Source organism: Eucalyptus grandis, chromosome 2, assembly GCF_016545825.1.
Source record: "Eucalyptus grandis isolate ANBG69807.140 chromosome 2, ASM1654582v1, whole genome shotgun sequence".
NCBI lineage: Eukaryota > Viridiplantae > Streptophyta > Magnoliopsida > Myrtales > Myrtaceae > Eucalyptus > Eucalyptus grandis.
The window spans coordinates 29,723,090-29,867,268 of NC_052613.1; the positions used below are offsets into that span (position 1 = coordinate 29,723,090).

Consider the following 144,179-nt stretch of genomic DNA (forward strand, 5'->3'; position numbering starts at 1 on the left):
GTCCCCTTCCTCACCCTCAAGCAAACGACATGGTAAGGTTGACGATTTAGGCAAATGCAAAACAATTGCACTTATATTACTATCTACTCATGTTAGTTTTGAAGCGTCATTATTTTCATCAAAACAAGTCAAATAATCAAGTCACAGGTTTGGTTGTAGATGTTTTCTCATCCCATTCATTTAATAACAAATTTAAAATCTGAAGCCTAATAACAAAGCTACAAAACTCACAGCACAAAATCAAAGATCCATAGCTTATAAAATAGAGAATACAAAGTCATATTGGGATACAAGAGCTTTTCTTTTTTTAATCATAGCTGAGAAAATCTCAATATTCCTCTCCGACTTTTTATTTATATCACATATGCTTCTCAGTTTTTGACATTTGCCGCATAATCATCTTCAAACTTTAATCCATAATTAGAACATCAAACTACCATTCTCTTATGGAAATATATTTTATGTGCTACTTATTGAGTTTGATGTAGTATAAGTAATCAATCCATGTTGCTCATACAATATTTGCTACTTAAATGTTGCCAATACTCAATTTTCATTGGCTTGTTACATCATGTGTCAGTATCGTATGATACAACTATCACACTCCTCTACGAAATCATTTCTCTTTCTTTCTCAATCTCTCAACGATACTTGCCAATCAACATCACCATCCAAGTCCTCAATGGGCACTACCACTACTTGAACCAACACCACCGACACCCATGACAATGGAGGCGTCAAGCTCGAAGCCGCAACTACGCTTAGAGGTGTTAAACGGTTGGGTCGGGTCAGGTTGGGTTTGGGTCGGGTCATTAATGGTCCGACCCAAATTGACCCATTAACCCATTTATGACCCATTTATGCCTAATGTAAATTTTCCAACCCATACCCGACCCATTTAACTAAACTTAAAAAAGCTTATTTCTTATATATATGTTTTAAAAAAATGGTATTGCTAAAATAGTTTTATACAACTCTATCTTCGCTTACGTCATCCCCAAAGTCAAGGTAATTTTGTTTGGGAAAACCGAACCTAAATCAAATGAACTATCACTATGTTTGGATATATTTTTTGGGAGGTGAAGAAAATGAAGAGGTTGAAAATATAGGCGAAGGAAAATGAGGTGGAAAAAATAGTCATTTGGAAAGTCCGAAAAACGAAGGTGAAGAAATTAAGGGATCGACTATTTGTTGTTTGAAAGGAGTGGGAAAGTGAAGGTGAAAAAACTGTAGATGTCAAAAAAAAAAAAAAAAGACCTTATTGTTCATTAAAAAATTGAAAAAATGGAAATATCACATTAAAAAAAAAAAGATTGTGTGGCAAATATGACCAAGTTATCAACAATTCCCCTTTGACCCAAAATAAAAATAAATAAATAAAGTGGCAGTAGGAGTGTATTTTTCAGCCTAGTCCGAACTTTCAAGCCTGGAATTTCCAAGCTGGAAAAAAAAAAGATGCTAGAAATTTGTTCACTTGTATAGTATCTTTTATTTTTGAAATTTGTTAATAATTTTCACTATTTTCAATAGTGCTATAAATTAATTTTTTTCACCAGTAAAATTTCATTTTTCTCATTTATGATTAAAGAAATTAGCGAATTACTACAAATATAAATCAATAAATTATGAAAATAGAAAAATCATGTGTGCAAGGCCATTTTGGGCTACATAGCACGAAGCCGGAAAACCTGACCTACCTGAAATATATATAATAAAGGTCAATAATCCGTTCTGGTCTAATCGGGTTAACAATATTCGAGCTGATTCGGGCTAGGACAATTTTTAAGACTTTCGTAATTTTATTTTCGTCTCAATCAAAAATGGACCTTCATTTTCCTGCTTCTCTCAAACTGGTGAAAATCTACCAATTCTTTCCGCATACCCTTCTTTCCTCATCTTATCCACGTCCCCAAGCACAAGCCACGGGTTGAAGCGAATGGATTCCTTTATTTTCAGTAAATTGAACCGATTTTAGATTTTGATAGTGTTTAATCACTTTTTATCTTTTTTAAATTCAAGGGACTAGTGACATGTTAACTTAAAAATTTCTTGATTAACTCTTATCTCCTAACAGATATAAGCAAGTATTGATGGTAGAGATGAAATTGGAACAAGTTTGGGATCGGTTTGCGACAATGACAGTCATCCCAAACTCATCCCAAACATATTACAGATTTCCAGACCCAAGTCACTAAAATAACCCTGTACCCATTGGGTACTTCCAGGCTCCAGCTTGCCATAATATTTATATGTAAATAAAATTCTCACACTGGATATATAACAAGCCATTTCAAATTTGCAAATGCAACCATTTATTCAAAATTTGTGCATTGTGGATCTTCAACTGGACAATCTTCAGAATTGCAACACTAGATCAAAAAATTTCTAAGATCAATCAAGATAAAAATCTAAAATCTACTGATCCTAAAATAAGAAATCATGCTTGAAATAGTGTTCATTGCTGAAAATGTTCAATTATAAGTAATTTTGAACATATAATATACTAGACAATGTACAAGTATATATCCAGTTTTGGCTCGAAAGTTCTGTAGGTGAGAATATCTACTTCCTACTCATACCATGGCTGAGCAATGAATAGTAAGGTATCACGAGATATAAATTGATTTAACACAAATAGTGATAGTCATTGTGTATCAACGTGACTAATTAAGATTATAAAGTAAATGAGGGAAGAACAAATTGATGTCAAAATGAGAAGTTCCCCACTCGGGCATAAGGAAAGCAAGATCGGGCACACTCAAATAAGTCCAAATGCATTTACGGCAAAACTGGACCCATTAAAACGCGAATCAAAATCATACAATGTAAGTTCGAAACACACAAAACGTGCCTATCTTATAATGCAAACAGATGTGATAAGGTCGGTGAATTGAGTAGGAGAATGCTCTCAGGCAAGCGAAATAACATGAACCAATCAAAAGCAAATCCAAACTATCATAGGGAACGCTCAGCCTAGCATCAACATATCGGTACGTGTGCATATAATGAGCATACCAGTAATGCTGATGCAATGCATTAAACACAATTCGGTTCAGTCACATATGCCATTTACACAGAGAACTATGACACTTCCCTATAAACACATTGACAAGAATCAAAAGACGCCGAAATGAAATCAAGCAAATTCAGAAACTCCAAGTTTCGCAATAGAATGGACATGATCAGTATGGGGCTTCGGCAAATTTTACAGAACAAGGGAGTCAATACAAGCACAACTCAACTAGATAAGTTCAGAAATAAGCATACAAGTATCGGAATCACTTTGGTTTCATATGAATTCAGCGAAAAACACATTGGGATCGATTCAATTTTGTACATGAGGTTCTCGGCCAGCATTACATAATCGAACACACATGGATCTAGCTCACTTTCTTCAAAATAGGCCTATATGACCAAATTCGATCAACAATTTAGTAGTTAGGAAATTCTCCGTTCAGGCATTTTCATCAAAGATGTGATATTCAGCGGAGGAGCTTAGATGCAAAAGTAAAGCAACGATTCACATCCTGATTACCACAAAGGCAGCGCAGCAAGTTCAGGTAATTAATAGAGCCTCAATGGCAGCCGATTTTCACACAGGCTGAAGCTAGAGCCCTGGGTCTCTTCTTCATATCCAAATTTAGAAGAAAACAGAGCTGAGACTGGTTACCAGGAAATGCAGATGCTACGCGAGAAAATGCTGGACGGAAACTCCATGGTTATAACAAAGTCGTATCCACACAATGACGAGAATATGGTTATGACACGTAAAATTCATATCTACTTACGATAACAAAAAAAGAGAATGGGGGTGAAAGTCACTGAATTCTGGTCGTTCTTGGTCAAGGTCATCGGGCCAATCTTCTCAACGTACTTCTCTCTGCATCATCTCATCTTCAAATTGGCTTTCAATCTTAATGGGTCGTACTTGTTGCCAATATTGTCATGGGAAAACCTTCTTCAGACCATCTGACTTCAACTTCAGAGAGGAAAAAAAAAAAAAAACAAAAGGAACACAATAAGCCCAACAATAAAGACTTGATCTGACTTCCTTACAGACACAATATACGGGTGTTCACATCATACTCACCGGACTTTCATCAGGTCGGGCTCAGTGTAACTGGCTCAAAAATACTTGGCGTGGTCAGGTTCAGTAGACACTGAATCTCTGTTGTCATGACATCTACAATAACTGTTACGGTTGGGCAACCGCTCGCAATGTTCAATTGTGGAACATTCTAAAAGCAAATTTGAGGTGTCAGCCAAACTCTTCAACGAGCAGCAATCACGAATCCACAACTTCTGTAAAGATTCCAAGTGATTTAGACCTTCCACGCTTCTTAGCTTTGGACATTCTCCTACTCTGAGCTTCCTTAGCTTTCTCAAGTTCGATAGGTTTGACATCCTTTCCATGGAACTGCAATCCACAATCGATAGGAAGCAAAGGGATCCCAATTCTTCAAGGCCCCAGATCTCGACTAACAAGGAGCATCCGAACAAATTTACCTCTTCCAGAATCTTCATGTGCAATAGACGAAGTGCTCTTGGGGAGAACTTGCACGTACGCATCACTAAATGTCTCAATCTTTCCATTTTCAATAGAAACGATCCCGATTTCTCTAAATCTCTCAATCTTTCCATTTCCAACTGTAAACCTCTCAATCTTTCCATTTCCAACCGTAAAAATCTTCCCATTTCCAACTGTAAACCTCTCAATCTTTCCATTTCCAACTCTAAACCTCTTGATCTTTCCATTTCCAACTCTAAACCTCTTGATCTTTCCATTTCCAACTCTAAATCTCTCGATCTTTCGATTTCCAACTCTAAATCTCTCAATCTTTCCCTTTCCAACTCTAAATTTCTCAATCTTTCCATTTCCAACTCTAAAGCTCTAAATCTTTCAAATAGCTTTTTTTCTAATTGCATTATGGAGCGCTTGACCTCTTCAGGGATCACATCAAGGAATTCTGACATCGAACAACTTTGTAATCGCAAGGTTAACAAGTTGCTGAAAAGGGAATAATTCGTCCATGGTGTAATCGACAGATTTCCAACTTCGAACTCTCTTAAACTAGAAGACCAGAGCTCGGGCCAGAATTGCCGGGTTTTGCCAGATGCTAGTTCTTCCACCTCATATAGGGGTACAATGCTAGAGTGATAAGCAGAGTCCCACTCCAGCACATGTGTCCTGTTTCCGCAGAACTTGAGAGTATCAAAGGCCCACCTTAGACAACTCAAACTTGGGGGAAGTTGCGGCAACTCATTAAGCTTAGAACATGATTCTAGATTAAGTGTTTGGAGATTAGAGAGGTAACGCATAGTGATGGGTAATCTGGATATACGTGTGAACGACAAGTCTAAGATCCTTAAACGAGACAACCTCCCAATTTCTCGAGGGATTTCGCCGGTCAAGTGGTGACATCCACTAGCTTCTAACTCTTCAAGCTTCTCCACCAGCCCAATCGCTCTTGGTAATTTTGTTATCCCAATTATGTGGCTCATCCTAAGTACTTGTCAATTGCTTTAGATTGCCGATTGAATCGTAGGTGTTCCAAACTTGTTGATGACAAATCCAACTCGACTAATGATTGTAATTGCCCAACCGAGTCTGGAAGTTTCTTTATCTTTAAACACTTAAATAAATTCAACCGTCTAAGTTTCACCAGCCCTCCAATCGAGTCTGGCAGCATGCGAATCCAGCTATGTGATACATCAAGGGTCAATAATGACTTCAAATTACCAATCACCTCCGGAAGTTTGAATGCATACGACGAACGAGGCATGAGAATCTCTGTCAAAGCATCTAGACATCCTATTTCGTAAGGCAACCCTTCAAGAGCGTGACATCCATTCAAGTTTAAAACAGTGAGGAGCTTTAATTTTCCAATGGAAGGGTCAATTTCAATTAAATTGTGACAACCTTCAAGAATCAATCTCTCCAAGGACACCAACATAGATAAATCAGGCGTTCTCATTAAGTCGTTGCAATTGCTAAGATCTAGTACTTTTAGTTTACTTGCAACCTGCAAAAAAATATATATTAAGAAACGATTTATGGGAAAAAAAACGAGAAAGACAAGAAAAGACACTTGTATACAAGGAGTGAGACTCGTATCATACTCTGATTTGGTTCCAACCAATCCATTTCTCTGATACATAGCTGTGTGAAAGGTCAAGAACGATTAAATTGACTAGATGAAAGTTTGTTGCCAAAAACTCGAAAGGGCACCATCGCCAAGAAAGCCATCTTAAATTGGAGAGAAGATTATTGAAGTCTCCAACAAGGAACATCTCATTCCCACCCAAGAACCTCAGGTGTCGTAAATTAGCAACGTCACTAGGCATTATGATGACTCCACGAGATCCTAGTGACAATGCTTCTATCTTTTTGCTTCCCTATCAATGGAAACACCAAAAAGTCATGTGTGAAGGTTAAAAGAAAACAATTCCAAGAGCTATTAGGGATGGATTTTTCCTTTTTCAAGAATAGGCTACAACAATTCATAGGAAAATAAGTTGTAATTCCCTTTCGATACCTTTTTCTGCTCCAAAATGCTCAAGGCTTCTTGATGATTCCACACTCGGCTACGCTTGTGAGGTTCTTTGAAATTATCTTCACGAACGATTGCCCTTCCAAGGTCCCGCACTTGATCATGGATCTAAAAGGTATTGTCATCTTTGATTTTTATCAAGGACATGTGATAGAGGATTTCAATGGCATTGTACGGGTGGTATTCACAGTCCTCCCACATGTAGCAAGGGTAGGTTTTATCCTCATTAACAAAAAAACAAGTTATATCTAGAAATACTTGCCTTTGTGCATCATCTAACCTTTCATAAGTTATCATTAATGTTTTTTGGACTTCCATGGAAGGAGCTTTTTCTAGCTTCTTCAAAGTGTCTACCCAAAATTCTTTGGATCTACCAGAAAGGGATGAACCAGTGACTTCAAGAGCTAAAGGAAGCTTTCCCAAAGTGGAGACAACTTTTTCAGAAAGGTCGACATAATCATCAGGTGGAGAGTCTCTCCTGAAGGCATGCCTACTGAAAAGCTCAAGAGCATGGCAAAATTCCATTTCCTGTACTTCATAAGTACAAACATTTGCACAATTTATAGGACCTTCACTTGTCGCTTCTCTGTCAATCATTAGGACACTTTTGTATCTGGTAGTAATGATAATTCGACTACCAGAACCGAACCAATTTCCTTTTTTTGCCAAATATTTCAGCTGCTTGTTTTTATCCACGTCATCAAGAACAATGAGAACTTTTTTATTATGAAGCACCCTCTTAATCATGTGAATTCCATGATCCACTTCACTAATTTGGTCAACATAATAACGATCAAGGAACTTGGATAGTAATTGCTTTTGCAAATGTACCAAGCCCTGTCGTTCTGATGACTCTCGAACATCCGAAAGAAAATTGCAGCCTTGGAACCGAGAAGACAATCGGTTGAAGACGACTTTGGTTAGTGTTGTTTTGCCAACACCTCCCATTCCATGGATCACGAGAAATTTCACATCATCAAATTCCACATCCAACATCTTGATTATAGCTTCTACACGATCATCAACTCCAACTAGGTACTCAGTCACATTTTTATATCTGACATTCAGCTTAACCAAAACAGCTTCAATTATCGATTGGATCAAATCTACTTGGCTGCCATGACGTAACAACCCAGTTAAGGACAAATTTTATGTTGTAAAACGCTACTCCTCAAGTGACACAATTGCCCTCACATGTTGAGAAAATTAGCGAGAAAAAAATAAATCTAGATGCTAAAAATTTCTGTTTTTTTCAATCTCTCTCCATTCCCCAACTTCAGTCACCATCACCGTCGGCCTCTGCCACCATCATGCCACTGTTGACATCACTTGCCTCCCTGCACCGTCACCATTGCGTTCCAAAGTCCTTGACCATCGCACCCGATCGACCCGCCATCTTAGCCTTATCTCAATCCTCCACGTCACATGGGTCGTGGCCTTGCGATTGCTAGGATGGCATCACTGGCTTTAGGAGACACCAGATTTGGGATCCCCCAAGGCTAGCAATGCCGAATATAGCCAAGGTGACGTTAGACCCAACCTGGATCTGACTTACCAGTGAATGAAGGATAGAAAGGGTGGGAGTTTGGATGGTCGCGGCAGGTTTTGGCTGCCTGGTGTCAGGCCGGTGACAAAGAAATGGCGATGATTGATGGATGAGTTGCAGCGGTGGCTGGCCGACGGCTTGGTGAAGTTGCTCAAGATGTTATTGTTCGTGGCCATTGTGTCAGAGATAGAAAGTGAGAGGAGAAAGAGAATTAGAATGAGTAGGGCGTGCCACCACCGCATCGGTGCCAGCCGCTATTGGCTACTACCCATGAGAATTCCATGCTCAACGAGATGAAAAAACTATATTTTTCACCAACAATACCACAATCAAACTGATTAGGGAGGAAGAGAAAATCTACGTAACAACTGAAAATGTTACTGAAAAGTTTAAGACATTTACCTTTCATCTTTCTTCAAGTTCCATCCTTTTATCTTGCCCACTGCAATGAGAGCCTTTTGCCATGACTCTGCTTCACTGCAAAACGCCTCTTGGTGCTTTGAAAGAGTTTGTTTATACAAGTTTGTTTTCAGCTTGACATCAACAGATTCCACGTCCAAGAAAATAGGCAGAATCTCCTTGTTCCCATTTGATTTCAAGGTGCACTCGACCATGTACACAAGCTCTCGGAGACACCAGCAACTTGAAGCATAATTTGCGGAGAATATGGGAATGTAAATCTTGGAGTTCTCAATTGCTTGTAGAAGTTCAGCACCAATTTCTTTACCGACATGGAGGGATTCACTATCCCTAAAGACAAGGATTCCAGCACCAACCATCCCATGGTAAAGAAAATCAGTAAATCCATGACGAGTGTCTACTCCTTGAAAATTTAGAAAAACCTCGTACGAAGATCCAGATGATGCCCTTGAACTCGTCCCTTTCTCCATTGTATGATCTCTAAACACCAGATATCTCAGGAAAGTTTGCTTAGGGTATGCTTGGATCCGAGCGAGGGCTGTCAATATGATGAGCTCTCAGTCTCTGGCATCATGGAGGGGGAAAAATCTCCTAACATCCCTTGAGTAAATATAGTCAACGCCTTAGGTCATGCGAGAAGTTTCCAAGAAGTTTCCTAAAAGTTTCCATGAATCATTCATGAATTAATCAATGGGTTGAAGTTTCTGGGTCCCATTCATCTAAAAACAAATTTAAAATAAACCTAGCAACAAACGAAAGTGACAGCACAAATTGATAGATTCATGGCTTCAGAAACCCACTTGTCTAGCTCTTGTAGAGTTCCTTTTATGAATGAATGAAAGCACTACTTCATCCAAAAAAAAAAAAAAGTTAGAGGATATAAAGTGAAACCAAAAGATAGAGCAGAAAGATGGTTTTTGAGTTTTCCTTTACTTTAATCATATTAGAGAAAATTTCAAAAATACTCTCATCTCTATCATATACCCTTCTCTGCTTTTGATAATTGTAGGATGTTCATCTTTAGAGAAAAATCCTCAACTAAAGGTCCGTTCGTTTCGCGGAAAATGGGCCATTTCCGAAAAACATTTTCCCATAAGTCATTTTCTAGAAAAATGACAATATTTTCTGGTGTTCGGCTAAAACCTGGAAATGTTTGGAAAATATTTCCTGATGTTCGGCTAAAACATGAAAATGTTTTGGAAAATATTTTCCAGTATTCGGTAAGGAAAATTATTTTCTAAAACTTCACCACTTAGGCATGCATTACTTACTGACTTATAAATCAATATATAACGCACATATTTCTCATGAAGAGACCAAATGAATCTTCACTAGGCTTGTCTACTATGAAGGAGTTAGCTCTTAATCCAGAAAACTTAGGATTGTATTGTAAGAATGTATTATCTTACTTTGTCTGTGTAAATGTCGATGTCTAGCTTAATCAATTTCCCTTTGTAGGTCACACAACAGGACTTGCAAGACACATTTCAGCCTCCATTTCAGAGTTGCATTCAACAAGGGAAAGCAAGCTGCTTAATGTACGCCTACAACAAAGTATCAACTTGATATGAACAAAGATTGATGAGAATTTAGATATGCAACCAATTGGACACTACAAGTTACCGTAACATCTGTTTGTTCTTTCCTCTTCCTTTTCCCACCTGTTTCTTCATCTCTTCATCCTTGCCTTTTTCCACTGCAGCAAGATTCTTAGTTATCTGTAATGTTATCAAGTTTAAAGTGGGAAATATATCATCTTCAAAGAAATATGATTTAACTATAAGGAAATTGTCGACTTAGACTTTGTCAACTTAAAAGATAAAAGTGCAGTGAAATAGGATCTGTAAAATTGTCATTTGAGCAGTACTTAAAGTAGCTAATATAGATTACGGACAATGTCTTTCTGTTGAATTATTAGTTTTGAAGGAAGAAGTTCAAGTACGGGATGAACATTCAATTGTTTGATGCAACTAGAATGTTGCAATGGAACTCCCATCTTTATGCTTGAACCTTTTGGCATTGGCACAAGTCCAAACTGTGATATAGTGGAAGCCTCCCTAGATGGGCTGCTACCGACATACCAAGACATTGAATTGATAGAACTTATGTATTAATCATGCAAACGAGTATAGTTGCTGAAATATCCACCAATTCTTGAAATGTTAAATTGAAAAGACATAGATCATTGGCCCAACATCTGAATCCCAACTGTCAAACTGAATGACTGCCAGAAAGGTCATAATATGTCGAGCAGACACTCTTGAAACAGCAAAAAATTGCAGCAAGGAACTAAGATAAAAAAAAAATGCCAGAAGTATGAAATCCAGCACAGTTCCATCCATGAGAGACTAATTTTCTACAGCACATTCTATTAAAAACTATGACAGAAGATTGTCTACATGCGCAAGCCATTCAGAAAACCAAGTAGAAACTTCATGAACCTGATTCGCCAAGACTATCCCTCGTCCATATCACAAGCAGTGAAAGGTCTTGGATCATCTCACAAGCCTGCAACAGCAAACAGGATTCAATCCACGATTGATTGCTCCAACAGAATACGTCATTCCCAACATTTAATCAAAAAACAAAAAGGAAAAGCCCGCAAGGCCGACACGAACAAATGGGTCCATTCACCCAAGTGAGGACTGCGTCTTGAACCACAAAATTAAAACTCTGCAGTAAAATCTTGAAGTCTCTCGAGCTTACCTTCCCAGAACTCAAGTACAAAATATTCACCAACGAGTGAGCTTTCAACAAGTCGTGCTAAGATCACAGGAACAAGTCACTCATCCTGTCTAAAGGATCGCTGCCTTTTCTCTTGACCAGTAAAGACAGGATGCTGCCTTTTCTCTTGACCAGTAAAAGAAACTTTGTTGCACCTCTTAAAAGGTTATAATCCAGGAACAACATTTTCGGCAAGTCCCACTATGCAAAGTCGAATGAACAATACTATTGAAAAGAAGATCAGATGGACAAACAGAGATACTAGTTCTAAACACAGAGGATATGAGAATCATCACATCCTGGAAGAGGCAAAAGGAGCAGAGCTAGCGAAGCAGAGTGCACGGGAAACTGGTTCTAATCTTGCTTCCTGTCTCGATCTTCCATCTCCAAAAGAAAAGGAAAAAAAGGAAAAAAGGAACGAAAACGAAAACGATGGCTTTGGAACTATAAAATGACCATTCACACCAGCCCATCTTCCGATTCGAATCCCCGAAAGCACCTCGAAGAACGAGATGCGGATGAAGTTCAAAACCCTTGAAAATAAGCTCCTTTGCACACAAATTCTGAAACCACAAAATCCCCAAAAGCACCTCGAAGAACGAGATGCGGATGAAGTTCAATCTGTGCATGTGTCGCTTGAAGACAGATACGCGTGGAAGAGTATGAACTGACCAGCAGTGAAGAGGAAGCTGGGAACGTCATGGAGATTGAGCACCGCTGGACAAGGGGACGCTCCGCTGCTGCTGATTGTCAACATCGAAGGAGGAGGAGGACGAGATTAGAGACCCAGGGCTTCGTGAGGGCGGAGATCTTCGCCGCTGCTGATCGTCGGTGTCGAAGGAGGAAGAGATGAGATCAGAAACTCTAGGTTTCGTGAGAAAGAGGGCAGAAATGAGTAAGGAAAAAACCAGCGCAACAGAAGATTGCGCGAGAGTGCGTGCGTAAGGACGGGAAAATGATTTCCTCTTCTCAAAAAAGAGATTTTCTTTGATTATTTATTTTTGCCATCTAAACATCAGAAATTTTGAAAATATTTTCTCGAAAGTTGTTTTTCGCGAAACTAAGGAGGTTCATGACAACCGCCTATTTCTGTTCCAGAAACAATTTTCCTATTCCAGGCCTATTTCTGGGATAGAAATCCGTTTGATAAACTTATTTTGTTTTTTTATTTCTGGAATAGATTTCTATTCCAAAAATAGGTTTGGAATAGAAATTAGAAGTAGAAATTTTCCACTTCTCTATTTCGGAATAGAAGTGAGAAATAAAAATTTTCTCATTGTTCATCAACCGGTCCTTCATCTATTACCGTTGACCACCGTTTGTTGGTCGCCGGTCACTCGCCGGTCCCCGCCACCGGTCGTTGTCGCCCCCGGTTGCCGGCCGCCGCCGCCGCCGCCGCTGGTCAGTTGTCGCCGGTTGCCGGTCTCAGGCCACCGCTGCCATTGGTCACCGGCCGCCCGGCCACCACCGCCGCCGCCCGTCGCCACCGCCGGTCGCCGGCCGCCGCCCGCTGCCGACCACTGCCGTCGCCGTAGCCGCTACCGTCCGTCATGCTATCCGCCGGTCCGCCGCCGTCCGAAAGGAAGAAATTTTATGTCGTTATCAAACGAATTTCTATTTTTATAGTAGAAATTTTGTATCGTTATTAAACGGTTATTTTTGCTTAGTAATTTTTCTAAAAATAGAAAAAAAAAATCTATTTCTATTCCATAAACTACTTACGAACAGAATGGTTGTCATGCGCGCCCTAACGAACTTGTTTCTCTCTTTTGTTGACCAAAACCCTCTCTCTCTCTCTCTCTCTCTCTCTCTTCCTTGGTCGTGATGAAAAAGCTCCATCCTTTTCCTTTTTCTTTTTCTTTTTCTTTTTGAGCTCTCTTTCGCAATGATTAAATGTGGAAAAATCGCTGCCCCACTTGGCCTAGAAGGCTAGAATCCTCTGCTTTTATATCTCCAAATTTTCTTGTAATGTTTTGGCGTAAATTTCGGTCACTGAATGCGGAGATTGCTCCCTTCGTCAAGATGAAATCTGCATGCCCCTTTCCTTCTTTTGAAACACCTTGCCTTTTCTTCCATTTGGAAGCGTGCAGGTAGCAGCTGAACAAAACCTTTAGGCTACGTTTGGTTGTTCGGATTTCTAATCGGGATTGGATTGGATATGATTGGACTGGATAGGATATGATATGAAATCCTATGATTTTTTTATATTCCATCAATTGTTTGGCGAATCACAGTATTAAAGTCAGATATGTTTACATCATATCATGTACATTTTTTTATATAAATAGCATATCATTATAAATGAACCTTCATAAACGGAGATGATGAAAATCTCTCATAACACTATTCCTTATTTTATTTTTATTTTATTTTTCCTCTTCTTTATATTATTTTCATTATCATTTCTTGTTTCCCCTTTCATCATTTTTTAATAAAATTTTATCAAATAGTAAATTATACTAACATACCTAAAATACAAAAATACCTAAAATATATAATGATATAAATATTAATTTATAGATTGAATGTTTATTATAAGATCGAATTAAAGTTGAATATATAAATTGAAATAAGATTAATTAAAAATAATTTTTTATTTTTTATTTCTTAAATTATAATTCAAATATTATTTATATTGAAATATAATTTCAATTTTGTTAATTTAATAATTTTTTTATTCAAGAAAAATAATTTTCCTATTATGGACATTAGAAATCCTATCCACATTTATCCCACATCTCCCATGGGATAATTTTATCCTATCTATATCCCCCTTATATCCAATTTTACCATATCATGAGCAAGTACCAAATGTAGGATATGATAAATCATATTCTATCCCGAATTTTATCCCAATTGTCAAACGCAGCCCTATATCTTATATGTTCAAACTGGAATTGGCCTCGAAAATGGGTATTGGCCGATTGGAATTTCCCTTGTTCCCCCTGAATGGTGGCGCTTCCTTTCCCTTCATTCGGCCGAGTGTGACTATAGCTTAGGGTTGGAGTCGCTGGACTCGTGCGGACTCGGTTTTGGCATTTCGAGTGAGTTCAGGACTTATTTTTGCATATGGAGCCATCTATTGGGTCACTCCCAAAGAAACTCACAATTGAATTCATGCTTTGCTCGACACAAGTGCTTTATGCTTAAAATTGTCATATAAATGCGAAGAAACGTAGTGAGAGTTACGAATGCAAGGCCGTGCAAGATCAACATTTTTGCTTTGTCGAATTCGATCTCCAATTTTCTTATTAAAATGAGTGGGAAGTCTTCTAACAGAAATTTAGGTGTTAACTAAACTAGTTTTAACCGTGACATAGCATATTTAATACTCACACCAAAATGTAATTTGTCCACGACATAAAATCTTACATACTCTTGTCAATAAGATAACGATCATAAGTTGATGTGTATTTTTAAGTCTAGAAAAATTACTATGAACATTGAGATTTACTAACAGGAGACAGGCAATAAATTACTTTATTTTATTCCATAATTATTTATCGCATAGAAAAAATACTAACTACCAGTAGGAGGATACATTTTGGATATAACAGGAGTTACTAATCATACTAATATTGTATAATTACTTTATTGGTTTTTTATACCAAAAAATAAGTCGGATGAAAGGATAGAAGTGTATGGACCAATATATGCTCCTCTAGGAAGCTGTCCAAAGCAAAAGTCGAGACGATGACATTACAAGGATTCCATATTTGTAATAATTAAAATGGAGATGACATTCGACATTTTAAAATAATTTAGAAACGGAATCAATTAAGAGATAAGGAATTATAGCACACATTAGACAAATATTTAAGGATCTAATTGAATTGATTGTTTGATTAGATATGACATGGACCCATTTAAATAAATGTTCAAGGACCAATGATTTCATTAAAATATAAATCTCAAGAAAAACTTTACTTGTTTCGATTGAAAAGGTGGAACGTAAATTCCCTTGTATTTGCTTGAATCTTTTATTTTTGATTGAAATAAAAATTATATTCATGGCTCAAAAAGATACATGAGAAATATATAAACTTTCATGGTAAAGCAAATTGAGATAGAGCAAAGGTAGAATACTACAAACAAAGCTAAATCCAAAAAATAAGGAGGATCAACAAAACACCTACAGAGTTAAGCACACACTCATTCCAAAAGAACGGATCTGTCAAGTAAAATAATGGGTGGCTAATCACCTGGATCTCGTATCCTCGTCAATGATGAGCACACACCAGAAATTTCTTCTCTAATAATTACGATGTTACTGATTGGTGATGTGCGTCTAGGTTCGGCTTCCTCTACTCCATCGACATTCCGTGGAAGAGCAAATCTTCATAACTTAGCAAGATGTCAGAGCTCCTACGATCATCATGAAACTAGAGGCAAAGGATTTGTACATGGATATAGTACGGGAATATCCAATCCTCCAAAATATTATTAAAATCCTAGATCTAAGTCAAGAGATAATAACTCCTAAGTCTAAAATTAGATTCAAAGAGTTCAAACTCTCAAATCTAGAACTAGATGGGGATATATAAAAAAAACTCAAAGAAAATCAAAATAGATGGAGGGGAGGGTGAGACTTGCTCAAACCCTCCCCATGATTGAAGGTTGAAGAAAACAATAAAAAGAGGAGAGAGGAAAAGACTTTTCGACTTCTTAATCCTTCGCTTGAATCTATATATACGAAAAATGATTGGATGGGGAATAAATTGATGATCTAAGTATTATTAATATTTTTATCACGAATATAGTAAAAAAAAATTAGTATTTCTAATGAATTTGAATGTAAGTATTAATATAAATTTAATGAGCAATAAGTAAGAGTTAATACTAAGTGAGGGTTAAATTTTAGAGCAAGTTTATCAGCATCAGCTCGATCGCCGCTTGCATCTCTAAAATTTACCACAATCTTACGAAAAGTTACTGACATGTAGATAAAGCGAAAGTTACTTTGATGTATATAAAACAAACTAATAATGTATAGATAGTACATATAAGATTAATGAGATACTAATCATATGAAATTGAGTTACCTTTTTTTTATGTTAAAAGTTAGTAGGTATATAAATTACTAGTTACTTAAATAGCTAAACTTACTTTGTTGAATGAACATTTACTATCAACATTGAGATTTGCTAACAATAGATAGGCTAAAAATTACCATTTCCAATTCAAAGTTACCTTTCTTTGGGTCAAATAGAAATTTCCATTCATTACCAAAATGATACATGATAGGAAATCTCAAAAGTCACAACAATAATCTAAGCTAGAGCTCCAAAGCAAGCCAAAAACTAGAAATCATTTACCTTTTAATTAAAAAAATTAAATAAATCATTAATGTGTAATTGCCTTTTTTGTTATTTCGGCAAGATTGCCCTTACTTTCTTTTAAGTGTTAATTAAACAAATTAAGTCTACTAACCAAACTTCCTTACACATCATCACTCAAGGTGCATCTAAACATATGAGAGGAATTTTAACTTTCCTTCTTCTTCTTCTTCTTTTTTTTTTTTTATCTATTCCTTTCCATTCTCACATTTTGTGCCATCCAATTGTGACACACCTCATATAGAGAGACTTCCTAAGCACAAGCATCTTGATGAAGCTAAGTCAACGAACTCACTAGTCTCAATCTTCAAGACCCAAGTGGTCTGAAACAATTATGGTTCAATCTGTGTAATCTATAAGGGTGTGGGACACTTTCATGTTAAGATACATAGAAGTTCTCCATCACTCCTACCTGCCCTTCACTCAAAATAGGGGAAAATTGTTTTTTCTCTTTTATCAGGGAAAAATTCCCTTAACATAAGTTTTACTTTAGGTGATGGCAAATGCAGAAATTGATTTTTCACACTTTGTCCCTAAGTTGAACAAAAGTCGGTCAACTTCAAACAGTGCTAAATATGGTGCTTTTGACTTTTTTTTTGGTGCAAAGTGCACCGTCCTTAGAAATGAAATGATGGAGAAATTTAATTAAGGAAGAGTAAAATTCTTGAAAATTTAAGTGCAATGATCGCATCATTTGCTCTCTGTCACTCCCTCACGCGTCTCTTTTCATTTTTTCTTCACACCTCCTCCACAAGAATCTGCCTCCCCAATTTTTCTTTTTCTCTCTTTTCTTTTGCCGACAACTTCATTGTTTTTCTCTTCTTTTTATTAAAGTTTTTCCTCTTTCGCGAACCATATCTCTCTCTCTCTCTCTCTCTCTCTCTCTGTGAGTTTCTCTTGTAAGAGTTTTTCTAATGTGGACTACATTAATTGATATTGTAATTTACTATTTTTACGGCTACCATAAAACAGGATTGGTCTAAGGTGAGATAGAAGGTTTCTTAATTAGTCTAATATGGGGGCTGGCTAGTGTGGGCCGAGTTGAGCCTAGCCCGTAATGAGGAGGCCTGGCTGGAAACTCTATAAATAGTGCTCGAGTCTCTCCTTTAACCCTAATTCTCACATGTATCCTCACCTAAGGGGCGTTTACCTAACGCTACACGTGAGGGGACCGCCTCATTGAGCCAGTGATACGGAGGGCAATAGATCAGAAGAACTTGCGCTGTTTCCGCTTCCGTTTTAAGAACAATGGATCCCAAAACAGGTGCGTTAATCTTTCTACTCAATTATGCATGTTCTTGTTCTAGTTATGAAGATCTTGGGGTTACGCAATTTGCATCCAACATGTGGTATCAGAGCCTCCATAACCCTAGAACACGAACGCAAAGGATTTTGCCCTAATTTGAGATTTTTTGTTCAATAAAAATTAAATTAAATTATATATTCAGAATGGGCTTGACGAGACGAAGAGAACCATAGGCGGCGCGTCGCCGGAGGAGGCAGCACGTGCCCCCATGCGTGGCCACGCACCTCCTGGGCGTCGAACACGCGCCGCGCGTGAGCTCCACGCGCCGCGCACTCAAGTGCCGCGTGCAGGCGCGTGGAGTGTCCGTTCGGCACGTGATTGGTGGCGTTAGATTCGTATTGCCATGTTCTATCTTGTGGTGTATATATTTTACATGTTTGATGATTTTATGGATGTGAAAATACATACAAAGCCCTAAATATGTGTATTTTTAGTGTATTTTTCTTGTATTTTCTATATTTTTGGAAATACTTGTATTGGGTTACTATATGTTATCACATAAGCATTATAAAAGTGTGATTCATTAATAAAAATTAAACTTTATTGTATTTTATTAATGAATAAGGCAGTGTAATTAGCATAGCATGTGATTTGAGTGATATGATGCCCCTATCACTAAAGTTAAAATCACATGTATATGGTGTATGTGAGATGTAAAGATTATATCCTTGGTATGAGAGAGTTTCAAGGATTCAATTGAGTTGTGACCGCCAAAGTGGCACACTTGATTGGGTTTGAGAAGTTTCGATCTCGTATATTAATTGGGATGTCTCCTGGTCTAATGCATAGTCATACTCCCAAAGGAGGTGATTGTGTATTAGTTCATAGAGGGATACATGATAGTGTGGTGGAGGAGTGACTAATCCTAATGGCTCATATGCCTAAAGGTGATGAATTCACAAAGATTGGAATATATTCTCATAACCTCTATCATGTGGGGAGTGTACAATTGCATGTCATGTATTCTGCTCAAAGGTAATTATGTGATTTTGCATGTAACTCTCTGGATGTGTACTTGTACGTCAAGTTACACAATGATCACATGATACTAATTATATATACTGCTTGTCTTTCAGTCACCTTTTCTGTAAACGGTAACTCCATCATTATTGAGGTTCTTGCTGGTTCAAACTTTAAGAAATGGAGAGAAGATCTTCTGTTTGCTATGGAGATGGTAGATGTTCATATGGCTCTTACTGTCAATCGGCCGGCAGATCTTACTGCTGAGAGTACAGAAGCTCAGAATGCTCATTTTACTGTTTGGGAAAAGAGCAATAGAATTTATTTACTGTCGATGAAGCATTCTATTCAGGAACACTTGAAAAGTGGTTTGCTTGTAAACTGCACTACTAGGCAGATGATGGAAGCCTTGATGGCTAGAAACCGTGTCTCACCTAATGCTGAGATAGGAACACACATGCAAACACTATTTACTATGAAGTGTGAAGGTTCTGGTGGAGTTAGAGATTATATTATGAGAATGGTAGATTTGCAGACAAAGCTTGAGGCTCTCAATGTTGTTATTCCCACTGCTTGCATTGTGCATCAAGCTCTAAATAATCTTCATCATGATTTTGGGATTATCAAGACCAATTATAGTTTCCAAGATGAAACCTGGTCAGTTAATGACCTAATTGCAAGGCTTGTGGCAGAGGAAGAAAAATTGAAGAAAGATAAAGGGCACGTTGCCCTTTATGCTTCTAACTCTGGCAGTGATAAGGGAAAGAAGGTGAAAACTTATACTCATAAGGGCAATTCTGAAGTTACTGGACCTTCTAACAATAAAGGAAATTCTGAAAATGCTGGACCTTCTAACAGTTTTGGTCCCAAGAAAACATTCACCAAGAAGGATGGTGTTTATTGCTACTTTTGTAGGGAGAGAGGACATGTAAAGAAACGCTGCAGCAAGTTTAAGGCTTGGTTGTCTAAGAGAACTAAGAGTGAGCCTAAAAGTAATGATTCTTTGGCATTTGTTTATGAATCCAATCTATCTGAAATTCCGACCAATTCCCGGTGGCTAGATAGTGGTGCAATTAATCATGTTGCATTTACCATACAGGGGTTCATAAACCGAATAACACAAAATCAGGATGAATCAAAGTTCACTGTTGGAAATAGCGTTAGAGTTGGCGTCGAGTTCGTGGGAGATGTTATTTTGATTTTAGATTCTGGTTTTCGGATGGTGTTCAGAAATGTTTTTACATACATTCTTTTAGGCGGAATTTAGTTTCTGTGTCTTGTTTGGACATGTGTGGATACTCTTTTGAAATAAATAGTAATATTATTTCCATGTTTTATGATTCAAATAAGATTGGGTGTTGCAATTTATCCAATGGATTATATCGATTGAGTTTATCTTCCAACGACATGTACGTTGCTTATTCAGCTGAAAAAGTTGTTTCCAAAAGGCCTCTACCTAAGGAACAATTTTATGCATTGTGGCATAAACGTCTTGATCACAACTCTAAAGAAAGAGTAAAAAGGCTTATAAATGCTGATATCTTGCCTACTCTTAAAGGTGATCAAGAGACTTGCGTAGACTATTGCAGAGGTAAGATGACTAAAGATAAAGAAGAAATTCCATGTACGAAGTTCAGACTTGTTGGAGGTTATTCACACTGATATTAGTGGACCATACACAGCTACTTTGTGCAGAAATTTTTATTTCATCACATTTATTGCGACTATTCCCGATATGGATACTTATACTTGATTAAAGAAAAGTCTGAGTCTCTTGATAAATTCAAGATTTTTTGGACTGAAGTGGATAAATAGTTGGGAAAAGTTATAAAGATTGTCAGATCTGATCGTGGTGGTGAGTATTTTGGTAGGCATGGTGTGTTGGAGAAATCCTCGTGAAGTGTTTTGAAGTTGACAAAACGTTTCCATCAGTCTAGTCTGAAGGCTTGCAGACTCTGTTATTTAAAGTCTAAAGACCTCCGGACAATCAGATTCAAGACTCAAAGTCTATCCTCATTGACAGTTTCTAATCCGTTGAAGAAAGGCTTTCCAGAATTGGATGTTTCATTAAGGATGTGGCCTTATCGACTGGAGAAGATCTCTTGGCTGGATATGACATAACGAAATCCTTTGTTTGATCATAATTGATATGAAGATTAAGGATCTGTTGATTGGTAAAGTATACTTGGAAGGTTCTACTTATGGAAACCGAGATCCTGATTGTATGGGCGAACGGGATTGATGAGCTATCGACATGTTCCTTTAATAGCTCGAATGATCTTCCTAATTGATTCCGTCCAACGGGTAAATTGGAGGAATTCCTTTGGTAAGTGCCAACGGGTATGATGGCATGAAGGAGTATATAAGGAAGACGTTCCAGTTGTTCGATAGTGTGGACGATAGAAGAATTCCAAAGTCTGAAGCTTCTTGTTCTTAGTCAATTCATTTGTTGAGCAAAATCGTGTAAACAAAAGAGAGTCTATATTCGTGAGAAACCTTGAGGAAGTGTAGAAGAACATCTACAATGTGGAATTAAGGAAAAGCTGTGCTGTAACTTCTCTTTTGTTCATAGTGAAATCCATCCGGTGGGCTGTCAGTGCGGAAGAGTGGACGTAGGCTTGGAATAAGCCAAACCACTATAAATCTTATGTTCATTTCTCTCTTCCCTAACCTTTACTTTACTTTGATCGTATTCTAGAATCGCTTCCGTATCTCGAAAATTTGTTTGTGCACCTATTCACCCCCCTCTAAGTGCTTCTACTAGCTATCTCATGGTGATGCTGGACAACTTAAAGGGCGGTATGCTAAATACTTAGAGGATTCTGGGATAATAGGTCAGTTTACTATGCCTGGAAGTCCTGAACAAAATGGTGTAGCTGAAAGGCGCAATCATACTCTTATAGACATGATGAGAAGTATGATTAGTAGAACCAATTTACCTAATTTTCTATGGGGTGAAGCTTTGAAAATAGCTCTTTATATTCTAAATCGCGTTCCTACTAAAGCGGTTCCATTGACTCCTTTTGAGTTGTGGACTGGACGTAAGCCTAGCTTGAATCATCTTAAAGTTTGGGGATGTCCAGCATAAGTGAAGGTATATAATCCAACATTGAGTAAGCTGGATTCCAAAACTACTCGGTGTTACTTCGTGTCTTACCCAAATCATTCAAAGGGGTATCGATTTTATAACCCTAATGGAGGTATAAGAATTGTGAAATCTCAGACTGTAAATTTTTTGGAATTTGATGTAGCTGAAAAGGGTAACTGCTCACAAGCTATCGAAGATAATAGTATGGTGGGGATTACTAAATCCCTGTCTCATCCTATGCAAACAATTATGGAGCCTCTTGCGCCACAAACTGAGCCTGTTGTGGCCTAGGATCCTATTATTGAGACAGTTCCTGATGAGATTCCTCAAGCTCCTCAAATTCAGAATGAGGTTGAAGTAGCTCCACTCAAAAGATCAACTAGGGAAAGACGTTCAGCTATACCACCAGACTATGTTGTCTACCTAGGAGAACATGAATATGATATTGGTTGTGTTGTTGATTTGGTAACTTATACGGATGCCATCTCATGTCCTCAATCGGATTTGTGGCTAGATGCGATGAAAGATGAGATGCAATATATGAAACACAATGGTGTTTTGGAGCTTGTTAAATTACCTGAAGGTTATAAACCTATTGGTTGCAAATGGGTATTCAAGACTAAAATGGATATCAAAGGAAAGATTGAAAAGTTTAAAGTCAGACTGGTAGTTAAGGGTTTCACTCAAAGAGAAGGAATAGATTATAAAGCAACATTTTCTCCAGTTTCTTCTAAAGATTCTTTTAGAGTGATCTTGGCATTGGTAGCTCATTTCGATTTGGAGTTACACCAGATGGATGTTAAGACTGCTTTTCTAAATGGAGACCTTGCTGAGGAGGTTTATATGGTGCAGCCTGAAGGTTTTGCAGCAGATGACTCAGGTAAGCTTGTTTGTAGAATGAAAAAGTCTATTTATGGCCTTAAGCAAGCTTCTAGATAGTGGTATTTCAAGTTTCATAGTGTTGTTACTTCATTCGGATTTATTGAGAACAAAGTAGATCAGTGTATATATACCAAGGTCAGTGGAAGGAAATATATTTTTCTCATACTTTATGTAGATGATATCTTGCTTGCTAGTAGTGACATTGGTTTACTACATGAGACGAAGAGGATGTTATCGAAAAATTTTGACATGAAAGACCTTAGTGAGGCGTCTTTTGTTCTTGGCATTGAGATCCATAGGGATCGCTCACGCCGTTCATTAGGTTTGTCTCAGAGGGCGTATATTGATCGCATTTTAGAAAGATTCAATAAGCAGGATTGCAAACCAGGAATTGCTCATGTTGTTAAGGGTGATAAATTGAGTTTTTCACAATACCCTAATTCAGATTTTGAGAAAGCTCAAATGAAGGATGTACCTTATGCCAGTGTGCTTGGAAGTATCATGTATGCTCAAGTTTGCACTAGGCCAGATATTGCTTTTGCAACAGGGCTTCTAGGCAGATATTAGTCTAATCCAGGATGCGATCACTAGGTTGCTGCCAAGAAGGTTTTAAGGTACTTAAAGAGAACAAAATATTATATGCTGATTTATAGACATGTTCCATACTTGCAATTAGTAGGGTATTCAAATACAGATTTTGCTAGTTGTCAAGATGATAAGAAGTTAACGACAGGATATATATTTATGTTGGCAGGAGGTGCAGTATCATGGAAGAGCAAAAAACAGAAATCCATATCTTCTTCTACCATGTAAGCGGAGTTTGTAGCATGTTTTTCAGCTACTACTCAAGCTATTTGGCTCCGGAACCTCATTGGAGAGTTATCTATTTTTGATTTTGTAGATAGACCCATATAGTTATACTGTGACAATAACTCTGCAGTGTTGTTTATTAATAACAACAGAAGTCTCAAGGGATCTAAACACATGGAGGACAAGTTTTTGACTATAAAAGAATCGGTGCAGAATGGTGATGTCGCAGTAGATTATATTCCTACAGATGATATGGTTTCAGATCCACTAACTAAAGGCCTATGTCCGTGTGTTTTTTATCGACATGTCATTAGCATGGGCTTAAGAGCGTCTTAGGATGCTGTTATTTAGTGGGAGCTGCGTTTTATTTTTCTTTGAATAAAGTTTACATCTGTTTTGTTACAATTTAGTAACACTTTGATATATATATATATGTCAACTTTTGCATTCAATAAATATTTTTGAATGGATTGTTATTATATTGAATATATATATATTGTTGAAAGTCTCAAGGTATTGCTTAAACCTTGAGTGAAGGCTAGGGGCATCCGGGCATCCGGTTATTAGCCTTGTGCATATGTCTTATGATACATAAAAAAAGGTTAACTGTAAGGACAAGACATATGTGGGTTCATTGGAACCATAAAACATTCTCTAGTGGCACAAATTTTTGTGTCGCCTAAGGTAAGGGAATTGTGACTGACAAATGGAATCTCTCTATGAGAAATATTATCCATTTGTCACACTACCATATTGAATCCATATCAATAAAATTGAGAGCACTCGTGACCGTGGAAGGCTCTGTATGTATACATGCAGTTACCGCCATGATTCGGTATTTAAGACTTTATGGGATATGATTGACTATTAAGAATTATCTCTAGACCAATGTGCGCACATAAGGTACGATTTCAATTAATATAGTCTAAATGAGATAATGTAAGAGTTTTCTAATGTGGACTACATTAATTGATATTATAATTTACTGTTTTTACGGCTACTGTAAAACAGGGCTGGTCTAAAGTGAGATAGAAGGTTTCTTAATTAGTCTAATATGGGGCTGTCTAGTATGGGCCGAGTTGAGCTTGGCCCGTAATGAGGGGGCTTGGCTAGAAACTCTATAAATAGTGTTAAAGTCTCTCCTCTAACCCTAATTTTCACTTGTATTCTTACCTAAGGGGCGTTTACCTAACACTACACGTGAGGGCCGCCTCATTGAGCCGGTGATACGGAGAGCAATAAAGAAGGACTTGCGCGTGGAACATTATGTTTCCATTTCCGTTTCAAGAACAATAGATCCCAAAAACATGTGCGTTAATCTTTCTACTCGATTATGCGTATTTCATTCTAGTTATGGAGATCTTGGGTTACGCAATTTGCGTCCAACATCTCTTTCTTGGCCATGAAGAAAAGCTCCACCCTTTTCTTTTTGAGCTCTCTTTGGCAATGATTATATGCTGAAAATTATCTCACCCCACTTGGCCGAGAGTTGTCTATGATGCCCAGATTTTCTTGTTTCCTTTTGGCCATGAATTCCGGTCCCTAATGCCGAGATTGCTCCCTTCATCAAGATGGAAACTGCACGCCCCTTTCCTCCTTCGATTCTCCTTTGCCTTTTCTTCCAATTTCGATGTGCAACTGAAGAAGACCTTCCATCTTATGTGTACAAACTGGAATTGGCTTCGAAAATGGGTGTTGGCCGATTTGGAATTCCCTTATTGTCCTTGAATGGCCGTGCTTCCTTTCCCACCATTCACCCGAGTTTGATTAGCTTAGGGTCAGGCTCATGCGGGCTCGGTTTTGGAACCTCAAGTGCGAGGACTCATTTTGCTCACTGGGGCATCCATGGGGCCAATCCCAAAGAAACTCATAGTTGGATCCATGTTTTGTTCGACGCGAATGCCTTACATCCAGAATTTAATACAAGACTATTGTGTGATCGATATTTTTATTTAGCGGTCAACCTCTATTGAATACAATCTCCAGTTGTCTTATTGAACGATTGTGAAGCCTTACAGCAAAAACTTAGGTGTCAATCAACACAAATTGATTTAAAACAACCTGGAAGAAGCCATCCACATCCTTTTGCAAGAAGATCCGATCCCTGTGTAAGACAATCAGCTCTCCTGCGTAAATTGGAAACAGAGTCACGAGAAGATTCCTCCTCAACTGTGCCCTCCCAAGACCGGACAGAGGAGACAACTTCCCGACGTTTGCATTAACTGCTTCCAGCTCCTTGAAGACTGTCACTCTTTATGACTGGAAAGTCGATTTTGTAATAGCTAACAATGCATCCTAGAGGGGTAAATTGGCTAAGGGATTGCGCGAATGCGTGAGAATTCAAGAATGAGGGCTCCGCGCTGAGAGAGAGAGAGAGAGAGAGAGAGAGAAGGCGCAGCGCAAAAGAGTCTCATTTAGCAATACTATTACGAAAGTGCCGCTGTGATAGATGAGTGGTAATAAATTGCAAAAAGTGAGAGTGATGGGTTTCAGAATGCACTGCACACCAACAAAAAGAAAAAAAAAAAACCATTGTTCCCGAAGTGGGCCCGCTTAAACTTACACGTGTTTGCATCTAAGCATGCCTCAATCCGGGCCTCAATCGCCCAATGGCCCCTCTAATCCCTCCTGCTCCAGATGGAATCCTCATCAGCCGTCCGATCCGAATACTTGCTTCCAAGTCAAACCTCGTCATACAATCGGCGGGGCCCAGAAAAGGAGAACGAGAAGAAAAGGCACATGAAATGAGGGTGTCACCATCGCTGAGGACCACTCACCGACGAGAGGGAAGCAAATCAAAATGTCCTCCCCCATCTTGCTTTAGCGGCAAAAAAGCAAAAGCCGACAAAACCCTCTTTTAAAAACAAAAATGAAAAAGAAAGACTCCGGCGAGGCAAAGCAAGTCAAAAGTCTTTCACCCTTGCACGGTTTGTAAGTGATGACACGGAGAAAATTGATAATAATTTAATGATTATACTGAAATTTGTGTGTAACTATGGGATTTAGTATGGGCCTGCACGGCTATTCTTAGGTATTTTAAGAAAATCTAGATGTTCAATAATGTAATGTGAATTCGGCATACATCAAACTCTTTAAACACTCTAAATGACTCATATTTATCAAAAAGTATACATGGTAATGTTACTATTTTATAATTATACTTTTTTTTTCTTTTAATTCAAAAAAGTGAGCCGATACAGATTATATAAACCCGTGAATATGCATTATATGTAATTTTAACACTAGTCTCTCATCAAGGGTTTGAAGAGAGCTGAAGTTGATATGTGAACGCTACCTATTGCTTTGAATATACATCGGCATAACCAAGATTGGCCACATAATAAAGTTTATCAAATTTTCATCTTTATTTTAATTCATAAAATTTATCTTCTCCCCTATTTGCTCTACTTAGTTTTTCGAGATTTGCATTAGAAACACAACCATTAAGTATAGTCAAGGAGTGGTTACTACGCTTTTACTATGAGTACCACTAGCTATCTAACAAGAAGACTCATCATACAAATCAAACAAAATGTTATCTTTCAATTATCTTTACTTTTCTTGCATTGTATTTTAAATTTCATTAGCTATATAACTCTCAAATTTGCGTCGTCAATTAGATTCCATTCCATATCTTTATATTGATACCTCGTCGTCAATTGAATTCTAACGTTGTATCTCAGTATCTCAATTTATGCCGTTGATTGAATTTCGACATAGTTTGAGACTGATCTCGTAACTTTAGGGCCTTGTCATTGATTAAATTTCAATTTAATTTGGAATTGTATAGTGTTGTTTAGACCAAAGAGTTTGATTCCTCTTTGCATGAGACATCATCTGTGCGGAGTCGGCACAAAATCCTAATCCGTTCTAATAAAATCAAAGAACGACTTTTGGTAGAAGACACTTCGTTTTGGGATCGATTCCAGCAAAACAGGTTTCTAGCGTTCAACTTGGAGTGGGGTTACTTGTCAGATGGGTGGTTCATTGAGAAATAAGCACCAAAGGGCGGCAGGCTGTGAAAGCAAATATTCGGCCAGGTTGTGTTGTCCTGACATGTGAGGGTTTCGTCCATATTGGAGTTGAATCGTAGTTGACGTTGATTCAACAACGTGAATTTAGATTTAAAATCTTTCAAAGCGGGTCGTGGCGGAAACCGTCTGAGTTGGTGTGGCGAGTTTCAATTGAAGGGTTATGTTGGTGAGAGACAAATAAACCAAAGGTCTTTTGTACATCACTGGAATGCATTACACAAGTAATTGTGATCATTTATTAAAAACCTAAACTAATATAGAGTAGAGTAGATACACAATATCACGATTCTAGACAAAATTGGACCATATACAACATACATGTGATCCATTGCATGTGTGAAAAATTAGGTTTTGCCGATGATGTCCATTACAACTATATCTAAAAGTTGTAACATTGTTTCATAAATTAATGTTTTTAATTCAATATTGCCATTAGATGGTCATGATCCGAAGGACATAAAATAGTTATTAGGCATTAATTTGAAGGGAGGTTTTCAGCTTGTAATTTTGTCATATAAATGGATGTTTCTTTACATTAACTTTAGGCTTTTTCTCTTTTTCAACTTTTAAGAGTTTGAAATCATGTTTGATTTAATGTCAAACATCTCTTGTTTTTAGAATTAGAAGGGGAATTTCTAAGCTGGCACTTAATTGCGGTTCATAGCAAGAAAAATTGATTGTAAATATCTTTGGTTGTTGTAGGTGTTAAAATGAGAAAACGCGGTCTTCCTCTTTCACAGAATTGCTAGGTACTTGGATTTGAAGGTTGAATGTTATTAAGAAGTCATGGTAAACAATATCACGCAATTACGAAATTGTTCAAGAAATTCTTGTCAAGTATTTTGGAAACGACGGTTAGATGCCAATTGATCCTTGTCCATCAAATGTGCGAGTATTCTTCATAAAATGAGTTTCCTTTGAAGAGGGTGGCTCTCGACAACGGTGACTCTTACAAAGTTCCCAAACTGATCGCCTTTACACGCCCCTTCTATAGATAAAATGGGTTTTCACACTTCAAATTCTAACTTGAACAAGAATCGGTCAACTTCAAAACAGTGCTAAAATGATTTCATTTTTGGCTTTTTCCAGGTGCAAGGTGCGTCAGGCTTCAAATGAAATGATGGGGAAATTTGACTGCAAGGAGTGAAATTCTCGGAAATTAAAGAGTAGAGGAAAAGTGAACTTCAAGGAAATTAAATGGGAAATTGCATCTTTCGCTCTCTGTTGCTTCCTCACGCGTGCTCCGACAGCATTATCTCTGTATCCTTCTCTTTTTCTTTTTACCTCCTCCAGGAGAATCTGCCTCGTCTGTTCTCTTTTTCTCTTCTTTTGCCGACCACTTCTCTGCTCTTTTTTCCTTCGAGTCTTCTCTCTTTTGTTGACCCAAACCCTCTCTCTGTGTCTCTTTCTTGGCCGTGAAGAAAAAGGTCCATCCTTTTCCTTTCCCATTTTCTTTTTCGAGCTCTTTTTGACAATGATTAAATGCTGAAAAATCCCCAGCCCCACTTGGCAGAGAATCCCCTGCTTTCTTATGCTCAGATTTTCTTGTTTTCTTTTGGCGGTGAATTGCGGTCCCTGAATGCCGAGATTGCTCCCTTTGTCTAGGTGGAAACTGCACGCCCCTTTCCTCCGTTGATTCTCCTTTGCCTTCTCTTCCAACTTCGACGTTTTCAGCTGAACAAGACCTTCCAACTATGCGTGGGCTTCGAAAATGGGTGTAGGCCGATTTGAATTTCCCTTATTGTCCTTAAATGGCCGCACTTCCTTTCCATTCATTAGGCCTAGATTGATTCACTTAGGGCCGGCCTTGCGCGGGATCGATTTTGGAACCTCAAGGGAGTTCAGGACTCACTTTTTTGCATATTAGACTATCCATCGAGCCAATCCCAAAAAAAACACTCTGATCCATGCTTTGTTCTACTTGAATGCTTTATACCCAAAATTTAAATGTCCTTAATATTTAAATGCGAAGAAATGCAATTGAGGATTGCAAAAGCAATACCATGCAAGATCAATATTTTTGTTTTAAGGGTCAAACTCTGTCAAATTTGATCTCAAATTTTCTTAATTGAATGAAAACCTCGAGCGAAAACTTGTGTGTCGACTAGCACAAACTAATGCAATAGTACCATAGCTTATCTAACACTTACAATAGATGTAATAGTCCATGACACAAAATCTTACATATTCTTGCCATGAAGTTAATGAACGTAGGTTGACATGTATAGCAAAGTCTAGAGAAATTACTATGAACATTGAGAGTTACTAACAATAGATATGACCAACTAAAGATACGTAGGAAATTGGTCATGAGCTTCGGGCTCTTTTATGGCTCCATGAAATCTATTGGCACACAAAATTAGCACCTTCAAATTAGAAAATGAGCCCATCCATGAAGGAGATGTGTCAACATGGATTATTACTCTCCGGGGTGAGCATCTCGCTTGCCATCCACTCTCTTATGAGAACTATTTATCTCCCTCTAGATTTACTTGGAGACCACCTTGTATAACAACACAAATTTGTAGTTCAACTGAGTTGTGTCACCTTTTCATGTAAAAGTTCGATTTTTTTTTATCAAATTTAAACAAATGATGAGTTGTTTGACTTTCGGAATCATTTCATTTTTTGGATTTTCAAATTTAAGCAATTGCCTATTAAATGCTAAACAGATATAATCTCAAAACAGAAAACACAGGCAGGAGAAACTTTAATCTTTTCTTTTGCACAGATTAGCAGTAGCAAGCATAACATTCGAGCAAAGTTGCTAGTGGAAGTGTCTTATCGTGGGAGGAGAGTCAACACCCCGTACTAATTTCCAAACTATACCATCAATAATATGAGAGCTTGAGGGTCTAGGCTATGTTTCCTTCTTTTTTGCATGGTTAAGTGGTAGAGACTTTACTGGATAACCACCACTTCTGTTCCAGGGCCAAATCATTGGTCATCGGAACTTCTCCACCTCATTTGATTTCTCAACACCAATCATTGCTCCTCCTGCCGTTTGCTGTTTTTAATGGGGGTCAAGTTCCAAGTCCTAGCATTTGCACCAGTTAGAGACTCCATTCTTAATTCCTTTTAGGATGCGATTTTTGCTAGCATAATAGTCCTGAGTTATTGTAAGAATTATAATTTATTGTGAGTCATAATTTTTTGAAGGAATGTGTTCTACAATAATTTATAATTATTTTTATTGATATTTTATGATTTATTCTCACAGTTTATTAAAAAACTGTCACCCATCTTTCTTAGTTAGACCTCTCCTTCCCAGACTCCACTCCACCCCCAAGACATTCTGCCGCCTCTTCTAACTTCCACGAGGCTACAAAGGGGAAAGTAGAGCGCTTGAAGTATCTACACCCAGAATTCCGAGGGGGTGGCTTTGGATTCTCCAAGCAAGCTTAGCAAGGACGGTTATGTTAAACTGTGATAAATTTCTAAAACCCAAGCCTCATTCTGACTTTGCTTCAGTTAAGCTTTCCCTATACTTCCAATGCACTTTCCCTTCATTATTCTGCTGACCCCACCAAAAATTGGCAATAGCTGCATCCACCTCCTCAAGCCACTTCTTTGGAAACTTGAGCACGGAATAAGTTGGTACTGCATAAGCCAATATTTTTACCATAATCTCCCTACAAGCTTGTGACACAAATTTAGTTTTCAAGCTAGGCATTCTTTTCAAGACTCTACCCTTAAGAAAGCCAAGAGACTCATGTTTAGATCTACCCCTATAGAATAGGTAGACTCGGGCAGTTACCAGGATTCTGAACAACATTGATTCCCTGGACTCTGCTTGCCTTTGTTCTCAACTCTTGTCGCGACCAATTTTTCAAGTGAACCGCCTAAAATTTGGCTAATGGATTATTAAACCTAGACTTAACTCGGGCTCTCACAAACTCATACCAATTCGCGACTTAAGTTCAAATTCTTAACATACAGATAGATTTTATCTAGGAGTCGCCACTAATATATTTTTGGTGGGTCGATTAGAAACCCAAGTAAAATAACGGGAATTTTACTTTACTCCTACGAACTAGAGACTATGGATATGGGGACTTGATTACACTAAATTTTTCTAATGCATTTTCGGTACCATTATTTTATTTTGAAAAATGTTTTTTGCAGGCAGCTTAAATTGATTTTAAATCTATTTCCCTAATATGTGAGGTAATTCATGCGGGTGCGCAATCCACCAATTTAACACCCAGATAAACAATAAATAAATTGCAAAAACTTACCTCAAAGCAACGAAGGCATCTGTAATGTTAAATTAAAATCCACATTAGCAACCCTAGATATGGTTTCTAATTAACACGTAATTTCTTTTTTGTTTTCACTTAATTAATAAAAATCATGCAATATGCAGTGCAATATTAACTAAATGACCTCATTCTAATGGCAGTCAATTTCTAATTAAATGGACCTAGCAACAATTACTAAATGACATGCATTTCATGAATCTAATTCCATATGACATGCAATGACATTTCTTTTGTGTTTTTATAAAAAAATTCATAATTAAAAATCTAACTAAATCGAGATATTATCTATCTTAAATTAGGAAATAGACTAATCTGAATCCTATCTTAACTCAGAAATTTATCTCGACATGCAATTTAATTCAAGGATATTATCTAACCTAGATACCATCTAAACATGTGTTCTAATATAATTAGAAAAGAATCTAACTATTCTATCATGCAATTCTATATAGGAAATTTATTGTAATCTACATGATATACAAATGCAATTTTTTTTTTTTGTATTTTCGGGATAAATAAAGCAATTAGAAGATAAACACCAAATCATTCAAAATTATCAAAGATATCATACATCGTTCGAATCAGGGAACAATATCCAAATCAGTTTGATTATTTCACTAATAAAATCGATAAGTTGATCTTAAGCCTTAAAGATCAAAATATCAATTTTATTCCCGCGTGATTCATTATTCCATCTAAAGCCTTATAAATGGAATAAAAAATCGGTGTGCGGTTGCAAATTAGAAAATATATCCTAATGAATATTATACCTCTTACTCAAAATGTTTAAATTAGATATCAATCTCATCAATCTAGGCAATATGATGTTTAAATCAAATTAAGATGAGATTTTTTACCTAATTGCCGAATATACTTCCAAATCCGAATTTGTCGATGGATGGCTTGCGAAGGGTGATTGCTTCGACTGAGGAACAGTTTTGGACAGTAGCTGGGGTGTCGCCGACTGCAAGATACGAATGGCGGCCGTTATTTGCACGCTTGCTAGACTCGCGTCACAAAAACGAGAGATATGGGCTTCGTGGGAATTGGTTTGCTTGTACTTCACTGGTCAACGTGAATGGTCTGCAGAGAAAAAGAAAGTGATCTTTTTATTTTTTTATTTGCTCTTTATGTGCCCCCCACTTTCTCTTCGTCGGTGGACTTCATGCTTGCAAACGATGGCCGCAAAAACATGACGTGGTATTCATGCTGAACAGGAGATGGTAGCCTTGTTGGACCTCGGCGAAACCTGCGAAGAATAAGTACAAACGAAGCGGCCAAAGTCTGAATTAGGTAGCAATGGTTCAAGCGTCCCTAGGATGTGCTGGTTCTTGGTATCGAGCACAACAACAAGCGAGGACTGCTGTGACGGTTTGCTTGGGTTGCTGTGTTCATCGGAAAAACCTGCGAAAATTCAACCAAGAATACAAAATCGGCGTTGGCTGCTCACGGCCAAGGAGGACTCGTAACGCGGGTGAGGCGATTGGTGGACGAGCTGGTCGTCTAGTCGTTGACTTCAATGCGATTTGCTACGTGGTTTTTGCTAAGGAGCTTGCGGGCTTCTTCGCTCGATCTGCGGAATTGGCGTCGAGAAGGGCTCCGGAGTTCTCTGGGATGTAGAGGTGTCACGGGGATTGAGCGGACCGTGGGTCACAGCTTGCAGAGGGTGCAACAACGGATGAGGTGTCGAGGAAGAATTGGTGTGAACCTTCTCTCTATTGCTCTCTCTCCCCGTGAGAGCTGCGGCAGCACTCTCCTTTGCTCTGAATTGTGGCCGTGTATTCTCAATTATGTGGTAGCCCCCGGTTACGAAAAAATAAAGCTCTCTTTTATACTGATTCCGAACATCTGCTTTGTATGGCATATTTCAAACTTCCATCTTCTGTTGCATTAAATCAATGATGCAAATCGGAGCATGATTTCGCAATCAGCTCGATTTTGCATTGATTCCTTCCATTTTATCAAAATCCTTGCCCTTTATTCACCTGATTTTTAATTGTTTCTACATTTATCAAAATCTAAATATCCATCAGGATTTCAAATTTCCATGCATAATCAATCAAATCGATTTTCTCCATTTTTTTTTTCATTTTTCCTTTTATTTGTTCAAAATGCAATTTTATTTTTCCAAAATTAGGTGTCAACAACTCTGCATCCGTGTTAGGACTGAAGCATATACAGGATTTTTGCAAGATAATCCTATGGACCGAGCAGTGCAATACAGTCAAGAAAGTATAGGGAGTCATATGCAAAGAGAAGGTGGCTTAGGGCTTTCCTTTTTTAGCTTAATTCCCTGTCGCTAACCGTCCTACAGAGCATTATTGAGTATATGCGGCAAAACGTTAGCCACAATTGTGAATAACGAGGGTGAGTATATGTGCTTGATCGTCTGTGACTCGTCGACCACAGCCTTGTTGACCCTGAATTGATTGCCGCCAGAGCTCCCGAGGGTGATCTTCCTCGTCGACTGCATTGTGTCCTTGCCTCTCCTATTGGTGTGCATTTGCGGTGGTGATGGTGTTCATAAACCCTGATTGCGATCGTACCTCAACGTCGATTGAGTGCTGCGAGAAGCACATTGAGTCTGCCAAGTCCGACGATACAACCATCGAGGATGACCTCAAGGCTTGAGTCGCGGAGTTCGTTGAAGTCGACCAGGCTACTCTCTTTGAACTCATCCTGATTAGTCGATTCTTTAGCTCCTCAGACGGCTCTTTAGTCTTTTGCGGCGTATGCGTTTCAGGTTTGACTTTCGAGCGTTGACTTGAGTTTACTTCTCTAATTATCCATTAAGCTCTGCGCGTTGGTTCTTCTTTGTTTGGCTCGCTGGGGACAGTGTAAGGCCTTGATATAGTTCAGGTGTTTTGCACTTCATCACCTCCCTCTCTGCCTTAATACACGGATACTAGTGGGAATTAAAGCAAAATTTATGGCACTGTGTTAATACACTGTCTCTCTCTATCTTACTCTCTGCTGCCCTTTCAAATGAACCGCCGGCGAACTGCCCTCCTCCGCGTGGGGAATGGGACAGTGACGGCGCAGGTTTCCAGTATGCTGGCTGGAGATTGAACTCGCCCCCGTGCACATCCCTAATGGTGACTCTCATATTTGTGGGAACATTGGCATCTGGCTCCTTTTTCCGGTTTTAATGTCGATTTTATCTTTGCGAAATCTTCGCCATGCAATTTCTTATGCATTTTGTGGACTACTTTTCAGTGGTGTACGATGTAGATCGTGATGGGAATGGAGAAGAAGGGCGGACGACGTTTTCAAGAAAATGTGGTTTCCACCTTTTGATGTGGAAAACTCTCCTCTAGATTGCGCTGATGATCTATAGGATGTTGATCCTCTATGAAGGATTTCGTCAAAAAGGAGCGTGGAACGTGAGACATATGTGGTCATCGTCCAACGGCCGTTTCACTGGTGAGCTTTGAGCAATTGAGACGAAGTGATCGACTGCATTTTAGGTTTGCTCAGCGAAAATTGCCTCGCTTGCGTTTTTCTAAATTTTGCCTAAGCTTCCACTGACATGTATTGGGGACGATGACCTTTCAACTTCTTTGTCTTTCAACTTACCAATGGAACCCATTCAGATTCGACTGCATTATGATTTGTTCTGATTAAATTCAAGTTTAGTGAGGGCGCAAATGATAAACATTATGTTAACAGGACCAATTTATGATCAAAAATAATTTTTTTATTTCCATTCATTGGTTGATTTTTTGAGTGAAAACGCGTATTTGATAACAATATAGAATTTCTCTTCCCGAAATAGTATGATAGGCCTTAAAATTTTTGGCAACTAGCAAAGGGTGGCAACTGGTGGCTAGTGAAGGGCGACGACCAGCAACTGGTGAAGGGCAAGCGATCGGTGGAGGGTGGCAATCAGCGGCGGCATTTGGCGAGTGGTGGGTAGTGGCGGGCGAAAGTCCGAGAGTGAGTGTTAGGGTAGGAATAGAGTAGGACCGACAAAAAAAAAAAAAAAAAAAAAAAAAAAAAGCTATGCTTTGCAATGCAAATTACAATTAATTACCGTGTTTCTCTGTCGAATTTTCAAAAATTAATTTTAAATGAAACTATATATTATATACTAATTTACATTGCTTCAAGTAAACTTTCTCTAAGCATAGCTGCTCTCGCCACTTGGATTTGCTGCCCAAGTAGACTGCCCTTTAATCAAGAAACAGCTAAGCCAGGCCACCCAAATGGATCCAGCCTGCAACAAAATCTCCGTAAGTTCTTCAATATACAAGCAAGATTTCAACGTCTTGATTAGATTGTTAAATCTTAGTATGGGATTTGGCTTAGTGTCATTTAGTTGATATTCATATGGTTTCGGGAATTTCATGGTCTTCTAGTTTGGATTAATTTCGGTAGATTAGTCTCTTTTAAAAGATTGGACTCGATTTGATTTTAGCTTATAGGGTTGTTGTCCTGAGCCTAATTAATAAGACCATGTAATATTTTTTTTTCCGACTTGTATTGAGTAGCCCTTCCGCATTCTATCTTTTACTCGGTCTTTTACTACTTTTAAAGACAAATTAGTTGTGATTTCTTTGTATCACTTCTATGTCATGATTTGATTGTTTTAGTTAAATGTTTCGGTTACATTTTAGGATAATGATAAACACTAAAAGAACATTGCATTGACACTTAGCGAGTGAGAACCTTAGCAGTCATAATTTGGTAAACTGATTATGTGGACACTTTAGTTGACAAATGATCAAATTTAAGTATCACAAGGTCATTAGTTGAATCTAGATCTTTGATTGTTAGGAAGTGAAATATACTCTCGTATCTTACTTGGCTCTTAGTTGATTGATCCCAATAGGTTAGTGTCGAACTTCTTGTTGTATAGAATTTTCGTAGGATTAATCAAATGAAATGAATTTCCCAACATCGCACAAGGTAAGGATTTGAGTGAATTGGCATCTATTAAGTACCATTTGTACTTAATTTGACGTTACCTCTAAACCTATCTTCCCTTATCATGTCGGGAGGGTTGTCACAATACTTATGAAACATAAATTGATTCAATTTACCTCCTTGAGATATGACATGTTACCTATCTTATATAATGGTGTCTTGCAGTTCTCGATTAACTAAATTGAATCAATTAATTGAGCAAATTTCAATTCTAAATAGTGTAAAATTGATTACCCTTTTGTTATTTTCGTAATCATATGAGATTCTTGAGCCCTAAGATTGAGATCTGTGATTTAATTGAGGCGGCTATCCTTCAATTTGTGCTCTTTATCAACAAATTCTTGAAAATATATAATCAGATGATTTCTTGGGAGAAAAATGCTGGGTACGCTTTATATCAGTCCGTCCCCTTCCTCACCCTCAAGTAAACGACATGCGAAGGTTGATGATTTAGGCAAATGCAAAACGATTGCACTTATATTACATACCTACTCATGTTAGTTTTGAAGCGTCATTATTTTCATTAAAACAAGTCAAATAATCAAGTCACGGGTTTGGTTGTAGATGTTTTCTCATCCCATTCATTTAATAACAAATTTACAATCTGAAGCCTAACAACAAAGCTACAAAACTCACAGCACAAAATCAAAGATCCATAGCTTTAAAAACAGAGAATATAAAGTCATATTGGGATACAAGAGCTTTTCTTTTCTTAATCATAGTAGAGAAAATTTCAAAAAATCCTCTCCAACTTTTTATTTATATCACATATGCTTCTCAGTTTTTGACATTTGCCGCATGATCATCTTCAGACTATAATCCATAATTAAAAGATCAAACTACCCCTCTGTTATGGAAATATATTTTATGTGCTACTTATTGAGATTGATGCAGTATAAGCGGTCAATCCATGTTGCTCGTGCAATATTTGCTGCTTAAATGTTGCCAATACTTAATTTTCATTGGCTTGTTACATCATGTGTCATTATCGTATGATACAACTACCACACTCCTCTACAAAATCATTTCTCTTTCTTTCTCTATCTCTCAACTATGCTTGCCAATCAACATCACCATCCATGTCCTCGATGGGCGCTGCCACTACCTCAACCAACACCACCGACACCCATGACAATGGAGGCGTCAAGCTCGAAGCCGCAACTATGCTTGACCATATCTAGTGGGTGACCGGCCGGAGCTCGTTGTGCAAGTTCAAGTTCAAGTGGAGAGGGAGAGAGATATTTTTATGGGTGTTTGATAAGCACGTACACAAAACTAACGATTCATTTGGGTAGAAAAGAGTACATGGTCACCAAGTGTAGATTGGACTACTCTATCTTCGCTTACGTCATCCCCAAAGTCAAGGTAATTCCGTTTGGGAAAACCGAGCCTAAATCAAATGAACTATCGCTATGTTTGGATATATTTTTTGGGAGGTGAAGAAAATGAAGAGGTTGAAAATATAGGCGAAGGAAAATGAGGTGGCCAACTAAAAAACAAAAAAAAAGTTGCTAGAAATTTGTTCACCTGTGTAGTATCTTTTATTTTTGAAATTTGTTAATAATTTTCACTATTTTAATTTTTTCACCCGTAAAATTTCATTTTCTCATTTATGATTAAAGAAATTAGTGAATTACTACAAATATAAATCAATAAAATATGAAAAAAAGAAAAATGGTGCGTGCAAGGCCATTTTGGCTACATAGCACGAAGCCAGAAAACCTGGCTACCTGAAATATGTATAAAAAGGTCGACAATCCGTTCTGGTCTAATCAGGTTAAAAAAATTTGCGCTGATTCGGGCTAGGACAATTTTCAAGACTTTCATAATTTTATTTTCGTCCCAATAAAAAATGGACCTTCATTTTCCCTGCTTCTCTCAAACTGGTGAAACTCTGCCAATTCTTTCCGCATACCCTTCTTTCCTCATCTTATCCTTGTCCCCAAGCACAGGCCACAGGTGGAAGCGACTGGATTCCTTCATTTTCAGTAAATTGAACCGACTTTAGATTTCGATAGTGTTTAATCACTTTTTATCTTTTTAAATTCAAGGGGCTAGTGACACGTTAAATTAAAAATTTCTTGATTAACTCTTATCTCCTAACATATATAAGCAAGTGGGATAGGTTTGCGACAAGGACAGTCATCCCAAACTCGTCCTAAACATATTACAGATTTCCCAGACCCAAGTCACTAAAATAACCCTGTACGTCTAGCTTGCCATAATATTTATATTTAAATAAAATTCTCACACTGGATATATAACAAGCCATTTCAAATTTGCAAATGCAACCATTTATTCAAAATTTGTGCACTGCGGATCTTCAACTGGACAATCTTCAGAAACGCAACACTAGATCAAAAGATATCTAAGATTAATCAAGATAAAAATCTAAAATCTACTGATCCTAGAAAAAGAAATCATGCTTGCTTGAAATAGTGTTCATTGCTGAAAATGTTCAATTATAAGTAATTTTGAACATATAATATACCAGACAATGTACACGTATATACCCAGTTTTGGCTCGAAAGTTCTGTAGGTCAGAATATCTACTTCACACTCATACCATGGCCGAGCAATGAATAGTAAGGTATCACGAGATATAAATTGAGTTAACACAAATAGTGATAGTCATTGTGTATCAACGTGACTAATTAAGATTATAAAGTAAATGAGGGAAGAACAAATTGATGTCAAAATGAGAAGTTCCCCACTCGGGCATAAGGAAAGCAAGATCGGGCACACTCAAATAAGTCCAAATGCATTTACGGCAAAACTGGAGCCATTAAAACGTGAATCAAAATCATACAACGTAAGTTCGAAATACACAAAATGTGCCTATCTTATAATGCAAACAGATGTGATAAGTTCAGTGAATTGAGGAGGAGAATGCTCTCAGGCAAGCGATATAACATAGAACCAATCAAAAGCAAATCCAAACTATCATAGGGAACCCTCAGCCTAGCATCGACATATCGGTACGTGTGTATATAATGAGCATATCAGTAATGCTGATGCAATGCATTAAACAATTCGGTTCAGTCACATATATGCCATTTACACAGAGAACTATGACACTTCCCTATAAACACATTGACAAGAATCAAAAGACGCAAAATGAAATTAAGCAAATTCAGAAACTCCAAGTTTCGCAATAGAATGGACATGATCAGTATGGGGCTTCGGCAAATTTTACAGAACATGGGAGTCAATTCAAGCACAACTCAACTGGTCAAGTTCAGATATAAGCATACAAGTATAGGAATCACTTTGGTTTCATATGAATTCAGCGAAAAACACATTGGGATCGATTCAATTTTATACATGAGGTTCTCGGCCAGCATTACATAATCGAACACATATGGATCTAGCTCACTTTCTTCAAAATAGGCCTATATGACCTAATTCGATTAACAGTTTAGTAGTGAAGGAAATTCTCCATTCAGGCATTCAGCAGAGGAACTTAGATGCAAAAGTAAAGTAACGATTCACATCCTGATTACCACAAAGGCAGCGCAGCAAGTTCAGATAATTAATAGAGCCTCAATGGCAGCCGATTTTCACACAGGCTGGAGCTAGAGCCCTGGGCCTCTGCTTCATATCCAAATTAAGAAGAAAACAGAACCGAGACTGATTACCAGGAAATGGAAAGTTTTAGGAAATGCAGATGCTACGCGAGAACATGCTGGACGGAAACTCCATGGTTATAACAAGGTCGTATTCACCCAATGACGAGAATATGGTTATGACACGTAAAATTCAAATCTACTTACGATAGCAAAAAGAGAATGGGGTGAAAGTCACTGAATTCTGGTCATTCTTGGTCGAGGTCATTGGGCCAATCTTCTCAACGTACTTCTCTCTACATCATCTCATCTTCAAATTGGCTTTCAATCTTAATGGGTCGTACTTGTTCCCAATATTGTCATGGGAAAACCTTCTTCAGACCATCCGACTTCAACTTCAGAGAGAAAAAAAAACAAAAACAAAAGGAACACAATAAGCCCAACAATAAAGACTTGATCTGACTTCCTTACAGACACAATATACGGGCGTTCACATCATACTCACCGGACTTTCGTCAGGTCGGGCTTAGTGTAACCGGCTCAAAAATACTTGGCATGGTTAGGTTCAGTATCTGAATCTCTGTTGTCATGACATCTGCAGTAATTGTTACGGTTGGGCAACTGCTCACAATGTTCAATTGTGGAACATTCTAAACGCAAATTTGAGGTGTCAGCCAAACTCTCCAACGAGCAGCAATCATGAATCCACAACTTCTGTAAAGATTCCAAGTGATTTAGACCTTCCAAGCTTCTTAACTTTGGACATTCTCCTACTCTTAGCTTCCTTAGCTTTCTCAATTTCGATAGGTTTGACATCTTTTCCATGGAACTGCAATCCACAATCGATAGAAAGCAAAGGGATCCTAGTTCTTCAAGGCCCCAGATCTCAACTAACAGGGAGCATCCGAACAGATTTACCTCTTCCAAAATCTTCATGTGCGATAGACAAAGTGCTCTTGAGGAGAACTTGCACGTACGCACCTCTAAATGTCTCAATCTTTTCATTTGGAATAGAAACAATCCCAACATGTTTAAACTGCTCCATCTTTCCATTTCCGACAGAACCAATTCCCTTTGCTCTTTTTCTAATTGCATTATCTTTACTTGCTCCGACAAAATGGAGCGCACGACCTCATCAGGTAAAACATCAAGGATATTTGTTATCGAACAACTTTGTAATCGCAAGGTTGACAAGTTGCTCAAATGGGAATAATACGTTTGTAATGTAATTGACAAATTTCCAACTTCGAACTCTCTTAAACTAGAAGGCAGATGCCAGGGCAAGAATCGCCGCCGGGTTTTGCCAGATGCTAGTTCTTTCACCTCATATAGGGGTATGATGCTAGAGTGACAAGCAGAGTCCCGCTCCAGCATATATGTCCTGTTTCCGCAGAACTTGAGAGTATCAAAGGCCCACCTTAGACAACTCAAACTTTGGGGAAGCTTTGGCAACTCATTAAGCTTAGAACATGATTCTAGATTAAGTGTTTGGAGATTAGAGAGGCAACACACAGTGGAGGGTAATCTGGAAATACGTGTGAACGACAAGTCTAAGATCCTTAAACAAGACAACCTCCCAATTTCTTCAGGGATTTTGCCGGTCAAGCGGTGACATCCACTAGCTTCTAATTCTTCAAGCTTCTCCATTAGCCCAATCGCTCTTGGTAATTTTGTGATCATTATGTGGCTCATCCTAAGTAGTGTCAATTGCTTTAGATTGCCGATTGAATCAGGTAGGTGTCCCAAACTTGTTGATGACAAATCCAACTCGACTAATGATCGTAATTTCCCAACCGAGTCTGGAAGTTCCTTTATCTTTAAACACTTAAATAAATTCAACCGCCTAAGTTTCACCAGCCCTCCAATCGAGTCTGGCAACATGCAGATCCAGCTATGTGATACATCAAGGGTCAACAATGACTTCAAATTACCAATTGTCTCTAGAAGTTTGAATGCATAGGACAAACGAGGCATGAGAATCTCCATCAAAGCATCTAGACATCCTATTTCGTAAGGCAACCCTTCAAGGGCGTGACATCCATTCAAGTTTAAAGCAGTGAGGAGCTTTAATTTTCCAATGGAAGGGTCAATTTCAATTAAATTGCGACAACCTTCAAGAATCAATCTCTCCAAGGACACCAACATAGATAAATCAGGCGTTCTCATTAAGTCGTTGCAATTGCTGAGATCTAGTACTTTTAGTTTACTTGCCACCTGCAAAATATATATATATTAAGAAACGATTTATAGGAAAAAAAAAACGAGAAAGATAAGGAAAGATACTTGTATATAAGGAGTGAGACGCGTATCATACTCTAATTTGGTTCCAGCCAATCCATTTCTCTGATACATAGCTGTGTGAAAGGTCAAGAACGATTAAATTGACTAGATGAAAGTTTGTTGCCACAAACTCAAAAGGGCACCATCGCCAAGAAAGCCATCTTAAATTGGAGAGAAGTTTATTGAAGTCTCCAACAAGAAACATCTCATTCCCATCCAAGAACCTCAGGTGTCGTAAATTAGCAACTTCACTAGGCATTATGATGACTCCACGAGATCCTAGTGACAGTGCTTCTATCTTCTTGCTTCCCTATCGATGGAAACACCAAGAAGTCACGTGTGAAGGTTAAAAGCAAACAATTTCAAGCACTTATAGGGATGGATTTTTCCTTTTTCAAGAATAGGCTACAACAATTCACAGGAAAATAAGTCGTAAATCCCTTTCGATACCTTTTTCTGCTCCAAAATGCTCAAGGCTTCATGATGATTCCACACTCGGCTACGCTTGTGAGGCTCTTTGAAATTATCTTCACGAACGATTGCCCTTCCAAGGTCCCGCACTTGATCATGCATCCAAAAGGTATTGTCATCTTTGATTTTTATCAAGGACACGAGACAGAGGATTTCAATGGCATTGTATGGGTGGTATTCACAATCTTCCCACATGTAGCAAGGGTAGGTTTTATCCTCATTAACAAAAAAACAACTTATATCCAGAAATACTTGTCTTTGCGCATCATCTAACCTTTCATAAGTTATCATCAATGTTTTTTGGACTTCTATGGAAGGAGCTTTTTCTAGCTTCTTCAAAGTGTCTACCCAAAATTCTTTGGATCTACCAAAAAGGGATGAACCAATGACTTCAAGAGCTAAAGGAAGCTTTCCCAAAGTGGAGACAACTTTTTTTGAAAGGTAGACATAATCATCGGGTGGAGAGTCTCTCTGAAGGCATGCCTCTTGAAAAGCTCAAGAGCATGGCAAAATTCCATTTCCTGTACTTCATAAGTCAAAACATTTGCACACTTTATAGGACCTTCACTTGTTGCTTCTCTGTCAATCATTAGGACACTTTTGTATCTAGTAGTAATGATAATCCGACTACCAGAACCGAACCAAATTCCTTTTTCTGCCAAATTTTTCAGCTGCTTGTTTTCATCCACGTCGTCAAGAACAATGAGAACTTTTTTATTATGAAGTACCCTCTTAATCATGTCAATCCCATGATCCACTTCACTAATTTGGTCAACATAACAACGATCAAGGAACTTGGATAACAATCGTTTTTGCAAATGTACCAAGCCATGTCGTTCGAATGACTCTCGAACATCCGAAAGGAAATTGCAGCCTTGGAACCGAGAAGACAATCGGTTGAAGACGACTTTGGTTAGTGTTGTTTTGCCAACACCTCCCATTCCATGGATCGCGAGAAATTTCACATCATCAGATTCCACATCCAACATCTTAATTGTAGCTTCTACACGATCATCACTCCAACTAAGTGCTCAGTCACATTTTTATATCTGACATTCAACTTAACCAAAACAGCTTCAATTACCGATTGGATCAAATCTACTTGGCTGCCATGACGTAACAACCATGTTAAGGACAACTTTTATGTTGTGAAAAGCTACTCTTCAAGTGACTCAATTGCTCTCACATGTTGAGGAAATTAGAGAGAAAAAAAATCTAGATGCTAAAAATTTCTGTTTTATTCAATCTCTCTCCACTCCCCAACTTCAGTCACCATCACCGTCGGCCTTTGCCACCATCATGCCACTATTGACATCACTTGCCTCCTTGCACCGTCACCATTGCATTCCAGAGTCCTTGACCATCGCACCCAATCAACCCGCCATCTTAGCCTTATCTCAATCCTCCACGTCACATGGGTCATGGCCTTGCGATCGCCAGGATGACGTCGCCAGCTTTAGGAGACACCAATTTTGGGGTCCCCAAGGCTGGCAATGCCGGATATAGGCAAGGTGACGTCAGACCCAACCTGGATCTGACTTGCCAATGAGTGAAGGATAGAAAGGGTGGGAGTTTAGATGGTCGTGGCAGGTTCTAGCTACCTGGTGTCAGGCCAGCGACAAAGAAATGGCAATGATTGATGGATGAGTTGCAACGGTGGCTGGCCGGCGGCTTAGTGAAGCTGCTCAAGATGTTAATGTTCATGGCTACTGTGTCAGAGATAGAAAGTGAGAGGAGAAAGAGAATTAGAATGAGTAGGGTGTGCCACCACTTATCGGTGCCAACCGCTATTGGCTACTACCCATGAGAATTCCATTCTCGACGAGATGAATAAACTATATTTTTCACCAACAATACCGCAATCGAACTGATTAGGGAGGAAGAGGAAATCTACTTAACAACTGAAAAGTTTAAGACATTTACCTTTCATCTTTCTTCAAGTTCCATCCTTTTATCTTGCCCACTGCAATGAGAGCCTTTTGCCATGACTCTGCTTCACTGCAAAACGTCTCTTGGTGCTTTGAAAGAGTTTGTTTATACAAGTTTGTTTTCAGCTTCACATCAACAGGTTCCACATCCAAGAAAATAGGCAAAATCTCCTTGTTCCCGTTTGATTTCAAGGTGCACTTGACCATGTACGCAAGCTCTCGGAGGCACCAGCAACTTGAAGCATAATTTGCGGAGAATATGGGAATGTAAATCTTGGAGTTCTCAATTGCTTGTAGAAGTTCAACACCAATTTCTGCACCGACATGGAGGGACTCACTATCCCTAAAGACAAGGATTCCAGCACCAACCATCCCATGGTAAAGAAAATCGGTAAATCCATGACGAGTGTCTACTCCTCGAAAATTTAGAAAAACCTCGTATGAAGATCCAAATGATGCCCATGAACTTGTCCCTTTCTCCATTGTATTATCTCTAAACACCAGATTTCTCAGGAAAGTTTGCTTTGAGTGTGCTTGGATGCAAGTGAGGGCTGTCAATATGATGAGCTCTCAGTCTCTGACATCATGGAGGGGGAAAAATCTCCGAATATCCCTTGAGTAAATATAGTCAACACCTTGAGTCATGCGAGAAGTTTCCAAGAAGTTTCCTAAAAGTTTTTATGAATCATTCATGAATCAATCAATGGGTTGAAGTTTCTGGGTCCCATTTGTTTAAAGACAAATTTAAAATTTGAAGCCTAGCAACAAACGAAAGTGACAGCACAAATTGATAGATTCATGGCTTTAGAAACTCACTTGTCTAGCTCTTGTAGAGTTCCTTTTATGAATGAATGAAAGCACTTCTTCGTCCAAAAAAATAAAAGTAAATATAGAGGATATAAAGTGAAGAGGGGTCGCCCACGGGCTGCGCATGGGCCTTCCGCTTGTTCTGCTCAGGGGTCGTCCGTGGGCTGCTTCCGGGCAGCCCTTTGTACGTGACACGGTCCCTCACGGACGATCTTGGATCATGCTTGTCGTGGGCGTGTCATTCTCCCCACCTAATCTGGCGACGCCCTCGTCGCGTCCGTGGCATGGAAGGCCTCGATGTGCCCCTTGAATTCCCACAGAGCCTCGGAGGGTTCCCAGCTTGCTTCACTCTCAAGAAGGCCTCTCCACTGGACAAGGTATTCCTTCCTTGGTGCCCGATATTTCTTCCGTATGATCCGATCCGCCATGATACACTCAACATCTCGATCATAGGAGGTCTTCACCCCCAAGGGGCGCTCGCTGCGATGTGCCCCGATTCGGATCATCCTCATCCACATGAAACGGTTTTAACATGCTCACATGGAACACGGGGTGGAGCCTGAACTTGGACGGTAAGTCCGGCATGCGCCACCTTTCCGATCCTTTGTATCACTCGAAAAGGGCCTTCATAGCGACGGATCAGCCATTTGTTCACGTTTAAATGCCGAAGGACGAGGTGCAACTTGACTAGCACCAAGTCCCGACCTGAAACTCCACATGCCGTCGCTTTGTCAACCCATTTCTTCATGCGTTTCGCGGCCCTATCAGACACGCCGGGCCAAGTCACGTGCTCACCCCATTCCTTAGCGAGTTTGTATGCGGCGGGCTACTTCCTCGATACCCAGGCGGTTGCGCTTAGGCGTGGCGGCTGCTGCCCGATCACGATTTGACGGGCTTTGGTTCGTGGACTCGCTCCGCTACAAGTTGTAAGAGAATTGGGCCACGTCAATCAGCGTGCCCGGTTCGCTTGCATATTGCTCACATAGTTCGAAGGTAGATCTCAGCAATCCATTCACTCGCTCGGTTTGTCCGTCGGTCTGCGGATGCATGCTGGTGGAAAGATTGAGACTCGTCCCAGCAACTTGAAGAGCTCGGTCCAAAGCCGTCCGGTGAACCGAGGGTCACGATTGCTCACGATCGTGCGTGGAACGCCCCAAATATGCGCGTTCATGCCAACCACAATGGAATGCCCAGCCGAGGAAGCGCAAAGCTGTTCCTCAAGCACGTCATCAAATATTGGGCGTTCCACGCACGATCGTGAGCGATCGTGACCCTCGGTTCACCGGACGGCTTTGGACCGAGCTCTTCAAGTTCTTTGGGGATGAGTCTCAATCTTTCCACCAGCATGCATCCGCGACCGACGGACAAACCGAGCGAGTGAATGGATTCTGAGATCTACCTTGAACTATGTGAGCAATATGCAAGCGAACCAGGCACGGCTGATTGACGTGGCCCAATTCTCTTACAACTTGCAGCGGAGCGAGTCCACGAACCAAAGCCCGTTCGAAATCGTGATCGGGGCAGACCGCTCACGCCAAGCGCATCGCTTCGGGGTATCAAGGAAGTAGCCCGCCGCATACAAACTCGCTAAGGAATGGGGTGAGCACGTGGACTTGGCCCGGCGTGTCTGGATAGGGCCGCCAAACGCATGAAGAAATGGGCTGGCTGAAAGCGACGGCATGTGGAGTTTCGTGCCTGGGACTTGGTGCTAGTCAAGTTGCACCTCGTCCTTCGGTACAGAAACGTGAACAAATGGCTGATCCGTCGCTATGAAGGCCCTTTTCGAGTGATACAACGGATCGGAAAGGTGGCGTACAAGCTGGACTTACCGTCCAAGTTCAGGCTCCACCCCGTGTTCCATGTGAGCATGTTAAAACCGTTTCATGTGGATGAGGATGATCCGGATCGGGGCACATCGCAGCGAGCGCCCTTGGGGTGAAGACCTCCATGATCGGGATGTTGAGTGTATCATGGCGGATCAGATCATACGGAAGAAATATCGGGCACCAAGGAAGGAATACCTCCCAAAGTGGAGAGGCCTTCCCCGAGAGTGAAGAAGCCGGGACCCCTCTCGAGGCTCGTGGGAATTCGAGGGCACATCGAGGCCTTCCATGCCACGGACGCGACGAGGGCGTCGCAGATTAGGTGGGGAGAATGACACGCCCACGGACAAGCATGATCCAAGATCGTCCGTGAGGGACCGTGTCACACAAAGGGCTGCCCGGAAGCAGCCCACGAACGACCCCTGAGCATGGTTTTTGAGTTTTCCTTTACTTTATTCATATTAGAGAAATTTTCAAAAATACTCTCATCTCTATCATATCCACTTCTCTGCTTTTGATAATTGTAGGATATTTCATCTTTAGAGAAAAATCCTCAACTAAAAGATCAAACTATCCCTTTTACTATGGAAATGTATTTTATGTGAAATTGCCAAATACAATATGCATGTCATTTTAATTGGCGCTTAAATATTGAGAATACTTTATATTAATTGGTTTATCATATCACGTTTACTATCGCGTGATGCAATTATTACTTGAAATTTTTTTCTCTTCTTTACCATAATATTTCTCTCCCTTTCTCTATCTCTCCCACCATATAGCCGATCACCATCACCATCTCGGTCCCTGAATCACACCGCCACTCCCCCAGTTGACCCCATCACAACCTCTATGAGTTTGCCTCCACCTTTGTCATGGCCTCGCTTGAAAATAGAGGCGTCAATCTCAAAGCAGCAACACTACTCAAAAAGATCTATTGTCGAGCTTGAGCAATTCTGCATGCACCAAGCTAAACGCTGTGATGGAGCTCGAGTCGAGCTCGATCCCACGATGGGCCGTCGTTGATGCTGAAGAGAGAGACAGAGACGAAGAAAGAGAGAGGCGACCACAGACGTTCGTTGATTGAAAGAGCGACGGTGCGGCGACTTATAGGGGCGGCTATCAAAGCTCGCTTGAAGCAGCGACCAACACATGGGTGGCTGGCTGGGCTTCTAGCCAATATTTGGTCTGGCCCAAGCCTTTAGGCCTGGAATTTCCAAGCCCGAAGAAAAAGCCTGAACCGGGAATGGACTACCTAGCCTGTCTATTATGATTTCGGGCTTTAGTGTTCGGGTCGGGCTTGGCCCAAAAGGTGGTGAACATTTTCAAAAATTGCAAATATTTTACTCCCTTTTAAGTGTCTTCTCCTTTTCAAAATTGCAAATAATTTTCACTCTTTTAACAGTACAATAAATCAATTTGTTAACTTGTAGAATTTTTTTTTAACTAGGATTACAAATATTAATGAATACTATAAGGATAATAAATAAAATACGAAAAAAAAAAATGATTGGTCAAGTCAATCCATTTCAAACTACACAATGCGAGGCCTCGAAGCCCAACCCCTTCTGAAATATACATAATAAAGCTCATATCCATCTTGATATATTTGGGATAAAGGTTTTCAAGTCAAGACAAACTTATTTACTTTCAGCCAAAGCAACGTTGATTTTATTTCACTTAAGTCACATGAGTGTCATGCTATGTCAACATCGTTTGCTTTTCTTCATGTAGGTAAATTTTAAACAATGCTTGTGGACAAAGAGTGAATATGTCACACAAGTACAAGCTAGAGATTTCTTATATCACCAAAAAAAAAAGTTTAGAATAAATATACCACAATAAATGTAATTTAGTCATTTTGATAGCTTTTACCCTTTTTATTTTCTCTCCTACCAATCTCACCTTCAATTTTCCTCACTTCTCCCAAATGGAAAAACTCTTCCAATTCTTTCCACATGCTTTCTTTCAACACCTTTTCTACATTTCCTAGCACAGGCTAAGGGTTTAAGTGAATGGATTCCCTTCTTAAAAGATGAAACTACATTTAGATTTGGTGGTGGGTAATCACTTTTTATTTGTATTGATTTTGAGGGGCTAGTGCCAATTGAACTTAAAAATCTCTTGATTAACTCTCTCGGAACAGATATAAACAGTAGGGATAAAGGTGGTACTAGTTAGAGATGACTATCCTTGTCTCAAACTTGTCAAAAATCCATCTCAATAACCTCATCCCCATTGAGTACCCAAATATGCCATTGTACTATTTTCATAAATAAATTTCTTGCATGGGTATATAATAAGCCACTTCAAATTTGCAAGCACAATCATTTTTCCAAAATTTGTGCATTGCATATCTTCAGCTAGAAAATTTATTGAATCTCAATATTAGATTGAAAAATATTTAAGATTGATATGATAGAGACATTGAAATATAACAATCCTAGAATAAGAAATCATGCTTGAAATAGTGTGTGCTGCTGAAAATTTTGGATAACCAATTTTTGTCTTGGACTTCAAAAATTATATAAGTAACCCTAAGTTTTTTAATAGGTGAAAGGCAATTTGGCAAATGATTTATTGAGTTCAAGTTTCGAGCTAATTATCCGATAAAATGAATTTTAGATCCGTCCATATCCTTGTAAGGTTCCAAAAATTTTGTATGTTGAATAAATAACCTTATGATTATAAATGAAATAATTACATTTTGTAATTAAAGTATATCAAGTTTGGGAATCGAATTTTTCCGACTATATAATCGCTGATCCTTCGAAACCTTATATGGTTTTTTACTTAGGGTGTCGACACACCCCACCCTTTTGACCCCCAAAAAAAAAACAAAAAACCATACCTGACCCGAGCTGAAGCATTCATGAGTGTGCTTGGTACGGCCCGACAGGAGACCTAACCCGTATACGGCCCAAACCGGACTCGTGGTTCGGGTCTGGATTCGGGTCTCTTTTATCTTCTTCTCCTTCTTCCTTCGCTCCTGCAGGCTGCTGCTCTGCTCTGCTTTGCTTGGCTTTATTCAGTGTTTTTCTACCAAAACACACGAAAAACTCACCTTCGAAGCCGGAAGCTCCCGAAGCCAAACTGAACCAAGCAAGATCAACGTCCAGTTGAGAGTCGAGACCCAACAAATGGAAAACGATTTTCTTCCGAATAGATTTATCGTGGCCGAAGAAGCAGAAGCAGATGAAGAAGGAGGAGGAGGTATACCAGGGCTCACTCGTGCGCGCCGCTTCCAGCTTCCGTCCTCCAATTCTACGGATCCTATGGCCTCCTCTTGTAAATCAGCCATCGCCACCATCTCATTCCCATCTCCCTCTTTCCAAATCCCAATGTCAACCCATGAAGGAAAAATAGAAAAAGAAAACCCATCATTCGCCGTCTTCGACCGACGATTGCGACAGCAACGGCGTCGTTCGGAATCGAGACCCGGAGGACGCCGGACGGTGAGAGGTGAAAGAATTTGAGTATAATGTAGTCGAGTAGAGAAGATGGGAATTTTTACTTTGTATTCACTGCATATTCAATGTACATTGTTCTGTATATAATACAATCTGTGTACAAGGAAAAGGTAAGTAAATATTCTATAATTGGAATTACAATCGGAATCCAATTGGATCCGATATTGAATGATCTTGAGAGATGCCGTGTATCTTCCAACACTCCCCCTCAAGCTGGTGGCTTGTATATGTCCAAGACGCCTAGCTTGCTCAGAAGATACGCGTGCTGGCTTTGACATAAAGGCTTGGTGAATATGTCCGCTGGCTGTTCTTCTGTTCGGATCCCCTGTGTTTCAATTAGCCCTTGTTGGATCTTCTCTCGTGTAAAATGGCAATCTACTTCTATGTGTTTCGTTCTTTCGTGGACTATCGGATTTGAGGCAAGCTTTATGGCTGCATCGTTATCACAAAACAATTTGGTTGGTCCTTCAAGCTGCACTCCAAGATCTTGAAGCAATCCACGTAACCACACTACTTCACATGTTGTTTTTGCCATAGCTCGATATTCTGCTTCTGCTGAGGATAACGAAACAGTCGGTTGTTTCTTCATCTTCCATGAGAGTAAAGAATCCCCTAACTTGATACAGAAACCTGTGATCGACCTTCTGCTCATCGGACATGTCGCATAATCTGCATCACAGTATGCAGTCATCTTCATATCACATTTCTTGGAAAGAAGAATCCCAAGGCCTGGGCATTTCTTCAAATACTTGACCACTTTGAGTGCTGCATTCATGTGGGACTGCTTCGGATTGTGCATGAACCGGCTAAGTGTCCGCACAAAGATAACTGATGTCCGCCTGGTCATGGTCAAATAAATAATTTTCCCAACAAGTTTTTGATAACTCATTGGATCTCTTAGTGTAGGGTCAGCTTCTTGAGAGATTCCAGCGTCATACTCTGCCGTGGTCAATTTGGTATTTTGCTCGATTGGAATTACAGCTGGCCTACACCCTGATAATCCAGCTTCTGATATGATTTCCAAGGCAAATTTTCTCTGGCTAAGAGATATTCCCTGGCTTGAACGAGCAATTTCTATTCCAAGGAAATATTTTGGTGACCCTAAATCTTTAATGTGAAAAGTGGAGTGCAAGTATTGCTTGAAACTATTGATAGCTGCCTCATCATTTCCCATGATCAATATATCATCTACATATATCATTAAATATATAGATGACGTACCTTTGGTCCATGTGAAGACAGCATAATCGAACTTTGATTGTCGAAACCCGGCAGCGATCAAGGACTCAAAGAATTTTGCATACCATTGTCTAGATGCTTGCTTGAGCCCATATAAGGATTTGCGGAGACGACACACTTTATCCTCCCCCTGTCTCCGTAAACCTGGTGGTATGTCCATATAGATTTCTTCATCCAGATCTCCATGTAAGAAAGCGTTGTGGACATCCATTTGGTGTAGTGGCCATTCTTGATAAGCTGCAACCGAAAGAAATGACCGGACCGTAGCATCTTTGGCAACTGGGGAGAAGGTCTCGTGATAATCAAAACCTTCCTTCTGTGTAAAGCCCTTTGCCACTAACCGTGCCTTGTACCTTTCAACAGAACCATCAGCTTGGTATTTGATTTTGTAGACCCACTTGCATCCTATAGGCTTGCGATGTGGAGGCAAACTGACAAGATCCCATGTCTGGTTATTTATCAGTGCTTGTAATTCTGATTCCAGAGCCTTTTGCCATCGTGGATCAGTGCTTGCTTCATGATAGGTTGAAGGTTCTCGTTCTTCAAAAATCCGAGCAATGCAACATCGATGCTCCTCAGATAAGCGGTCGAAGGAGACATAAGAAGAAATAGGAAAGAGAATACCTAGTGAATTCCTTACTCCACATACGTAATCCTTTGTCTAGGTTGGGGGACGCGTGGCTCGCCCTGATCTTCTTGGCTGGATGGCCTCAGAAGGGGATGGAAGTGCTGGTGTTTCCATCAGATTTTCAGAAGGAGATTCTGATGCAATCTCTTCTCCCAGGTGTTGATCCATGTCTTCTTCTAAGGGTGTTGTGCTCATGGCATCAGTCCCTGTATTGTCTAGATAAGGAACTAGAAAATATCCCTGATCACTATGTGGCTCTTCCATATGAGGAGTATCAGAATGTCGATATCTCTGCGCATCTGATTCTTGGATAGAGAAAGGAAACGAATCTTCTTGAAATTGAACATCTCTGCTGACGAAGAAGTCATTTGTGGATGGATCAAATACTCGATATCCTTTTTGTAGAGTCGCATACCCCATGAATATGCAACGGCGAGCCCGTGGACCCATCTTATCCTTGGGTCCAACTATAGAAGCGTAACATAGACATCCAAAAATTCTTAGATGATCAAGATATGGCTTCTTCCCAAAAAGAAGCTCGAAAGGACTTCGACCATTAAGAACCTTAGTCGGCATACGGTTAATTAGATATGCTGCAGTCAATACACATTCTCCCCAAAAAATATCTGGAATAGAACCCTGAAATTTTAGGGCCCGGGCAACTTCCAACAAGTGACGATGTTTCCTTTCCACCACTCCATTTTGTTGTGGTGTGTAAGTACAAGAGCTCTCATGTAGGATTCCTTGAGATGTCAGCAAGGACGTACACTCATAATTGAAGAACTCTCTTCCATTGTCTGTCCTAATTTTTTTGATAGATTTTCCAAATTGAGTTTTTGCCAGGGAAAGAAAAGTCTTTAAATGTGACACGACTTGACTTTTAAATTGCATAAGGAAAATCCATGTAGCTCTCGAATGGTCATCGACAATGGTGAGAAAGAAACGAGAGCCATCATGATTCGGTGTATGATATGGTCCCCAAACATCGATGTGAATCAAAGAGAGAATATCGGCCGCACGATTTTTACTTAATGGAAAAGAATTGCGTGATTGTTTGGCAAGGGGACAAATGTGACATTGAGGATATGGGAAAAAAGAACTATGACCCAATCTGGAATGGGAAATGAAATTTTTATCACTGGTAGTTAAATTACACAATGATTTATTATAAGGAAAAACATCTAAATTCTTGGCCGAACGTCTCCAGAAAAATAGTCCTTCAGATTGATCACCCCATCCTATCAATTTCCCAGTCAAAGGGGCCTGAAAATGACAACCATGAACATTGAAGGAAATTTGACATGAATTTTCCTTACAGGCTCTAGACACAGATATAAGATTGAACTGGAATTCAGGGATATAAAGGACATTTGTGAGAGTGATTTCAGGACTAAGATTGACTGATCCAGTTATAGTGACTTTAGCAATGCTTCCATTTGGTAATTGCACTATAATAGGACTATCCAACTTATCATTAACAGTAGCAAATAATCCCTTCTCACATGCAATATGATCACTAGCTCCAGAATCAACTATCCAAGTACTTCTCGATATATTATTCAATTGGCAATGAGAAATACCTGTAAAGCTGCTTCCTTTCTTTTGAACATCCAATTTTTGCAGTGCTTGCATCAATTGCTCATATTCTCCATGAGTGATGGGTTGATTTGGACCACCTTGTCCAGTAAGCTGGTATGCTGCCGCTGAAATTTCCTTTCCCTTTTTTTCTCCAGGTCTCCCATGTAATTTCCAGCAATTTTCTACAGTGTGATGGGGACGTCTGCAAAATTCACAATATAATTTTCCTTTGCCCTTTGAATTTGGCCCAAAATAATTAGGCCCATAATTACTCGGCCCATACGAATTTGATCCGTAATTCTTCGAAGCAGGCCCAAAAGAATTAGGCCCATGTTGAGTCAGCCCATGAGGCTTTGAAAACTCCCCACCGTTGGATCCTTTAATGAAGAGTCCATCGTCACCGTCGAGATCTCCATAGGTTCGCGCGCCTTTTGGACCGTCCGATCGTTGCATGCGATCGTGGCCGTCCGTTGCAGTCCCTTTAAAGGACTTCTAATCCGCGAACCCTAGGTTCGATTCGCGTCTCCTTTGCGATCCCCTTTCTGCTCTTGCGGCAAGAGCTAGGGTTTCCGCCCCCTTTCCCTCCATCGATGCGAGCCTCTGGTTTTCTTCTTGCACAGCGAGTTGAAAAATACGCCCGATTGAAGGCGCAGGCTCCATCGCGAGAATTTGTGACCTGAAATGGAGGTAAGAATCATTGAGAATAAGTAGGAAACGAGTCGCCTTCTCTCTGTCTCTCATCTCCTTGTACTGTTGAAGGGTGGCTTCGGGTCCATTGAGTTTTTCCTCCGCTGCCTCAAGCTCATTCCAGAGAGCCGACAGCTTGTTGAAGCACGTTGTCACCGACGTGTTTCCCTGCTTCAGTTTGGATAGGGCTTGATGGAGCGAAAAAATTTTCGCCCGATCCAGTTTTCCGTACATCTCTCTTATTATCCCAATATGTTTTGGAATCTTCTGTCGGAGGTAACCCAGCTGTTATTTCTGGGCTGACGCAGTTGCCAATCCACGTTCTTACCAACTGGTTGCATTTTTTCCATTGTCGCGCTAATCTTTCCTCTGTTGGAACCGGGATGGTTCCGTCGATGAATCCCTCCTTATCCTTTGTTATGAGGGCTCGACGAAATTCCCGTGCCCAATTCGAATAATTTTCAGGTCCTGTGAGAGGGTGGCTGATTAGCCGCAACTCAGGTCCGTCGATGTTGGAGACGTACAACGCGTCGCCGGGTTCTGGGCGACCCATGGCGGCCGCGAAGGGAAAGGGTACAAATCCTGTTGGAAAGCCTGGATTATTTGAGGACTGACCCATATTCGCACTTCCTAATCCACCCGTCTGCTCAAGGCCGGTGGCTGAGCCTGCTCCGGTTTCGGTAGGTAGGCCTCCATCGACCCGCATGCCTTGGTAGCCCGGCTGTGATGTACCTGGGTTTAGTCCCTGGATCCAGGGGTAAGGCATCCACTGATAAGGATACCCCGAAAGAGGTAGCCTGGATTGAGCCCGAGCCGGAATCATTTGCCCGCGTGTGTCCAGACATGGAGGAGACCACGGATGGGTCTGATGGTGCTGCGTTCCTTTCTGATTGATCTTCAGTGGGCGAGGTAAGCTCTTGTGGGTCTGTCATGATGAATTCTGTTTTGCAGATGAATACAGAAGAGAATTCCTTCCAGACGTTGTTCTGTTTTGCGAATGTCGCAGCAACAAGAACAGAAAAAAATTGGAAGGCAATTCGATCAACAATACGGAAGCTAGATTGGGATCAGAAGCCGCTCTGATACCATGAAAGAATTTGAGTATAATGTAGTCGAGTAGAGAAGATGGGAATTTTTACTTTGTATTCACTGCATATTCAATGTACATTGTTCTGTATATAATACAATCTGTGTACAAGGAAAAGGTAAGTAAATATTCTATAATTGGAATTACAATCGGAATCCAATTGGATCCGATATTGAATGATCTTGAGAGATGCCGTGTATCTTCCAACAAGAGGACTGGTTCAGTGGAGGAGGAGTGGGCGGTGGCCGTAGCGACGAGAGACGGTGCTCGGTGCTCCTACAGATTTGAAGGAGCGTCGACTAGGATGGAAAGAGGACAGGACGGGGGTTATCGTGGAGACGGGAGGAGAGAGGTGGAATTTTACAGATTTCTCTGGGCGGGTCTATTGCTTTTCGATTCGGTTCGGGTTGAACCGTAATGATACCCGAACTTTTTTAACTTTTACCGGAAACAGAACGAGGCCCGATCTCAAAAGGCCCTTTTTTTTCTGTTCATCCAATCTCTTGTCGCTAATATATTTTGGAAATAAAAAAATTTACTAACGTGATCAAACAGATTTTTATTTTTTTTCTATTCTAGAGAACAAAAGAACAGAAAAATTTAGGAACAAAATTTTTACCTAACAAGCCTAAGTAGACCCAAAACCCCACTTACATTCCTTAAAAAATAAAGCGTTTGAGGTCATTTACACCCTCAAAAATCACTTTCTTTATATTTTCTTTGCCTTTTGTTCAAGCTCTCATGGTTTCTTTGCACACCCCTAATGACCGAAGGAAATCCATCCTCCCTCAAGACCACTAATTTTGTTCAAGTACCTCTCCGTGGGGTTAACACCACTTTCCACCTAAGGAGGGAGAGGGCACAGCCGGGCCTTTCAGCACCGACCTCTTCCATCTCTAGCACCTCGGGAGTTAACCCGGTGAGTAACCAGTTTCCTGACCCCTTTGCAGGGGCGAGGGTGTAACTCCACCCTCCAAAGAGCCCATTGATTGGACACCCCAGTTTGAGTCCAGGGATTCGGGGACTCACTGGCACTAAGGGACTCCCACCCCATGCAGGTTCTCCTTGCAATACCAACGTTTAACAGTTTAAGGACATATTCAAGTCTAACCCCGCCACATTGTGATAATAAAAACTTCCAGTAAAAGTTCAATTAAATTTTAAAATTTCAAAAAAATGCAATCAAATTCGAAAATTATTCAATTTACACATTCAAGTACTTTTATCCAATTTATCTGACAAAAAATGTCAATTTATTAATTTTAGATATTTTTTGGCACCGCGTTGAGAACATAGGTGGAGGATTTTAAGGGGACACCACGCTGCCACCCTGCTTTTGCCAACAATGGCCATTGACCCTCATTAGGGACTCAATGAGAACCACCGACTCTCACTTGGCCAAACCTGGGTGAGGGTTCCTAGGCCCTAGCACAATGATGGAGGAGGGCTACGTGGTGGTGCGCGAGGGCGAGAGCTCGCCAGATGTTTGAGTGGTTTCTACCCTCGCAGGGGTGGTGCCACAGCTCGTTATGCATGATTTTGTTCCTCACGAAGCTCTATCTTGAGCTCTAATTTCTTCAAATCAGGGTAGTTGTCATCATTGTACTCACAAAAAATTATAAAAATGAACGAAGTTGATGGAACATTTTCGAATGACAAGAAATAGAGACCTCGAATCTTATCAGAGTGAGGATTTACCAAGAAATTACAAAAGGAAAAATCAAACAGAGACCATTGAAAATTGTTAGAGTAAGGATTTTCCAAGAAAAATCAGGGAAAGATTAGAAATTGATGAAGGAGGAACACAGATGGTGTGCTCGTCTCCTTCGTTGGTGAAGTCACCATGCGTGAGCTCAAGGGCCGACAAACTCTATTTACCGCACGATCCTCGCAGGGTGGCGGGGGCGAATAGTCATGCCACCGCCGTGCAGCACGAAGATCAACGACCCTCGACGGCGGACCACCCCTTCACCAAACACCCCAGCCCACATGCATCTCTCTCGCCGCGTTCTATGTTATCGTTCTTTTTGAATTTTTGGCTTTTCGTTGTTTGTTTTTGTTTCTTTTTAGCATTTTTATTCCTGACGTGGCTCCCCTTTCTTGCCTTGTCAATGCCACGTGGCCTTGGGAAGTTTTTTAAAAGACATGTCACTATTTTCCATCAAACAAATTGAGGAAATAATGGAGGTACTTAATTGTACAAGGGACAAGTTTTGGACCTGATTGTACTTTTTTAATGTTTTAGAATTCAAATTACACTTTTACAATAAGTTTTAAGGCTTTTCGTCTGCGTATCCCTTAAATTTAAATGTTTTGAAGCGAGTAAATCAATGAAATGGTTTCTAATTTATGACGGCACAAGAATTTATGTATAGAAACTCAACGATCAATGAAGTCAACAAATATTATCTTCAAAGTTGATGTTTATCGCAATCAATCCATGAACATACCTCTTTTTAAGGGATAAGTAATTATCAAAAAAATACTAAATCTATTGTATGGTGGTCAATTTAGTTCTAAATTTTTCAGTTTTATTAATTTAGTTTCAAACATTTTCGTGTATTGCAAATGTAGTCTTCCATCCAATTTTGACCAGAAATCAATGACGTAACAATCCAATTAGCATTAGCCGTCCTACATGGTATGGTTGATAGTGATTTTAATGATTTTGCAATTTCTTTTCGATTTTCTGATTTTTTTCTTTTTAATTTTCTTTCTTTTTTCTTATTTTCCCCTATTTCCCTCCGTGGGTCACGAGCCTCAATGATGCCCGGCAAAGGTCGTCAACCACACGTGGGGGCATCCCCACCATTGTTCTAAACTCAACGACTGGCAAAGGAAAACAGGAAAAACACGAATAAAAGAGGAAAAAAATCAGAAACTTGTAAAATAAATTACAAAAATCGTCCACGCCAGTGCCATTTGTATCAAGGAGGATGGCTGACATCTATTTTTGGTTAAAATTGCTAGAAGAACTACGTTGACAAATTCTCAAAAGGCTTATGATTAAATTAGCCAAAATTAAAAAGTTTATAATTGAATCGACCATTTAAAAATTTTAAATAATTATTCCTCTTTTTAAGACCACTATAAAAAGAAAGAAATAGTGAATAGCAAGTATTATAATTGTGAAGTTTTATTCCTTATAAACTAGAGACACCGGCGTGGAAATTAAGAGTCATAAAATAGCCGGCAAATCTTAACTTTATCTAAATTCTGATTTGTGGATTAAGCAGGATTGCTCACCACAAGCAAAGGGAGCCTCTTGAGTTTGACCTCAGGAGGGCCCCACAAAATGGGCTAAGGTCCAATAAAAAGAGCAAAAATTGTTTTCCACGTAACATCACTTCTCGATAACTTTGAAATGATTTAAGGAATATCTATGAATTTTTCGAACACTCGTGACTTTCTATTCATTGTATTGACATTGATACCACTAGATCTTTTAAATAACAAATTTGACCTCAATTAATTTTACAAGTGCAAGAGTCACAACGAAAGTAATTTGTCTAATTATGTTACGACCTAGTTTGACAAGGGCAATGAGTTATATAGCACGGGGTAGATAGCCTAGACAAGAAGCGACTCCTAGCAAGTTACTAGGAAGACAAATGAGTAAGAATGAACCAAATTGTGCATCAAATAAAGCGAGACGATTTCGTTGTGTATGTGTGTGTAAAAGCTGAAATTAACTTACAAATATGCCTTTTGATATGATGATAAGTTTTGCATTGCAACCCCAAAGCTAAGTGTACTTAGGTGAGAAAACTCTAAAGATGGGTGACCTCTTGGGAAGGTTGCCACCTAACACTTATTTGCATTTAATTTGAATAAACATACTTGCATAGGATATAAAAGTTAAATAAAATGATTGGATCACTTTAAAGATTAAGTACAAACTCTAACTTGTCTAATAATGTTTCATACCTTCCTTTTGTTTCCCTTATTGTTCTGAAGTCTAGCTAATTTTAGTATTCATAAAGAAATTTGAGAGAGTATTCATGCGACAGAAGAACAGCCCAAGTGACATAACTTGACACAGAGGGACACTTAAGTGCCATAACTTCAAAATAATACACTTGAGTGCCAGTTTTAAAGTTAAATTGAACACTTAAGTGCCACTCTGTGAAAATCCGACCAAATGGCTGATGTGACAACTTTCGGTGAGTTTGGTCCAAAATGGCGTCATTTTGCACGCCGACGTGGCGAAGAGAATGCAAAAACGCCGTTTCGTGTAAATAATAATATAAAAATTAATTAAATTAGATTTAAACTTAATTTTATTTAAAATATTCAAAAAAATTAAGAAAAATTAAGAAAAATTAAAAAAAATTAAGAAAAAATTATTAAAAAAAAAAGGGGGAAGGTCGAACGGGCGGCTAAGGGCGAGCCCTTGCCGCCGCCGCCTCCCGCCTCGTCGCCGGCCCTTCCCGGCCGAGGGCCTCGACCCTCGCCCCAAATCTCGGGGGAGGGCTTGCGTGGGCGAGGGTCGCGGGCCCTCGCCGCCTCCCGCCGCCGCCAGAAGGGCCGGCGACGGAGTGGGGAGGGTCGGCCGTGGTCACCGGGCCTTGGCCGGGGGCCCACGAGGCCGACCGACCGGCAGCGGGCCCGCGAGCCCTCGCCCGGATCTAGGACGAGGGCCGCGGCCCTCGCTACGATCCGGCGATGGCTCACGGCCCTCGCCATCGGTCGGCCGAGGGCCGGCAACCCCGGTCGACCCTCCCCCACCGTCACGCCCTTCCCGGCGACGGCGGCGCGAGGGCTCGAGTCCTTAGCCGCCCCGTTCAACCTCCCCCTCCCTTTTTTAAAATTTTTAATTTGTCTTATTTTTTAAATTTTTTGAATATTTTAAATAAAATTAAGTTTAAATCTAATTTAATTAATTTTTATATTATTATTTACACGTAGACACGAAACGGCGTCGTTTTTGCATTTTCTCCGCCATGTCGGCGTGCAAAAACGACACCGTTTTGGACCAAACTTCCAGAAAAATTGCCACGTCAGCCATTTGGCCGGATTTTCGCCGGAGTGGCACTTAAGTGTTCCATTTTACTCGACATTGGCACTTAAGTGTACCATTTTAAAGTTATGGCACTTAAGTATCCCTCCATGCCAAGTTATGGCACTCTAGGTGTCCCAACCTCATATTCATGCCTACCTAATGGGGGCAAAGTCTCTATTAGGCAACTAAGGAGATATCCTCAGGCTTATAATAAGTTGGGTTCCTTCTACTGATAAGCTAATTTTTTGGAACAAGTTCTTCCACTCATTGTAATGCATTAACATGTTATTAGAGCTACTCCTTGGGCGCCACCTTTTGGCACTTTATCCTCAAGGTTGCGGTCCCTTGTCAATAACCTAACACATCGGCCTGGAGGCCTTTCTACGAGCTCACAAATTCCTTGAAGAAGGGGAGAATGAGTTCCACATCAAGCAACTAAAGAGATATTTTGGTCTTATAATGGATTGAGTTTCCTCTCTTGGTAAGTTAATTTTTTGGGATGAATTCTTCCACCCATTGTAACATATCATGTGCTCCTCCTGTGGCACTCATTTTGCATGTGTAATTACAAGCACAACAAAGATACGACATGGCATACCCTGAGGCCCTCATTTTACACATAAGTTTTAAATTATTCGATTAGTACATTCACTTAATTATAAGATAGAAAAGTAATCTTATTTTGTATAAAGTTTAAAGTTTGTAATATATTCCAATATTTGATGTTTTGAATTGAGTAAATTGACAAGATATAGACGTTTCTATGTAACTTATAATAGTAATAGTTAGATATGTAATTCCTATTACTTCTTTTGGTCTTCATAATTCTTGCCACTTTAATATACATCAATACTAAATTTTAAAACAACTGGTTATTCATTTATAACTTGAGTTATTTTATTCTTATATTTTTTTATTTATAACTTGAGTTATTTTATTATTATATTTATTTCATGCGTTCTAAATACTGTTCACTCATTTATTTTATTTTTGTAGAATCTTAAGAATAAAAATATAACACAATTTATTTATCCATAGAATATGCACAATTAATTCAACCTATTTCCGGCTTTTGAAATCAGATTGTTTCAAAAATATTGTATACAATTCAACCAACTCCACTTGATTAAGATTGAGAGTAAAAACAAAACCTAGATTTATATCAAGATACACTTATTTTGAAATCAAAATATTTGAAGGAGTCAATAAGGATAAGGTTCTTGAGTTTTAGCTTGTTAGTTTGTTGTATCACCCCCATTTTCTTTCATTTGAAAATTAAAATAAAATTCAAAAATAATAGATAAAGAGAAATGATCTTGAATATTAACTCAGAACATTAGAAAAAGATTGAAACAAAACTATGCAAAGAAGACGCGCAAAATAAGCAAATCCACCTACTCTAAAATAATATAAATTCGAATAACGAGATAACATAACAAAAGTAGATTTTTTTTTTTAATTTATGTATTTTTATTCATGCTTTTGAAGTACATTCAATTAAACATAACTTATTTCATTCAAAAGAAACCGCTTTGTTGAAATTAAAAATGTAAATAGAGACCCGTTTAATTCAAAATTGAAAAATACATTAAAGAGACCGACTTAAAGAAGCAATGGATAAAGTGAGCTCTAGCTTATTGGGGTAACAAAGTAAACATAAAACACATTGTCTTCCTACTCCTTCCGATCCAGATTTTTTTATAGATGTACCCAATGAAAAAGATGGAAAATCAGTTTTACTAAATTGTATGCGTTTTTGTGCAATAGGATATTATCATACAACAGCAGAATGAACGTGATAAACATAGATGAAAATTCATTTAAATTTTAGCAGACTGAAATTTCAATTGATAACTTAGCACATTCGAAAAATTCGAAAAAATGATGAAGTTGCCAAGACAGATAAACAAACTAAAAATGAAAATATAAGCTCCATAGAATTTAGTCATCAAATTCATTATACGGTTACTCTCCATACCCCTATTAGGATCGATATTATCTACATCAAAACACTATTTAGACTTAACTTTATCTATTTGTATTTCCCCTATTTATCTTTATCTATTTGTGTTTCCCCTATTTCTCAAATATGATATTATAAAATATTTATTTTCTCTCTCTCTCTCTCTCTCTATATATATATATATATATATATATATATATTATTGTGAGTCTCCTTAAATTATGATATTTTAATTTTACCAAGAGATAAAAATAATTATCCAATAAATCTCCTCTATCCTATTAATCATAATGTGCTATATGTATCATTGGTGGCGCTACTAATAATAATACAATATATATATATATATATATAAAGAGATCCGACTAGATCAATCTCTAATTTCATACAAATCTTAATTTTGCTATATATGTTCCTTTTTTTTAGCTTAAATATTTTAATCGATGTTGTTCAAGCACCATAACAAATTTCACAGTGGTTGCATATCGAAACGATTTAGCAATTAAACTTTCGAATTCCTTATCCTGCTACATGTAATACATTTTGGTGCTTGGTAGTAGATCAACAGTTCCATAATTCTATCTTACATGTTACAGTTTAAAGATTGAACCCTTCACTTTTGTATTTAACACATCAAATCTCCTATCTAATCTATTCTTTTAGAGATCTTGATTCTAGATCTGTCAAATTAGGCTCAAATGACTAAGAATTGATTCTATGTCGTCTTCTAGATAAGTGAGAAGCAAAAATGTAGGGACCGCAAAAAGAGGAAGAACACAAGACTTTTGCTTGTATGAGATAACCTACTTCAACAATGTCTCACGAATAGGATGATTAGGAAACAAACCCATAACATTTTTGAATTGGAATTCGATCAATTCATCACAATCGCAAAAATTAAACTCAAGGCTAAGGATAACGTTAACGTCCGGTTTGCCAGAATCGTCATCTTTCATTTTGAATATTTAGTAAATATATTCTTATATTATCTTTCATTTTATTTTATTTTGTTATAAGAACCCCAGACCACAGAATCGCCCTTCTTCATTCTCTCGTCGAGCCAAAAGAGAAGAAAAATTAAAAAATGGGGAAGTTCAGTTTCAAGAGCCTCATGGCCGCATTCGCTGTTGCGATTTTCGTGTGGTGCATAAGTTGTTGTGAGGTTTGCAATGCTAGAGAGGTTACTGATCGGAGATCCCATGCAGCAGCCGCCGCCGACGATTCTAGCACAAGGAGCTCTTTATGGCTGTGGAGAGGACGCTGGAGGATTCCTCACTTCCCTCTTCCCCCTTTCCCCTTCTACCGTCCGTGGCCTTACTTGCCCCTGCCCCGTTGGCCCTATTTGCCCCGCCCCCGCCCGGTTGACCCACGTCACGATCCCCATCGCCAAGGCCATCACCATGGTCCCCCAAAGCAAATACCACCACCAACACCAATGGTGGACCCGACATTGCCGCCACCAGTATCAGTATCACCAGTGGCAGAGCCAACACCATCACCACCCCAAGCACCGATAGCCAATCCCATACCTCCGACTTCACTACCACCTCCGGCATCACCGACACCATCGGCTGTGCCAACACCACCGGATTCACCAACATCTCCACCATCACTGATACCACCGGCAGTACCAACACCTCCAGTAGAGCCAACACCTCCGGCTTCACCGGCATCACCGGCACCAAAGGCAATGCCAACACCCTTGGCTTCACCAACACTTCCGGTGCCAACACCTCGGGCACCACCAACACCATTAGTGCCAAGCAACTCTACCACCTTCAACGTGCTAGATTTTGGCGCCAATGGCAATGGGAACACTGATGATACGAAGGTCATACACTTGTGCTCTACCTCATTTTCTATACCTTATACTCTTTATGCTGTTCTAGAAATGTCCTTTAAATATCATGTGATATTTGTTTAGAATGCATCACTAAAAGAAAAGAAGATGAAACCCTAATCTATGATGCAAAATAAGTATCCCAAGTAGCACCATGCCTCGCGTCATTAAACTAAACACTAATGCCTAGAGGGTTCTAAACCTTAAAAGCTTTTGAATAATCTTGCCAAATCACTTGAGTAGCCAAGTTCAGTAATCAAAATCTAATCCGAAGCCTTGCTTAACTGAGAAGGCACTAGTCAACGTAAGTCTAACCATTAATAAAAAACCTAATTGCTCCATGATCTCTTGCTGACGTTAAGATTTAGCTAGATAAGCAATTGAAGTTTTTATTTTCCTTCTGTTGCGTCTCACAGGCATTCCAAGATGCATGGGCAGCTTCATGCAACGTGGAGGCATCAACGATGGTGGTTCCTGCAAACCATGTCTTCCTTGTTGGGCCCATCTCGTTTGTGGGTGAACACTGTCAAGAAAACATTATACTCCAGGTACAGATATAGCACAATAAATGAGAGGGGAAATATTAGAATTGCGCATTCTTTTTATTAATTTGTTCAGATAACACAATTGCACAGGATCTCAAAAAAAAAAAAAAAAAAAAAAAAAAACCTTTTGCTGTAATCCGTCCTGATCAACACTAACACGGTTTGGTTTAAATATTTTTTCAGCTAGACGGGACGGTAGTTGCTCCGACGGATCCCCAGGTTTGGGGTGGCGAGCATTGGCTTCACTTCGACAAGCTGAGTCGCTTCACATTGCAAGGAAGCGGAACCATCGACGGCCGAGGCCCCGTTTGGTGGCGCCGCTCACGGTCTGAGGATCTCAATGATGATCTTCTCGATGTCGATAATGATGCCGACGATGGAATGGACTTCGAGGACGCCGATACACAGGTGACAAACGCCTTCGACGGTGGCTTCCGCTCTGCTAATTAAAGATGTTTCAATTTGACGCCACTATTTTTTTGTGTTTCGACTCCACCAGATTCTTTAAACCGTCAATAAGATGCTAATTTTTCTTAAAAATGCCATGTTAATAACAACAAATAAAATTTCCGAATTATGAACAAGCGCATATTCTTGAGATGAAAAAATCTCGAGATTCCTATAGTCCATGATTTTTGTGTGTTTGTCGTCTCTAATTCCGTTTATTCTTGCATTTGACTTATTAAGAAGTATATTTTAGCATTATTTTTCGAGTTTTTTTTTTTTAATTTACCTTATGATTTAATTGCAAAAAGTTTTACTTGAATTCGCACATGATTTTGATTTCCTTGGACTTATTTGTATTACAATTGGGAAGTAATCACTATACTATATCCGTGTCGTTGGGTTTGGGCAGGTACCATATGCCTTTTCTTGCAGAATCATTGCTTGAGAATTCGACTAATCGTGTTTCCATGTCTACTCTTTTGTCGAACTTGTGGCAGGCGAAAGAGGAGTTGAGTTCAATGCCCCGGAACAAACCGACCGTAATAGCCACGAACCGATCATCCTTAGCTATAATCGCCTGACTTTTTTCCAAATCGTGTGATCATGCAGAAGATTGATGTGGATCTCCTCTTCTTTTTCATGGCTTTGGTTGATCAGGCAATGAAATTCGATCACTGTCTCAATGTCACGTTCAGCGGCATCAAGATCCAGAACAGCCCAAACTTCCACCTCACGTTCGACCACAGCGTCGGCGTTCTCGTGCGCGACATGAGCATTTCGTCCCCGGGCGACAGCCCCAACACTGATGGGATCCACCTTGGGAACTCCCAAGACGTGACGATCCACGATGCTACTCTCGCCTGCGGTAACCACAATTTCCGCGAAAGTTTCTTTGGAAATGCATAGATATTGAATGTTACGTTTCTTCAATTTAGTAGAATGTTCGATTTAGATTCTGTTACCATGTTTCATACAGGGGACGACTGCATTTCGATCGTCAGCGGATGTTCCAACATTCACATACACGATGTGCACTGCGGTCCGGGGCACGGGATCAGCATCGGAAGCCTAGGAAAAGACCACTCTAAAGCATGTGTGCACAACATCACCGTTGAAGACGTCGATCTGCAAGGGACAACGAACGGCGTTAGGATAAAATCGTGGCAGGTAAAAGGAAAAAAAAGAAATTTGCGTCCTCAACAACATTAAAACATGAACAGCCTTGGAAATTGACAATTTATAATACCCTAGCTTTTTTTATGTCTTTTTACGAATGAATTGTGTCCGATGCAGGGTGGGTCAGGATCCGTTTATGGAGTGAAGTTTTCAAACATTCGAGTCTCCGAGGTCCGATGGCCCATCATCATCGACCAGTACTACTGCGATCACGCGACGTGCACGAACCAGTCATCGGCCGTGGCGGTGCGAGACGTCGCTTACGAGCACGTCTCAGGGACGTACACGGAGAGGCCAGTGGACTTGGCTTGCAGCGACAGCGTGCCTTGCGAGGAAATCACCCTGTCGGCGATAGACTTGAGGCCATCATCGCAGAAGCCCCCCTCTCATGACGACGGCCCCTTCTGCTGGCAGACCTTCGGGCAGCTGACCACGCCGATCTCCCCGCCAATCGACTGTGTGCAGATCGGGAGGCGGTCTAGCAACGGGATTGGGTCGGGTCAAGACTCATGTTAGAGATTATATACATATATAGTTTTCTCTTACGGAGTCTCCTTTGCTTGCTGACCCCGTTTACATGTCGTCGGAGTTTTGTTTAGGGACATCTACGCTTTCATTTAGATATTTCTATAGGTTTGCTTCCTTGTTTCAAAGCAAGAGCTTTAAGAGGCTTGGCAAATGGTGTGTGCAAGGGGTGCCGTTCCCACTCTCATTTCACCCGCCGACACTAGCGGTGATAGATTATATTAATTATAGCTAAATTTCATACTAATTATGATTAATTTGTTATATTTTTATGTAATTCTAACACCAATTACAATATTTTGGCATAATTATATATTATAGCATATAATGTACTAAAAGATATTGACATAAAGATAATTGTGTTGTATACAATCATTATTATGTTGAGAGCGTGTTTGTTTCACAAAGTACTCAAGATTTGGAAAACATTTTCCGAAAAATGATCACTTGTATCGCTTAAAAAATTTAATGAATAAAAATATTTTCATCACCCACAAAAATAGTTAGTCATAAACTGTTGTTGATAACGAAAAAAAAAGTTTTATTAACTAATTTTTCTAAGCGATATAACCAATTAATTTTGCAAAAAATATTTTTCAGATCTTGAGTTTTTCATGAGATAAACACACTCTAAGAAGTATTCAAAAGTAATAGTAAGGATATATCAGTTCCATACTATTAAGTATGATTATCTAAATGTTGCATAAGGCAATCTTATATTACTCATAGTGAATAATATCTTAATTACTAGTTTATAAATAGTTATATATTTGTTAATTCAAGCTTACTTCTACTTACGTAACAATAATTTTAGTTCTAATGACTATAATGTATGATATCTTCATAACGTGTATGGGTATTACACTCATGATTGCCTAAGGGCGCGTTTGGGAAGGTTTTTGGGGAAAGTCCTTGAAAAAATGTAAATACCCTTGAGCTAAATGAACTTTTCAAAATGCAAATTGTGTTTGGTAAATCGTATTTTTAAAAGTCCATTATGAAGTATCTTTGAGTAAAATAGTGTTTGGACAAATTAACTTTGCAAAAACCTTTTGTTATTAAAAAAAAAGGAAAAAAAAAATGAGAGTTGGCCGGCCAAGGGCTTGGCCGGTTACCACCGACAAGGGGCAGGCAGTCCGGCAAGGGGAGGACACGGCACAGCGAGGGTCGTTGCGACCCGAATCGCACAATCTAATCGTGATCAGGGTCGCTGCAACCAGCTCGAGCAGCCCCAGCGACTTCCGCACGAAGCTCGCAGCAACCGTCCAGGGAGGGTCACAACGACCCAGATCATGAGATGCTATGTGCTTATCTTTTAATTATGATAGTAGATATTTGATTAAATTACAATACCTAATAATATATGTGTGGTGCATTAAACTCATGAATCACGATTTAACTAATTGAAATGATGATTATTATAATCCCTCCAATTCTGAATTTAGGAATAATATTTAAATTCTGATGCTATCGGCTTCTTCTTATAGATGTTGCCAATGAATACAAACCTGTGTAATAAGTATTACATTACTTAAACCAAATACCATAATAATTATTACAATTGTGTTATATTACGGTGAAATGGCTATTACGGTACATCTTTTTTCCATTACTGCAAACTACAGGAAAAACGGCTGGTCAAGCCCTAAGGCAACTAAACAGCTTGCCATACCGAGTTTTGTCGCCTTACATTAAATTTAAGTGAAAAAAAAAAGTTATATTTTCTTCGCCATTGACTCAATTAATGGTGGGACAATTTTAAACCTATGGCAAGAAATATGTTCATGATCTTAGATTAGAACTAAAGCAACGAAATCACGATTATGTCGTCATAGATCAGGCTTAAGCCACAAATTCATACTTTATCGCAGTTGAGGATAAAAATTCCTCCCACCTACAGCAACAAAATAAAACTAAGTCGTCTTAGGTTTGACCCAAGACAACAAAAGTGTGGTTTTGTTGCTTTGCTCAAATGATTCTAAGAAAATGACTTTTAATTAAAGATGTCAAAAAATGAAAAAGAAAAATAAACTATGGCCATTAAACCTAGTTAGTTTTTGCTTGCCGGCTTTGATTTTAATAAAATAAAAAACAGAAGGCTAAAGAAAAAACCCATAGGCAAAAAAAATTTGTGCCAAAAAAATCAATTTCATTGTCATAGGTAAACCCGATCGCCTTTGGTTTACGAATGGTATTAAATTTTTAAATTAAGTTACATTTAATTAGTTGCGTTATTCTTTTAGTTATCCAGTTAGTAATCATAAATTTATGAAACGTGTATAGATTAATTTACAAATAATATCATTAGTGATAACTTTTTTTTTTTTTTTTTCAAATTGGTTTTGTTATCAAATTTATTTTGCTAACATGCACTTACTAGCTTTTTTAATTTTACACATGGGCCTTTTTTCAACCCTAAAATTGGCCGCCCATCCATGAGAATATCTCTCTCCATGCCGCCCGAATAGCGGATTATTCGTGGCCCTTGCGGCCTTTGACGCAATTGGCGACAAAATAGGAGACACCCTCTTCAGCAAATAGATTTTTGTGGAAATATCTTTTTATTTAAAACACATATTAAGACCTATTTGCTTCTTCTTTTTTAGTTAGTATGGGTTATTTTAAATTATACTATTATTTGATAATCAAGAGCGAATTTAGTTCTTGACAGTAAATTATATATAAAACATGGAAAAGGAAAACAAAATATAGAACGTAAACCAAACCGACCAAAGATGATATATTCTAATCAATATATCATATTGAAAGTAAAAATTGCACATTAAATATATTCAACGAAAATATAAAAGTAATTACATTTGTAATGTCACATAAAATTCATATTAATATGATGTCGAATCTCTACCGAAGAAATCTACTATAAAATAATACAAAGAGAAAATTTGACTTATGCATCTAAATGCCACATTTTGATATTTATTGAATCAACTTAAAATTTTCATTTGAAATAACTAGTTATGATATTTATTGTATCTACTAATCTGCCGCAACTCCCTTGGCAGATTAGTAAGGCTGCGTTTGGTTCAGCATTTGCAATGGGCTTTGAGTCCAATGCAAATGCTGAAAACCCAAAGCTACTTGGGGAAAATGCAATTGTGTTTGGTAAAAAAAATTTGCAAATGGACTTTGAGTTGAATGTGCATTTGGTAAAAAAACTTTCGAGGGCTTTGATGAGTATATATATTTTCTTTTTTTCTTTTTCTTTTTCATTTTTTTAAAATTCAGCTAAATCCTTCGTCGGACCGGCGAAAGGCTGCGGCGCGCTGAGCCAAATCTCGCGCCGGCGGCCGTCGAGGTCGCCCAAGGTCGAGCGACCTCCAATGAGGGTTGCGCGACCCAGCCGAGGGCCATTGGAGGTCGCCCGACCTCAGCAACAGTGGTCGCCGACCTGTGGGGCTGCGCGACAAGCGATCGCCGCTGCGGTCACGACCCAAGCGACGGCCGCCTGCGGCCACGAGACCCAGGCGGCAGTCGCTTAGGTCGCGCAGCCCCTGGGTCGAGCGACCCTCGCTGAGGGTCACCTGAGGTCGGGTGACCTCCGACGGCCCTCGGTTAGGTCACGTGACCCTCACCGAAGGTTACCCGACCTCGGGCAACCTCGGCCGACGGCCGCCGGCGCCAAATCTGGCTCGCCGGCGAAGGGCTGCTCCTTTTTCTTTTAAAAAGTAAATAAATACAGGGGTAATAACGGAAATATGAAAAATTAATGATGATAGTTTAGAAAGAGAAAAATGTTTTCAGCATTTCCAAGGGCTGGCTTTCATTTGAAAGCTCCTTGAAATTGGTTGCCAAATACCTATATTTTGGCTGAATGAGCTTTGGGGGCTAAATGGGCTTTCTAAATGCCCATCCAAACGCACCTTAAATAGGTTCGCCAAATCGGTTGCAATCAGCTCGGCGGAACAAGCAGAGGCTGCGATGCTTGTCGAAACCCTAGATTTTATCTCTACCAAGTTTCCCCCGAACAGAACTAAACTAAAGCTGCAAGTACAATTTGATCGCAGCAGGCTCATGCATAGCATTTTCACTTTAGAGGAGTTCAGTTGGGATGCACAACCATTGATAGAGCGGGCCAAGACAAAGTTGCAAGCAATTCCGGGCCTTACAATAGCCCATTGCAGCCGAGAGACGAATAAAACAGCAAATTGGCTTGCAAAAGCCCAACGCATAAAGTGTCTTCTTAGTAGTTGGGTTACTAAGGGTGCGTTTGGATGGGCATTTAGAAAGCCCATCCAGCCCCAAAGCCCCTTCAGCCAAAGAGAGGCGTTTGGCAACCAATTCCCAAGGAGCTTTCAAATGAAAGCGGCCCTTGGAATGCTTTGAAAAGCCCAAGGCTGGTGGAGACCAGCCTTGAGCTTTCAGCATTTTCAGAATGTTGAAGGCTTCAATTAATGAAAAAATTAAAGTTGTCGATTTTGCCCTCAAAAATTTGTTGAAAACCTACTTTTGTCCATTTTGAAAAGAAAAAAAAACCCTAGCTCATCCGCACTCCTCTCTCCTCCCCTTCCCGTCGCTTCGCTCTCTCCTCCCCTTCTCCCCTTCCGTCGCTCTCTCCTCCCTCGTGATACCAGTTCTTGCTCGAGCGACAAGAGAGTCCAAGGGAAATCGGCGAGCTAGAGCGGCAGAGCTTGAGTCGACACCTCGCCCGCGCGCCAGCTCCACCGACGACTCCTTCCAACTCTCTCTCCTCCCTTTCTCCCCTTCCGTCGCTCTCTCCTCCCTCGTGATACCAGTTCTTGCTCGAGCGACAGAGAGTCCAAGGGAAAGCGGCGACCTAGAGCGGCAGAGCTTGAGTCGACACCTCGCCCGCGCGCCAGCTCCACCGACGACTCCTTCCGACTCTCTCCTCCCCTTCTCCCCTTCCGTCGCTCTCTCCTCCCTCGTGATACCAGTTCTTGCTCGAGCGACAGAGAGTCCAAGGGAAAGCGGCGACCTAGAGCGACAGAGCTTGAGTCGACACCTTGCCCGCGCGCCAGCTCCACCGACGACTCCTTCCAATCGGCACCATCGAGCCGGCCGAACCGATAAGCCCTTCGTCCGTGCCCTATTTCTTGAGGTTCAGGTAGAGACTGAGATGGTGATCGCAGTCGTGATTGTGGTCATGATTGTGGTCATGATTGTGGCCCTAGTCGGTATTCTGGTGGTAAACATGCTTTAGCAATTGCAAATGCAACTGAGATCAATCTTGGTTGACTTCTACAGTGGCATTTGTGACTGTGGAGTGCAAACAGCTTTTTGGTGTCTAGATGGCTCTTTTGAGGATAGGGCAAGAGATTCACCTGTGGAAGTAATGTGTTTTTTCTATGCAAAGGAGAAGCTGCCTTAGAAATGAATGCTCTTTTTGGCTACAAATTTTCAGATGTCTTTCTTTTTGAAAAGGACTTATTAAGCGGCTAAGCTCTATGTTTTCTTATAGACATTTAGTTAGCACTATTAATACTGCTAGCTCATGGCAGGATTCTTGGCTGTTTGTGGTGTTTTGATACACGGTCACGCTGCTTTCATGTCATATGACATGACTATAGTCTTAAAAATGCTGAAAAGTCCTTTTGGCTTCAAGAAGCTATTCCTTTATGCAATTAACTCTGTAAAATCCTGTCTCATGTTCCCTCAAGCTAACCTCTTGGGCGTCCTACATTGGTGATTTATAAGTTTTGGTGGCTTTTGGGGACTGCTATGACCTGGTGGGACTAATTGGGTCATTTAAAAGGTCCAAACTTTCAATGCCATATGGAAGAAATAGTGAGTACAGGGAAAAGGAGAAACCAGATTTTTGTACATTGTTAGGGATTCTCAAGGAAAAAGAACAAAAATAGATTTTTCTATCCATGACTTGGACCAAGCACTGGGCACCAAGTATATATGTTTTCCTGATTGGATATTTAAAACATGTGATGTTCATGAGAATAAAAAAAGTAGTTCTTATTTCGTTTCTGTGGTGTGTATTTCTATGTCTTATTAGTTCTAATATCATTTTTTGCCTTGGCAGTCTATGCTTGTTTTCTTCCATCCAATCAAATTTGGTATCACATTCACTTTTGGCAATCTGCTTGCTCTTGGGAGGTTTGTAATTTGACTAAATACTGCCTTTTCTTTTCTTACCTAGATAACTTAATTCTGCTTTTGGTTCTTAGTCATTTGCTGTGCATGCTTTGTACATTTCTGCAATTTGATCCCCATTGGTTGTGTCAGTATCTTATAATTGTTTGATTTCCTAGAAGTTAATGATGCTGTTTTCACAATTGAGTTTGCTGCTCTTCTGATCTTCCTTATCACATTTAGTTGCTTTTCTTCTTTTGGATATTTATATTCTTCTTCCCATGGATCCTTATCATCTTTATTACTGTTATGTAGTTATTGCTAGCCCGAATACTTGTAATTTGAACTCAATTGCTTACTTTTCAAAAAAACAGATACACTACTCAAGAGGTGGAAATAAGCTCATCCAGGATTCTGACCAGCAATCTCTTCTTCTAGAGCCAAAAAGGTTAGTCCCAATTCTATCTTTTTCTTCTAGGGTTTCAAAAAAACATATCTATGATGTGTATTCATGTTCCTTGATGTTTGGTGTCGATTTTACTTGCTGTTTGGTGATTGAAAGCTATCTTATATGGTGAACTAAGTATGAAGTCCACACCACATGTCTCACCTGCATTTGTTTATATTGCATTTATTAGTAGATGGCAAGTTCATCAAAAGAAAAGGCATTTTGGAGCCCTGAAGATGTTGAAACATTTTGTAAGTTATGCGTTGAACAAATTGACAATGGCAATCGTCCTGCAAACAACAAAAGGGATGGATGGACGGTTATAATTAAGAAGTTTGAGGACCTAAGGGGCAAAAAGTATGATAAAGGTCAAATGAAAAGTAAGTGGGATAATCTGAAGGAAGATTGGAAAAGATTGAGGACATTGGTTCATAAGGAAACTGGATTAGGATGGGATCCAAGAAAGAATACCATTGATGCAAGTGATGAATGGTGGGAGATGAAAATTCAGGTTTTTTCCATTCTTTTATTAAATTTTTTTAAGTTCATTTTTACTATAAAACTCATGAAAATGTTTATTACAATAGGAAAATCCTAAGGTTAGACATTTTAGAATGAAAGGCATACATCCAGATCTTCAAGCTTTATTGGATAGAATGTTTGGAGATACTGTTGCCACTGGGAGCATCACATGGAATCCTGCACAAGGCTTACATATTGATGAGGATGTTGTCGCCACACAATTTGACATTGTTGGTTCAGCAGGAGCAGGATTTACTGATGATAATATAGATGACGATATAGGTGGAAAGAGCAGTGACCAACATCAAGTGATAAAAGAACGTCGCAGAGTTCGGTGAGGCAATCTCAAGGAAAGAAACAAAAGAAAAGTACGGCTGATAAGCTAGCATCGCAAATGGAGAGGATTTGTTCAGCTATTGAAAGTAGAAGTTATGCCAAAGAGATTGATCCTTACAAGGAACTCATGGAGACGTTGAAAGCTATACCTGAGATAAAGCAAAATCAAGAGTTATATTTTTTTTTGCACTAGATTATCTTTCAGAAACGAAAGATAATAGGAAAATCTTTATGAACTTAGATGATGATCAAGAAAAAGTCACGTGGCTCAAGTATAAGTTCGCACAACGTAGGGCTCACTAGGATATTTGCTATTTATATTTTTCATGTGTAATGTTATTGTAATTTAATATATATTTGCACTACTTATTTGTATTATTAGTTGGTGAGACATATTTATGCTACGTTATCAGACTTGTTTTTAATTGGTTTTTTTTATCGAATGGAGTTTGCATACATATATATGATAAGTGTTTTTTGTTGATGAATGATTTAAATAATTCATTATATATCTTATTCTAATTCTATTTTGTTACTTTGATCAGTTATGGATGACTCTTCTGAAAGGGAAAACCATGAAAAAGAGGAAGAAGAATATTGGCAACTTTGTGTAGCTGCACATACTTGCGGTGTTAGTGTTTATCAGTCAATATATGGTGAAAAAATACCGTGCATGACCTCATCATATACTGAAATGCATGGTTGAGAGAGTTGATGGATATAGATGCTAATCCATAAAGGTTTTATCAAATGTTTAGAATGGATAGAATTGTGTTTAATAATTTAATGAATGATTTAGTGACACGATATGGTTTGAAAGGAACTAGAAATATTGATGTTGCAGAAATGTTAGGATTATTTCTTCATATTTTAGGACATAATATAGGTAATAGGTTAGCACAAGAGCGCTTTCAGCATTCTGGGGAAACCATATCCAGGCTATTTAGCTTAGTTTTGGATAAAGTATGTGAAATGAGAGCAAACTTGATCCAACCATCCGATCGACAATTCAAGGAAGTTCCAAAGAAAATCATGAATAATACAAGATTTTTTCCACAATTTAAGGTAAGTTATGATTATACAATACAAAATATGAATTAAAAATAAATCAAATAATATTCTTCTTCTTGTTTTAGGATTGTATTGGAGCTATAGATGGTACTCATATTCCAGCGGTGGTACCTACGAGTGAGCAGCTTCGTTTTATTGGTCGAAAAGGAACACCGACGCAAAATGTTATGGCAGTGTGTAATTTTAACATGGAATTTACTTACGTGTGGGCCGGTTGGGAGGGAACAGCTCATGACACTCGTATCTTTTATGAAGCCATCAGGAGACACGATTTACAATTTCCTCATCCTCCGAAAGGTTAGTTAATTAATAGTTTTTATGCATTAATATACGTATGTGTTATATGTTGATTAAATTTACAAATTTTTTTTGTGTGTAGGTAAATATTATTTGGTCGATGCTGGATATCCAAATCCCACAGGTTATTTGGGGCCATATAAAGAAGTTAGATATCATTTACCTGAGTTTCAACAAGGTCCTCAACCGACAGGTTATAAAGAAGTGTTCAATCGTGCTCACTCCTCACTACGATCAGAAATTGAGCGAGCTTTTGGCGTATTGAAGAAGAAGTGGAAAATTTTAAAGGGCATGCCAAGTTATCCATATACAAAGCAAGTGAAAATTGTGATAGCAACGATGGCTTTGCACAATTATATACGAAGAAATGCCCTGAATGATACACATTTTGCTAGAGTAGATTTGGATCTCAATTTATATACAATTGATCCTGATAATGTAAATGGGGAGGGTAATGCTTCAAATGATTATGTAGCATCTGATATGGCATGTTTACGTGATCAAATAGCTATGCATTTATGAAGTAATTAAGGATATTTGTAATTTTAAGGATAATGAACTATTTCCTCAAAGCATATGTTATCATGTTTTTATTGTAATTAAAGTATTTTTATTTTAATTGAGAAATAGCGCACGTAAATTTTTCTATTTGATGTCTACGTGATCAAATAGCTATGCATTTATGAAGTAATTAAGGATATTTGTAATTTTTAGGATAATGAACTCTTTCCTCAAAGCATATGTTATCATGTTTTTATTGTAATTAAAGTATTTTTATTTTAATTGAGAAAGAGCGCACGTAAATTTTTTTTATTTGATGTCTACGTGATCAAATAGCTATGCATTTATGAAGTAATTAAGGATATTTGTAATTTTTTAAGAATAATGAACTCTTTCCTCAAAGCATATGTTATCATGTTTTTATTGTAATTAAAGTATTTTTATTTTAATTGAGAAATAGCGCACGTAAATTTTTTTCTATTTGATGTCTACGTGATCAAATAGCTATGCATTTATGAAGTAATTAAGGATATTTGTAATTTTTAAGGATAATGAACTATTTCCTCAAAGCATATGTTATCATGTTTTTATTGTAATTAAAGTATTTTTATTTTAATTGAGAAATAGCGCACGTAAATTTTTTTCTTTGATGTCTTTTAGTAAAAAAATGAATTTTAATTTTAATAAAAGTGTTTACACAACATCTTTAAAATTGTTATCAAATATAAATTAAAAAGGTTACAAACATTATTTTCTTAATTTTAAACAAATAAAAAAAAATTTACATTAATCACTCAAAAATGGGCTTTCTAAATGTGTTTTTTTACCAAACTAACATTTATCCCCCCCATGCATTTTTAGATTTGTTATGTGCTTATGCTTTTGATATATTTGCAAAGAAATCAGTTAAGTAATGCATCTCATCCGCATTTTCGATAAAATAAAATAAAATTCTATCCGATTCGATTCACGGCAACCCGCCAGATAGGATCTCAGCGTGCCAAGTCAGCAGATCGGCTCTATTATCTATTGACTCGATCGCACTAAACTTTAAAATGTTCAAATTATATATTTTCAAAACATTTAGAATTCGATTGCAGGTGTAATTTTCCATAATAAAATAAAACTCATGTCGCAGGAACGATCCAACGAAATTAACCGTCTGATCTAGCGGTTGGTCCCCGCCCGGTGTCTCTCCGGCGCCGCCGTTGCCCCCGCCGGCGCTTCCCCTTCCTCAACCGAACCGAACTCAGCGTCCGTGCTCGGGATCGGCGAAACCCACCCGCTTGTCCGACGGCGGCCCTCTGCGGCTAGGAGGATTCGCGTGCTCTCTCTGTCCAGCCCCGGCGAAGTCGACGACGATGAGCGGCGGCAACGAGTTCCGGTTCTTCCTGTCGCGCGACATCAATCTCCCCGTTACCTTCCGGGTCAAGAACTTGGAAGGCGCTCTGCCTCCCAAGCGCTTGCCAAACCCAGGTAACCCTTTTCGAGTTTTGGCTAGTAGAAGAACAAGAGAAGGAAAAAATGCTAGAAATGGAGTGAATTGTAGATGGGTGAACTGCTTGATGGTGCAAGGAGACTTCTGTGGTCGTGTGTTTTCAGGGAAAGGCTGGAGACGTGTGCTTCTTGCTGTTGGTTAATGATTAAGCGGACCGAGAGTCTTTAGATTCTGCCGTGGCTTTTGTGCTTTCAGCTGTTATATACCGTTTCCACTGTATTCCTTCTGCAGAGATCGATCATGCCGCGGAGGAGAGAAAGGCGGAGCTCTACGTCGAGTGCTCTCTGTACATTGACGGTGCCCCATTTGGTCTTCCCACTAGAACGAGGTGCCCACCTAATTTAATCCGGTCCTCATGTGCCGATCCTTTTTCCCATGCATGATCCTTTTGTTATCCGCCGTGCCAAGTACTACTTACAAGTGACATTTTCTTCTATTATATCTTGGTCACTATTTGTAGAGACAATTGAAAAAGGTTTTTTCTTTAGGGAAACATAATGGACGACGATGAGATATCTGGGTAAACTTAAAAATATCTATTCACTTCACAAGAGAACTTATATTATGTGACATAGTTCTGGGGAAGGACGTTGCTGATTTGTAACACAATGGATCTCTTTTGTGGTTCATGCTGAAGTGGCTGTTTAGAGGAGTGAGAGAGATGAGCATGAGTGAATCTGGTACCATCAGCGTGGCCTATGTTGATGGTTGGGAATGTGGGATGTACTTCATCGTATCGATCGTTTTAGGGCATTAGTTGACGTTGCATGTTTTTCTGGCACAATCTGTCTGTTGCATAAGGTAGCCTTGTAAAGAGACAGACTCCGATCTTTCATGCGTGAGTGGCAATGAAAAGTTTAAATGTAACCCTGGAAATAATTTTGATTCATATGCCTTGCCTCAATAGTCATAATTGTAAACCCTACAGTTGGTGGTGTTTAAATCCATTAGCAGTTTCTCTGTCTTTTTTTTCTTTTCTTTTTTTCTGTTGGAAGCTCTGTGTTCAAATTAGTCCATTGGAATAATTATTTCATATTCCTATTAACTGAATGATACATTTATCTGGAGCTTAATTTGGCACTTTCTGGCTCATGTTTCTTAGAAAGTATGGGAGTCTGTTGCTTTCGAGGTTGCTTAAATCAAAGGCCAGAGACTGTAGGAATTTCAAAAATAGTTCGTTTTGGGTATATCTTTTAGATGATGCTTATCAATTTCTTAGATTTTATCCTAGGAGATGGAAGATGAACCAAATAACACGGTCCTATGTCAATGGCCATCAATGGACGAAATATTGAAACAAAAAAATCTCATGGTCTTTATTGACAGCTAGTTGCTATGAGAAGATTTTGTTCTTTTGTCTTCATTTTCAGAAGACAAAGTCACGCAATTGGTTTTGCTTTCATTATCTGTTATTTATATACTGAACTCTGTTCATGGTTGGGCAATAAACATGCTGACAAAATAAACTGTGGTGGACGTTCAATTTAGTTTTTACTTATATTATGGATGAACAATTGCCTGCTGTTACAGGTAGATGTTGGGGGTCCAGCATGGTGGTCCCCCTAACAGTGATCGATTGAATATAACTCTTTTTATTCTGTCAATAAGAGTATATGACATGGGTAGTTGGAGATTTAGATTCTGTTCAACGTCAATCCAAATCTTAGCTACTCATTTCAATGCCAGGTTGGAATCTGCAGGGCCACCATATTTTTGGAATGAACTCATCACTCTGAGTACTAAATATCGAGACTTAACTGCTCACTCACAACTTGCTTTAACAGTGAGTCTGGAATGTTTCTTCACTTGTGTATTGTAGATATATCTTAGCTGACTTTGTATCTATACCAAAATGCTCCGCTTTCTTAAAGTACACCTCTCATTACATACATTTGTATCTCTTCTTTATTACTTGTTGGGCATACTCTGATCTTAACATGGCATTGCTACATGTAATCCTGATTATCCTTTGACAAAGTTGATCCATAGTGAAAGGCTGTTTGCTCAGAGCTAATACTTGGACCATATGTTCTTTACTGTATTCTTTATCATCCCACATTATGTTGAAATTACCTAAGCATGTCTTTTCATTAATACTTAGCTTCTGTTGAGAGGCATGGTCAGTGAACTTTAGCTGGTTCTTGATATCGTTATTAAGGTAATATCACCACATTTGTCTCCCAAGTGATGAGGCAATGGTTTCATCTGCAGATGCAAATGGTTCATAAACTTTTATCCCTCAAATGTGGTTCAGAGAGAATTTGATGCTTGCACCCTTGGTGTTAATCTATGGTATCTAATTGAATTTTACATCTAATTGAGAGCAAAAATTCTTGTTTTGACATAAAAATTTTAGGTCTGGGATGTTTCTTGTGGAAAAGAGGAGGGGTTGATTGGTGGGGCTACGATTCTTCTATTTAGCAGCAAAAAGCAGCTCAAAACTGGGAAGCAGAAGCTTAGACTTTGGCAAGGAAAGGAAGCTGATGGCTCATTTCCAACAAATACTCCTGGAAAGGTTCTGCTTGTTACATGTTATGCTGGTGATTACAACTTTCAGATTGGGCACGAAAGCAATGATGATTTTGGGTACTTGCAATATGTTTTTAGGTCCCTAAGCATGAGTGGGGTGAGCTGGAGCGCTTGGAAAAGCTTATGAATAAATATGAAAAAGGACAGATTCAACGAATTGATTGGCTAGACCACCTTGCATTTAAAGCTATGGACAAAGTCAAGGAACGGAGAGCAATAAAATTGGAAATTCCCATCTATACCTGGTTGTTGACTTTTGTAGCTTTGAACATCAAGTTGTTTTCCAGGTAAACATTCAGGAAGAACGCTATAACAATGTTGTTATCTCTTAAAAGGTTTGTTTGTTTTTTGTTCAAGTTGTGCACATTGCCTCGAAAACTTGTCCATTAGACCAGACAGTGAGCCTATTGAAAGCACAATGTATCACTGTCATGACTTTCTCTTGTCCATCTATTTTCTTCATTCCTCTTCATCAGGTGTCTTTACTTTGCATAAAGTTATAGGCCTCTCATTCTGTGTGATGGTGCTTGTTGTGAAAAACATTTAGACGCTAGATATTGGGTTATCAGACATTATTGTTGGATGTAGTATCTTCACCATGATATGAGCAAATGAAAATTAAGTATGTTGCTGGTGCATTTCTTCTATTCCTGGGTTAACACATGCTTTGTTGACAAAAGAGAATTTGAAGTGGAATTCCATTTCATTTTCCACAGTTTGTTATCTTGTTCGTCACAGAAAACTTCATGCTTACCTGTAATGTCAGTTAGTGCTGGTTTTCCTCATCTTGTCTAAAGCTCCTTCTCCTGGCCAACAGTAGGAAATCCAAGAGACATGCCATATGCTTAATATGACAACTATCTTGCTTGTATTGGTAATATCATTAGTAAAGCTGATGTCAATATGAAGCATTGGTTTCGTAAGAGTGTGGATGGAGGAAAGGGGGAGGAAATATACTTGCCAAGAGTATTTGCCCTATTTGGTTAATTGAAAGGAGAAAATGTGCGGAAGTTAGAGGAAGCAATTCCTTCTAGGACAACATTATATGAAGGAAATGCACCCAGGCACCTTTCCATTACTACCTAACTTTTGTTTGAATTGTGGACAATACAAAGGTCATTTAGGTCCATTGTCTAGTTTCATTATCATTTTTGTATTTTCCCTTAAATATGCTTTAGTGAAGGAAACTAAGATATTTTTTATTGTTTTCCTTTAATTTCCTTTCTCTACTTCTCTGTTAATCTCATACCTTCCTAACTCTAATTGTGAAACATGATGTAAGAAAAGAGGTTGTATTCACCTACACTGATAGATCTGTCTTATTGTGAATGTGCATGCAGAGTGACTGGAGTTTAGTGCTGTAACTCTCTCAGTGTACTCAATCTCCGTATTTTCTTAGAGTAGGGATTTCTTTGTTCTGGAGAAAATCTCTTTGATGTCGATTTTAAGGACTATATTTTTATTCCTAAGAAGAGTTTCCCTTCTACTACATGTGATTAGATATTCAATGTACTTCCGTAACCCTAGTCCTACTTACTACAAAACTTCTGCGCTGTAGCATTAATTTTAGCCTCTTGCACTATTAGCTTACACCATGGCAAAATTTACTGCTGAGATGAGACGTTAGAAGTCATCTATGGTTTGATCAACATTCTCCTACATAGATTGACGTATGATGGCTGTTGCCAACTTAATGCATATTGGAAAGTCTTTAATGCTCAATCCATTTACTTTGGTTGTCTTATCTATTCTGTCGAATGTTGCAGAGTTGCTGCCCTTTTAGAATTCTATAAAAGTGGTGCTTGATAGTTGCTAGTTTGTCTTTATCAGTTTCCTGGCTTGGTGGCTCAAGTGGCTATTTTCTTTGGCAAGACACTATGTTTCTTGTGCATCAGTTAGCAAGTTGACCTTCCATGAGACATTTCATTCTCCTTTTGTGAAAAAAGTGTATTATGGTCGATTTGTAGGAATCTGGGGCGAATTTCTTACCTCCACCAATAGTTTTAACAAATGAACTTGTTATAGTATGGGACCCTGAAGTGGGAAGGATAAATCCATCTGAGCACAAGCAACTAAAGCTAGCAAGGAGTTTAACCCGTGGTATCATTGACAAGGATCTTAAACCAAACTCTACTCAAAGGAAGTAAGTCTTTGACTTTTTTTTATGTGATAGAAACTGTGATACAACTTATGGTATTTATAGTATAAGGGCAAATTACTGTGCTCTTTTCTTCTTCAAGCAGCTGTCATCATCATTAAATCCAGAAAGATACGTTGCGATAAAAGTTGCATGAATTGTTAGAGCTATTATGTATAAACCTCCTGTAGATAAAAAATCTATATGTTTTCAGCTATTCTGTGTTTGACCGCATGCTTCTAGGCGTATGTGTGGCTATGCATGTGTATATATGTATAGAGTGGCATTGATTCTTAAATTGGCCAGAACGCAAGTTGATTTCTCAATGGGATAATCCTGCATTGATGTTGGCATCAGTTATCTCTAAATTAATTGGCCATGTTTTGGTTTTCTTTAATTCCTCTTCAGTTTGGCCCACAAGAAAAAACCTCTTAAATTCAGTTATCATGTACCGTTGTTTTGCACTTTGAATGGGACTCTGATTTACGTAAAGTTCATTATTCTTTATTCCACTCTTTTTCTTCCATTAAAGAAGGTGGGTGAAGCCGAAGTAGGTGTAAAGGTGTGAAACACTTATATGTTAACATAGATTTTGCTATATATTCTTGTCCCACCATTTGCTTTGTGTAAGTTTGTTCCCTACTGCCTGCCAGAGAAGACTGTCACCAACTGAAACATCATAGTGACCTACTTCAATTTGCACTATTCATGAGTTCTAAGTAATTATTCATCTAATGAAGCAATCACATGCTTTAGTCACTTGATGGTGAGGTCTCTCATGTTTAGTTATTTTAGAAAGCCATTTTTCATGATATCCTTAACATGCTTGAAGAAACTTCTATCCTTAAAATATTAACCTGCTGCGGAATATGCATGAACCAAGAGAAAGAATATTGAGGTGTTTGCGATTGTGTTGGCCTTGTTAAATTACAGTTAGATTGAGGTTTATGTGATACTTACATGTCCAGATCCAGCTCTCTTTGGCAAACAGTTAGATTGAATGATGTTGCACCTCTGATTGCCTACTTCACCTTGCCTTAAATCGAGTCAACTATTGAACACTTCATAAACAGAATTAAATTGAGCTGAGTATCCTTGTCTAAGTGTTTGTGGTTAAATAATGCTATAAATCTTGCAAAATCATTTTTTTATTTGTTTATGTTAGTCATCATATGTTTCCTGATAACTTCGATGTGCCACTGCTAATATTGTACTTCTCTTCCAACTTTCACCTTTCATGCTAGTAATACCTGCTCAATCTTTTGATTGTAAGGTTGATACAAAAACTACTTAAATATCCTCCTACAAGGACTTTAAGTGGAGACGAGAGGCAGCTCCTTTGGAAATTTCGCTTTTCTTTGATGTCTGAGAAGAGAGCTCTCACAAAGTTCCTTCGCTGTGTTGAATGGAGTGATGTTCAGGTCAGCACTATTTTGATGTGTCTCTTATATATTGTGGGTATTCCCACTAATGCCTGTTGACTGGCACATCATTTCCTGTCCTCATGCTCTGAGTATCACCTCTAGTTTGGCTCCTACTTGTCTGTATAAAAGAATATTAAGTTCTCTTGCATATGCCATGTAAATGTGCATTATGTGGTCAAATCATGCACAGACGTAACAGAGCATTTGACAGGCTTTAGGATTGCAAAGTATTTAATTGCAGCATGGTAATTTGCAAAGTTTTTCTGGGTCCTAGTTAAGCACCTCTTCCAAGGAACTATGCAGGTAAAACCTTTAATAGAGTATCCAAATGATCATTGATATGTACCACCGAATCATAATCCTTGTTCTTAATTTTTTCCCCTTTCTTGCAGGAAGCTAAGCAGGCATTAGAATTAATGGGACGGTGGGAAACAATTGATGTATGCGATGCCCTAGAACTATTATCTCCTGTTTTCAAAAGCGAGGAGGTAAGAGTTTTGTAAGAGGTTTGTTTCTTGTGTTCCTAGGATAATCCTTATTCTTCATACATGCTAGCAGAAAATTTTTGTGTTGTTGCTTTATCACATAGGATACAGGATACAACCTGATGATTGGAATCTCTCTTTGAGTACTCTGCTTTAGATTATTCAGTGATTTCCATTAAATACTTTCAGTTACAAAGTACTAAAAGGAAAAAAAAAAATTGAAAAGGAGTTAGAAGTTTGAAGACTTCAGATAGTTTGGCAAATTATGAGCATTCCATGCTTGTACCCCCTCCAGCCAGATAGATGGGTTGGTTGTTGATTGTAGTTCATTAGCATCATAGAGTTCTTTATTAGCATCATGGATTTCAGTGCATCAAATGCATGCATCTCAGAGAGATGTTCAGAGTTTTCAATGTCGTTGGAAATGAAAGGGTCTCATGCTGTTATGCTTCTGGGTGCCTTCACTGCAGGTTCGTGCATATGCTGTCAGTGTGCTTGAGAGAGCTGATGATGAAGAGCTGCAGTGCTACTTGCTTCAGTTGGTTCAGGCTCTTCGCTTTGAACGATCTGATAAATCTTGCCTTTCTCAGTTTCTTGTGCAACGCTGTATGCCTCATCTTCTTTGGGAATCAGTAGTGTCTTATCTTTTTCTTGCTAACGAAAGAAAATTTTTGTGACAGCATTGCGTAATATTGAGCTGGCGAGCTTTCTCCGGTGGTATGTTGCTGTGGAACTTCATGATTGTGCTTTTGCTAAACGATACTACTGTACTTACGAGATCTTGGAAGAGCATATGATGAAGGTTTGAGTTCTTCAAGGTTCTGGCTTTGTTGTTATATCTTTCCTCTTATGGTGGTTCTGTACCAAAATGTTAAAACGTTGTCTTGATGTTTGGTTGAGATCCTTTAGTTAAGTTCTTTAAGAGCAAAGTATGGGGCATTTAAATTTAGGAGCAATTGTGGGGGTTTCACTCCGACCGAATTGGGCTATTGTTCTTCTTCTTCTTCTTCTTCTTCTTCTTTCTTTTTTTCTTTTTTTTGTTCTTCTATTTATCTAGGAAAAGACCAATGGGCTTCTCTGTTGTATGGTACTGGAGGTGCTATTTGTGATTGAGCATGTATGCTTCTCAAATGTGTCTACATGTGGATGATCAGCCAACTGTAGAAAAGAATGAGAAATGCCATCCGATTTGTGTGATGGTTTTTTTTGGACTTTTGATTAAGAAATCATCGAAATTTCATTGTAATTTCTTGAGTTCCTTATTCTTGGGATGGCTCTGTTTAGTGGAATCGGCATCTTTCAGTATAGTGGCCACATGCTGTGTCTATTTCCTGAAAGACTAAGCTAGAGATGTTATTAAATCTAGTTCTGCACAGCAGTTATTAGATTGTAATTTGTACAGTTGGCATCTGTTGTCAATGGAAATGAGGATGGATTTAAACTCTGGCAAAGTTTGGTGCGTCAGACAGAGTTGACTGCCCAGTTGTGTTCCATAATGAGAGACGTTAGAAATGTACGTGGCAATACCCAGAAAAAGATCGAGAAGCTTAGACAGCTTCTTTCTGGTCTTCTAAGTGAGCTCACATATTTTGAGGAGGTATCTCTAATTTCTGTTGAACTGTCTTTTCCACTCTCTGACTTTAGCTTGATTCAGACAACTTGTTTCTACTTCTCAGCCAATACGATCCCCACTCACTCCTGGTGTCCTCATCACTGGTATTGATCCTTCAGAGTCCTCAATATTTAAAAGTGCACTTCATCCTCTTCGTCTTACCTTGAGAACAGCAAGTGGTGGAAGTTGCAAGATAATATTTAAGAAAGGAGATGATATTCGACAAGATCAATTGGTAATTAAGCCTCTATTATTGCATTAAAAATATGTTCCATAGCTTTAACTTTCTGGCTCATGGAATTTTTTTCTTGTTTCTTATGCCGTTGTTCTCAGTCTGTTTTTGCTCTTTTGAGTAAGAGAAGTAGTTGGACATCGATGAAAAATGTTTTGGGAACACCAAAATGTTCTGTTTGCTGTAGGTTATCCAGATGGTCTCTCTTATGGATCGATTACTTAAGTCGGAGAACCTGGATTTGTGCTTGACTCCGTATAAGGTACTAGCCACGGGACAAGATGAAGGCATGTTGGAATTTATACCTTCTCGGACTTTGGCACAGGTAACTTATTCCCCAAAGACTATTTATTAATTATTTAAGGTCCTTTTTATTGAAGTTGAGTAGATGACTTTCGATGATGGGTAGTTTAAGTTAATCTGTTTCATAATAGGTATAAGATATGGATTACTGGGAAATAGAGTGTGCTGCATCATAAAAAATCAAGGGATAGATGCAAATTTGGTTCCGAGAGTTTTCACAGGATATCATTATCTCTCAGTCACTTGATTTTTCAAACGATGTCTTTCAGTTGCCTGACTTAGAGCAAAATGCAATTTAGTAAGGTGCAGATACTAGGTTAATGAAGCTTTCTTTTTATGCAATTTGAATAATTAATGCCAAACTGCTGGTGAATGTTATGATAAATATTGATCTTTGAATTTATTAGACATCTCTACCTACATGTAGATTCTCTCAGAGCATCGAAGCATTATCAGTTATCTACAGAAGTTTCATCCAGATGAGCATGGACCTTTCGGAATTACAGCTACATGCCTTGATACGTTCATAAAGAGCTGTGCTGGGTACTCTGTTATTACATATATACTTGGTATTGGAGACAGGTGATAACTGAATGCAATTATTACGTTTCAAGCATTAAGATTCATTTTTTTTCTCTCTTGTTATATGTTTACTTCTTGATTTAAATAGTGTTGGAGCTGGAGCTATTATTTCAGATAATGCTATTTTGCACTGTTTGTTTTGTTTGGTAAAAATCTCTTAACTATGTGCTTGTCAAAAGACATAACCTCACTTTTGAATTTGACTACGTGGTTAAAGAATGAACTTCTATCTTAGTCTTCTACTCTGTCGATATTCTTTGGTGTCGAGTGCAATGCTAAATAGTCCTGATAGGCTTCGTTTCAGTGGTAGTTCAGGTTTTTATTTTTTTGGTGAAATATACAGGACTTTCTTTTTGACAATCTTAGAAAATATATGTCTACGTTAGTTTCATTTGATTAGGTGTGATGATTGAAGATTATTACATGTCCTCTTCAGAATACACATCCTCTCTACATTACATAAGTAGTTTGTCAAGTGCCATGTCGTCCGCTTTATGCTTTCTTAGTTGATTTAGTTGTTTTTAATTATCAAAGAGATAATATTCTAATGCTGATATTTCTGGTCCTTTAGACACCTGGACAACCTTCTTCTCAGGGATGATGGACGTCTTTTCCATGTTGACTTTGGTTTTATTCTCGGCCGTGATCCTAAGCCATTTCCACCCCCAATGAAACTTTGCAAAGAAATGGTAGAAGCTATGGGTGGAACTGAAAGGTAGGTCACTATTTTAATGCTCTTTAAGATTTAAGAATGGTGTTGATGTATAGATATGCATTTTTTCATTTATGAAAGAATACTTGCGGCAATTGTTATTGTTATGTATGTGTTAATGGGTGACATTTTCCTTCCTCAGCCAGTACTACACAAGATTCAAGACATATTGTTGCGAAGCATACAATATTCTCCGGAAATCAAGTAACCTAATCTTGAACCTTTTCCATCTGATGGCGGGTTCTAACATCCCCGACATCGCTTCTGATCCTGAAAAAGGAATGCTTAAGGTTAGAACCCATTTCTGTGCATCGTCTTTTCTTTTCTGTCCAGAGGTGAAGTCATGCTTTTGGTCATGACGGAGACTGTCTATGCTTACAGCTTCAGGAGAAGTTCAACTTGGACCTGGACGATGAAGCCTGCATACATTTCTTTCAGGGTCTTATCACTGATAGTGTTAATGCATTGTTCCCTCAAATGGTGGAAACTATCCATCGGTGGGCTCAATATTGGCGATGATTCAGAAATAAATATATCTGGAGTTGCGAATCTGAACATTCAGGTGACCTGTGATTGCCATTGCTCTTTTGCTTCGTTCTTTTTGGATGGGGCTTTCTTACTGACTTGTTTGTTTAGACCAGAGCAGGTGTCTTGCTAGTTTCGAAGCCAAAAGTTGAAGGCCATTCGAGCCAACAATATAATTTACACCATCATCTGGGTTCATGGTCCTGAATGGGTCCTAGAAAGTGCAAGTTTTTACTGAATCTGGGGTTAAAAGTTTGACCTCTGACAATAAAGCTCCCTTGAGAGCAATGGCTGCCTTCTGTTGCTGCAGAAACCGAGCATGCTCGAGGAAACAGGCAGGGGAAAGTACTTTTTTTTTTATTCCTACTTTTTCTTAGATATTATTTATATATAACTAGGATCTTGTTTTCTGCCTGGCTCTCTCTCCCCTTGCTCTTGCTTCTGCTCGGATGTGCATCCTTTGCTCGAGGCTTCAAAATAATAATCATCTGTACATAATTGCCATGCTCTAATAAAGGTAATCAAGTTACTTTATAGTTATGTACCTGCACTTCTTGAGTTTCGTCGACAAAAACGGTCATGTTTCTTCTTGAGTTTTGTTCTATGTCAACTCTGTTTGTTCGAGAGAATCAGCTGCAGATCGTTCGTTCTACACCGGGCCATTCTTTTGTTGTGGCATTTGCAGGTTTTCCCCTTCTGGTGTTTGTCGCCTGTGGGAGAGCTTTGGTTTTGTTTTGGAGTTTGAACAGAGGTCACGTCCTTAGTTCATCCCATTATTTTTGTTCATGAGTAACTGCCTGAATTCTCATCTTCTCACATCTTCATTTAGATTTCTACCCTAGTTTTCTTTTTTTCTAGCATAAGGGCATCACAGAAATCTTGCTAAAAAAGGAATGTTCCCCAACACTCATTCACCACTCGGCGGTTGGTCGCATAAACCAGAACTGATTTGCAAGTCGAAGGTTACAGGTTTCCCACTCGTATCATGGAGGGACAGTAGCGACCGTCTCATGACCGGCTAACGGTGTATTTTATTTGACGGTGACATATGATGTGCAAGCTAATCAAAAATGATATGTAGATCACATGTGGCATCAAGCAGGATGAGGTGCTTATCACTTGGATAATGCGATTGGTCTTCCAAGTCGTATCAGCATTGTCACGTGTTACAATCATCACGCAAAATACTTTTCCCAGGTGGGTTGGTGCACAAACTAATCTGCAACATTAAACTATACATAATTTTTTACGAGATCTATCTGCCAATGCTAAACACCTTTGCAAAAAAAAATTATCCGTTAGTTTGATTGTTAAACAGACCGTCAAAAATAGTTGCAATGGCAAGTAGGCTTTTTTTATTCGGTACTCACTGAACGGGTCTCACAGCAATTGCTAGGTGAAGTCCAGATTGTGTCAGCCTAATCAAACACAGTTGTAGTTGTTGCTCTCCATCGTTATCGATAGAACGTGATTAAATATTTAAAAGAGGAAAAGAAATAAATGAAATTGGGGATCAATTTTAGAGAGCAAGTGCGTTTGGAAGTGTTACGCTAGTGAAGATTGAAAAATGGTGAAAAATGAGAGGAATAGGATCAATTTATAGAGGTGAGGAATGTTTTATCTTACTAGTAATCAGTGACCATTGGGCATGGACCGGCCCATTAGGCCCAAGGGCCTAACCCAATGATTTTCTCGACCTTCCTTGGGACCAGGGAAATGGGATTACGCAGGTAAAACGAGAGAGATCGACAGCAAAAACAGCGAGAAATTAACGGGCGTGATTGAACGGGAGAGACATGATGGGAATGGCAAAGAATCAAAGTTTGGATTTGCAATGTGGTTTCTAAATCTTAAATTTAATTTTAATTTGACATCGATGTCGTCTCTAAACTTTTTATTTTACAATGTGATCGTTAAAATTTTAGTATATGTTCAAATAAGTCATTTATACAACATTTCATTAATTCAAATTCATGAGCGGCATTGAACATTTTCATACGATCAATAATTGAATCGAATATTTATTAAAAGTTTAAAGTCCACATCAAACAAATTAAAAGCTCATGAATGATATTGCATATTAAATTAAATTTTACGAATCACATTGAATAGACAAAAAAAAAAATCAGAGATCGCATTATATGCTAAGTTAAAGGTTTAGGAGCATTGATATTATTTATCCAAACCGATACTATGAAAAAAGGACGTGATATTTCCTATTGAATTACCATTTACAACCCTTGGAATTCACCATAGTTACCAAAACCGACAAAGATGGACACCAGAGCATGACATCTGTTTCCTTTCGTACAAGGTAAAACGGCACTTTTGTAAACTGATAATTATGATTCCGACGTGTATTCGAATTCCATCACGGACCACCGTCGTCGCTTCACCAATTTGTCATTACCCAATTTATTATTGTCATTTAAGATACAGAAATTCTTTATCGTTACTAACCGCATTGAAAACTGAAAATGAAAGGCGTCTTTTTATTGCTTTAAATTAACTTTTACTGCCACTAGAGTTCACTGTAATTTCCAAAAACTGACAAATCATTGACACCAATGCATGACATTTATTTCCTTTCGTACGTGGTGGGAGAACAGCTTCTTGGGAACCGATGACTAGGACTCCGAATCATTATTTCCACATTAAATTCTCTTTGACTAAGTCTAGGCGTCCGGCCATTTCACAAAAAATAAATAATTTAAAAGTTATTTTTGAAAAATCACTTATATAATTTAAAAAATAAGTAAGTGCAAAATATTTCCATCATACACGTAAGTATTTAGATATAAAATTATTATTGATAATAAAAATTATTTAATTAATTAATTATTTTAAATAATATAAATAGTCATTTTTTAAAAAATATTTTTAAAATTATGAAATTAAATCTAAACTAGGGTATTTTTGAAAGATGAAGCCTTTTCAAAATTGTTTAAAAAAAAATTTGATGTTGAGTCTTCTTGTCGAAATTTCGCTGTGATATACATCTCATGTTTTTGTATCTAAACTTTAACGTGATTGAATATGTCCCACTTTGCGAACCAACTTATTTCACTCGACTAGCAATATTATGATTTTAACATACTTGAATTCTAAGATAAAAAGATGAACTGTTAAACCTATTGCATCAATATCAATTCGGTTATAAACATTTCAAATAGACAATTCAATCTTAAACATTTCCATATTAGTATCAATTAAGTTCATTCGGTCAATTTAGATTGAAAATCACTAATATGGATGCCATTAGTGTTACATAAGATAATTGGCGTTAATATGGATAATTTTTGTAATTTTTTTATTTTTTTAAATCAAAGTTTTTCTTTTTTTCTTTTTATATCTTTTTCTTTCTTTTCCTTTTTTTTTTTTTATCAATCCAACGAGGGTCACTGATCACAAGTAAAGATTAGTATGGCCAACATCAAACCCTTGTCAAGTTGGAAAAAAAGAAAAACTATAAAAAAAAAAATGTCAATATTAGTGCTATGTTTTGTATCTGCATTTATATCAACAATTTCTAACCTAATTTGCCAGATAAATTAAATTGATAATAATGTGAAAATATTTAAAACTAACTTAGTCCAATTGATAGATTAAGAACTGAATTGATATTAATATAATAAGTTTAAGACTTTTTTATACTTTTTCCGATAAAATTTTAACATTCCTTGAAGCACAAACAAACCAATGGCACAGAGGATTGCTACACTCGATTCTAAAACCATTAATAACTTTAAACTTTCATATGAAGAGACTATGTGTACGCAAGGCTCGTAAAATCCTAGATCAATGCACGTGGGGATAAGACTGATCTTAGTCAAAATCCTTATTTTGATTTTAGCAGGGCCAATGGTCGCCGACCCACCGTGCCGAATAGACAAGATACGCGAATGGAAAAGCCAAAATAGACGGGTGGAAAAGAGGGGCATCGAGAAATAAAAAGTAATTGACTAATGACTCGAGCGATAAAAAAAATAGGACATACCTTGAGAAAAAGAGAGGAGCTAACACGCCGACTTCATCGGATCGGACCGGACCGGACCGATGGACCGACGGAGGGATTGTCTTACCGAGACATGGTTAAAGGCCGGGCTCCTCGCCTTCTAGGGCGATGAGTTGCGCCCCTCATCGGGCGAGCGAAAGAACCGATCGAGAGTTTCGAAGGGCAAATTGGAAACTCCCAAGATCCAGGCATTATATACGAATGGAGAGTTCCTAATTGGCCCGCAAAGCATATGTTCTATACTTATATATGAATAGAGAGTTCTTAGAAAAGAAGGTGTTGAAATGTCTAAATTTCGCGAGAAAACAATTTATAAGTTCGGCATAGTTTATTCAACGAACTAAAAATTATATATCGTTGAAGGCTTGCAATCACTCTCAAAATTAGTAGCTATAATTCATCAATAACGCAATTCACATTAAGTTTGTCAAAAGAAGAAGAAGAAGAATTAAATAAGGCGGTTTGCATATTTTTCGCCATCGGTCGGCCTTGAAATAAAGGTAGGCCAACATTGGACTAAAAGAAGAGAGCCCCTTATTAATGAGGATTTGAAATTATTCATCCACATAATTATGAATACATAAGAAAATTGATGAGATGACATCATCCGTCATTCTCTCAATAATATTCAAGGAAGGCTTGGATGATTGATTTCGAGACTATCCAATTTAACAAGTTCTTTGACTTTAAATTTGACGCATATCCCATTTAGAGGATTCCGAATATGGAGAGACACTTTTTCTTATGACAATCATATGGCTAGATTTACATAAATTCAATTTCGAGTTAATCATGCAACACGATTATTGGGAAAGGTCTTTTTATAACAAACACTTAAAAGTGATTCTAATTCATTTGAGCAACCAAATCACAAATAATAATAATAATAATTGAGTCGGGGTCTTAAAATAAAAATTCTTGTAAAATTTTCGACCAGATTCCATTTTTCATGAAACATATAAATCCTTCCTTCTTGTCATATTTCTGAAGAGTCTAATAATGCATGCTTCCTTTCCATAGTATTGACATGTCGATCCCTTCTACATTTGTCCTTTCCCTCTCTAGTTTTTAAAAAGACCTTGGTAGTCTTATCTTACCTTTTAAAACCTCTCTACTTTCCTCTGTTCTCTTCACACTAAGTACCAATTTTCCACACCCGAGCGTTGCATCAATACCAAAAAAAATTGACTTTGCAAAGCGATGACACCTTAGCATGTTGGACGGGACAACCCATCTCATACATCCATCAAAAGGGTAAAATCATAAGCTCTTCACATATAAAGATTAATCCGACCCACCTAATCATTTAGGTGTCGCATAGAATCCATTTAATCCAATGGCTAAGATCAAGAACCCTGATTTGATCATGCAAGTATTGCTCGGGAGATCAATTAGCCAAGGTCTTTCGGAATTAGATTGGGAGGATGATATGAAAAGATGGCCGCGAATGGCCAAAACACGAGAAGTCCCCACATTCCAAGAAGGGAAAAAAAGGGAGGCGAAGCCGATCTGTAGCCCCGGCGTCGGCAGAAGACCTCTTTTTTCCCTCCCGAGGCATGAAAACGTTGTAGGACGAGACAAAAAGGCAGGTCCTCTCCCATCGGCCGAAGTGCAACATGCTTTCGGTTTCTGCCAAAGTTTATATAATCTGTAAATCATGCAAATCATTATCATTTATTAATTAAATGTGTAAATTAATTACGGGGAGTCCTCGTGCCCAATGAAATAGACTTAGACCCGCATAACTATGATCTCAATCATTGATTATCATGTTATGGTGATAGAAAGTTTTGAATTACATTAAGTTCACATACTTAATGATTGTAGAAACAATCTACTTTATATTATACTATAATAAATGAATGGTCCCATGCAAATTTAAACTTGAGAAACATTTTATAAATCTCATGAGTCAAGTAAAACGTAAGTCTAAGACCTGAATGGCATGATCATGAATTTCACAAAAAGTACTAAGTTGCTTAGTCTAGATAGAATAGATGCACAAAACTCACAACTTGATGTGCCAAATAAATTAAAAAAAAAAAAAAAAGCCAATGAATTTATCTCAATCATTGAAATAGTCTTGACCCATGTAATTATCATATCAATCATTAATTATCATGTCATGTGACGAAACATCCTTGATTAAGATAATTTCCACGTGGTTGACCACAATAGAAAGTCTACTTTATACTATGATAGAATAAATTAATGGTCCTGTATAAATTTTAAACTCGAAAAATATTTTACGAATTTTATTAATCAAGCAAAATGTGTGGGATTTTGTTGAATCATTGTTAACTATTTTAAAAACTTTTAGATAAAGATATGGTTTATTATTTCAAATTACCTTTTACTATCACCGCAATTCATTGTAATTTCCAAAATTGACAAAAGATTGACATGAATGCACGACACTTTTTCCTTTGGTTTGGTATGAAGGAGTACTGGTGTCTGAACGTTCAATATGATTTTCACATTAAATTACCATTGTCTAACTTCAACATGAATTTGTATCTCGAAAAAAAAAAAAATTTGAAAAATTTTTATTATGATTAAAATGTTTATCCATTTTAAAAAGTGAATGAATAAAAAATATTTTCATCAGTAAAAAAATAATAATATCAAATAATTTAAGTGATTATTTTAAATATATATATTTTTTAGATTATTCAATTTTTCGCAAAACAAGCGAAGCATTCATTAGATTTTCTAAAAATTATGAGCATTGACATGGGTGCATGATACTTCTTTCCTTTTGTGTTTGGTGAAACAGCTCGCGTGTTGCTTAGAGCATTGTCGGCTTTGCATCTGTTCTTGATATTATGTTTGGATGCTCGTATTCGTTTACGTCCTCCAAAACCACGCCTTGACATTAACTCTCAGCGAAATCAAGAAACGAAATGGAAAAAGATGGAGAGGAGAAGCTGCTGCTCAGGCCACGCATGCCGAATGGCCCGAAGCCCGAACCGAGCTTGAAGGAACGGGTCGTCAAGACCGACGCGAACGCTGCCGCGAAGGTGGCGGAACCTGCTAAGGTCGAAGACGATGTCGCCCGTAAGGGAGGAGAAGAAGTCGAGGCCAAAGCTGAATGCGATGCTTTGGTTTGCAAGTGACAAGTCCGATAGGGTGGAGCAGTAAGTAGTATGGAAGGATGTAGGAAACTAAGGATGCGAATGATAAATATTCTAGTGAGAAATTGATTTTTAGAAGATAAATAGATTTTTCTAGTTTTATTCTAGATAAGTTTCTAAGTAAAAATACCCATGTTTGATAACGACACAAAATTTCTACTCCCAAAATAGAAATTCGTTTGATAATAACACAAATTTTTTCCTTTAAAACAACGGTGACCTGGTGGTTGGCGGCAAAATAGATATTAGTTTGATAATGACACAAATTTTTCGGCGGCGACCAATGTTTAAAACAATGGCGACCAATGGTCAGGGTGGTGGTTGGCGATTGGCAATGGCAATTGCAACTAGCGATTAGCAGCGGTGGATGGACGACCTAGTAAAGACGAACGATGAGAAGAATTTTTATTTCCTAAATGGTACGGAAATAGAAAAGTAAAAAAATTTTACGACAATTTATATTCCAAACCTATTTTTAGAACAAAAATCTATTCTAAAATTGGAAAAATAAAATAATTTTATCAAACGGATTTGATGAGACTTTTGAAACAGAAATTTTTTATTTCTTAAATGCACCCATAAAAAATGAAAAGAAAAAAAAAATAATTTTTAGTTTATATTCCAAACCAGAATTTTTTTTGGAATGCAAAAATGCGATTCATGAAAAAGAACGAAAAATAAAATAATTTTATCAAGATTTCTATTATAAATTTCTATTTTTCAAAAACAAGTGCGAACCATGAAAAAGAAGAAAAATAAAATAATTTTTCAAAACAAAAATTTTAAACTTCAGAAACAGAAATTTTTTTTGTCATGCACTCCTAAAGTGCAAACCATGAAAAAGAACGAAAGTTGAGAGCTCAAGGATTATGATAAACCCAGGAAGGAGCTGAAGCTTAGTTCGAGGAAAGTCCGAAGCGTTGGCGGCACGGTACGCTCCCCAGAAATGCGGAATGTGCATAGGGAATGCGGGTCAGGATCGCCTTGCCAAGAATACTCGATCGAATTCTAAGTATAAATAGCATAAGATGCACCTAAACTAGGGTATGGGCAAATCAGCTCTGAAAGATTAAACCATTTTATGGTTGTTTAAAAGGTTTCATGATGTTGAGTCTTCTTTTTTTTCGAGTATGGAAAATGTGAGTGAAGATGCTCTAGACGTCCATAAAAGAGTAGGTCAGCATCTTGTCACCGTGTCGATTTCGCTGTGATGTGAGCATCATTGGGTGCTGTGTTTTGTATCTGCAGCACCTGAACGTGATTTCAACATTGTCATGCCACTTTGGGAACCAACTTATTTCAGCCGACGGTCAACATTGATTTTGGCACGTACTTGAATTTTGAGGTAAAATTTAGAAAACTAGCAAAAAATTATATATTTATTATATTTATACCAATTTAGTGTTAAACATTTTAATTAAATCAATTCGATTATAAATATTTTCACATTGATACGGATTCAATCCATCTAGTTAATTTAATTTGGAAATCGCTGACATGGATATCACGCATATAGTGTCATGTAGGTCAATCGGCACTAACGTTGACAATTTTTATAATTTTTTTTAATTTATATAAAAAATCAATTTTTTTCTTCTCTCTTTTTTTTTTTCTTTTCCTTTTTCCTTTTTTCTACCAGTTTGGCAATGCTCACTGGGCCCACAAGTGAGAGCCCGGCCAACTTTTGGGCAAGGAACCCTCACCGAACTAGGAAAAAGAAGAAAAAATCAAAAAACTATTCAAAGTATATATATATCAATGTCAGTGCCACTGACTATGACGTACGACGACTAATGTCTACGTCAAGCAATTTCTAATCTAAATTGGGTAGTTAAACTAAATTGATAACATTATGAAAATACTTAAAATTAAATCGATCTAATTGAAAATTTTAGAACTTAATTGATATTAATACAAGAGATTTATGATTTTTTTATACTTTTTCCAATAAAATTTTAACATCTCCTCTCAGGCACAGACAAACCAATGCCATGAAGGATTGCTAAAATCGACTCTAAAATCAGTACAAAATTTAAACCTTCATACGAAGAGACTCTATTAAATCCTAGATCAACGCACGTGGGGTGACACTTCAACATTTGGCGATGCTCTTAGTCAAAATCCATATTTAGATTGTGGGCGGGGCCAATGGCCACCGACCCATCATGCAGAATAGACAAGATACGCGAATGAATAAAGCCATGATAGACGGGCAGAAAAGAGGGGCATCGAGAAATGGAAAGTAATTGACTAATGACTCGTGCAATACTTGCCTTGCCCGGGTCCAGACAGACGGAATTATACCGAGTGCCCACGCTCAGATCCAAGCACACACCCAAACCAAATTAGGATATACCTTGAGAGAAGCACCTGCTATGAAAGAGGGGCTAATATACCAATATCGGGGAAAGTTATCAAAAGAGTCACAGATTTATTACATTAAACTTTTTTTTTCATTAATTGAGTCATAAATCTTATGCATCTATGCTAGTTCAATCTATCCGGCCAATATTGGTATTATTGATATGGATGCCGGTTATCTTACATAGTATCACCGATTGTTAACGTGGATAATTTTTAATATTTTTAAATTTTTTATTTCTTTTTCCTTTTCTTTTTTTTTCCTTTCTTTGTTTTTCTTTCCCTTCCACTTCATTCTTCCTCTAGAGATGAGGTCCCTGCTAGACTTGATCCCTTGAGGGGATGAACCTGATTTGCTCTAATATGAATGCTCTAATATGAATGAGGTCAATCTCATCAGCCTCATGCAAGCCTTGGCTGCCCCTGCCCCTAGTAAGGCTTGAGCCCTTGCTGGAGGCCGCCTCACTCAATCATAGCAAGGCTCACCGAACCTACCTGTGGCTTGGTGCTCGGCCGAAGGAAGAACGAAGGGAAGAAAAAAAAAAAAAAACAAATAAATAATTCGAAATTTAAAAATATTATTAAAGATTGTTCGCTTTATTGCTGGTGGCACCCACCAGGATGGCCAACATCTACGTTAACGATTTCCGTCAAAATTAGCTTAATAGACTAAATTGACATAAACATAAAAGATTATGAGTCAATTGGCAAATTAAAAAAAATGTTTATGATTAAATAGATACAATTGCAATAGATTTAAGACTTTTCTCGTAATTTTTCCCGATATCATCAGACTAGACAACCACCATCGCTTCACCAATTGTCCTTACTAGGACATGATTAAGGCCGGGATCCTCGCCTCCTAGGGCGATGAGTTGCACTCCTCATGGGTGAGCGAAAGGATCGATGGAGAGTTTCCAAGAGCAAATTGAAAACTCCCAAGATCTACCTCCCCATCTTTTTGAAAATCCAAGGCTTCTCGTCATTGTCGCTTTGTACTCGCATTTTGCTCTTTATGTTTGTATGACCTTCAGGCCTTTCGCCGGTTTTCCTCCACTCGGATGAAACTCGTGGCGTTTGGGGCATGAGAAATGCCACCAACCACCATGTCGGGCGACAAAGACAAATAACACATGCTTCTCATTTTCTCGTGCGTGTAATACTTGTTGGATTTGCCAAGAGGCCATTGCCCGAAAAGCATATTATGTTCTATACTTATATACGAAGGGAGAGTTCTTCAAAAGCATGGCGCGCATAATTTAAGAGTGTTGGAATATCTAATTTGCGCGATAAATTATTTACATTCAATTCATAAGTTTAGCAAAGTTTATACAACGAACTAAAAATTATACATGCTTCTAGACTTGCAATAAATCTCGAAATTAGTAGTTATAATTTATCTTTAAAGCAACTCATATTAAGTTGATCAAAAAAATAAAAAAGAGAAACAAATAAGGTGGTCCACGTCGTTTTCGCCGTTGGTTGGCTCAATACAAGTAGGCCCCCATTGGACTAAAAGAAAAGAGAGCCCTTGATTGAGGAGAATTTGAAATTATTCATCCATATAATTTTGAATACTTAAGAAAATTTGACGAGATAAAATTAGCCATGGTCCCACCAATAATATTCAAGGAAGGTTAGATGATTGATTTTGAGACTATCCAATTTAACAAGTTCTTGACTTTAAATTTGACGCATATCCATCAAGAAAATACGAATAACCAGAGCCACTTTTGCTTATTATAATCAAATGGCTAGATATACATAAATTCAATTTTCAAGTTAATTCTCCAACACGATTATTGGGAAATAAGTGCCAATCTTTTGATCGAGAAGTGATTTTTAATTCATTTGAAAGCCAACCAAACCAAAAAAGGTTAAGTCATGTTCTTAAAATAATATTTTTCGTAAAATTTTCGACAATGTTCCATTTTCCACGAAACATATGAACCGTTAGTGCTCGACCAATTTCCAAAGACTATAACGCATGCTTCCTTTCCATATTATTGACATGTCAATTCAATTCTACTATTGGTTACTCCCTTCTACATTTGTCCTTTCCCTCTCTAATTTTCTAAAACGACCTCCGTAATCTTCATCTTTCTTTTTGAAAACCTCGCTACTTTCCTCTGTTCTCGTCACGCTAAGTACCAATTTTCCACACCAGCACGTTGCATCAATACCAAAAAAATTGACTTTGCAAAGCAATGACACCTTAGCATGTTGGACGGGACAACCCATCTCATGCCTCCACGGAAGGGCAAAATCATAGGATGCTCCGAGCGCATATGAACCCGATCAATCTTCGACTCACCTAATCATTTAAGCTCCACGTGGAGCCCGTTTAATCCAACGGCTAAGATTAACCGAGCCCGTGTTGGTTGGGATAGCGCAAAGTATTGCCCCGCAAGGTTCTAATTTGAAGGTTAATCAGCAAACGACTTTTGAATTTAGATTGGAAAGACGATACGAAAAGATGGTCGCGAATTTTGCCAAAATCCGAGAAGAATCCCCACAATCCAAGGAGGAAAAAAGGGCAAAAGGCAAAGCCGATCTGTAGCCCCCAGCGTCAGCAGAAAACCTCTTTTTTTCCCTCCCGAGGCACGTGAAAACGTTGTTGGATGAGACAAAAAGGCAGGTCTCTCCTCTTCCATCGGCCAAGTGCAACAACATGCTTTCGATTTCTCCCAGAGTTTATATAATCTGTAAATCATCCAAAATCATTATCATATTAATTAATATTTATATTGATCACGGGAGTCCACGTGATTAACCAATGAAAAATAGACTTAGATCCGAATAATTATCATCTCAATCATTGATTATCACGTCATGTGATGAAAATATCTTCTTGATCATTGTAGAAACGATCCACTTTATGTTACACTAAAATAGATTAATGGTCCCATACAAATTTAAAAATCGAGAAACATTTTATGAATTTCATAAGTTAAGTAAGACGCAAGTCAAAACCTAAATGGCTTGGTCATGAATTTCATAAAAGTACTAAGTCGCTTAGTTTCTCTAAATTTCCTAAATGGAATAAATGCACGAAAGTTGCCACTTGATTTATAGTTTGTCTCAATCATTGATTATCATGTCATGTGATGGAAAGTCCTCTATGATGATTATTCTGCATGCTTTGCCGTAATAGAAACAATCTACTTTATATTATGTTGGAATAGATGAATGGTCCTGTGCAATTTTAAATCCAAAAAGTTTTACAAATCTTGTAAATCAAGTAAGACGAGTTAAAAACCTCAATAATTTGGTCACGAAATTTACAAAAAGTACCAAGTTGCTTAATTTCTCTGGGTTTTTAAAATAGAATAGATGCAAGAATCTCACTGCTTGATGTGCCAAAAGACAGAAGAAAAGCAGGGAGCTCATCTCCTCTCCCCATCCCTCCAACAGTAAACTCAACTCATTCTCTGCTCTCTGCAACTGCATATCCCATGCTTCCTCTTGCTGTCAAAAGCACACTCTCAGAGAAGACCCTGATTCTCTCCAAACCCTCAAAGACAATCTTGTGAGCAGTAAGCACAGAATTGAACAGTCATTTCTCTCTCTCTCTCTCTCCCTTCATTTCACTTGCTCAAAGAACAGTATCAATCCTAGGTAGATATTGACTGAACATGTAAAAACAGTATCATCTGTTTGTGGAATCCCCAGATTAGTCTCTCTGAACAGAGAAGAGTTAGACCCATCATCATCATCCCATCCAGATGGATGTGGTGGTTTTGGACACAAGCCCCATGAACAATAATTCATACGGCTTGAGGAGGGTGGGCGAGGCGGACCCGGTGTTTGATGTGATTTGGCTGCAATTTTCTTGCTCAGTCTCCCAGGCTAGAATTCAAAAAACCTTTCATCAGAGTTTTATCCAACTGGTGGGTTTCTGACAGGTTGCATATGGCCTGCAGCCGATAATAATAATTTTCCATATTTTTTTCTAGTACTTGTACCTGGTAGGGAAATCGATGGCTCACAAAAGACTTTCCTTTATGAGGGGGTAAAAAGTAAGAAGATTTGTAACTTATATAATTTATGGTCCTCTTTTTCTTTTTCCTTTTTTTTTGTTATTAATCATGAAATGTTGCGTTGAAATTAGGGTATTTTATAGAACTTTGGTTTAGCAGGTTTACTCACTAAACAACATTGATTATAAAGAGTTAATAATGGAGATCTTATGTGATGATTAAAAACTTACTGGTTGGTCTAAGTTTTGAAAAATTTGTGATTAAGTCCACCAATCTTAGATAGAAGGCCTAATTTTATTTATGAGTCTTTTGTGATCCCTTGAGCAACCATTTCATAGTATAACTTACTCACCGAAGTTATAATACAAAGTATTTTAACATCAAAACTCAAAAATATTCTAATGAATTATTTTATTTATTTTAATGATCAAACAATATCAACATTTCAAGAATCAATTTAAATCTTCATATTCTATATTCCAAGACATCTCTTATTCACATCGATTTTGGTCTCCTTTAAGGGCATCAAAATTTTGCTCTTAAAAATGAAATAGTGCTCGACTTCTCCTAGAGAGGCAGTCATCTCATTGAATGTTTTCAAGACATTTGTTGAAATATATTTTTCCTCAAATGATCTTGTTAAGGAGTTTCTAAAAATACTCATTAAGCATACTCAATATAGAACATTCCGATTTCCAAAATGTTGACTAAGCAATAAAATCGAGTCAAGCTACTCAATAGTAACTTATGCTTGGCTAGGACTTCTTAAGGTCAGCTCACTCAATTCCCAGTCGAGCTCAAGTTCAAACTACTCTAGTATTTAATTGAGTCAAGCTTGAGTTTGTCAACAATCTGACTTAGTAAGCTTGAGTTCTAAAAGATACTTAATAATTTTAAAATTAGCACAGCACTTAGAAGCGTAAAATTTGAGCTTATAAAGCTGGAGCTGGAGCTCATAACCGAGTCAAACTTTAAAAACTTGATTTCCTAATCAAGAGACAAGCTCAAGCATGAAAATTAATACTTGATTGAGTTGGCATTGAATTTTGAGCGATAAGTATGTGAGTCAAGTCAATCTCGAGCTTGATTGCATATCAATTCAACTCAGCTCGATTACACCTTCACATCGATTCCATGTAACATGACAACGACGATAAATGCGAAATTGCACACTTGCTTTAAATTGCTTCCTAGCAAAAATTCAGAGGGCACCTTTTAACAAAATATGATAAAAAAATGCATAGCACGAGAAAAATCAATTGCGTGATTCAGCGTTAACTAGTGTCTAGTTAATAAAGTCATTCCTACAGTCTCGGTGAAAAGTTTGTGTCGGATTTTTTTATGGCGGGCTCATTGTCTCGACTGGGAAGAAAATTTGACGATTTCTATGTTTAACTTGCAACGGACGATGTTCCCAAAATGGGGTGGGAGTTATGATAGCAATCAAAACAAACCCCAAGAAAAGTTCAAAAGCAGAGCAAAAAGAAGGCCATCAAAAGCCAAGTAGCAAGGAGTCTCTCTCTCTCTCTCTCTCTCTCTCTCTTTGTTTTTTCGTTTTTGCTTTCTGCCAAAGAGAGAAATCGAGTGAAGCCCAAAGAGGAGAAACAGCCAAAAAGAACACCAACAAATGATGTACCTACAAAGGTATCATTTTCAAGTTCCCATCTAATGTACTGTCAACTTCTCTCTGTCAATGTCCAGGGGACATCATGACCCAAAGCTTTAGATTAAGATTTGAGATGTATGGCCAAGCTAAACTCCACCTACACCTTGGATGGATTCTCATTCCTCTAAATAAAATAAAAAAATTCCAAGTATATTTGCCCTAAAATAAGCCCCCAAAACAGCTGGGTGATGTGTGTGGGCCAGTCAGTCATTTCATCTTCTTCTCCTCCTTTTTGTCCTTCCCAATTGCTTAGATTCTAACCACCATTTATTTAAACACCAGCACAAAGGATCATGACCATGGGCCATGTGAATAAAACCATATCTCCATAAAGTCTCCGTCTTGTTGAATTGCAGGTTGGTGAGCAGCATCCTTGTGCAAATCCTGGGGTCCTCCATGGGGCCTCTTTTCTACAGCTAATATCAGACATTCATGTGCCTCTTCCTTGAGCACTGACCAGCCATGTGATCATGTCTATATGGATCTTTAATGATTTGCACATAAACACATACTGTTTCTTCTCAGACAGATATTATCAGCGTGTATAAATGTGAACTGAAACCCATGAAAAAGGAAGAGCTAAAAGTGTGGCAACCTACCCCTGATTCACCAGCCGATGCAAGGTAACTGGGGGGGACACAAATCATCATATTAATAGAATATAAACCCCAAATAATAATCTGAGGGCATATCTTCTTCTCTAGTAAACAGGAAGAGAAGGCTCATCGTCAACAGAGAGGGTCACCATAAGTGTACACTAATGACCCATCAAATCTTGATCCAAAAAACTAAACAAAAAAGAGCCAAAGTAAAAAAAAAAAAAAAAGATAAGGAAGAAAAAAGCCCAGATCTATACAGTTTATTATGAAGAAACCCTAAGAGCACAATCTCTTTTTGTTTTTCCTTCTTTTTTTTTTTTTTTTTTTTTTTACCTGGAAGATACAGGGTTCAGAGCTCTAGCAAATCCATTCATGGCACCGTAGCCCTTTGAGCTAAACCCCAGGCAGCCGAGCAGGCCTTGCCTGTAAGGCAGGAACGTCTTCTTCCTCATCTCTTCGCTCTGGGCCCTGTTCGCTGTGTAATGCAGCTCGTGCGGCGACGGCGGGACCCTCCTCTTCCCAGCCGACGACCCGTTCACCGGCCTCTTCCCACCTGACTTCTTCCCGGAACCGCCGCCGCTACCACCACCTTTCCTGATTTTCTCGGCGTCGAGAAAACTTCCGGCAACCCTGAATGCCGAAGACAAGCTCGGGACTTTACCCTCCTTCGAGGTCGAAGACGAGGCGGAGCCAGCGGGTCTCTCTTTGTCTCTCTTCTCTTTGACCGGCGAGAACGAGAGCGTGTTCCAGAACTTGTTGTTGCTCCTCCCTTCGCTCTTGCTCCTCAGGAAATCTTTCAGGAACACCCACCTCTTCGAGCTCCGACCCGCCGACGACGACCTCGAGGACGAGGCCGAGACCGACGGCGTCGTTTCAGAGGACAGGGACTCCACCTTCGAAGTGTCGCCTCGCTCTTCGTCGAGATTCTCCGCTTTCTCCCCTGACTTGCCACCGAACTTGCTTCGCCTGCCAGCTGCCGTCTTCTTCCTCCTCTTCTTCTTCGTCGTTCCAGTCGAACGGCATGTTCCTGAGAGGCGACATGGACCTGGTCCTCCGGCGGACCGACTTGCTCCTCAGCCTCAGATCCCTGCCCCGGAAGTCCCCGCCATTCCCGCCCTCCTCCTCGTCCAGATCCAGCAGAGGGGCCAGCACCTGGGGCCGCTCCAGGTGGGTCGAGAGCTTCATGGGCCGGATCTGGCCGTTCAGGAACAGCTCGTCCGCCGAGCTCATCGGCCCGGGATGGCCCGACCCGGGCGACCCGAATCGGGACGAGAACTCGAACTCGAACGACACGGAACTCTCAGAGGCCCGGGGCTGCGCGCGCATCATCGCCGCCGCCGACGACGACGACGGCGAGGACGACAGCATGTAGTGCATGGGGCTCGTGGGCGCGCTGTAGAAGTAGCCGCCGACGTGCCCGGAGCCCCGGCCGGGGCTCGACGGCGCGCTGACGTAAGGGTCGAGCAGTTGCTGTCGTCGCCGTCGTCGAAGAAGAGGAGCTCCCGGGCGTCGTCCCCTCCCCCTCCCCCTCCGCCGCCGCCGTCGCCGACATTGTCGGGCTCCGGCGCGGGGTTCGGATCCGGGTCGCGGCTCGGGTCCTCGTGGGCTTCGGCTTCCGGATTCATTCTCTCTCTAAAACACTCTCTCTCTCTCTCTCTCTCTCTCTCTCAAGGGATGGTTGATGGCGGTGACGATGGGGGGAGAGAGTTTCTGAAAATGGTTGCAGGAGGGCGTTTGCGTGGGGGAAAGCCCCGAAAAAATAGAGGGAAGCCGTGGCTTCCCACAATGCCCTCCGGATTGGGCCATAATTACGGCATGTGCCACTCCATCTCTCGAGTCAGTGTCCGTACGACGCGCCCCCGTTTGTTTATTGGTGGAATTACCGGAATGCCCCCCGTGCTAGTTGGTGGGGTTCTGTCCTTTTTCCCCCTTCATTTTTTTTTTTTTTTGGGACAGTCTATAGTATGGCAAATAATAATATTTATTGCGACCGGAAAATAAATATTCGGGGGGTTTGACTTTCGTCATCTGATGAACGGAAAAATGAAATTAAATTATGAGAAAATATTTTCGATCCATGTTCTGGTTTTGCGACACGTTCATAAATTGCGTTGGTTGGGAAGGTTCCTAGAGTTTCATTTTTAGTGATGAGTGCAATGCATGGAGCACATTGTAGATAATGTTATGCTTTTATTCATGATATCGTCGACCGACAAAATATGTTCTCTATAGAGATTAATTATTAATGTGCATTTTGTATAGATAATAAGGCTGATCAATTTGTTTCACATTATTGTTGATAATCATTTTACAAATGTTGCACGGTAGAAGAACAATGGAAATTGACATAGTCTACACTTGCTTTTCTTTGATTCAAAGTAACTTAACAATTGTTTTCTATGCTAATCATTATCGTTGTTGCTTTTAGTGATTAAACACCGTCTGATATTAATTACATCGTTCCTTTATTGATACTATCTCAACATCATCTACGTTATTTATGTTAAAAATTTATGAAGTATCGAAATTGATGAACTTTCTTTTCTTCTTTTTTTTTTTTGGTGGATGAATGAGCATAATTTAATTTCCATAAGTGGTTAAGATACAAATGACAAAAAAAAAAAAAAAAAGCCACAAGCACGTGAAATTAACCTTTTTACACAAGAAGAAGTGTGTTGAGCAAGTTTCGGAATCGGCCCCCAATAAATTACAAAATTCCACCCTCGTCCCCTCTTTCGGTGGGGCATAAACAATTACGCCCTGTCTTCTTTAATCAAAAGAATTTTATAATTATTTGACTTCTAAAAATTCCTAAATCGCATCCGCATTAACCTTCCTCCAAGAAAGTGACGTGTGTATCAATTTCATCAGATGCTCTGACACATCTTTTCCGAGGGGTCGGAGAAAAACACTATTCTATTGGTTTTGCATAGAATGGTCCCTCAAGTTGCGAGTAATTTAATTTATCACCAGCGATGCCCACTCGCATTTACGAAAAGGCCCTCGACCTTACCCAAAATCATCTCAATGGCATTTATTTTTGCTAAGCTAGTTAGTCAACAAATAGCAAATCGAGCTAAACTCCAAATGCAACGCAATGCAAGGCAACGAAGTACAAAGCCACCGCCCCGCGAACTCGATTGTCGAGGGCGTTTCAAGAGAAATCCAAAAGAGTTCGAAAATATCTTGTTAACCGATGCTTTCGAAGCACTGATTGAATATACTTTTTATTTTTCATAATTCAATCTTCAAAATATTGATTATGCAGAATACGAAGGCATTCGATGCATTGAAAACTATAAATTTCTTTTATTGGCTGCTCAATAAGTGATTCTAGAGGAACTGTTGACATAATTTAGGAATTCATTATAATAAATAAAGGGTTATATGGCATCAAAAATAATTCTGAAAAAATTATTTAAAAAATTTGTTTTTCTTCTTCTTTTGGCAGAAAAAGACAAAAAAAGGAAAAAAAGAAAAGAAGCATGGAGAGAAGAGCGAGGAGAGAGAGAGAGAGAGAGAGAGAGAGAGGGGAGGTGGGGAAACGGGAAAGGGGCGATGGACGCAGAGACATACAAACCGGCACAGACAGTGAGGAGGAGGACCGCACGTTCCCGGGTTCTGCTCCCGCGTAGCGTCGCCCCACCGTACTTCCCCTGCGCCGCCCCGCTCGCTCCACGACACGTGTCCTGATCCTCCGAGAAAGGGCAAAAGAGAGTATCCGAAGAGGATATTCTTCTTGGTAATTGGCAGTGATTTCTGGTTTCTGTTTAGGAATAGAAGATACCTGAACTTCTATGCTTTGTATATGGACAACATGTTGTGCATGGCAAGCCGCAGCAATATGTCGTGTGAAATTACTCCTTACTATCATGTTCTATTATAATAACATGTTTATCATTTGAGTTTGAGCATAATTTTCATGTGGACTAAAAATGACCATGCAGTTGTAACGGGTGAGAGAGAGAGAGTATATCATTGGAAAATTATAGTAAATTTGATTAGAAAATATGACTAATATGACTTTCTTAAGATTGTGCTGGGAAATATTACAATGAGTTCATGGAAGAAATTTTGTGATTTGGTAATGTTAACTATGCACGAACACCAAACCCTTGTTCAAAAGAATGAAACAAAGATTGCATGACTCGATGGTTTAGGATGATCATTCAAATTGCATCTTAAAAAGAATGACGTAATTTAACAACTCTCTAGTTTTCATATGGTCTGATTTTCCTTTCTCATTTTGACCTAATGTGACACTTAAAATTATTTTCTAAGGATAGTCAAATTATCTCTCTCTCTCTCTCTCAATCTCTAGCTCGATAAGTTTGACCTGTTTGTGTGCACATAATTAATTAAAAGAGAAACTCAGGTGTGTATGTTGAAAAGAAGGGGGGAAAACTGAATGAAATCGCTAAATAGTGAACGATGAATCTCTCTAAACATCATGGTGCCATCCTATAGTTTAATTTCAATAATTTAAAGTTCAATTTATCGGAGTTCAAATATGTATACATACATATAAGTCCCTATACTCTAATCAATGAATATTCACATTAATCATTAGGTGGTCTAGATCGTGAACCGCAAGCTACATCACTAAAATTCATGTGGTCCCACATGCATATGCATGTACCTATACACTGTATTCTCCATCGAGGAGTGTGTAACTCCCTATTATTCAAAGGGGGAGGAGTTTATCTTTGGAACTAAGTACTTTAATTAATTAATTTGAGAAAAATGACACCAATTATTTCTAAATTTAGGTCAAATGTGCAATATGATCGATTGTGCGATATGCAATAAAATCCATAATTTTTAAATATGTTTAATATAATATATGTTCAGTTTAGTCCATAAATTAATATTCTTCCTTGAACTTGAATTAATGAAAAGAAAATATCATATATTTTGATATAGTCTAATGGGTCAAATTGAATATTTACTAAAAATTCATGGAGCACATTGAACAATTTAAAAATTTTAAGATTAAATTACACATTGAGATAAAGTTTATGAATTATATTATAAAAATAAAAACCAAAGGATTACATTGCACATCCAAAATTTGGGGATCATGTATGTAATTATCCCAATTAATTAAGGGCCACTGATTTTTAGGGCATGGGGATCACCTAGCATCGGATGCATCCAATCACAGCCAACCCCCACCCCCTTCATAGGATCCTAGCTCTTGGGCAGCTGCTACAGGTGACGTGGGGCTCTGCAAGTCTCCAACTTGATCAATCAAATTAAATTAATCCCAATCCCATTTTATCAGCCAGTCTGCCTAAACAGTCATTTCTAAAACCAAAATTACATAACGAAATTAAAATCTCCTTCGAGAATAAGAAGATATAAAATATATATATATATATTATTTTTCCTTTAAAGTTAGTTCGCCAGCGATGCTTCTGAAATTATTTTTTATTTTTAATTTTCCGAGCACTGTTAGTATAATTTCATCAATTAAATTTAATTTTTTTCGGCATCATTAAACTACGCTAAAACCTCTGACGAATGGGGGATTAAAATATGAATTAATCCGTATTGGGGTTGCAGACTCCGTTTTTCTTTTTGCAGATCTCCTGATTCCGAGAAAGCTGAATGTCTAGAGGGCAAACCCTACCTTGCTTGCCACAGGGAGAAACTCCCGCCCCGCCAATTGAATCCTGACGCGTGGCAGATTCTCACGCGGCTCGCCACGAGCTCTTGTCCTCTCTTTTGGCTTTTTTTTTCTTTTGGTAATTTATATATATTGAAGCCGAAAGCGAACGTAGTCTAATTATATAAGATAAAAATTTACTCATCGTTAATTTTCGTTAAATTTTATTATCAAAATTTTAAGTTGAATGACATATGATAATTTATGGACGAACTAGTTGGATTTTACCTTCCGTTACAATTTATGATCTATCGTGGTATTAATTCACTTTAACGAAAACTAACGAAAAGTAAACTTATTATAAAAGTAAATTTGTTATATGTGTAGTTTAAAATTTTTATGATATTAAAATTTTTATGATATTAACCCAAAAGATAAATTTTGTGCTAGAAAGGATGGAATTATTGTGGATTTTATGATATTCGAATGTGTAATTTTATTGCGGCATTGGTAGCACATTTGATCGATAAGTTACTTTACCCTTGGTCAAAAGATAATTGGATTTACTAGAATTCTTGCTTGAAAATATATATCTTAAGTCAGTTCAACATTATTTATCACATCATCCATGGATCTGAACTATTTGATATGGACTTCAAATTGGTCCACCCACGTGTTGGTGTGTGTGGATATTGTGATGCAAGGTTGTGTAAATTCTCGTCTCAACTCGGGATTGGGTCCGTGGTTGCTATCGATCGTGTGTGCTCAGTTCGATTGTCCGGACTCAGGGTCGGGTCCACACAATACATCTGGATGGGGGCCATGGACCCGACCCGTATGTGGGGGCGGCGGGAGAGAGAGAGAGAGAGAGAGAGAAACCGACCCGAGAGGAGTGAAAGGGAAGTGAGGGAGCGAGAGGAGTGGCCACTCGCGTGCGATGTTTTGCTATCGATGTGGGTGATGTTGGCATACGCCATTGAGAATGAAATTGAATGGAGGAGGGGGCATGTGAGGGTGGCTGCTGGGTTTTGACTATTGGGGTCACAGGAGCGGCTCGGCCCCTCCTCCTTCTCCTTCCTGCTCTCCACCTAAACATTCACATGTCCATTTGTATGCTTGCGTAGCAATTAAATCAAAGGGCGTGTCTAACATATCATTATCGTCGCATGTGACCCGTTTGTTTTTCTAGGTACATGTACTGCATTAGTTTGTTCCCAATGTCTAATCAAAATGGAATCCAGAAAGTTCTGCTAGACATGCAACTTGAATTTTAATTAGGAAAATAAGGGATTTTTTTTTTTTTTTTCAGTTGGTTGAAATAAAGTTCATTTGATTAAACTAGAAACACTTAACAGGCCCGGTAAAAGGGCATTTAGTGCATAGTAGATCAAACGACCCAGTTTGAAAGTAGTGAATTTCTCCTATGGGCTGGTTTTCATAATGACTCATTTACATTCAACTCATGTGCGAATGAAAGGGAGGCTACCTGATACAACGAATGGGTTACTAGGTTTGGTCTCCGATCGCGAGGTTTCGACAGGTCGCTCAATGGGTATGCCACTTGCTCGATGGTAAGATTCGAGTGTCGATCCTTCAATATATTTGATATCCACCTTTTGGTTTTATTGTAACGGTGGTGGTTGTACAAGAATCTTTTGGAGACCTAATTAATTTACTGGGCTTGGCTATGACTTTTCGTGATGCGCTTTGAAGAAATATCGTGACATGGTGTTGAATAGTTTGAGGAGGAAGCAAGAGTGATCTTTTTTATTTGTTTTGGGTATGCGACACGAGTGATATCTTGCATTGTACCTTCTTACTGGAACCCAAAGTAGACCGGGGCTGGTCATTGTTTTACCAGTGCCACGAGGAGAGGATTTACTTGAATGACTAATTCTGTTTTTCAATAGAAAATATTGCAGTCCTTATATTGAAATTTCTCAATGAACCACTAATATTTATTAATTTCACATTATTCACCCATCAAAGAATGCGTCCTATCCTTTTTTTCTTTTTTTTTTAAGTCTCAGCCCTTTATTGCGCTCATCAATTAATCTCCTCTCTCATTTGGCGCAACCCAATTATTTTTTGTCATAACTTTAAATAATATTTTTTATTAACGAGTGTATTAAGAAAATTTTATAATTTTCAATATATTTATTGTCCTCAAAAATTATGTATCATTCGATATTTTGAAAATTGAATCATTTCAAATTAAATGGACCTAATGGGACCCTTTGATAAAACTACGGTTGACCAATAAGCAGCTACAAGAATGAGGGTAGGCTTTTTATGATTTTATCCAACCTATGCGAGTAGGCTCTTTTCTAGGCCTGGCATGTATAGATTAGAATCTATACAAATGTTCAGTCTTTTAAGCAGCTATGGAAACCCACTTTGGTCCACCCTAAGATTTAGATGGGGGCCCAAAATTTAAAATACGGATACTATTGAATGATTATGAACATATCAATGAGGTAATAATTCTTGTCAGTATGGTAATTTAATATTAATGAACTTTTTCCAAATGGATATGATAAAAAAAGAAACATGTTAGCTGATGTCATGGCGCAAAGTAGAGGTAGCTGAATACAAGAATCTGATTAATCAGCAAATGGGATATCAGGGACGTCAAAGGTTCCAACAGCAGTGACTTGCACCGGTGCTCATGAACCCAGAGGCAATCCACTCTCAGCTTGATTTCTGCACGGATTCTTGCTTTTCTCCTACCTTGTTTGAATGCCTGTTTCTGCACCATCACAAAGCAACCATTGCAGCACAGTTTCTTTCTTCCATGGGAATAGAGCTTTCGGTGACCAATTGCACTGAGCATATGAAGATTATGTTGAGAACCAAATCGAGTCGGATGAGCTACTTTGACCGAAGATTAGTCAATGGCTTCTTGTATGTGCACAACATGAAGCAAGAAATGAACTTGACTGAATTTTTTGGGAGAAGGATGGCCAGCGACACTTCGCTGCGAAAGTTATACTTTCAATCTCCAAGTTCGTATTATGTATCCTTCTATGACTTACAATTGATTTGTATAAACTCCCCCATGTGCTTTTGTGCCTTGTGTCGATTTGCCTAGGTCCTTATCGCAAATGCAACTTTAGGGTAAATATAATCTCTGTCAAATCTGCATGATTGATTGAATAAATGGACGATAACTAAACAAACGAATCCCTTTGAATCAAACTTTGCCCTCCTATTACCATGCCAGTGCTTCAGGAGTTGACGGTTATGTCATGGATCGGAACTTTTCAAGGCCAATGGGATTAGAAAATGGCCGAGATGACCAGACAAGTCTTGAAACTTCTGGGGGTTTAGAGTTTTTATGTGTACTTTGGAATGTTACAGGAACGATTGTATACTTATATTTTATACAATTCTCGCACTCAATAGGCTAGATGATGGTTAAGGAGATTGGATTTCCCCCTCGTTATATTAAGGGAAGATTTATCTCCCTCTTCATTTGTATCAACCAATAAGTAACGAAATGATTCTCTTTCGGGACTTTTTGTGGGAATATAGTTATCACAAATCGATATCCATTCCCAATTCCTTTGATGTGTTTTCTTTTGCTACTTGAGCACCCCTACATGATTTTCTTCTTCACATGTAAACCTATTCTTCTCTCCTAACCAAAATCAAATTGCATGATTAAATGAGAACCCGAGTTCCAAGCGGTAAAGCCTAAGAGAGCCCATGCTATTTTTTTGAGTGCCACCTCGTGAACGGGACCATTCACGCCCATTTTGCAAAATGATATGGAGTTGGCCGAGTGAGGAGTTGAACAGTAATTCAAGCGGAAGGCTGTGCTTCGGTAACTCAAATAGGGCCGAACGAGTCGAGCCAGTAAGGTGAATCTGACTAATGATGGAGATGCATTTCTCGCACGGAGCACTCCAAGATCCAACAAAAATTCTAAGATTTTGGTCAACTTTGACGTGTGATGTGAAAGCACTGAGGGAATACTGAATTTGTAAGTCCAGAAAGGAAAACTGAGACGAGACGAGAAGGGTACAAGTAGACTACACAGTATTTTACTCAGCATCAGAATGAACTGTGCGTACAAGAAGCCGTTTGTGAATTTTGAAATGAGACAAGACATCTTCACATGATATGACAAAGGCAATATCATTAACCTCAAGAAGCTTCTCTCCTCATAATGAAATTATTTCTGTAGAATCTTCCCTCCTAATTTTCCCCTTCCCCCCTACACAGGTTTTGGGTATAGAACTAGACAATGAGGTCAATTGATGCTCGGTATAACTTAATATCTCTGGATGGTTGCATCAAAATCGGTGACCAATTCATCAATCAATGTAGTTAGTATCCTATTTCCAATCTCGACACCTTCTTCAAATGCTTCAACATTGAACTCGACCCACTTCCCCTGCCTAGTGCTCATGTCCTGGTTCACAAGCTCATCCACCATCACATCTCCAATGGTTTTCCGCCCCGAAATTTCCCTGTAGATATCCTCTGCTAACCAGCGCTTTCTTAGGAACAATGCATGCCACTTAGACCATGCTTCACAGGTTCCATTGACCATATCACGACATCGTGACTCAAGACATTCCCTTGTGGAATCAAACAAAAGTTTGCGCCTCAGCCTCAAGTGATCCTCATATCTGTCCATTCTATCTGCTCGGTTCTCCAATTTATCAAAGAGACCATTGCTTATGAACCTGGGCTCGGTCTCCCCAAAATCTTCTAACCTCAGCTTTACATTCCCAATTATTTCTTCCACATATTTAAGTTCCCAACTTCTCGAACCACCGGCATACAATGAGTGGGATTCTTTTCTTGTTACCCACTTTGTCCTGGCATCTGCCATAATAGAAGAAGAGGTCGAGCAGGAAAGTTCATCCTCACATTCGACGGTAGGAAATTCTCTTCGGGAAAGCCAGTCCAACACCTCAGGGGCTTGACTGGATGAGTAATTTTTTTGCCTGATATTTAGAAAAATATGTTTTAGCTGTCACTCTTACTGCAAATATTCATTCAAGAAAGGAAGGTATGGCAAATTGCTGACAATTACATATGCTATAGTCTCATATTAACAGTCAAGTTACTACTGTATTGTGAATAGAACAACCAAAATTTTACTGTATCAGGACTTCAATATACCCCGTTATTATGCAGCCTGTTCCAGTTCTTTTTTGCACTGGGCAACTCCCAATTAATTTCTGAAGCATGCGTCTGAATAGCTTTCTAAATCTAGTAACGTTCATGTTCATGCAAAAGAAGGAAGTACTCTTACCACTGTAAGTGATCATGCTATCTGTGCAGCTTTCACTCAAATATGAGGATTCAAGAGTTGAAACTGGGCTTGGATCTTCATAGTCAGTTTCTTTTCCAGCACTACCATAGCTGGTGGCACTACTGCTGCACTCTTCTATTTCTTCGGAATCCACAACCTTTATGACATCAAGATAATTTAAGCACACGAGTAAGTGTTCCCAACAATAACTATCTATCGGAAGTACAAGAGTAAAATGATACTACTGCATTTCTTATTTAGACTCATCCATGACATTGCTTCTTTTGAACTGTGATAAGTGTATATCCAGAATAACATCAGGTAGTTTTAGACCAATAGGGAATGACTGAAATTTATACTTCTCTGTGGATTGAAGACTAATACATTGGATTCAACAGAAAAAAAGATTGAGATGACTCTGCACGAGCTAGATTTGCAGATGAATAACTCCAAAAGCTTTAAGATTTAGTCAAGAGTAAAACATAAACTGAGGATTCAATATGAGACAGTTGAGGTTTCAAAGTTCTATTTGGTTTGACATGGCTGACTAACAAACACAGAAGATAAATCTGAAATCGCATCTAAAAGTTCTCAAGAAATGGCAGAGGGAAGAGGGTCCATTTCCAACTTTGGAAGAATTAATCATATTTAAACACATACAATCCCCAAAGATATGTTTATTTGCTTTGCTTCACACCACATTGATCATGAGCAACACATCAAAATTTCAATATGAAAATGTAGAAAGATTCCAGAAATGGAGTGAAAGAAAACTCCCCTGACTACATACTCAAGGTCATTAAATTCAATCAATGCACCAAAGTCATCAAGACTATTTGTTGAAGGCCAGAACATTTCGTCATTCGTCCTTTTCTCAAGTGGAAGTTACTTAAAGAAATGAAAGGCTAAAGAACAACAGAACACACCTAAATCTAGTAAGTACTTCAGCAAAAGCAAATACCTGGCACTCTTGCTTTGAGTTAATTGAGGGACCATCAGATGAAGTACAGCCAGAAGCAACTGGACTGCTCACAAACTCATCTAACCCTCGTTGAAAGCTTTCCTCACTTTCTGTTACCATGGGGCTTACACTGTTGAGTGTGCCAACTGATTCTTGGTTGCTCATTTTAGGCATAGACAAACTCTTTTCCCTGGAAATGTCGCAATTGGACAAGTCTATTCTGTCAGTTAGTTCTCTGAGCTTCTGTTCCAAGAGAACACTCAAAATATTTCCCTCAGATATACTTCCAATTGGAGATGATGAACTGGAATCTGTACCATTTAATGGTCCATTATTGCCATTAAAACAATGATCAAAGTTACCATTCTCATGCATTTTGGTGTAGGCACGAGCTTCTTGAGTGCATCTCTTTATGGGAGAAGAGAATGTAAATGAAATGACATCCATGCTGTTTTTGTTGCTATCCACACCCTGATTAACGCGTCCATCAATGACAGTATTTCGCTTGACAGACATTCCATCACTGTTGATGAGAACATTGGTGGTGACACTTCGATCTGAATTAATATCTGAATTTGCAGCATTTCTTTTGCGGGTGGGAGTCTTGAATCTAGATGATTTGAGCTCCTTGGAAATATTTGTAGCCGATGTTGTCAGGGAACCAGTATCGGCCTTTGGCGCAATCTTGCTCACAGTTTTAGATGGTCTGATTGAACCATTGACAGGGAGAGTTCTTCCTGCTGGTTGTTTGGAGCGGGAAGCCCTCGACACTGGACCCTGTCTGTCATTCAGGGAATTCTGCTTCTGGCTATTTTGTTTGAGCACAGTGTTTATCTGGTTTGTAGAAGTTTTTCTCTGTGAACTCTTCTGCAACCGAGACAGCCCATTGGAAATTTGGCTCGAGTCCCCACTCTGCTCTTTCTCAACTGCAAGATTTTTCTTATTGGGCTGATTTTTTGCCTCTCTTGTTTGAACATTGACTTTCCCTGGCTCAGCAGGGGAAGATGATTTACCCTTTGATCTCCAATTTCCAGAATTTACCTTTCCCGATACCACAGCAGTCCTGGATGGCTGTGTATCTTGTGGTACTCTGTAGCTCTTCTCATTGGACTTTCCTTTCGCATTCTTGACACTGCCAGAACTACTGGCTTTCTGCTGCCTTGATGCCTCATAGGAAGATTCTAATTTCATTTTCAGATCCTGTATTCTTAAAGGAACTGATGCTGAAACAGTCGATGATGCTTTGCCTCTGACAACTTGGGGACTAGCTTCAATAATCTTCGCGGCTGCCTCCATAACATAGGCAGCATTCTTGGCTGGAATGAATCCAGGACCTTTAATTGGAGATAAAAGCCTATGATGGGTAATGGAAATAGGTTTAGCTGATTTTGGAGGTAGTATTTCGGTCTGAAATCTCTCTATTGGTCGGTTCTGCACCTTAAGAGCTTTGCTTCTGCAGGGTGAGTGGAGAACCTACCCGGTCCACTAGAACTGCTGAGGTAATCAATCGGATCACATCTACTTCGCAAATCACGGGTGCCATCACCGTAAGGAGGAGCTTTGACTTGATGAAATTCAGAGAACAATGTGGAGGACTCGGGACCATTTGACTTTGGCAAAGAATCCAAACCCATCAGTCGAGCCACTACTCCGGGGGCTCTGTTTTCACATCCTTCATTGCTGGTCTCTGAAGCTGCACAGCTCCACTCACTACTTCCGTTTTTACTTGAACTAAGTCCATTGTCATCAATAACATTCTGCAATAAGGCAAGAAATGGTGCAAGTCAAATAGGCGGGACTCATACACGACTAAAAAAGATTTGGACAACAGTAGGGTCAAAAGAACTCCCACCGTCTGAAACCTTGACTTTGCCAAGATCTCTGTATCATCCATTCCTTGCTTAACTACTTCTATAACAAGAAACAAAGCATGTTAATAGCACTATATGGCCATCTCCACCAGAAAACTTTCATATGCTAGCAATGCGCGGCCGTGACTAACAACATGAATAAAAAGATAATGTGGGCCGTACCGGCACCAGGTATATCAGGACTGTTTGAGAACAGCTTCTTCCTGGACTTGCCATTCCAGTCGAAAAACTGTAGGAAGCCTCCCTTTGTCCGTCTTTTCTCCACCTCCATCTCTCAATTACAGGTATCTAGAAAGAACAGAAACAAAAGTACATACATAAAGAGCAGATAGGAAGACCCAGAACAACCACATCCAGAGTAAATTTGCAACTTCGGCAGGTGCATTCAACTATTTCCCAGACAAAACTACGCGAGAACGCATGAAAAATGGAGACCCAGTTCATATTATCCAAATTTCAATAACCCTCCATCTCTATCCGCAAGCATTTCACGACTCACAGCTCGGGTAATTCTAATTCCACGTTTGCCAAGAATCGACCCAACAACCACTTTCGGTGCATTATCCGAACCAACACCAAGCATTCCCACATAACTCAAATGAAACACGATTCATTTACACAGCATTTCCCAAAATCCTGAACCCCCCTTTGCTTGTAGAACACGACCTCACTACCTCGCCCTGCTAAGTCCAGACTCTAAACTGAACTGGAGATTCACACATAAACAGAACAGTAGCGCACACCAACAAAATCACAAATTTTTCGCGCTAACCCAAGATTCACACTTACCGTCCGCCGAATGTTGGTGTGAGGATTAGAAAGAGCACACGGAGTCGCGCATCAAGCTAACGACAGTAGATCTGAGCCGGCATTGCCGGCGAGATGCCCGGGGAACGGGCAAACGCCGGGATTGCCCGGCGGACTTGACCCCAATTACAGAGAGAGATCTGGCGAGACGAAGAAGATGAGGAGGAGGAAGAAGAGGAGGAAAGGAGAGAGAATGCGAGGAGTTCGAGAGTTTAAAAATGGTGGAAAAAAATGAAAAGTAAAATGGAATTTGTGTCCAAAGGAAAAGGAAGAAGAGAGAGAGAGAGAGAGAGAGTGACTGGTTTTTGAGCATTAAAATCTGAGGAGGAAGAGACAGCGATCTTGCTATTAAAAAAGGATTTTTGTTTTTATTTTTTTATTTTCTCTATTTGTTTTTTTCGGAGAGTCAGGGTGCCGTGTCCGACCGCCACGTGTCAGTCTTGTGAGTTAAGCCAGTTTAAATTGGAGAAAAAGTTGCTATTTCCTTTTTGCTGGTTGGTGTCTTTTTGTTGTCCTGTCAGAAAGGGTCAGGGGAAAGGTTCCTGCTTCCCAAATCTAATGGGATTAATTTTTCGGTTATTATTTTTACTTTGCATACTTGGTAGGTTGCAATTTAGGAGAGAGTATGTTCTTTTGGGCTAAAAAATTTGTTGGCATATCATTTTGTAACTAATAATGTTTTATAGAACGAGTTACACAAAATGGTATTCCAACTTAAACAAAAAAATTGAGTCTTATAACTTACTCACCTTGTCGTGAAAATTTTTTTCTAGAAGATACATTTCAATTCGATAGAATAACAAAAACAAATTAAGTGACTAGATTGCACATTTGGCAATAAATTAGGGAAATGTGATGGCTATTTTCTTTTGATGACCAAGAGACCGCCGGAGATCACTCTTCGGGGATCACATGACCCTTCGATACTCGATAACATCGGTGGGGTCTCGCCGCAAGCCGCTATTTAGACGTAAACCCTTGGGGGCTGGCCCAATAAACCACCCTTGGGACCTCCACTCAAGTCGTGAGTATTCGGAGATTCAACCTCGTTCCCTCGGCGATAAGATAGTAAAGCCCAACTATCAATAAATTAGGGAAATGTGATGACTTTCTTCCTTAGGAAAGTAAACTCATCAAATGGGTGGATTAAGTCGAAAATAGTTCGACTCAAATTGATCAATTTAACTCATTTTGACACATTTCAACGCAATACAAATTTAGTGATTCGTAATTAAACCAATTAATACCAAATCTAACCATATGACTAGAACACTTTCATATTTAACCTAATTTAGGAAAATTCATGCTTAAACTGAGATGAGAGCATAAAGTGAGCATAAGATTTAATGAGAGCGAGAGAGGAAAAAGAGAGTCATAGAGGTGAAATGAATTCAAGTAAGCATGAATCTATTTATGCATATTATTTTAGTTTTTACCACCCTAAAACCATTTATGACCAATTTTTTGGAATATAGCCAATTTATATAATAGCTCATCACATCAAATATGGATTAAGAAATAAGTCTATGATTCTTTTGACAAGTCTAAAGAATAATTTAAAGATCACATTGAATAAATTATTATCACATGTTGAATCAAAGTTTATTGATTATTAACGTCAATTCTCTTAAACGATCTTTTCTCTTGCTGGGAAAGAAAGGGAAAAGACAAAAAAGACAAATCGTTTGGCTTTAGTGCGCGTCTCCAAAAAAATGAATTACAACAGTACTCAAAGACATCAAGCATAATTCACGTGTTTCCTTTTTTTCATTTTCTTTACCTATTTTACCTCTTACACGATGTTACATAATAGTCTTGGGTTGAGGGTCAAATACTGCCACTTTTTTTTTGGTCATACAAACACTGCCACTTGACATGCATGAAACGTAGACCCCCTCCATTGACCAAAAACAAAGCCAATTTCGGTCTTGGTAGAACAAGACAATGTGATACTCAACATTTAATCGAAATCGACGTAGGATCGTTAGGTAGCTTATTTGCTAAGACCATGTTAGGTAGCTTATCTGCTAAGACCATGTTCCTTTTTTCTGAATGTTGCATGCACATTCCAAATGACTTCGTTGCAGTCCCACTTTTGAAATGGAGTCATCGTACGAACCTTTCTCGACAGTCAATAATCCAACCTTTTAGAGGTTCCAATTTTGAAGGTTCTTGGAAATTTCCATACATGCAATGACAATATATAGTCTACAATATGACTATTTGAGTACAATCCCTATAAGATTTGGGATAAAGAATGCTTAAATAGATATGATACAAGCCAAGGAAAATATACAAATGAGGAATACCCCACGATAGGTAGTCTGATTAGAACTAGTGTTTCTTGTCGCATCAAAGTCACCATTAACTTGTCTTTTTTTTTCTTTTGGGAGACTTAAATCACTTTATCCAATTTGATCTCTCTTATGATGTACAATCATGCGCATGTACCTCATAGAAGCATTTGGCATCATCACAACTCAGAGTCATAACCAAAAAACTAGCCGGGTTATAACCACTAGGATCCTCTTTAAAATGATAAGGGGACCATCTCAAATTCCTGAACAAGGATAATCACATTCCAATCCTTTAATAAATATCAAAGGGTTGAGACAGTCCATTCGCATCGTTTATCCCTGATTGTAACCGTAAAATTTTCCCATTCATTACATAATGTTTGATTTAGGTCATGATCATTAAGTATCGCCTATAATGTAAGTTTCGATGATGGCAAACCCATCACCACAACTAAACGGTATGTCAGTAATTCATTATTTAATAGGACCGAAGGGCACAAATCAATCGCTTTTGGTTACAACACAACTCAAACTTGTAATTTTGGTACTTACGTGATCATAGAGCCAACCAAGCTCAATGATAATTAACTAGTTGCCACTTCTAGAAAATAGGAGATTTCTGTTGATTGATATCAATAATCTATAGGATTATTTGTTTATTTCTCATTTATCTATTTCGATCCATGTAACAGCTGTTCTTCCTCTAATATCCCATGCAATCTGAGCTGCAGTTACTACCCTCTTACAAGCTTCCAAAATTTATTTGCCCTCACGTGAAGATTTACTACGGTACGGGCTCTCCTCTGTGGTCTTCAGAGGACGATGGGTATACCCCAAATTTTCTTCTTCTTTTCCTAGGCCGAAGAGAATCCGCCCAGTCCAATATATTTCCAAAACAATCCTTTTCAAATGACTCATGCACGCACTAACATTCAGAGGAACAATTTTGTCCTCACTTCAAAAGGCAATAAATGAATTACCTCCTTCTGGGCCAATACTGTCAATTTCCCTCACCTTGTGCGATGCTGTGCCGTCATCAAAACCGTGCTGATTCCAACTACTCTTGAGTGCAAAGCGTTGGCTGCAATTCTATATATATGCAATCATCACCGTGAATTGTTATGCAAATACAACAAAGAAGCAACTGATAAGTGCCACGTGAGAGCATTATTAGGCAGTTGACACGTCCAAGTCAAAATGAATCTAACGTTGTGCCTGACCCAAGAATAATAAAATCATGTTAAATCCCTCGGTATCGAATTATGGATGCACTGCCATGTGCTCTCCGTGAAAAACTATTGCATAATGGGGATCTAAGATCCCAGTCCACTAATGACTTGAACAATCCAATCCACCGATGCAATGCTTGCTGACCAGCAAGCCAGCAGTGTTCAATAGTTGGATTAACTGATGATCGTACCCTGATAAAGGTTTTCAACCAATCGATTGTATCTTTAGATATACTACTTGGAAAATTGAATCTGCAAGTAAACTAACTTTAGATGCAGTCATGATATGCATTCATCACTAATTCAAAACGGGAAAGAAGAATTGCAACATGCGCTTGTATAATTGGATTTCATTGTTATTCTTTGCTGAACTAAAACAAGAAACTTTTTCTTCTGCAGTCAAGACCGGAGGGTGTGTTCCCATATGCCTCTTTGGTTTATATGTCGACCCACATTTTGTTTCCCCATACGAAAATAATTAGTTCCAGACAAGGAACATGTCACATATGAAAGGAAAAGACAAACATGAGATGACAAGACCATCACAACTGAAGAATTCTGTGTCCATAGTTAAGGACCTTTGCCCCTTCATTACCATGTGGTCTTCCAATAATTGCGGATGATGGAACCAGAAGAACTGTGCGGCTCAAGATCATGCGTAAGTCGGTATGTGTCGTCCATCAAGAGAGTTGACACGTGAAAGGTTTACCTTTATGAAGAGGTTTTGAGACAATTGTCGCAAGGATTAGAACCATATTTACAGTCTTCCTGATTCACAAACATGCCAAAGTGCACAAGTAAGGTTTGCCACTGACACTTATCCTGAAAATTCACAAATTGGAGAAGAAACACCCGTTTATCAATAGACTTTGCTCCATTTAGGTGAGCGGAATATGATTTTAGCCCAAAGGGTCCATTACTTTGTGAATATGTTGCCAACAGATCCATCTAATGATCCAGCATCCAGACGGGGTAATGCCAGACTAACACTAAGAACAATCAATAGAACAAAGTGGAAAGTGTAAACACAAAATAGAAGCATCACTTAGTTGAGATCTTCAGAGAGAAGTCGAGAACACAAATTGGATTACCTTGAGATCACAATATCGCTGATTTTCCTAGCTTGAGCCAGTGCACTTCTAAAGATTTCAGTTTTACATCCTTGACCACTCCTTAACATGCACACAACCCGACTGAAGTCCTTTTTTTGCATATAGAGCAATGCGCACTGCTGGTAGATTATCTCTTCCTGCCCTCCCTCATTCTTGGTAACAGCTTTCGATTGACTTGGACATTGTGTTGTGGATGACAAAACGCTGACCACATGCCATAAAAAATATTTACTGAACCATCAAAGTTGAAATATGATAAAAAAATCATAACAGGAGGACAAATTAGATCAGATTCATTTGCTACTTTTACAGTAAAGAAAAGAACTTTATCCTAGTTTAACTTGATTTCAGCACAACAAATGCCATGCGTGGAAGAAAAAATTGACGTGAAAAAAACACATAATGCGCTAGTTGCAATCAATAGCCAAGGATGACAATTCAGCAGGCCACTGGACCAAGGAACTAGCAAAGTTTACTTCCAAGCACACCAATAAACCGATCAGCGAAACTAAAACATTAGAAAAAAGGTAAATTAGTTGAGTATTTGCCGGCATGTCAGCTTGACAACTAAAAATAGGCAAAGGCTTAGAATCCATTTCAACTTACAACATCAGGTTTGTCTATTCCCATTCCAAAAGCAATGACTGCACATACAACCTGGACCTCTCCAGCATGCCATTTCTTTTGGACAGCTACTCTTTGACAGGCTGCTAATACAACATGATAGTACACCGTCTTTATACCGCACTTATCATTCAAGTAATTTGCAACATCAACGCATTCACTCTTTGAGAGGCAATACACTATGCGACACAAATTAGCAAAACGATTCTTTAGTAGCTCTTCAAGCTGCTTCAGTGGTTCCTTAGTCTTAGATATGACCTCATATTTTAGGTTTGGAAGTCAAAGTCTTGAGAACAAGAGCACGGGGGATCCTGAGAGCTTTTAGGATATCCTGCAATGGATGTACATTTCAATCAGATCCAAATGATTTTTTCAACATAATCTGGAGGATGATGTGCAAGTTTCATACCTCATGAACTGGCTGAGTGACGGTTGCAGTTAAGGCCATCACCGGGACGTATGGAAAGTTTTGCTTGAGACATCCCAGTCCCCTATAATATGGACGAAAAATCATGTCCCCATTGATTGCAATAATGACAACCGAGAAAGTAATGATCAATAAACTTTACTCGTTTACAATCATTCAAATATAGGAGAAAAGCTCAAAACATGGATACATTCCTTTCATGAAATTGCACTGGCAGAGCAAGTCCAATAAAGACCTTATAAGAAACACGATCAATGATCACATGCGTGAACTTTTGCCTTATATCTCGAGTTGTTAATACATGGTATAAAAGTTAAAAGAATAAGTAGGGACACAAGAACCAGCTTAAAAGACCTGACTATCATGCCAAACATGGACACTTTCACTTACTTCCGAAAGTAATTTCCATGAAGCTAAATTTAGTTGTGTGCATTGTGCTTATTATGATTAATGATGTGCCACCGACATTTTGCAAAAGAAGGAACTAGATCATTTCCAGAATTAGTTATTTCAACATTGCATTCTGTTATACTAGAACTCCACAGACAGTCTGGGTTTCAGAAGGTTTAGCGTGACACCAACAATGTCATTAGGCCAGCAACACAGAAGATGTAAAAATGTTTGAAAAAAAAGAGTTTGAGTGAGCATATATAAAAGTTAACTCGCTTTTCTCTATCTAGAACAAGGACAGTAGTTTTGCAGAGGGAACAACATAAATACTTATTCCTTTTAATGTAACTCTATCTTGATCTTTGCTTTAGATACAAGGATGCCAAAGAGCATACCTCACACAATGTGTCTCATCAACAACAAAACCAGCTAGTTGTGCCTACAGTGCGTGATGGTCGAGTATCAAAAAGTTAAAAAGAAACTTTCAAAAAAAGTTACACGGTGTATCAGAAATAGTACCTTTCTATGCAAGCATTTCAATATCTTGAGAAATGATGGGTTTCCCACAATCCTTTCAGGAGTTACATACAATAGCTTGCACAATGGTTTATCTTTCTTGAAAAGGCAGGTAGAGCAGCGAAGATTAATGACTTGACAATCCCAACACTAAGCCAAAAAAAAAAAAAAAAATTTTAGAAGTCCAATGGAAATCCCATTGCAACATATGGAGCATGGCCCAAAATTTTATGGAGGGACAATGATTGTACGGTATGATATACTTCTCTTGGAAGGCTAAGATGCTAAAATTTATTTTTAAGGGAAACATCTTAGGCATGCATCTTTTCATTAACTACATAAAAAATGTACATCCTTTGCAACATATGGAGCAAACCATTTTATGGCGGGATAAAGATTGTAGAGTGGGATATGCTTTAGTAGGAAGAGAGCTAAACCTTGCCTTAGTTCTTGGAGGACAGCTGCTGCCTGGGCAGCGGTTTACTGAGAGATCAAGAAAGTTGATGGTATTCCGTACTTGAGGGTTAGAGTAACTATTTGATCCTGGATGAGAGATAGCAGGAGAGATATAACAACTGTGACACCTGGTTTAAGAGTTGCTGGCAGCTGAAACGAAGGGTAAAAACATCAGAAAAGCCAATGAAGGGATGAGGAATAACTCTTTTATTCACCTTCAGCTGATTAGAAAGCACCAGTTGTCACCATTTGTCTTATAATTACTTTAGCTAGAAACATATATGAACTACTCTAAGACAGAACAGAAAACATTTCAGGATAATTCAACTTAATAAATTCAGATTAATATCTTCCTTCGTGATTCAGTGGATCCAATATTTTGCATGCTCCCAAGATCCATCTTATATGAAAGGATATCCATTTCAAACCAATTATGGAAATGATCACCCCTAGTTGAGATGATGACATAGCACATATGTACATAGGAAATATAGAATGTACAATCTGTATTTGGTGCAAGTAATTTGAAAACTTATTCCTCTTTGACTTAATAACCCTATTGAATTGGACCTGAAACATGACTGATGACAACACTTACATGCAAAAACAAGATAAATTTTCTAGTAAGTAATTAGAAGTTCCTAGAAGCAGAGCACAAACCTCAAATTCTAGAAATTACAGAATGGACAAAGATGGGTGAAGGCGGAATGAGAATGTCCTGTATTTCAGCACAAACTTCTCAACAGTGCTAATAAAGCAGATTGCAAGATCATTTTATAGCTTAAATTTCAATATACAGGTCTACCCGTCTAGTATATAATCGGTGGAACCATTCAGCAAAGTGCACAGGGCTTGTGCTCTAAACACTGTCTCCACACATGCTTCTACATTCGATCATTACACAAATGAAATAATGTTAACATTCACTAACCTAGTAACGTAAACTTTTACCACCTCCAGTGGGCGTGAGAATGAAGCAATCTTGCTTGGCTATAGAAGTTTTACAAGCTTGATGCTGCATTGGTTGAAACGCCTTGTTTCCGAATATTACAACATTTGCCAATTCTATGTCATCCAAGGCTTGCGATTCCTTGTTACTCAGAGTTCCTTGTTTGCATATTGAAATCTGAGAGTGATGTCTTTTACTTGAAACTGATGATATCGAACCATGAGTATCGGTGCTCTTACGGTCCTTCAACACAAATAAGCCTCTTCAGCACCATAAATAGTTTCTGACATGTGGTGATGGAAAATGAAAATCGTGCACAAAGAAATTCCAAGCCTTCATTTTGCAAAACACACCTGTCAAAGATGCTGGATGCTAAGTTCAACGCTTGGATGATGTACCATACTCTCAAAATACATGAGAAATATAGGTATTGTTACATATCCAAAACAAGAATGAACTGTTTTTATTGACCAAACAATTCTCATATAAGTCATTTTAGATCTTATAGACTGTAGAAGTAACTGGCAAGTTAGGAGTGTCTATTATACATTTGATCAGATGAGAGCCCTCATGAGCAATTTACTAAATGCTTTTGTATAGGTATACGCGTAAGGTTTGTTGCTGAGCAGAATTGCAAGCGGAAATGATCAAGGAAAGACATAAGTTGAAGAGGAAAGAACAAGTGACACACTAATTTAAGGGGATGAGTTGTTTAACAGTGATTAGGAGAGAATTACAATAAGAAATAAATCAATTTCTCACTAACCAAAACCCCAATTGCAAGAGTCAATCAAAAACAAATGAGACAAGTGGAAAGTGTTTCCCAAGAGTTTTCTGAGGACACTATAATCTCCTGATCAAAAACCAAGACAATCTGTTCTCAATTCTTCTCGTTTTCCTTGTTGACACCCCAATATACCTCAGCAACAAAAATATATAAAAGTACGGGTGCAGAATTATTGTTAAAACAATAAAAGGTCATGCAGAGATCTGCCAACTTTTTGTCAACCTCCTAAACAATTGGACCATTGTGGCCAGACTCATGGGATTTGCCTGGTAACTATTGTGTCTTCTTCAAGTGCCCATAGTTTCTTCACTGAACGGGCAACCCCGTAAAAAACCGAGACATTCTTCAAGCCACACATTTGGTCCAAGCAATTACACGGGCTAATCCCAAGACAAATCTAGGTCCATGGATAAAAAACTTAAGCTACAAACTTAACAACTATCAACCAAATTACTTTTGGGCATGGGAAAAAACATGCCAAGCCACCATGCTTTTCTTTTTTTTCTCTTTTTCCTTAATCCCTTCAAACTGGTTAGGACAGAAAGGAGTGAGACAACTTCACAATTTTCAGAAGCATACCATGGATTCTAAAGATCGTTTGGTCAAAAGTTGAGTGGACGAATTGCTCGGAGTACTACCAAATATATCATCTTCGTCTTCACTTTCAGTAGAGGAATCCACCTCAAGAAATGTTTGATTTTTCTCAGGTTGTGGAGAATCCTCTATAATGTTAACATTGTGCACAACATTGCATTCGCCGTCATTAGGGGTATCTTGGCCAAACATATCAGTCAAAACTCCACAAGCTTCTGATTCTGCAGCTTGCAAATCATCCCAATCCTCAATGTGTTGCATAGTTTCAGCAAGTTCTGCTAGAAAATCATCGCCACAGTGCTCCACGGTGATAAACTCTCGACCTTCGTCACCTTAAGAAGACCAAAAGAAGAGAGATGATTTTGCAAGTTCTATGACAAAAAGAAGAGATCAAATAAATACAATCTACACAATATGTGATTTGCGGTTAGTTCGAAATAAATCAGACATTTCGCTAGTCAAGAAGACTACACCGAGAAAAACCTCGTCAAAATGATTGCATGGATCGTCAAAATAAGCTAAGCGCAATAAATCTTCTCATTTAGGAATGCACAATTGATCAATTCACCAATCATCCCCGCAACACAATCAATTACGCCATTCCCTAATCACCGGATACCACGCAATTCGGCTAATAGGCGAATAACCAAGAAAAGCAACCTAAACATATCAAAGCTGGAACAACACCGGACATTTCGCTCGTTGGCAAGACTACTTCCCGAACCAGCTCCGATCTATTCAAACCTAAAGCAGACTACGAGAAGGACCAACACAACCTCTCGCAAACGCTAATCGGCATAAAAAATGGGCGACGAGGTAATGATGATTCGAGGTACCGCAGAGGGAAATGAGACGGTCCAAGCACTTGCTGGCGGACTGCTCGTCGAAGCCAAACTCGAGAGCCAAGCATAGCAACCGAGCTTTCTCCACCTCCTCCAAGCCCCGATCCTCCATGGAATCTCAACCTGTTTGGAGCGATTCGAGCGATCGATCGATCAATGATGCACCAATTGGAATGGAATTTCAACCTTCTCGAGAGCACGCACGCGCCACAATTGCTCTTGTTCGAAAAACCTTGCCAGCTATGGCAGAACTGCTGGAGAATGGGAGAGATTGGGGCCGATTCCGTTTTCGCGCCTGAAGTTTATTGAAATTCTATTTTTTGCCCCCACAGCTCTTTTGACGTTAATCCTTTATTGGGCTTGAATCATTCTTGAACTTGGCAGATAGGAATATGGGAAAAGGCTTCTTTGCATACATAAGACCACGAGAAGTTATCTCAAATTTTCTTTTTATCTGTTGCTGTGTATCAGCAAAAGGAAAAATTGATAAAGTAATACTTATCTTAATTTTCTTGTTTACCTTTTACCTTTATATATATTTCGAAAGAACGAACTTCAAGTAATTTGAAAAAATAGATTTCCAACACTACTTTATTGTTTGGTGAAAAAGAAAATACTATTTTGTTATGGCCGAAACGTCATGATCACAATGGAAATTCCATAAGTCGAAGCTCTCCTTTTATGAGACTGGTCCCGCATTCAACGTGGACCATTAGATAAGAAGGGGAAAAAATTGGTCCGTCAAATCTGTTTTGCAAAATTGACTTATGGTCATAATTTGAATTCGTAGACGTTAAAGAAAAGTTACAAATGCAAAGGTGATCAAACTTTCATTTGATTAAAAAAAATTAAGATGAGTAAGGAAAATTACCAACATATGAGTCTCAAAACATTACAAAATGTAAATAAAGTTGCTAAATTTAGATATTTCATTAAACATACAAAAAAGAAATTTACCATTAACTGAATAAATTACTGCTTTTATGAAATATTACAAAGCACATACACCAAAGATTTATGCCCTCCAAACAAAAATTACATCCTCCATAAGAAAAATTACAAAAGGATATTTTACAAATAAATTACTATTAGTGAGGATGATTATGTACACTGAACGAAAGTTGGTATCCATTTGATAATTTACTAACGATAAGAAAAGAAATTTACTATAAGGTAGATTACAATTTTTAATGGAATATTACAAACTATAGGACCTACAGAGCTTACGACCACATAAAGGAAATTACGTTGTGTTAAAAAGTTATAAGATGATATGTTACTAGGAGATTACTTTTAGTAAGAAAAATGACTGATACCAAAAAAAAAAATCACAATCAATTAGACGAGATCAGGTCCATTTTCCTTTCAGATCTGGTCGTCATTGATCATTAGATTGATCCTTGCCAATCCTTAGGTGGCTTTGAGTTGTGAAGAGTATGGAGGAATTTGTTCAAATCAAAATGGTGTGTCGTAGCTTTGTATAGATTTGCAGATTCATCTGGTTAGTTTTGGGATTTTCATCTTCCATTTAGCTGCCTATGTTCTTGTGCTAGTGTATAGGTATAATGCTTACTTCCTCCAGAAGCTTTCTTATTCTGCCCAGATTTAGTGATTTTCTTAGGGGGTTTAGTTGCCGTTTAGAAATCTTTGACTAGTTTTTTATGCGTCAGATTCGACTAATAGCAGATTCATGCTGGAAACAATCACATTCCGTTTTTTTGATATGATAATTCAAGCTCTTGTTTTACATCAAGGTAGATTAGTTCCATTGATACTCCTCTTGGACCTTGGAATGCGAGAATGAACTTGCAAACCACATGAAAATTTGAGAATCTATTGAAGACTGAAATCCGAAGATTTGGATTAGTGGTCAAGCAATCGAGTCCTTCCAATTCTATACCTAATGTCAATTGAATTGGCAAACAAGAAGGGTGATCCCTTTTTCAACGAAATGGTAGTGGCCATAAAGGTGAAATTCCTTAAATATTACAAAAACATCCCACTTTTTTTTGGTGGCCACTATCTTGGATCCAAGGTTCAAGTTGGAGGAGCTTGAAACTCTTTTTGTTTCATATTACAAACATTTGGGACTTAGTTAGGAGTTCCAAGTGGAGCGCAAATTGGCAATAACAATGAGATGTCTCTCAAATATGTACATCGCATATGCCGGTTGATATCATACGACAAGTTCCATCTCACAAACAAAGAACGCAGCCTCTTTGAGTAGTACCCACAAACCTATATGGTGTTTGTTACATAAGTAGGAAAACACCCCACCGCCCACCAAGTCTTCATCTTCATTGTTTACCAATGAGTTGGAGTAGTACTAGACTTCTCCAAGCATATTGATAGAATTGGCGAAAATAACCTCGAGGACCTGAAATAGTGGAAGAGGTGAGCTACCACTTTTCTGATTGTTTCTTTATGGCTTGTGACTCACTCATTCCACCGGCATACACGGCATCTTCAAAATCTATGTTCCTTACAAGCTCACTTTTAGAAGTCAAATAGATCCAACTTGTTTGCGTAAAATTTAGAAATGGTTACTGTAGGGGGTAATTAGTTTTTGCAAGAATTAACTCCAGAGGAATATACCCAACATGGACGTGAGAACAACAATGACACTATATTACTTGAATCATGGTGAGGGACATTTGAGTGGAGCCATTAATTAGAGCACCACTAAGTGTAATTTTTTTAAAAAAATTATTTGAAGATGTGTCATAATTGGGTTTAACAGAATGTGTGTTTTTATTAATTTTCCTCATTTAATCTCTCATTATTTTTAATATTTGAACCAAAAAAAATATTTTTTATTGATTTTTTTTTTTTTAAAACTAGGTGCAGACCAACAATGCCCAAGTGGTGTCGTCCCTGGCATGCCCTAATGCCCAATCTCAACCATGTTTCGTCATGTGACAAGGCCCAAATATTATATCAGCTGTGGTTAAAGCCTCATAATTCACATCGGCTGTGATTAAGCCCCAAATCAGAATCATCGGTAAACATATATCATATATCAATATGCAGTTCGACAATGAGCACTAATCCAATATCTATATATCATAATCCAACATGCCAATATGCGATATATTAGAAATAATTCAAATAATTCACCCATCCAAACAATTTCAATGAATGTTCAAAATAACAATCAACTTGGAAATCTATTCAACGCTTGATCCAATTTTATAGAATAAGATGCCATAAGGTAATTTAATTTTTCCCTTAATTCTGAAAGTACAGGGGCTAAGGAAAAATATTATTGGCCAGTTTGGATTATTTAGCGTTTAAACAAGGTAAGTGTTGGGAATAACGGATCCCCGAAAACCGGATTCGATACTAAATCGAACCCCTAAATCAATGCGGAAGACGAAGCCCGGGATAAACAACACGTATCACCGATCGTAAAGCACACCACGGATTCGAGCGTACATTGTTAGCCACAGATTAGACACCGACGCCAATGGAGGAAGAGAAACTAGGCTCTGTTTAATCCGGTGAAGCAAAATTTGGCCTTCGCGCTTCACTGTTCTTTTGGGAGAAAAACAAGAGGGAGAGGAAAAGAAAAATGCGTACGTACGTTATTTTCTCCAAAAGGTGTCTTCCCTCTCTCTCTCTCCTCCCTTTTATACCTTCCCCTTCCACGGGCCATATTCCCGTGGGCCAGGCTTTTGGGCCCAACTTGGGCGGACGGGCCTTAAGCCCAATATCTAATAAAGCCTTCATCTCCCACTCGCACAAGGTGGGCCGAACATGATTCTCTTTACCTCTCTTCAACGTTCATACCGGTGAATAATCCGTGCGACCAGCATACTTTGAGAGCTTGTTGCTATACATCTGTTAGGAATATATAGCAGCTCATAATGGGCGTCTTACTCCGAGTATATTTAGTATGCAGTACCCTAGATTGATCAATCACATTTATATCTCTCTTAATCTCTTTCAAACATGATATATATATTGTATTCACAATTACAATTATCACAAAGACAATCATAATTGGTCGACCAGTGAATACAAAAGTACAATGTGATTCTCCAAAATCGATCTTCCTCTTTCCTTCAAACTCTCAATTTCAGTTCAGCTTGCTTTTTTAGAAATGTCCCATTAGATCGAATCAACTCATGACCATTGGCAACATCCTAAGATAGCAAACACTAAATAGAAACCTTGAGTATAAGTAAAAGTCATGAGGGGACTTAATAAATTGAGAAACTCTTTTCCTCAAGAGTCTCACACGTCATAAAAGTTGAGATCAAACTTTTTGCCACTCTTATTGGTCGTCTCATGCATACGTAGTATGAAATACGTATTACGGTATTAACTCCTTTCCCATGGAGCGTATGTCTACATTTTTCAATACCGTACGGATGATAGTTCAGACATACCCAATGTCTAACTTGAGTTCACGCACCTACTCATTCACAAAATTCATCAGAACTCACATCTGGCATTTTAGACAGATAAAGTAAAATATGTGGGGTATTTTACTTTCGGACATCACAAGTATTATGTCCCCATCTTAACACTTAGTTAAGGCGACATGTGTATTTTAAGCTTGAGCTCTCGATTATCACCTAGATAATAAGCTTAAATACAGTCTCATCTCTATTTATCACACAGTAAATATAGGTGATTACCCGTGTGAGTGGGCTAATCTTTTATCTGTCCGACATACTTCCTTAACTTAAAATAATACACTGAGTATTAAGATGCATAAAGATCACACAAAGATTCATAGGCATTAATCAATGAAAAACAAAATTTCATAAATGTGAACAACTCAGGGAAATTACAATCCAGTACATCAGACTTTACGCAATTCTAGAGATTTTACATGACCACAAAACACATTTCTAGGTATTGGCTTTGTCATAGGATCTGCTACCATTCTATTCGTAGATATGTACTGCAAGTTCACATCCTTTCGTGCAACCATATCTTTTACAAAGTTATACTTGGTATCTATATGTTTGGTCTTGCCATGATACTTTGGATCTTTGGTGTATGCTATAGCTGCTTGGCTATCACAATTAACCAATAATTGATTTGCAGCTTACTCAATAACACCTAAATGATCCAAGAATCTCTTAAGCCAAACCGCTTCTTGTACTGCTGCTGATAATGCCACGAACTCAGCTTCCATTGTGGATAAGACTATGGACGTTTGCTTCTTACTACTCCATGATATGGCGCCATTGCTCAGTAAGAAAGCAAATCTGAGGTAGATTTTCTTTCATCTAAATCTCCTCCCCAATCAGCATTTGAATAGCCTTCAAGTCGCAGATCCTTTCCTTGGTAATTCAACTTGTAATCGCGGTTCCCTCGGATACCTCGGTATTCTCTTAACGGCCTTCCGGTGTCTGGACTGGATTGGATTGATATCTACTCACCATTCCAACTGCAAAACATATGTCGGGTCTTGTACACATCATAGCGTACATCAAGCTCCCAATCGCACTTGCATAAGGAACATGCTTCATTTGTTCATTCTCTTGTGGAGTCTCTGGACACAGTCTATGGCTCAACCCTTCACCTTTTGCAATAGGAGTGTCTATGGGTTTACAATCTTGCATACGAAATCGTTCAAGAACTTTGTTTATATAAGTTTCTTGCGAAAGAGACAACGATCTCTTCAAACGATCTCTTGAAATCTTAACTCCAAGAATGTATGCAGCCTCACCCATATCCTTTATCTCAAAGTTGGAAGACAACCAACTCTTGACGGTCTTAACAAACTCCATATTGCTTCTGGCAATTAGTATATCATCAACATATAATGATATGATCACAAATTGATCCTTGGATCTTTTGATATACACACAATGATCCTCATCAATCATTGTAAAATCATATGCCATTATGGCATTATGAAAACGTATATACCATTGTCTTGATGACTGCTTGAGGCCATATATCGATCTCAAAAGTCGACATACCTTTTCTTCTTGGCCTTTCACTATGAAACCAGCAGGTTGTTCCATATATATTTCTTCCTCTAATTCTCCATTAAGGAAAGCAGTCTTTACATCCATTTGATGTAACTCAAGATCCAAACTAGTCACTATTGCCAGAATGATGCGAATTGAGGTAAATCTGACTACAGGAGAAAACGTATCTTCATAATCAATTCCTTCCTGTTGATTATACCCCTTCGCCACAAGGCGAGCCTTATGCCTTTCTATTGAGCCATCAGCTTTTCGCTTTATTTTAAGAACCCATTTGTTCCCAATAGCTCTGCGTCCTTTTGGAAGATCAACCAGTTCCCAGACTTGGTTTGATTTCATTGACTCCATTTCCTCTTCCATTGCATTAATCCATTTTTCCTTGCTAGGGCAATTCAGAGCCTCATTAATGTTTCTAGGCTCATCCTCATCTTGTGGAGCAACCATAAAAGTTTCCCCTTCAATGCCAAAACGTCGACGGGGAATACTTTGGCGACTTGTTCGCCTTATGGGAGATTGTACACTTTGCACATCATTCCCCATTATGCTCCCACTTGGATTAGGCAATGATGATGTCGTCACATCAGATGGTTGCAATTGAGAATGAGTTGAATTCAATTCATCACTTCTCATATTACTCCCACTTGGACGAACTCCACTAACATCATTATCCTGATCCAAGGTCTCAAATAGGGAACAATCTTCCCCTATTTCGCCCTTCTTAGGAAATTCATCCTCTAAGAATGTGACATCTCGTGATTCAAACTCAGTTATACTCCCACTTTCCTGCTCACCTATGAACACATACCCTTTAGAGTGTTCCGAGTACCTTATGAAAATACTATTCTTTCCTCTGGGACCCAATTTCCCAAACTTGTGAGAGGACTCATGTGTATAGACAGCACAACCCCATGGCTTAAGAAAACTTAAGTCCGGTTGTCTACCTGTCCATAACTCATATGGAGTGGAAGCAACTGATTTGGAAGGCACTTGGTTAAGTATATAGGTAGCAATTAATAACGCATCACTCCAAAAAGTGATAGGTAAGTTAGCATGCGCCATCATGGACCTAACCATTTCCAGTAGGGTTCTGTTTTTTTCTCTCCGCAACACCATTTTGTTGAGGAGTATATGGAATAGACAACTGTCTTTCTATTCTTTTTCATCACACAATTTTCTGAACTCATCAGATAAATATTCTCGACCTCGATTGGATCTCAATGCTTTTATTTTCTTGTCTAATTGATTCTCTACCAGGTTCATAAACCTTTTGAAACAACTTATTGCTTCAGATTTGTGAGAAATCAAATAGACATATCCGAATCGAGTATAATCATCAATAAAGGTGATGAAATAAATAGCCCCATGCCTTCCTTTCACATTCATTGGTCCACAGATATCAGTATGGATTAAATGCAGAGGAAATTCAGCTCTTTTCCCTTTTCCAAATGGTTTCCTTGTCATTTTCGCTTCTAGGCAATGCTTACATATGGGCAAATCGAATTTTTCAATGTTGCCCAACAAGCCCTCTTTGGCTAGTCTGTTCATACGCTGTTGGCCATTGTGACCAAGTCTAGCATGCCACACATTCACATCATTATCATAGGTATTAGGAGACGTGATAAGGGAATAACAAACACTTGCATTAACATAGTCAACATCTAATACAATGAAACCATCCGGAAAATAACCACAACCATAGTAATTTGTATCTAAAAACAAATTTACACCTCTATCACAGAAGTTCATATTGAAACCTAATTTAACCAACACTAATACAGACACTAAATTCCGACGAATCTCCGGAGCATACAACACATCATGTAGGAACAAAGTGCGTCCACCACGCATATTCAGTTGGCATGTGCCAATTTCTTTCACTTCAGCTATGGAGTTGTTTCCCACATAGATCCACTTAGTTCCAGTAGGTACTCGTCAGAATTCCACGAAGGATCCTCTATCCTTCGCTACATGGTCTGTCGCTCCTGAATCCACAGTCCACAAAGGATTAGACTCAGTTAAGAACACAGAACTCGACACAAAAGTAAAGTTCTGAAAAATACAAGGGGTGTTTACATTCTTTGGCTCACGACAGTCGCGAGCATAGTGACCCTTCTGGTCACAGTTGTAGCATTTCACCCTTGCAAGCTTTTTCATGCGAGGACGCTTTCCTCTTCCATGTTGGTTAAACTTGGGTTTCTTCCTTGAAGGACCTGCTTCTTCCTTGCCTTTCCCTTTATCAAACAAGTTAGGGCGCTTGCGCTTGGAGCTCGAAGCTCCATGTGAGCTAGAACTTGCATGATAAAGTTCAGCATCCGGCTTAGCCGCCAAGAGGTGGTCCTCTTCCAGCTCAAGATGGCGCATAGCATCCTCAAAAGTTTTGATATTCTCATTATGGGTCAGGTGCACCTTCATATGCTCCCAACTCTAAGGCAAGGAACGAATCACTACTTGCACCTGCTGCTCATCTGTGAGGACATGGCCAGCATCTTTCAGCTCAGTTATCATGTTTGACATCTTTCTAAGATGTTGCCTCATGGTCGACCATGAGGCTTCTTATAGAGTCAAACCTAATAGTGAGTGTCTCGATCCAGTCCCTTAGAAGTATGACCAAATCTAGCTGCCAATGCCTCCCACATTTCTTTGGCATTGTCAAAACGCTTAAACTCTCGCATGACGTCATTTTCCATGCTGCTCAGCAACGTGATGCGAGCCAGAGAGTTCTTTCGTTTCCACGCAGCAAAAGCTTCCTTATCTCTTTTGTGCTGTGCAGTATTTCCATCTTCAGGTTCTACCATGGTCAGGTTAAGAGCCTCAAGTGCTTCTTGCTCTTCCAGCACATACTGGATTTTCATTTGCCATATCTCATAGTTGTCACCATTGAGCTTTTCACCTTTGTTCAGCTCGGCAACTATGTTCTTTGTGGCTGAAGCCATTGATCTGAACACATCAGATATATGCACGAATTATTAATGCCTATCATTTATGCATCCCTATTTGCATAGACCCATCATATTAATGAATAATTTCAAGTAAGGCTTTAGAATCAAAAGGTCACTATGTTTCCAATCATCCTCCAAAAATCCTAACTTAAAACTATCACTAATATGATTGTCATATGTAAAATCAATTCTAAGAAGCTACAAAAACTTCTAAAACTACCCACAGCTAATTACCCACAGCAACCAGCAATTAACAGAAAGCAACATACAATTGATATCTAATAACACAACAATGCTCTCATATAATACAAATAACATATATGTTGCTCCTTCAACAACAATCAGGTAGTCACATTACATAATATGTCCACAAACACACTTAACAAAAAATCAGCCAATACAACTAACACCAAGTCAGCACACGAACTGGGAAAGATCCTCTTTTGTTCAATTTCTTGATCTTTTCCCTTGTCATAATACAGTAATATTCATTTACAAAATCTATAATAATTTTCTTATATGAAGCAGCTCCGTTGACATCCCATATGCGATTCAACACATCTTGCCATTCAGGTGGAAGAGTGTTTATGAAAAATCGCACCATCTCCGACTGTGACATAGGACGACCATTACATATGACCTTTTGTATCTTCCCGTTGACTTCAAGGACGTGATCAATTAAGTCACCTCTCTCCCATCGATGATCAGTCAGTTCAGCTATCAACTTAGACAGCCTTTCCTTTTGTTCATCGGTAATTGCGCGAATAGGTGTGCGCAACCTGGGGGGAGGCATTTTTTTCCTGCAACAAATGCAGAAATGTTCCTGCAACAAATGTAGAATAAATAAGGGATCACAAATAATCTACATAGACTTAATTGAAAAAGAAACACATTCTTTTCCTCTTTTTTTGGGTCAACGGTCAACGGTCAACGGTCACGGTCGTCGGTCAACGGTCGTCAACGGTCAACGGGTCGCCGGTCGTCGGTCGTCGGACCGATCGGACCGGACAGATCGGTCGGACCGGTCGAGCCAGTCGGGCCGCCGGGCCGGTTCACGCAGACCGCCCGCACGTGCCTCGCGCGTGCGCGGGCGACGTCATGCGAGCGTCGGTCGGCACGTGTCGCGCGCGTGCCGGGGTCCGCGGGTCGCCGGTCGGCCACCGTCGTCGTGCTGACGTCATCGATGACGTCACCCCAGCGGTTAATGACCGTTGGGTGACGTCAGCATGCGTCGGTCCGCCGACCGGCGCGTGCCGGTTCGTCGCCGGCGGCGAGCGCACCGGTTCGCCACCGGCGCGTGTGTTACACGCGCCTGGTGAGACAGCGCTTCCGGGCGCGTCACGCCCACGCACAGCGCCTTCCGGCGCGCGTGTGGGGGTGTGCGGCGTCGCCTGGCGGCGCTCGAGGCATCGCCAGACTCGTCTCGACGCCCCTTTCTCCCTATGCCATCGGAATTTGATTTCGACTTACGAAAACACGGAAAAATGGCCGAAGAGCGCTCGGGTGTCGGGATTTGTCGCCCGATCCGTACGGCCGAACTTGTTTTTGCGAAAAATCAATCAAAATACAACAAATAGATCGGGAAAACGTGAACTAGGGCTCTGATACCAATGTTGGGAATAACGGATCCCCGAAAACCGGATTCGACACTAAATCGAACCCCTAAATCAATGCGGAAGACGAAGCCCGGGATAAACAACACGTATCACCGATTGTAAAGCACACCACGGATTCGAGTGTACCTTGTTAGCCACAGATTAGACACCGATGCCAATGGAGGAAGAGAAACTAGGCCCTGTTGAATCCGGTGAAGCAAAATTTGGCCTTCACGCTTCACTGTTCTTTTGGGAGAAAAACAAGAGGGAGAGGAAAAGAAAAATGCGTACGTGCGTTATATTTTCCAAGAGGTGTCTTCCCTCTCTCTCTCCTCCCTTTTATACCTTCCCCCATCCACGGGCCCTATTCCCGTGGGCCAGGCTTTTGGGCCCAACTTGGGCGGACGGGCCTTAAGCCCAATACTAATAAAGCCTTCAGTAAGTCTATGACCAAAAGAAAAAAGGTAAGTCACTCCTCCCATTTCTGTGTTTTCATGAAAAAACTGCATCGCGTGGTTCATCGAAAGGAAGCCCTATGTTATGCAATTTTACCATTTCTGCGTTTTCAGTAAAAACTGCAATACTTTGGTTTTTTTTTTTTTTTGGTCGGTCGCAATACTTGGTTTATTGGAAGGAAACCCTATGTCATGCACTTTTCAACTGGTCTGAAGAATATTCTTGCATTTAATGAAGCTTTTCAATAGAACTTACAAAGACGGACAAGAATCATTTGACTATTTCGGGGATTAGAAAATCAAGTTCATCCCCTTGTTGCTCCGCTTCTAAAGAAAAGTCCCTAGATTATTACTGCCACCATTTTCTTTCCTTTCCCTCAATCCAAACAAATATTGGACGTGAATCAACTTTGTTATTTCACTAAAGACTGTTGACCTTGAAGATAACTAATTTTTTTTTCTCACTAAGTTTAGACTTTGATTTTGATCAAAAGTTAACCCCTGCTAATATTATGATTGATCGCTATAATTGAGTTGTGCATTGCAAGAGCTTTCCAACATCGCCTAGTTTGCCCAAATTGGATGACCAAATTGCTGGATATATCACCGCAGGGGAATGCTTGATCTTTTGGATGCTCACATGTTCAATTTCCCCAATAGTGTTCCTAAAAGAAGTGATCTGCAACTACCATTCAAAGTTAGCTTGAAGATGCAAAACTTGGTTGTCTGATTTTGGAGGCAACGGAGCCTTAAATGGTTTTGCTGGACACATTCGATGACTGACTAAAGAGTATAACATTGTACATTGCTTTCTCTTGTTTCATTATGATTCTCTGTGCTCTTCATGTGAACAATGAGAAGGCCTAAATGTTCGTACTGCCTAATAAGAAAATTGTCGCCAATTCTAATGACATTTGGTTGTCTTTAACATATGATTAGTGGATGAAGGTAATGTGATCCCTTAAATGTCCTCATTAGCTTGCATGTTTCTAATTTGAGGAGCTTTTGATCTTCTTCTCCCTTATCTTTCTCGAAAAATTGTCTAAAAACTCCTAAACCTTTTAACAATTTGCTAATTTAGTATTTAATTTTTTAATTTTACCAATTGAGTCCTTAACCTTTTGACAATTTGTCAATTGAGTTCATTTTGACAAAATTGCTAATTTCATGTCGAGATCAAGTCAATTTTTCAGTGTCGCGACACAGAGCAACACGTAACATCTTGCCATGTGCATGAAAAGTACATTTGAGAGTTGTTGGAGAAATTCTTCTGAATATTTTGAAGTTGACAAAACGTTTCCATCAGTCTAGTCTGAAGATTTGAAGACTTTACTATTTAAAGTCTGAAGACCTCCGGACTGCCAGACTCAAGACTCAAAGTTTATTCTCATTGACGGTTTCTAATCCGTTGAAGAAAGGCTATCCAGAACTGGATGTTATGTTTTATTAAGGATTTAACCTTATCAACTGGAGAAGATCTCTTGGCTGGATATGACAACGGAATCCTTTATTCGAATCAAGATTGATTAAGGATCCGATGATTGGCAAAGTATACTTGGAAGGTTCTACTTATGGAAACCAAGATCCTGATTGTATGGGCGAGTAGGATTGATGGGCTATCGACATGTTCCTTTAATAGCTTGAATGATATTCCTAATTGATTCCGTCCAACGGGTAGATTGGAGGAATTCCTTTGGTAAGTGCCAATGGGTATGATGGCATAAAGGAGTAAAAAAGGAAGACGTTCCAGTTGTTAGAGGTGTGCACGATAGAAGAATTTCAAAGTCTGAAGCTCATTGTTCTTAGTCAATTCATTTACTGAGCAAAATCTTATACACAAAAGAGAGTTCATATTTTGAGATACCTTGAGGAAGTTTGGTAGAGTATCTACATTGTGGAATCAAGGGAAAGCATTGCTGTAACATCTTTTTTGTTCATAGTGAAATCCAGCCAGTGGGCTGTTAGTGCAGAAGAGTGGATGTAGGCTTCGAATAAGCTGAACTACTATAAACCTTGTGTTTAATTTTCTCTTCCCTACTCTCAGCTTTACTTTGATCTTAATTCGTTTTGTTAGTTAAAGGAGATCTTCCTTTCATTGTCCGCTTAGTATTGCTTTCGTATCTCGAAAAGTTATTTTTACACCTATTCACCCCCCTCTAAGTGCTTATACTAGCTATATCAATTGATATCAGAGCTTGTGTACTCACTTTATTTGAAGTGTTTTACTTCAGAGTAAAAGATCCATGGCTAGTATGCTAGCTCCAGGGCTGGTGGAAGGGCAAAGCAATATCAGACCACCTTACTTTGATGGAAAGGATTACAACATCTGGAAGAACAAGATGAAAGCGTTCCTAAGATCAAAGGATCCTCTGAAATGGGATGTCGTAGAAAGAGGAATCACTCCTAAAGCTGCATCTGTCTCAGAAAGAGGAAAAGAAGCTGTTGAGTCTAGTGAAATGACTTAAGAAGAAATAATCAAGAGACAAGCTCTTGATGCAAAAGCAATTTATTCCTTATATTGTGCTTTGTCACCTACTGAATATAACAGAATATCTTCTTGTGTTACAGCTAAAGAAGTCCGGGATAGATTACACATTACTTATGAGGGAACAGATCGAGTGAAAGAGACAAGAATCAATATTCTCCTCGGTCAATACGAAGCCTTCAAAATGAAATCATGAGAATCTATAACTGACATGTTTAGTCGTTTTACAGATATCGTGAATGGTCTTGAAAATCAATGTCAACCAATTTCTGATCCCATGAAGGTAAACAAGCTTCTGCGAGGACTCTCCAAGGATTGGAATCACATAAAGACTTCAATAAGAGAGACATAAAGAATCATGCCACTATCGTCGATGAGTTGGTTGGAACTCTTGATCTTATGAAGTGGAGCGAATCAATGAAGATGAAGATCCTAAAGGTAAGAAATCCATTGTATTAAAATCCAATGATGATTCGATGTTCTGATTCGAGAAGATGATATGGACGATGAGGAGCTTGCTCTCATGATAAGAAGATTCGAAAGCTGAGCAGAAAAGGAAGAAGATTCAATCCAAAGAAACAAAGTTTTCAAAAACAACAGACTAAGTCTATTGAGGATGATGAATCAAACAAAGATGTAGTCTGCTTTGAATGTAAGAAAAAGGGACACATCAGACCCAACTGTCCGCTTCTAAGGAAAAAGAAAGGAAAAGCTGAAAAAGTATTGAAAAGCTCTTAAAGTAGAAACCTGGAGTGATACGAGTGTGAAGAAAGTGATGATGATTATGCCAACATATGTCGATGGCACAATCGATTCAGATTCAAACTACGAATCGGACTCAGTCGACAGTGAATTTGAGGTAAGTAACTTTAAAATCCCTGTTAAAGTTTCTAAATACATTGATGAGTTATGTTTTAGTCTTAAGACTTCTCTTAAAAAGGATTTCCGAACTCAAAAGGAGAATCATGCTCTAAAACAACAGGAAAGTATTTTGAAAGAAAATGTGAAATGTTTAGACATAAATATTTCTTCTCTCAAAGAAAGCGAAGATAATCTCTTGAAAGAAAATGCATTTCTAA

The 144,179-nt window shown here is 38.8% G+C and overlaps 6 protein-coding genes, 2 long non-coding RNA genes and 1 pseudogene across 8 annotated transcripts; 2 read left to right on the forward strand and 7 right to left on the reverse strand.

Moving 5' to 3' along the window:
• Positions 1-4,285: 4,285 nt before the first annotated feature.
• LOC104435255 (disease resistance protein RPV1-like) lies at positions 4,286-8,987 on the reverse strand. Its single transcript, XM_039306959.1, has 5 exons — positions 8,500-8,987; positions 6,832-7,665; positions 5,056-5,188; positions 4,484-4,867; positions 4,286-4,417 (listed from the first exon to the last, which is right to left on the reverse strand). Exons 1-5 carry the CDS (start codon positions 8,985-8,987, stop codon positions 4,286-4,288), a joined length of 1,971 nt encoding a protein of 656 aa, XP_039162893.1.
• A 775-nt stretch (positions 8,988-9,762) lies between these two features.
• LOC108960620 lies at positions 9,763-11,941 on the reverse strand. Its single transcript, XR_005548349.1, has 3 exons — positions 11,914-11,941; positions 10,141-10,235; positions 9,763-10,061 (listed from the first exon to the last, which is right to left on the reverse strand). It is a non-coding gene; the product is annotated as an uncharacterized LOC108960620 (long non-coding RNA).
• Positions 11,942-40,344: 28,403 nt separating this feature from the next.
• On the reverse strand, positions 40,345-41,250 carry LOC120290930. Its single transcript, XR_005548725.1, has 2 exons — positions 40,917-41,250; positions 40,345-40,806 (listed from the first exon to the last, which is right to left on the reverse strand). It is a non-coding gene; the product is annotated as an uncharacterized LOC120290930 (long non-coding RNA).
• Positions 41,251-41,297: 47 nt separating this feature from the next.
• LOC104434934 (disease resistance protein RUN1-like) lies at positions 41,298-44,151 on the reverse strand. The gene is made up of 6 exons (XM_039306960.1): positions 43,646-44,151; positions 43,142-43,526; positions 42,726-43,001; positions 41,985-42,625; positions 41,735-41,792; positions 41,298-41,408 (listed from the first exon to the last, which is right to left on the reverse strand). The coding sequence occupies exons 1-6, from the start codon at positions 44,149-44,151 to the stop codon at positions 41,298-41,300; spliced, it is 1,977 nt and encodes a 658-aa protein (XP_039162894.1).
• Positions 44,152-56,246: 12,095 nt separating this feature from the next.
• On the forward strand, positions 56,247-67,898 carry LOC104434951 (polygalacturonase At1g48100-like). Its single transcript, XM_039306457.1, has 8 exons — positions 56,247-56,369; positions 65,143-65,205; positions 65,631-65,762; positions 65,943-66,085; positions 66,721-66,745; positions 66,864-67,071; positions 67,183-67,373; positions 67,500-67,898. Exons 1-8 carry the CDS (start codon positions 56,253-56,255, stop codon positions 67,896-67,898), a joined length of 1,278 nt encoding a protein of 425 aa, XP_039162391.1. The 5' UTR covers positions 56,247-56,252.
• Positions 67,899-78,216: 10,318 nt separating this feature from the next.
• On the forward strand, positions 78,217-89,721 carry LOC104431248 (phosphatidylinositol 3-kinase, root isoform-like). Its single transcript, XM_039305836.1, is given in 19 exon segments — positions 78,217-78,618; positions 78,872-78,968; positions 80,327-80,423; positions 80,997-81,155; positions 81,248-81,374; positions 81,377-81,456; positions 83,137-83,312; positions 84,580-84,727; positions 85,123-85,218; positions 85,686-85,821; positions 85,896-86,017; positions 86,618-86,812; positions 86,892-87,062; positions 87,247-87,384; positions 87,790-87,944; positions 88,516-88,659; positions 88,799-88,946; positions 89,038-89,218; positions 89,293-89,721. Coding segments are annotated over 18 exon segments (2,442 nt in total). The 5' UTR covers positions 78,217-78,503; the 3' UTR covers positions 89,176-89,218; positions 89,293-89,721.
• Positions 89,722-104,917: 15,196 nt separating this feature from the next.
• On the reverse strand, positions 104,918-106,692 carry LOC104429728. The gene is given in 3 exon segments (XM_039305905.1): positions 104,918-105,867; positions 105,914-106,396; positions 106,399-106,692. Coding segments are annotated over 3 exon segments (1,248 nt in total). The 5' UTR covers positions 106,562-106,692; the 3' UTR covers positions 104,918-105,265.
• A 7,874-nt stretch (positions 106,693-114,566) lies between these two features.
• LOC104429717 lies at positions 114,567-119,709 on the reverse strand. Its single transcript, XM_039306961.1, has 7 exons — positions 119,435-119,709; positions 118,808-118,933; positions 118,627-118,685; positions 118,261-118,531; positions 116,775-118,219; positions 115,808-115,970; positions 114,567-115,380 (listed from the first exon to the last, which is right to left on the reverse strand). The coding sequence occupies exons 2-7, from the start codon at positions 118,914-118,916 to the stop codon at positions 114,821-114,823; spliced, it is 2,607 nt and encodes an 868-aa protein (XP_039162895.1). The 5' UTR covers positions 118,917-118,933; positions 119,435-119,709; the 3' UTR covers positions 114,567-114,820.
• Positions 119,710-123,315: 3,606 nt separating this feature from the next.
• On the reverse strand, positions 123,316-127,673 carry LOC104434931 (annotated as a pseudogene).
• Positions 127,674-144,179: the final 16,506 nt, after the last annotated feature.

Bases quoted from the DNA above. Each gene is read 5' to 3' on its own strand.
- LOC104435255 (XM_039306959.1), bottom strand. From the start codon at position 8,987: ATGGAGAAAGGGACGAGTTCAAGGGCATCATCTGGATCTTCGTACGAG. The intron at 5,189-6,831 runs GTTAGATGATGC...CTGCGGAAACAG, and splicing joins TTAATGATAACTTATGAAAG to GACACATGTGCTGGAGTGGG. The intron at 4,868-5,055 runs GTTGGAAATCTG...GGAAATGGAAAG, and splicing joins CTAGTTTAAGAGAGTTCGAA to ATTGAGAAATTTAGAGTTGG.
- LOC104434934 (XM_039306960.1), bottom strand. From the start codon at position 44,151: ATGTTGGATGTGGAATCTGATGATGTGAAATTTCTCGCGATCCATGGA. The intron at 43,527-43,645 runs GCATGCCTTCAG...CCTTTTTGGTAG, and splicing joins GCTCTTGAGCTTTTCAAGAG to ATCCAAAGAATTTTGGGTAG. The intron at 41,409-41,734 runs GTGAAAGAACTA...CCAAATGAAAAG, and splicing joins GCATCATACCCCTATATGAG to ATTGAGACATTTAGAGGTGC.
- LOC104434951 (XM_039306457.1), top strand. From the start codon at position 56,253: ATGATGAATTCTGTTTTGCAGATGAATACAGAAGAGAATTCCTTCCAG. The intron at 66,746-66,863 runs GTAATAGCCACG...TTGGTTGATCAG, and splicing joins TGCCCCGGAACAAACCGACC to GCAATGAAATTCGATCACTG. The intron at 67,072-67,182 runs GTAACCACAATT...TGTTTCATACAG, and splicing joins CGATGCTACTCTCGCCTGCG to GGGACGACTGCATTTCGATC.
- LOC104429717 (XM_039306961.1), bottom strand. From the start codon at position 118,916: ATGGAGGTGGAGAAAAGACGGACAAAGGGAGGCTTCCTACAGTTTTTC. The intron at 118,686-118,807 runs GTACGGCCCACA...TTCTTGTTATAG, and splicing joins TCCTGATATACCTGGTGCCG to AAGTAGTTAAGCAAGGAATG. The intron at 118,220-118,260 runs GTGGACCGGGTA...GCAGAAGCAAAG, and splicing joins TGATTACCTCAGCAGTTCTA to CTCTTAAGGTGCAGAACCGA.